Source organism: Takifugu rubripes, chromosome 8, assembly GCF_901000725.2.
Source record: "Takifugu rubripes chromosome 8, fTakRub1.2, whole genome shotgun sequence".
Taxonomy (NCBI): Eukaryota; Metazoa; Chordata; class Actinopteri; order Tetraodontiformes; family Tetraodontidae; genus Takifugu; species Takifugu rubripes.
The window spans coordinates 1,678,811-1,780,166 of record NC_042292.1 but is presented as its reverse complement, the minus strand read 5'-3'; the positions used below and the strand labels follow the sequence as shown (position 1 = coordinate 1,780,166).

Here is a 101,356-nt window from a genome sequence, read left to right as displayed (position 1 = left end):
CCGCCACGCTAACGCACCAACGCCACTGGCAGAATATCCAGGCAGCGTGTTGGTCCTCCTGCTGTTCCACATTACCGAAAAAGATGGTTCACTTCCTCCCCTGCACGACCTTCTGACTGTTTTTAAGGTGAGGCAGACAAAGAACAAGTGGTGTGTGTGTGTGTGGTGGGTGCAGACAGGAATAGACAGCTGACATTTAATGGCATTTCTGGCAGCCAGAGTATTTCAGGAAGTCTTATCAAACTGAATTTTTGTTTCTCCGTGTGTGTAGTTTCATGACACACAAAGCACAAATAACGCGAGGAGAAGGAGGAGGTCCTGATATCTGCTCTTCAGAGGCTGAATCTGTGTCCAGGACCTGCATCTCCTTTTGTTCCCGTTTTCCTTTAACAAGAGTCTTGAGGGGAGCTGGGAGGCATTAATTGGACATTTGCATTTGTCCAATTTTAATGAGGCTAATTAGGCCAGTGGATCTTCCACCAATTTTAGCCTGGAAACCAAACAAGGTGTGGATAATAATCCCCCCTCATCTGACCCCGAATTTTCAGCGTTTTGAAGTGGTTTCCCTCAGGATTGGGTTTTTTTGTGTGTGATTTTCTGTTTTTGTCTGTTCTGTGACTTTAATGATTTGTTTCCTTCCTCACTGCCGGCTTTTGACGAGAGACAATGTTCACCTTCCTCATTGTGTCCCACCTGTGTGTTGCTCTCGTCACCCTCGTCACCCTCGTCCATATAAACTGCATTCCTCCTTGTGTGTCACATGCAGCTCAGCAACCTCTATAGAAAAGTGGCCAGAGTCCGTTCCAGTATGTGGTACAGGTGTATGTGCAGGTGACCAACATCCCTTGACACATCCCAACATGCCAAAGTCGCCAATAAAAAGTAGGAAATCCTGATAATTCATCAGAATCTGCTCTGTTAGTCGTGGGGCCTCATCTATTTTAGGGTTTTGTCCAGCTCTGTCCTCATGTCCTGTCACGTGTCTCACCTCTGTAGTCGTCGCATCTGTCTCTGTCAGCGTAAACGCAATTGAAACAACAAAATTGGAATGACTAATTCGCGTCCAGACGGGAACAAGAAATCTAGTTTGCAGAGGGTTCTGCGCTGGATGCGCAGTTGTATCTTATGTTTGCAAAAGGAGATGAGGAATGAGTCACAGCAGCATTATTCATCTCAGAACGGAGCTTTTAAACCACGTTGTGTCTGCGTTTGGCAACATTTATGCCATTTAGACTGAGGCCTGCTTGGTCGTGCTTGAGGTGTTAACACAGGGACAAGCTGAGGACGACTGAGAGGGGACATAGCGCTTCATAGTTCAGGGTCAATCAACGGTATTGGCTTCCATTTTTAAAGAGCGGAACCAAAAGTGCCCATATTGGTCGCTGCTAAATATGTGGCCTGACACACGTCAGTAGCCTCAGCAGAGTCATTTCTCAGTGAAATAAAGAAGTGAATAAAGTTTGGGGACCAGATTCAAAATGAAGCGCATGCGTGAACACAGCGTGACTCACAAGCAGTATATTAAACACGCTCTCAGGAGAGCAGGGAACCAAAAGGTTGACATATATAAAGAGCAACAGCGGATCTGCCTCCAGATTCTACTCACACCTGATCATCCTACACTTTACAAGGTGGAGCAGACCTCCGCACATCTGCTCAGACACCTCCAGATGTTGCTCACCACGTAACCTGACTCTGACCTCTAACGCCAAACTGCGGATAATCATGAATTGGGGTTAAAATCCCAAAATATTTATAGCCGGTACAAGGTGGCGCCTTCATCTGTGGTAATGTCACCTATGGCAGGCAGCAGGACACGGCAAGCTGCTGTTTCTTTACAGATATTTATTCAGTTTAATGGATTGATGGACACATTAAAGGACGAGCAGAGAATAGTTTATTAGCACACTTGCATTCATGCGCATGCACAAGAGTTTTGCCGTCAGTCAAGAGGCCTGGTGGGAAAAGCTGTCTGCAGGCTGGAAATGCCACCATCTTCTTTATTGACAGAAGAACCGGGAGAGAGAGAGAGCGTGAGAGAGATGGGGAAGTCTTCATTTATCTTTCTCCTTATGTTGGTGTAAAAACACGCTGAGAATTTCTGGTTTGTTTTGTCTCATTCGAATTTGACGCCATTACTGATCATCGTCCGTTCAGCACTGAGGCCGAACGGGAAAGTTCTGGTTCAAAGGCAGCAGCCGACCAGGAGACTCGTTAAAAAAGCATCTTCTAAAGAGTCAAATCATCATTGAGAATGTCCTGTCAGTCATTTTAAAGTCCTGTATCCTACATCATCTCCTTCATAAGCGTACTGCATGAGCTAATGCCGACGCCAGCAAGATCTACAAACTTGATCACGTATTTCAGTATCACAGCTTTCTATCCATTTGGGGTTTTTTTCTTCCATTTTAAATTTGGTAGCTTTGCTGTGATGTGTTGGATTTGATCATCAAAAAAAAAAGCATCATCAAAATAATCATCCAAAAGAAAAAGAAAATACCACCTTTTCCCCCCTTGTCCGATTTCATAAAGATCTAGAAATCTGTTTACAAATGAAGAATGAACCGTGCGGAGTTTCTTTTCTGTCATATTACCAGGAAGCTTCAGTGGTGGGACGAACCGGACTAATGGGACTGAAGTAACGGTGGTACCAAGCGCCGGACGCCCCGCTTATTATCTGGACGACAGCTTTACCCATTTAGATAATCAGAAAATATTTCCAACCCCATCTTAATGAAGTTTCCCTTTTTTGAACCTCCACTTTGGAGCAATTGCTGTAAGAATGGTGGGAACGCACCTGGATAATTACCCACTGTGAAAGGACTGAAAGGGCTGAGCGGCGGCAGCACCCACGGCTGAAATCGCTGCAAAGCAAGAAAAACAGCTGCTGGAAACCAAAAATCCCAGCAGTTTCTGATTCTAAGGGACTATTAAGGCACGTTCCCCCCTCATCTATATGAAAGGGCATATTGAACGCTTTGTCATGCACCTGACATGCAATTAAAAGCCTGCAGCCCAATCAAATGTTCTGCTCCACTGCTGGAGGCTGAACCCGCACACACACACACACACACACACACACACCGGGCTAAAGGTGTTTGCCTAAAAGCAGATCCCTTCTTTTCCCTTTCTCTCTCCCTCCCCCCTTTGTGCATTGCATTGATCTCGCCTTGTTTCTGCCTCGGTCCGTTTCACTTCCCCTGTGCCTCTGAAGACGTGGACAAAGCACGCGAATCTTGGAAATCTCTAAAGGAAGGGCCCTCCGTCCTCGGGAAACCGAGGCGCTGGGACTTCAAAGCTCCTCTGAAATCAGCCTGAATGAAAGCTCTCAACGTGGCTCCTGTCTGCCATGGTGGGCTTGTTTTGTCAGGGAACCAACACGCTGAGCAGCCTATTCGACTCTAAAATGCTTCTTTTGACCCAGGGATGGCTTATTTTTCTCAATTTCCATTCCCACGATCAAAATTTTTTTGTACTCACCATGGCACACACACAGCCATTTCCACATATGCTCCCCAGCCACTTTATTAGGTACACCTGTTTAATTACTGGGAAACACAAATAGCTAAATGATCTCAGGGCTGCACCTCCGTATTTAGGACATGAAGGTCAAGACAAGTTGCTGAAGTTCTAACATCAGACCTCAGCAAAATGGGGAAGAAAGGGGACTTAAATAAAGTCTGTGGAGTCTTGTAACATTCAGATGATTGAGGCAGAATTTGGCATAAAGCTGCCAGCATGGATCCATCCTGCCTTGTATCAACGGTTCAGGCTGCTGCTGGAATAAAGGTGTGGGGGAGACTTTCTCGGCCCACTTTGGGCCCCTCAGTACCAACCGAGCATGGTCTAAGCTCTGCAGCCTACCTGAGTATTGATGCTGACCACTTCCATCCCTTTATGACCCCAGTGGACCAGCTTCTGATGGCTACTTCCAGCAGGATGATGCTATAATAGAATAGAACTAGATCATAATGTGACAGGAAGTAGAGACCTGGACCGTTCCCCTGAGAAACATTCCCCACTGGTTGTTTTTCTGTTTGGGAGACGCTGAGGCGATGTCAACTGTGCTCTTTGACATGTCCTGTGAATGTAAAATTGGGATCAGTTGTCATTATCCGATGCCACCTGGTGCTGAAGTTCGCCCATGGCTGCCATCATTCCACTGCTGTCGCGTTCCGAACGCCTCTCATTATCCTGTTTACTCTGCGATTCTGCTCTTCTAATGCTCTCGGTTGATGGTGAAGATAAAATATTTCAGCCTGGTGATCTTTGAAAACTGCATTTATTAATGAATCATAAGTCCTCTCCTGTCACAACACTATTTAATTCATTTATTCATTCGTCCATTCATTCATTTTAAAATCGTCTTTTCTATTATTATTAGAGGGAAATATGTTTGGAGCCACTTTTCTCTTGAAAACTCTCCACGTGTTGGAAGAAAGGTGAGAAAAACGACACCCCAAATGAGCATCACTGTGTTATCAGTGTGTGTGTGTGTGTGTGTGTGTGTGTGTGTGTGTGTGTGTGTGAGCAGAGGGAGAGCCCGTGGCCTCATATTTAAATTCAGTATTAATGCTCTCTGCTATTGAAGACCTCTGACTAATTTCATCATTAAAGCCCGACTCCATCCTCTCGTGCTCTTCTTTGCCACTCCAAACAAACCTGGATCCGAAGCCAACACACACACACACGCGCGCCCTCCAAAGTTTAAAGGAACAGCGCGTCACCCTTCCCGGCAACACACCCGACCCACTGTCTCCCAGCATATTTTGACGCCACCATTCACAGGAAATGAACGTTTAGGTTTGTTTAAACTCTGTTTTGTGCTGTTGATGCTAAATAATAAAGCATCATTTCTCCTCTTGTCCTCGTAGTTCTCAGGTCACTGCCCCTAATTTCCATGACACTGGTGAAGCCTTTTTCCCCCCAAACAATGAGACAAAGGCCTCCCTGTCTTTAATTTTAGTCCTTTCTTGCAGAGCCTCAGAGATAATATAATAATTAATTGACTGGCATCACCAGAAAAGCAGTATTGCTATTTTCAAGAAACATAATGAGAAATCAGAGGAGGGAGGAAATACATATTTAAAGCTGCCTGAGCTGATCGTTATCTGCACGGGGAGGCAGGAATAGAACAAAATGAGGCAAACGCCTAACTGCTCTTTCACCAGCTAATAAAAGGCTGATTTATTTAAGAGCTGCCTTTGTGGTAATGAATAAGATAGGAAGGAAGGCCACAATAAATATCTAATAATATGTTTGCTTGCATATGTTTGATTTAAGATAATTCATTCACAAATGAAGGCTTTCGTACTGTTTGAGAGTGCGTGGGGAATTTAGTGTTCGGGGAAAAGGGACACACACAGAACAAGAGAAGTGGGCACTTCCTCCCTAGCCGCGCAGCTATGATGCTTTCTTGGTTGCCATGACAGCCAATGATCACTGGTGCTAGGCAGGATAGGGCTTATGATTGGTTAATCAGTATTCAGGCTGTGTGTTCTCTTCTCTAGGAGCTATGCGCTCTCTCTCTCTCTCTGTTCGTGTTTGTGCACGTGTGTTCGTGTGTGTCCATCAAATGTCACTTAGAACCTATGAGGTAAATTACCCTTCTATCTCTTTCTAACCTCTTCCCTTTCCTCAGCATCCTGTTTTGTTTCCAAAGGTTTAGTTCACTGGGAGTAGGAGTCCTGCTCCAGATGTGCTCCTCCAGGCAGGTTAAACACAGAAGCGGTGCTGAAACCAGCTTCCCATCGAAGGTTTTCCTTCCAGGAGCTCACAGTGGTGGGAATGATGTCATCAGTTGCGTTAGAACTTGCGGTCATTTTGTGTGGTGTGTAACATGTATAACTGTTCATGTTTTACTGTTACCTTTGCTATTGCAGGAGATTAGCACAATAGCAGAAAGCTAAGGACCTCTGCTCAACAAGTTATTTACATGTGGCAGTCAGTGCAAATAAAAATAGCAAAGCAGCATTTATTTAGTTTCATATTTGGTCTAATTTGACTGGAATTTGCAGTTATTTTGACTCATAATTGGGCATTGTTGGTGATGCTGCGGTTTTCCAGAATAAAATCTAAACACAGTTTAGTTTCTCTCACCAATGAAGCCTGATTTATCCCGATTTTATAGAGGAACCATAAACTGGGCCATATAAAACTTCACTGCAGATGTCGTATCCTACTGCTCCCATGTTTCTCACGCGCCTTCATTAGCATTGATTGTTTTGTGTTTGGAGCCTCCGGCTGTGCAGTTGTGTAACAGTAATTTATGTACATGTCATTCAGTTACTTCCCAACCTGATAATTAGATCAGACAATTGAAGATGAAGAGCGGAGCAGAGCAAGATGAAATCCAATCAGTGTCAGCGCTACTCACTAGCCGTTGCTGCATTAGCGTTAAAACACAAACCCGCAAACGTGAAGTAAGGTGGCTTTTGAGCACCACTATGTGTCGAATCAAGAAGGAAGGGAAAGAAGCGAACCACCATAACCATACATAGGTTTACTGGCTTATATGCTGCATGACTGCGTGTCGTTTTTCCTCAAACAGGCCCAAACACCCACACGTTAGCGTAATGAAACGCCACAATGCACAATAGCATTGCAGATGTTCAGGAGAAGGTTGTGCAATAAGCATGAAGAGACCCGGCACTACAAAACTGACTTCAAACCCAAATGTGCGAAGAGTAGCGAGAACTTTGGCAAAAGGCCCCGTGAGTGTTACTCAAGTCCTAATATTTGAACCAGTAATATATTTTATGATAAATAACATTTGAGGCTATTAGGAGAAGGCATATAACAATGAGACGTGCTGGTATAGTGTCCCTTGTGTTCTGGAGCGTTCAACACTTTAGCTTCCTCCTCCTTTATTGCGAGGAATGGATGGTGGAGAACGTCCACAGGTGGTGGACGCTCGTCCGGGTCGACTTCTAATCCAAAAACTGGGATATGTCAGTGCTTTCCTGATGTCGTCGAAACAATGAAACGGTCCTGGAGTGTTGACAATAGTGGTATTTGTCTCACACTCATACCGGTCTGCGGTCTTCAGTGTCCAGCGGGGGACACTGCTGGGGACAGGATTAACAATGTTGGGTGTTTGAGTCCCACTGTCAACGTGTTGTAGCTGCCATCGTGTGGCTAAAGCTAGCCACACGATGGCAGCTAAAGCTAGCCACACGATGGCAGCGGTTGCCAGGTGATGCTTCTGGCGTTTGGCAGGGTGACTTGGTTCATGTAGGTCCTCGGATCCACGTCCAGGAGCTCGAAGCTCAGACAGATATCATGCTGATGGGAATCTCCCGACCTTTGAATGAAACCTTTGCAGCTTCTCAAGATCTTGACTTTGATCTTGACTTTAGCTTAACCATCAATTTACTTTTTAGTGTGCATGAGAAATTCTATCAGATGTTTTTAATCTATAGCAGGAATCTAGGTTGAAGCTCCCATCAGCAAAGAGCAGAACATCAATTAGTCCAAATCCCAAACCAGCTTTGGGGGGTCACGATGGCAGCGCCTGCCAGATCATATCTCCGGGGTTGGAGACCTCCATCCCACTATGATAAATGTTGCTGTCAGAACCAGCCGGCTATCGGAGGTAAAGGACAGTAAAAGGATAAAAGGCCGTGGCTTTAGTGGACCCGAGTTAAAGCAAAACAGAAAAATAGCAACTTGGAATTCCTTAAATCCTGCTAACTGCCCTCAATGCAAGATTCAAGAACTTTATTTTTGGAGCGAATATTCAACGTGTCACGGTCGGCCCTGTTAACCTTTTAGCACCTTTATCGACGTGCTTTTGCTAATTTTAAGCATTCGGTATCGTGGCAGAACTGTAATGCGTAAAAAAAAAATCAAACTATCGAGTGTGGAATGATTTTTTTTAAGATGTGTGGTGGGAAAATAAACACGCGCCTGGTCCGTGAGCGCGTACGTTCCAGTGTCACCAGCAGGCGTCTGTTGTTCGAGGCTCTTTCAGCCAGTGGGAGTCGAATTTAAAAGCACTTTATTTTCTCTGTCTCTATTTATTAGCTGTTATTTCGGGGCTGTTTCAACCCACCCCCATCATCATCTATGCACGCCTGGTAATTTTTGATCAAATTTCCCAAAGCCTGTTTGGTTAATCTCCATCTTGCAGGGGTCCACGGGTTGTATTTCCTCACCAGCAGTTTGCAGTCATTTCTCCCAAATTAAACCTCATCCAGCTCAAAGGCGGGGGGGTAACTGATGCAAAACGCTTTTCCGTCGTGCATATTTGCACGTCTCGCTACATTTGTCATTGGGAACGCAAATAGCGATTACATGTTTGCAGATAGCTGCAAATCTGTGTGCGTAAGAAGCTGTTCTGGGGGAGAATCCGGCATTTTGGGCTGTTTTTGCTGAATTCCTGTGAAGTCAATAAGTCCAGCTCCTTTCTATAAACTCTTTATTCAATATTTCTCTTTTTTTTTGTGTGTGTGTGTGTGTGTATACAATGGGTCAGACACAAACTGTACAGTGCAGACAAACTGTTTGCATAATACGTAAGTAAAGGTAACTGTACATTAACTGAAGGACGGAGAAATCGGCTTCGAGTTGGGCACCAGTGACAGGATGCTGCCGGCTCGTAGCCAAAGACAGCACGCTAACGAATAATTACAATATGGCCGCTAACACATGTTGATCACATCCGCCTTGCGTAACGGAAAGAAATCCGAAGAGTGAACACGAACCCATGAGGGAAATGAGCCGGCCGCATCGTGTCACCGGTGCCGTGTTGTAAATGTTTGGATTATACATTTCCTACATGACCACATGCATTATAGCCCCGTCGTCTTCCCTCTTCTAAGAACCATGCAACAGGTGGGAAACAGTCTGAACGGAGTGAGGAGGTGGCGGAAGAGGGAGAGGATGATTGAAAGCAGGACGAGGTGGTTTGGAAACGCTGTTTCCCATTCGTCAGCAATAAGGCAGTCTTCTCTAAAGGAGGGAAGTGCACAAACAGCTAGCTCAAAACACGACAACCTGAGAGAGATGAGCTACAGCATGAGCAGTGCGCTAAAGGGTGACTAGTTGAACACATGAGTGAGGCCAGAGAAGTCAGAGTGGCCTCTGGTGGCGGGCTGCAGTATAGGTCATGAACTGCTCCTTCTTAACTCTGTCACAGGGCAAAATGGAGGAAAAAAAACAAGCAAAACAGTCGCAGCAAACAGGTTTTTTAGGATTGTTCAGTATTTCCCTTTGTTCTGATTCAATACGCTGGTTCCGACCGTCTAACAAGTTATGATATAATAAACACGGCTATTTATTTTACACAATTTACCAAATTTTAGTTCACCTTTTGTGATTTTTTATATTGTTCTTGATTTTTTTCCCAGTTGTTCCTGCTGTTTTGTTGCCAAACCTATAGAAAAACCTAGAAAATAAAAACCTCTTTTGGCTCCAATCCCTGGAAGGACTCTGAACATGGGGATGAAACAACATGTTTGACAGCTGAGCTCTGCTCACGACTTAGTCGACAAGTTACATCGAGGGCGGGAACACGAACCAGTAACAAGTGCACAGACTCACATTTAAATGGTACATTTTATCCAGCACTGATAAAACATTTTTATTTCCTTTTTGTTGCTTTTGACTTTAGAGCTACAGCTATTTCAAAACAAAGTAAAATGGCTACATGTGCCTGTTATGAGACGGCGAGTGGCCCTCGTATGTGGAAATTAAAAGTGACCCAGGTCGTCCTGTTTGCCAGCTTCTAATTAAATCTGCTCCTCTCTTTCTGTGCACAGCCCGCTGTTAGATATCTCGTAATTATAGCCTTGCTACCTGGCTAGCAACCAGTGGGGAGAATCCTCTCAGGAGATGCTGACAGTAATTGTGCCTCGGTTGTTTGAACCAGGGACAGCGATTACCAGCCAGAAAATGCTATTGAAGCGTCTTTTTGGCGAGCTTTTTAGGACCAGGACCGTTTTTATCTGGCCTCAAACGGTATTATTCTTTGCGAACACGTGCCACGGATCCGCGGTGGTTGCTTTCACACAGTGGGAAGCTCACTGCTAACCTAACAAGTGCCATCTTTCTTACTATTATCTCTGTAGGCAGGCGCCGCAATCATCCGGCGAACAGGAGTTCTTATGTTGCTCGCATCTTTAGACCGCAATTAAAGTGGCTTCTTTGACACAGGCAGGTGAGAAAACACGGGATAAATGCAAAACGAACCAGAAGTTTACGTACCTGATTGTCAGGGTTCGTTTTCTGGTTGTTTTTTTTGTCTGAATTTCTTAGAAACCTCTAACAAGACACAATAAGCAGTCAATAAACATTACGCCCACAGCGCTTTAAGGTGAGACAAGAGCAACGCGTCCTCGTCACACCCTTACACGTTACTCCTCAGGCAGCATTAGGACACAGTGAAAGTCAGAGGGAATCTGCCGAAGGCTGAGCAGTTACCTTTAGCATACAGGGGCTCTGGATCTCACACGCTGGGGTTAAGAGGCACTCGCAGAAAGAATCTACAGAAAGACCCAGCAAAATAACGTTCTCTGGCCTCTTTTCTACTGGGTTGTACCTGCTCAGATGTTTCCAGGACAAATTGTACCCTCTCAGTGTAATCTGCTCCTTTTTAGAGTTTTTAAAATATAGCATACGCCTCGATTTCATAGTCAGTGTTTCACAGCAAAGTATAGCTTAATATTTTTGAATGGCCGTTTTGAAATTTGCCCGCGGGATCATTTTCCCCGTGTGACTTCATGCTGCATATATTTACCGCTAAAGCTAACATATATGAAATATATATTTAACTATGCTAGGTCAAGATGAAAACTTTTCTTTTCCAGCTAACATGCTACATCCCAGACGAAACAACCAGTTAATAGGTTAGCTTTGTGGAGTTGCTCTTACTTTGAGAGGAGACTCCTGTCTCCTTTTTAATCACTAGAGACCTCTCTTTATCTTGTTTTTTATATGGGAAAAGAAACGTTTACCTGGAAAGTGCGGAGCTTAGCTCCTGCTATACGCCGAGTCAGAGTTCCGTACGCACGCACAAGTAGCTTCCCAGCTAACTGCATTATCCAAGTCCAATGCTAAAATTTGATTTAGGACTGGGATGTCTGCAAGCACTCTAAGAATACTGTTTTACTCCAACCAACATTGTTAGCCAAATTTGAAAAGGGCCACGTGTACATGTGGTTAATCACGGTGGGGAACTCACCAATGTGTTTATTCCATCACTTGTGTACTTTGAATCAAGCGGTGATCCATTAACCTTGAGAATGACGATCTCGCCATCGAGAGCGTGGGGGACAGTGATGAGTGACTGAATAAACAGCCGTCTGCGGTGGTTTTAACCACATTTTAGCATCGCTTTCGCTCGTTCGCACTCCCTTTAAAAACCTGCCGAAAAGTGCAAAACCTGACGTGATCGAGTCGGTGTTCCGCAGTAGAAAAGAGGCATCAGATGAAGCGACAGCAGCAATACATTTCACTTTTCGGCATCACGACCACAGTTCGTTCCCCCGCCACGGAAAACATCATTTCTCTTTTATCTGCCCCCCCCCCCCCCCACACACACACACACACACTGGTTTGTAGCTTGAACATTTTAGAAAAAAAATGTGCTTTTCAAACATGTTTGAACACAAAGGCAAGTGATGACATCAGAAGGAAAGAGAAGCATGTGGCGCATGTGAGGAACCAATCTGAGAGACGCCAATTAGAGACCCTGTGAGCCTCGGGAACGCTTTCCCCGTGTTTTCCCTTCATTTCGGCGTCACCTGCGGGGTAACGTCAAACACGTTTGAGTGGCTTGGTTTGTGCGCGTGGCAGGCTACGGTTTAACCGCTACAAAGATACACACCTGTGGCCCAGGCTGCCGAGTTCAGACTCTTCTAAAGCTGCTCCGGGAGCAGGGAGGGATTTAAACAAAACCGGATTGAAATGATTTCTTCCTTCCAGTAATGTCTCCGTTTCATTTAAGTGCCGAGGCTCAGACAGTGTGTGTTGGTCACAGTAGTAATACCTCTTGGGGAGTTAATACTCATCTAGTTTAAGAAGGCAAAGAAGGGGTACTCATAATAGGCTGGGGTGTGGGGGGGGGGGTCTTTGTGCTGTATCCAAGCATGATTATCTTGCAAATCCACTTCCATTTGGACTTATGGAAAATGTTCCTGTACCATTTTGAACATTCTATGACAAATCAGGTGACATTTTGTGTTAAAGAAAGGCGGTAGGAGCATCAGGCGTGTACGGGACCTACTCTGAGTACCCCTCTTAAAACAGGAGCCGAGCCCAGAACAGACTGGTGCCGGGTTGACTATCACAGTGACGGGGAATGCCCAAGCATCCATTTGGTGTGATTAAATCCCCAACCTTTTGGTGTCCTTCCCGGTGTAACGCACACCCATCCTTGGGAGGTTGTCATCCAGGCTTTTCCAGGCCAATGTGCTTGTTCATTTCCTCTAAAGCCACTTTTGCTATTTAATTTTGACTGAATTAAAGGTTTTCATCTGCAATCGCCTTCATCACTGCAGGGATTTCCTGATCTTCCACACGGATGGGCATCAGGACAATGGATCCTGTGCATTTACACACAATAGGCCAATGGTGAGACGCCAATTCCCATGGTTACACATAGTGGCTTTAAGCATGGTTTACCCTGTTCCATAACATCTTCACATTTAGCACGTTTTTCAAGTACTTTAGAAGGCAGCCGATATGAGAATGCCAACGGACAATCTCTCTTTTAAACCGTTCGCCTGTAATATCTGTAAACACTGACGGCTGGTCTAACGCCAGGATGCTTCCTGTATACTCCACGTTGCTACAGACAGCTAAATCGCTCTGTTTCAGTGCTGAGCTACGGATTCATCGGGATTTGTCATGTGACCACACAGAGTTCTGGATGATCAGAAGACAGAAATAAAATGGAAACAGTGGCTAAACTCAGGTTTGTGCCTGTACAATAATGTAGTAAAATGTACAATCGTTAGTGCTTTGTGTATGCGGACAAATAAATCACTATAACAACCATAATAAAAATAGGTCGCGCATAAAGGAAGTTTCTAAATGTATGACTCAAATTGGGGACAAAAATAAACGGCGTGGCGCACAAAGCTGTTCTAGACTAGGCTGTCAGTTTTGTACAGGACGTCTGCTCTCAGCTCTGGACTCACTGAATCATCGGAGTTGATGATTCAGAATGTCAAAAGGGGGTTTGAGTTTAATCGTCAATTGATTTTGAGGGGGCGTGTTTACGTGTGAGGGTGAAGCCATCACAAGGGAGGAAAATGATGCTAAAGGGAGGGGGCCTCATTCCTATGGATTGTCACAAAGAAATATGGGTGAAGACACCCCCCACCCCTGTTTTGTGTATTATCTTGTGAAGAGGTCTTAGCGTGTCCCGCTTGAGAGCGTGTCCCCGTCCCAGCGTGCAGACCAGCGGGCTGGCGTGGGCCCGACTCCACTGTCTTCATCCTCCTCTCAACATGCTGCAAGTGCGGTGTCCCTCTGCCCCCCCCCCCCCCCCCCCCCACGGATCCATCCATCCATCCATCCATCAGAGAGGTGAGGCAGGGTGTGTGGCCCCAACTGCTGACCAGTCAGAACTAGTTTTTGTTATCTTTAGTTACACTTTTCTTTTCTTTTTGAGAGCGCAGCAGCGGGGTGATTCCGGGTGATTCCGGGTGATTCCTGACCTCTGGTAGGCAGGACAGGTGTGAGGACGAGGTTATGTCTCCTCCTTGTCAGGCTTGTTGACGGGCTTACCACCATTCATGACCACTGGCTCGCTGGTTGTGCTTTTGGAAGGTGGGCCCCCGACAAGTTTAGGGACCGCCTCGCCAACATCGTGCAGCGAAGGCTCTCTGTACATTGCAACTAGAAAGGTAGAAGAAGAACAACAATAAGAGTGGATTCCATTGATGTATTAACAAAACTAAAATGTCCATGTTGACATAATGGTTGGTTTTACCTTCTATAGGTTTAGGCAAGAAATGCGCAGCTGGTTTGGTCTTTTTGACCCTGTTGCCCTTCATGGCCTGCCCCTCTTTATTCAGGCCCAGAAACCAAGCTCGACCCGACTCTTTCTGTCTGTAGAGCATCGAGCTGTAGATCACATAGTAGTTTTCAAACACCGACTCCTTAAACTTACACTCTGCTGTAAATAGCTCCTGTAGAGACAGACAGGAACAGACAGACATTATGGCAGGAAGCAGAATATACAGGAAAGACAGAGAATCTGACAGGAAAAGATTCTTTTGTAGGATTTTCCGCTGTATTGCTTTGGGAAGGAAAAAAATAGAAGGACTCTTTATCAGCCACCACATATTCGGCCCGGTTTTTCAGTTCAGAGTCAGCCTGACACTTGCTTCTCTCTGGTTTTTGGTGAACACTCCTGGGTCACTGCAAGTGGAAAAGTCAGCCTGACATTCAGATGATCTCTTTTGTTGAAAGTTAAAATCAACGCAGAGCCTCGATTCCTGCTCCTGCTTTGAAAGATGACCTATATTTCAAAACACGAATTTATTATATTCAGTATTATTAATACCGGTAGTTAGCGTTAGCCTCAGCACTATCAGCATTAGCTAACACAATGCTATGGATTATGATGGACTTCAAAGTGGTAACTGAGTTGTTGATCCTTAATAATGACAACATTCATTAATAATGACAACATTCACTAAAATTAAAAATGATTGGACGTGGTGACGGTCATTTCTGATGGCTCTGATCCACTTCTGATCCATGTCAGCATTGAATTCAGCTCCCGCGGACGCTCGTGGTCGCGAGCCGTCATGACGTCATCCGTGAAAGGTCTGTGGGATCAGCATCTGATATTAAATTCCAGCACCAGAGCACCTCTACATTAGTTATCCCAGATCCATCCTCATATGTAGATATGAATAATCAGGGTTCTTTTTCAACTAGAATCTTTCTGTCCTGGGGCAATTTTTATTTAATGGACAATGATTGACACATTTGCTCAGTGAGGCGGCGTCCATATGAAAGAACATTGCTAATAAAGCGCTCCTCACACTGCTAAGGAACCTCCTGCCAGCCCAAACAATCATCCAGCACTCCCCAGTTCCCCAGACTGGGAAGTGTTTGTCTAGACTGTCTCTTATTGGCTGCTGAGGGCCTCTTGCCAGAGCCACAGACACATTGTCATTCAGCTCAGGTCTGTCGGTCTGAGTCTCATAGCAACATGAGAAAGAGAGGCGACACTGTAGCCGTGGCAACCAACCAGCGCCGAGAGGGAGGGGTCGCAGGGCTCGCGAGCGTGTGTATGTGTGTTTAGCGGAGCACAAGATGGGTATAAACACATAAACACTTGCATTGGTAATCTAACATGAAGTGTGCTGTGGTTCCAGCTCCACCACGTCCGTTCACGCTAATGGAAGAAGACGCCGTCTGAAAGCAGATCGGGGGGGGGGGAGCGAGTGCGCAGCTGCCGCAATCACACACACAAACACACTTGTGGCTCCAGGGAAAGAATGGATGCGGGGAAGGGGGCGCAGGAGAGCTTCCCGTGACATGTGTTTCTGGAGAGTGGCGCCACAAACCCACCACCACGTGCAGTGTTTGAGGCTGGTGTGTTTGAACCTAGAGTTACGTTAATGATTCCTTAAACTTGACCCGCGGCCCCCCACTTCATTTTTTATGGAGGCCGGTCTCCTGCAGCGCCAGACGTGGCTGAGGTGGGCCAGCCGGGGGTGACACATCGCTCACTGCCGCTTTGAAAGTAAAAGACGTTTCGTGTTGCTTGATGCTGCCGCACAGGTGAGTCATTTTCACAACGCCGCCCGCCCCGATGCATTTGTGTCGTCATTGCTAAAACGCCGTGGTTAGCTCCCCGCTGGAAGACGGCGGACAGAAAGGATGAATGAACGAAACAGAGGGTGGGGGGGTGGGGGGGGGAATTGGGGCATGAAGGAGAAAAAAGGAGAATAAATCACCCAGCGAGGAGGACGATGCCTCCTGATTGGAAAAACAGCAGGGGTCTCTGTCCCTCCCTCCCTCTCCCTCCCTCTTTCTCTCCCTCCCTCTCTCCCTCTCTCATCTCCAGCCTTTTTCTCATCACTCCTTTTTCTTCAGCACCCTGTTCTTTCACCCAGGTCTGCAGAGATCGGTTCAAACACTCCTGGTTTTGAATTACACACATAAAATGTCAGTGTGGTTTGAATAACAGACAGCTGCAACTGGCCTGGTGAACTACTGCACAGTCATTTTATATACATACATATATATATATACTCTGTTGGAAGAATAAAAGTAAAATGTCCATGTAAATATTGGATTATGGTCAGTTGAATAACAGCAGAACACACCACGTACTTGCGTACAATATTGAGGTACATTAATTGTGTATAATAACTCAATCCAAGCAAAAATGTGTTAGTATTTTTGGATTTTTGGCGTGATGGGAAATGTATTTCTTATCATATAGGTAACAAATCCAAGGCAGCAGCATTGTAAGTTTTCACACGTTCATACAGTGTAATGTCTGACATTCTCAGGTCAACTCTTTATTAAGTCGTCTTATTAGGTAGATCAGAGAATGTAAAGCTTGCAGTAATGAATTCAGCGTATGTAAATTAAAGCCTGACGATGTCCAATACACGTTTGGTCCTGCTTGATCAAAAGCGGAAATTTGATGCTGAACCTGGAAATGAATATTCACGGCAGTGCTACAGCAGGGACTTCTTTAAAAGTGTAAATTCCCCCTCTAAAAAGCTTTCTTTCCTCACCGTTCCTCACTTCTCAGCTTTTAACATGAATTCATCAGACGTTTGTTTCATCTGGCAGACTAGTTCAAAATGTTTGCATGTTTTCTGATAAGAAATTTCATTTCTCTTTGAGGCTTCGTGCGTCTAATTAGCTTGGTGTCCTGTGGACTTAATGTAATTCCTGGAAACGATACTCAATTAATAATTATTTTATCAATTATTAGTCCGCTCACTGTTCTAGCTAAAAAATATATGGATAAATAGCTATAATTGTTGTGGTTCGGTTTTCTGGTTGTCCCTCAGACTTCTCGCCTCCTCCTCTACCTGCAGGAGCAGCATTTAGGGGCGGGCCCATCTCCGAGAGCGCTGAGCCCCTGGTGCACCTGCAGCACGTTCTCCCCTCTTTGTCTGAGGTGCCGGATTGTTGCTCATGCTTCGGTACCTAGCTCCAGCTCCCAGAGATCACCAGCCCTTCGCCTCGCTTATTCTCTCGAGCAGTACGTTTTTTCAGTGCCTAGCCACTGCTTTCAGCTTTTCCTCGACGTTTTTTTTCCCCATTTTGTGGTGATTTTTCATTCGCTTTTCTGTTGCTACTTAGAGTTTTGTTGTTACTTGGTTCGATCGTTTGGATTTTTGTCAAGAACCTTTTGTTTTGCACTCTGCATCTGGGTCCTGGCCTCCTTAACCCTCACGTAACAGAACAATCTGGCCCTCCAGGGCACAGGAAACGGCCCTCCAGAACCGCAGAACACCAGGGAACAGAAGCGGTCCTCCTGGACTGCAGGAAACTCAACCAGAGGCAAAGACCACCACACTCTGGCTATGGAAACCAAACACACGACAAGGGAAAACCTAACCACACCAACACACGACGGGGGAAGCCAAAACTCACCAACACGCGACAAGGGGACCCGAACAAACACCCTGGCCCTGATAGGCAGGCACAACCTGCTTGAATAGGCGGCAAGATGTACAATTGTGCTCCAGGGCACCCCCTGCAGGACAAAGCCAGACACAACCCTGAACCCCAGCAATAATTTGATTACCATAAATCAAAGGCATCACTGCAGCTACACTAGTTTCATATTTGTTACATTGCAGCCTCCCACAAAATGGAAAAAGTCTCTTCTTAATCAACACTCACAGAATATCAAAGCAAAGATTGCATTTGTTTATCAAGCCAATGTATTAAAAATGAAAAAATGAGAACCAAACCCTTTGGTCCCGGTTCAGTACCAGCCTCAGGCTTCAGCAGAGATGCTCCCTCCAGGTGCGACACACCTGTATCTAGGAATGTTCTGCCACTCTTCTCTACAGATCCTCTAAACATCTGTCAAGCTGGACGAGGATTGTTGGTGGGCAGCCATGATATCTCTTCAGAATTGTGATTGGGTCCAAGATGAGCTTCTGCCTGGGTCACAGGACAGTCAGACTAAGCCACTCCTGAGCCATCTTGGATGTGGGTCAAAACGTTGTTTTGTTGGAAGGCTTCAGCTCAGTCTGGCTTCCTGAGCACTCCGGATCAGGATTTCATTTTTAGCTTTCCCTCAGCCTTGACCAGTCTTCCTGTCCCACCTGGCTGTTCTCAGTTCGGCTGGACGAGCAGCTCTGACAAGAGTCCTGGTTGAGGCCACTGTGCTTTTGGGAATCTTTGGGGCAGCAGCATCTGTCACTGGCCTTGACACCATCCTGTCTGAGCTCTGGACGCAGTTCTTTTGTCCTTATTAATGAATCTATTCTGATAGGCATCCTCGGATCCAAGTTTATATAGACAGACATGTCCCTTTGCTAATCCCCCCCTCCCAAATTAAAATAATAATGAAAAAACAAAACAGTATTCACTTTGTCTTTTTGGTGTATTGAGGTTAATCTTTTAATCAATCAATATAGCATAAATACAAAAAATGTGGAAAGAAAAAGGGGGATAATAAGCTGTTACCAAACATCTTTTCAATATGTTCTGTATTAACATAAAAACAGATTTTTAAAAAAATGTGAAATTGGATCGATTATTTTACAGGCAACTTGTAAAATTAATAGAGAATTCCTCTAAAAACGATACATCCTTTGAGTTTTTCCACTTCCTTTCAAAAGCAGGCTGCACTGGTTAAAGAACGCCCTGATGCTGCTAAGCTTAACACGTGTGGTATGATGTTAAGAGTGTATATTTACTGTGTGTGTGTGTGTGTGTGTGTGTGTGTGTGTGTGTGTGTGTGTGTGTGGCTGTAGTGGGTTGTTGTTTCAACACCAGTCATTATCACCACACTAATTTCCCAGGGGATTTGTGGCCAAACAAATCATTCTAAAGAAAAGAAGCGTGGGGAGAAGAAAGAAGAGGAGGAGGAGTTGTGGCATTCTGAGACAGAGGAGTGAAGAGGGCGGTTTGAGAGGAGACTTGAAAGGATATCCTTGAGGCCAGGCGCTTTGAATCAAAGCATAAATCACTCCAATCACAGCCTCGCTCTTGGCATGTCAGGAGCCCGATGGGGTTCCTCAGACGCTCCGTATCCGTACACCTGATCCAATTATGCTGATGAAAATGTGGATCTCCTTATTCCATCGGCTGGTGTAGCACCGCCGCAAGAGCGCCACACAAACCCTCCTCAAGGAATCCAACTTATGGCGCACGTTGGAACTCAGAAGCATGTAAATGTATCCCTGATGTGTATGCTGGGCTACTTAGAGAGCATCTACAGGTAGCTTTTGTTTTAATAATTCTTTTCAAATGTTGCTTTGACAATAAGCTAAAAGGGATCAGTTCACTCAAAAAGATTTGTTTTTGTACCGGATTGAACATTTTAAAAAGGACTTTTTATTCACTTTTTAATGTCTTTTGCATTAGCAACTCTAGAAAATACAGTACAGAGAGTGAATTCCCTGAAGTGGGTACACACAGCCCAAAATAATATGAGTTGAAATCATATATTCATCTTTAGACTGCAGACAGTCCTTTATTTAATAATATGTATTAAGTCACTAAGATTCATACCAATCTCAAGAACAGCACATGAAGAGTGATGGACCCATTTGAGAGGCGCAGGTATTTGAAGCCTCTCTACCAGAAAGACTGAGCCTCACCGTGTTACTCAGAGGAGTGGGCAGGCAGGAATTCATTTCTAATCTTGGCTGAAGGTCACTCAGCACAATCAAAATTTCCCAAACAAGCTTTTTTTCCATGGGGGCACTGCTGTACGTGAACCACAAGCATAGCCTGCATGACCTTTTCGGACCTAACAGAATACATACTGTCTCATTGATCTGCCTTCTGATAATATGGAATAGTAGCAAATGCTAAGTCTGTGGAATGTAAGGTGAATAAATGGCGTGCACTTTGCAGGAAACATGTCCACTTCCTCTTTCATCTGTGAGCTGATGGCAGCACCATTCACACAGTAACACGCACTCATGTCTCTTCATACGTCAACTCTATAAAACTCAACAGGATCCATTTTTTTCAACTTTCCTCAGCATGCTAAATAATTATCACATATCAGCTCATTGCACACTGTGCCATCTGTTGGGTGCATGAGCCCATGCCCAAAATGCACATCGATGCATGCACATATACACACTGCCAGATGTCTGGGATTAATAAATCGGCTCTCCCATCGATAACTGAATTTGCAGCACATTATTAACAATTTGCAAGCACAGGATAAAGATTATGATTTAAAGCAAAGCAGCATACATAATGGGATAGGCTCAAGACTCAACTCTCTTTAAGAGACATGTAATGACATGTAAGAAAGATAAAACTTATTTAAAGATAAACTTATTGTCATTATTATTATTATTATTATTATTATTATTATTATTATTATTATTATTAGTAGTATTATCATCATCATCATCATCATCATCATCATCATCATTATTATTATTAGTAGTAGTAGTGGTAGTAGTATCATTATTATTATTATTATTGGTATTATTATGATTATTATGATTATTATTGGTATTATTATTGGCATTATTATTATCATCATCATCATCATCATTATTATTATCATCATCATCATCATCATCATTATTATTATTATTATTATTATCATCATCATCATCATCATCATTATTATTATTATTATCATCATCATCATCATTATTATTATTAGTAGTAGTAGTAGTGGTAGTAGTATTATTATTATTATTATTATTATTGGTATTATTATTGGCATTATTATTATCATCATCATCATCATTATTATAATTGTTATTATTAGTAGTAGTAGTATCATTCTTATTATTATTATTGGTATTATTATTATTATTATTATTATTGGTATTATTATTGGCATTATTATTATCATCATCATCATCATCATCATCATTATTATAATTGTTATTAGCAGTAGTAGTAGTATCATTCTTATTATTAGTATCTTTATTATTAGTATCATTATCATCATCATTATGATTATTAGAATTGTTATTATTGTTATCACCATTATTATTGTTATTGATGTTTGTTGTTATTGATTTGTACTTTAATGTCCCCCAGTTAATTCTGGTTCCCTTTATATAATTGGACAGACAAGAACAGGCTAATCATGTAATACTGCAGAGGCACTAAAAGGCTGATCCATATGTACAGACAAAAATCTATATACGATATATAGACTAGAAAATGATGTATGGACAAGGCAACGATGCCCTTCAACATACTGCCTCAGGTCAAATGCAGCGAGAACCATCCCAGGCTGACAAGTGCAAGCTGCACTGAACTATTCTGCATAATTGTGGGGATTTCCAGACACTTTTACAGTAATAAAATCTGATCCAAACGGTGTCCCATCATGAACACCCAGCTGGACTTGACGGCCCCCACTGCATAAAGGCATGGACGCACAGGTGAGTCAGTCCTGGCAGAGTTTAATGAGCATCTCCTCGAGTATGCTGGACACTTCTCATACCACAGCCACCAGCAACAGCCTATTAACCATCAGGCAGCGCTGATTCCACCTGCTATTATATATTCCTTATCAGGTAGGTGCCTGCATCACTCGGAGAGCTGGAGCCTGATCAAACAGGCTCACTTTCCATCTGTATAGTATGTGTGTGAGTGGGGGGGGGGGGACTCCAGGAGGCCCATGCAGCTGTGAATTTTAGAAAAAACTAAATTTTTCCTCCATTTTTTATTGGCCAACCACAGTGTTTCTTCCCAGGCGTCTATTATCAGGAACAAAACAAAATGAAAATGTCGTGCTTCAGTTATCCACGCATGATATCACTCAAAATACATTTAAATATCTTGAAATCTTGCAGAAAGAGACTGAATTCCAGTTCAGGAACAAAGATTTGTACTGCTAATGAGGATCTAAAAAATGGAACTTAACGGGGCCGGTTATACCAAACACAGAGAGCTCGAACCTGGATCACGTCCTCTCTGGAAAACCTTTATTTTCATTTATCAATTCAATTAAAAAATACTGTGGATGGCTCATTTTTGGTGGTTCTGGCTGGTGAGAATTTTCTTGTTACCCCACCCAAACACAGCAGTGAACAACACAAATGGATGAACGGTGGATGATGACAAGAAAGAAGCTGAGTTAACAAGTTCTTGAACACGTATACTACTTTAAACATCCAGTATATTTATGTAGAATATAAGATGAGCATAGCTGGGTATTTAAAATTGACAGAGAATCCATTAAGTTTAAGAGGAGTTTAGCCAACTGATGCTAAATGGTGGCACCATTAGGATGAATAATAGTCTTGAATAATAGTTTTTGTATTTAAAATAGGTGGCAAGATGTGGACTCCCCCTTGTGGCTGTCCAGAAATAAATGACTACGCTAAAATCGTTGATAAATGAAGATATGAGTGAAAGCATGATACAGGCAGTTTAGTGAAGGCTCATCCTGAACATGGTCGTTACTTACTGTCCAATTCTGCCTTTATCTCCAAACCTTCTCAACCTTTTCTCCATTCTTCCTGCCCATCTTCCCTTCATTGTCCTTGTCCTATTTCTTTGCCATCTCCTTTCTTCGCCTCTATTCTTCTTCTGTCTTTGTCCTTTTCATGAGTTGTCCTGGCCTCACCTTTATTCCCCCAACCTTTCTCTCTCAGTTCCTGCCTTTCATCTCCTCTTTTCCTTTTCACCTTCCCTCCCAGTTCTCTCTACTCCCACTTACTGTGGCTCTTGTCTTACTCACCAAAGAAGGGGAGGAAAAAGGAGCATGAACTCCCTCTGAAGAATCAACATGCAAATAATTCATACCGCACTAAAGCAGATCTGCCAGCAGCCGACCGCTCTCCGCTCCCTCACATCTCTCTCCAATCACGTCGGCCATATTTTTTCTCTTTTGTCTGTCTCTTGTCAGTGATTTGACAAAGGCTGTTTGATTTAGTGGTTTTCATTTAGAGCTTTGAGAGGATGTGTGTTCCGCTACTGGCAAAAATGAATCCAAAACAACAGTAACTATTAAACCCGTCCATGTCGTGCATGCTCACCGATGAGTAGAGGTGACCCTCTCCGTTCATGGCGATGTAAAGGCCAGTCTTGACTGATTGGATGGCCACGACTCTCAGGCCCACAGGGATTAAGTTAAACAGAGCTGAGGACATAAATAGATAGACAAAGGTAGACACGTGGACATATAGTATGTAAAAAATGTAAAGTGTGAGGGCTAAGAGTTGATTTTAGAGATTATTTTTGACAATTTGGGGTCATGCTTTAGGGTGTGTTGTCATAATACCACGCATTTGTCTGCATTTTCATTCCCTTAACACCTCTGGACCCATTTGGAGGAATGAAATCGCTTTATCATTTTGAGCTGTCCCTCTAGGTGAGCAAAGATGTGGTTATGAGATGACTTCACCAGGTCCCCAGGGTTACCCCCTATTTGGGAGGTCCACAAAGGCTGCTGACAGGTTAAAGGAAGGTATCTTGGGTTTAATAGAGAGGTGCTGCCAGGTCAGTCGGGGTTTAACAGGTACAGCAGGTGCAGGTTTGACGTTGTCATCATGACAGGTCACGCTAGTTTGGAATGCCCCCAACGCTGGTTTTGAAATGGTTGAAGCCATCTCATCATCCTCACCTCCTCGTACAGATGTGCACGAGCAGACTTCACTCTCACACCCAGTCATCGCTCAGCAGAACCGCCAATGCTTTGCTTGCAGCACAGATGAGTCCAGTCTGCTCAGCAGATGCATAATTGAGATCTATACAGCCACAGGTCCAAGAGGAAGGTCCTCTCTGTGAGAGATTATGTTTGCCTTGCTGATGGATCATTTGCTAGCCTACCACCTGCCAGGACGTCATGCAGTATACAAGCTAGCACCACCTGCTGGAAATACCGTCTTTCTCTCTATCTTTCTGTAATTAGATATTGTTATATTGTTTGGCTTGGTGGAGGTTTGGATTGTTTCTGAAGATTAACTGCCACCATCTTGTGAAAACTGTAAAAATACTATTTTTAATGTGTGGCGAGAGGTCAAAGGTCAATGGTTTGTCAGCAAAAATGACAAATTTAAATAATTATTGGAGTCACTCCAAGCTGTTTTGAGATGTTTGTACAGTTTCAAAGCACAGATCAATGCACTTTAAACTAGTGTAAGTTTCATCGGCAAATGATCAATTTCAGAGATTTGATCAAATATTTACATTTGCGTGATACATATTAGTCCTGTTGTCCAAAGTGACTCACCGTGAGAGACACGATCAAACCACCATGCAAGAGAGACTAAGGTGAATAAAGTGCTACAGTCCTACGTGCTAACACTGGCTAACTAACTGTGCAGAGCTGTGGAGAGGGAGTAACGAGGGATATAAACAGGAGAGAAGGAGCGTGGAGGTGAAAAGAGGACTTTTGCTTAGCTTAAATTTGAAAATAGATTTCTCTTAAAAGTTGTCATATTGCTGATTACTGAAAATTGATCATTTTCTCAGGACTTTAACAGTATTTCCTAGTTCATCTCTGCAAAACAATTAGCCGCAGAAGGTGAACGATCACTGGAGTCATGTTTCTGAATGAGCCATAGCCATTTAGGGTTGATTTGGGACTTTTGTCAACACAGTGCAAAATTTGTTGACGTGAACAAGAGTAATCAACCATCATACTCAGGCAAAGACTACATTAACATAAAGATAGGCAGCGAGCTGATTGTAAACAGCGACGACGCTGCTTTAAATGCTGCAGGAAATGTCACTGGCGACCTCCCTCTGCCAAACAGGGCCCGCATTGAAAGATGCAAGCTGGAACTGCGTTTAACTCCATTAATGTGCAAGATTTCACAAGAAAATTTACCAAAATGTCGAGGATTTCAAGGAAGGGATTTGCCAAAGAGGAGAAACCATAGAAACAAGTGAGACGGAACACGCAGTTGGGAGAGAACAAATAAGCTTAGCCAATGTGACCGGAATGGTTTATGCTAGTGAGCTGCGCACTAGTGATTACTGATTAGCATTAGCTCTCTTAGTCTAACGCTGATAAATATTATGCAGTCTGCAATTTTTCCATCCACTTGTTGCTGTGAGCTCTGAAACTCTATTAGTGTGAAATTACGAGTGCTGCGAAGTAACACAAGACAAGATAAACACCCTTCTTCTTTGTTGTTGTCATTATATCATTTGCAAAAAAAACGTGAAATGTGGTATTTCTGTGTGTAGGTGTTCTTTCGTCTGCTCACAGGAGTTGGTGCTGTCGTCTTTGGTCCCGTCCAGACTTCCATCCTGGCCCATTTGGAGATAGAAGCCCTGTCTGCAAAACAACCTGGTCACTATGCCCTTCAGCTGTGGTTCTGCACACAGAAGACACAACACAAGACAAATGAGTAAACACAAGACACACACCACATGTAACCTTTAAATACGTCAGCTTCAATATCCATCAGCTTCAACTAGCTGATTTATAAGTGACTGATCTACAGATTTACACCCCCCTCCCCCTCCAGAAATGGAATTCTTTGCAATGAGATACAGTTGTGGCATTTAAATACACACACACACACACACACACACACACACACACAGTGTGACCATGCGCTTATCCTGAGGGATTTCCTGCAGAAAGTCTAGTCAGGCACATCCAATCTATTACAGCATTCTTAGACTAATCCTTCTTTCACTGTCATTGTTCCGCTTGAATAAGTCTGATAAATTATTAGGAAAGCTTTGATGGTCTTGTGGAGCCATAAATAGGCTTTAAATACATATTCTGCTTATTACAATATAAATCTATTAACCAATAAATTGATTTTCTTGATATGCAGGCATAAATATACACATGGAGTATTAACAGTTTACTGTAGCTGTAAATGTTGCTGTATAATAATCAGATATATTATGTTTATAGGATAAATATATAATAAAGTTATCAGTGCAACAATAATAATTTGTGGCACCTTTCTGCAAAAAAGCTTTTTAATACGCTTCCTTATTAAACATCACACGCAGGCGACCACGCCCGATTCTGCATCGCTGGAACACAACACATAGAGGTGATCTTCATCAGCGCTGATAAAATGGGTTGGGAATCCCCTTTTGGACTCGGGGAGTGTGAGAGAGGGGAGGGCGAGCGAGCGAGCGAGCGGGGCAGTGTTTTCCATCTTTGTGAAGCAACCATCTTGTGCAGCAGGGGAGAGGACGGGCGAGAAGAAGGGGCGAGATGACAGAACTCCCAACACACCTCTCTGAACACGATGCGCCGCATGAATCGAAATTCAAGCAGGGAGCCATCAACGACGTTCCAGGCTAGAAGAGGACATGGATTGTCTCTAATATTAGCTTATTCCGACTATTAAATGACTGCCCAGGCAACTAACCGCTGGTTTTTTTGTCCACTTCCCTTGAACTGGGTGTGTGTCTCCTGTTAACCCAAAGAAAAATTGACCAAATATCCCAAGATAAGAGAGAAAATCACCCCCATGAAATGCTGAATTCAATTCAATGTGGAATTCAGGAATAGCATTTTAAGTGCAACCCTTTTATTGGAGTGACCTCATTAAGAATTACACGACCACAAAACTGTACAGGTTACAAATGAGAACAAAATGGGAAGACTATAAAGGGGAGCTGGAACCGACCGGACCCGTGATGTGGACCCACGACCCAGCGGCCTATTCCGGGGTTTTTTTCTTCCCGCATGTTGATTCATTGTCCATCTAAATGAAATGACGTTCAGCCTCAAATGGGGTTATTGTTGGTTATCGTTGGTGCTTTAAAAGGTGACGGGCCGGCACATCTCCGGAGGGCAGCGTTCCATCAAGCTTTATCCGCTTATATGTCGTTATCCTCCCATCCCAGGTTCCCTTTCCCCCGAAGATGCGCCCGACCGCAGCTGTAGCAACATTCCCACAGTCGCCAAGGTGATGTTCCCACTTCCCATCGTCTCCACATCCTGTCTGTTACTAGGGAGATTCCCGTCCCCGGGTTGCCATGGCAACAGCCTTGTGATTCCAGACTGTTGCAGTTGGAGGGTATTTCCCCATCCACACACACACACACACACACACACACACGCACACACACACACACAAACACACACACAAACACACACACAGCTAGATTCTCCCCATAATGTCACGCGATTCAATCGGTCAGCTCATCAAAGCCGTCACACAATTTAAGTGTCATCATGTGGGTTTGAGTTCACCGCTTCCCGCCAGCGATGCATGGACGACCTCTCGATCTGCTTTTACCACACACACACACACACACACACACACACGAATGATGTGGCTGAACTGAAGCTTTTAACTGTCGTTTCCATCTGTGATTCGTCATTAGAACAACACGGCCAGATTCTTTGGACACAAACCTTTCAGGTGTGGTTGCAGCAGTGACGCAGTTCCTTTGATAGCGCTTCCCCAAAAATCCACCCTCGTTCCGAGTTTTTCCCGCTCCCTTTATCTCATTATCATTTCAACACGACGCGCTTCAGTGGATTTTGCAGCCTTGATGACTGTCGCTCTAAAGGAAACACCAATAACCGTTATTGATTTTCTATACCTGCGTCCCCTTTACGTGTGACCAACACCCTGCACAATAGCCTTAGATGACGTGTCAAACCAGGCTGCAGCACCGCTGCCGCCTGACTAATTTTCTCTCCGGGTTGAGGGGTTTTTAGGCCTGCTTCTCCTCAAGTAAGGAGCATCTTGTTTTCCACCGGTTTTCACCTTTTCAATTATTAACCAACCAGTCCTGAGGTGAAATTCAATTAACTTCTTCTTTTTTTTTTTAATCTTTGACATTGCAAGATGTCATATTCCACCATTTTCTGATATTCTATAATAACCAAACAGCGCGTTGCTGAACATAGAAACAGCGAGTTCAACTGGACTCTTGTTTATAGCTCAGTCCGAATCTCAGCTATATTCTGACTGACAGCTGCAGTATTTGGGTTTGCTTTATGGTGACAGCAATGTCAAAAATATAAATAAATAGAAGAGCTGAAAGCTTTGAGAGCAGAGCTGGAAAAAACAACTCTTGTTCACAATAATCTAACCACGGTACTGAAAGGAACATTTTGGAGAGAGAGGATTCATTTGTTTAATCTAGAAACTTTTAAATATTGAATGATTTAATTGGAAAGAAATGGAACTGAAAACGGAATAAATTCACATAAACTGTAAAAAAAGAAAAAACCCGTTTTTGTACTAAAATTATATCACAAGAAGACATTTTCAGGACAGAAGGTATTTAATTTAAGTTATTTACCTGAACAGGGAGATGCAAACTTCAAACCAGGTGCATTTAACGGTAGCATGTGATATTTCAATAAATCGCCTATTTGGTGCCCTGGGCTGACGGGAAGCTCGCCAATATTTTGCAGCGGGGATTATGTCGCGTGGCACGGAGGATCCTGTCTATCAAATCCTGAACTAATGAAGTCGTTTAAAATGAGTTAGCAGCTCCTCGGCGAGGCTGCTGTCACCAAACATTTGAGAATTGCCTGGAATTGTCCTCTCGGAATTACAGGAAAGATTAAGCCCATTTAGGCTGCGAAAGAAAGGGACAAAAGTGCGTCGGTCTAACAGACATCTTTGATTCGGTAATGACGGCTGAGGGTCGGCTGGAGCCCACCTGTCTTCCCTTCACAAAACCTCTGGAAGACAGTCAAAGCGGCTGGCGTGCACAAACGCTGCAGCCATCACCGCGCTCTCGCCAGCAGCTCTCACAGCTGGGAACACAGGGATGGAAGGAGCGAGAGGAGGAGGAGGAGGAGGAGGAGGAGGAGAAGCACGGCTGGCCGATAAGGCCTTAAAACGCTATCATTTTAGAGGGATGGCTCTGGTTGCATTGGCAAAATATGAGCAAATTTCCATGGGCTGGAATATGGGAAGACGTGGACAAAATTAAGATGGGAGGATAGAGCCGTGCTGATTAGAGGAGCACGCCAGAGTGGGGCTGAAAATGGAGAACGGGGATATCGTGGCCATGAAAAAGTGTAAATCTTTGGATGAAAGAATACGTTGGAAGCATGAAACATCAAAGAAACATGAGACATCAAAGGTGAGAGGGTGACAAAATGAGGATGCGATCGAACCAATGCTCAAAAAAGGGCAGGTCTTTCTCTGAAATTGAGGGATGTTAATTGGGGACGTAGTGATCATTTGGAGGTGTAAACAGGAGGCTAAAAACAATCCTTCCATGAATCAGGCTCCTCCTATTTGCCCCGTCTTTCATTTCCTGTCTCCTTCTCCTGCCTTCATCCAGCATCACCTGCTGCGTTCGCTCCCAATCAATTGATTAGAACAGCACTTATCGCCTCTGCTATTGAACGCTCACGTCGCACACAATCACAACACTTTATTCATCTTGCGTTCCCTTCCCGTTTCCATATCTCTGCATTTATCGCATGTATAGCTCAGTTCATTCGCTTGGATTTACATTCCCAGCGCCTTGGCGGATCAGAAAGGGAGCACAATATTGGTTTGTTTTGTTCCTGTAAAGCATCACATTTTGATCAGGCCGATCTTGTGAGCGCGTTTCAAATGAAATGGCGAGAGAGAGACACACTGCGAGTCCAGACACACTAATCTTTGGCTTCAATAATGGATGCACCTGAAAACTACTGAACCATGGGCTACTACAAGACATGACAGCGTGTGTTTGTGTGGGTGGGAGAAAGAGTGTGTGTGTGTGTGTGTGTGTGTGTGTGTGCGCACCCATTTTATCACCCACTGGAGAGCCTGGGAAAAGGTTAACCTTTAGCGACCATGAGTTCATAGGACTAAAGGTCTTTAGATGATAAAACGTCATTTATGAGGTCGTAGTTTACAAATATAGTGCAAATTCCGGATATTTCCGGGCCACGTTCGGCCTCACAAACTTGTACACCTGTGTGTGTGTGTGTGTGTGTGTGTGTGTGTGTGTGTGTGTGTGTGTGTGTGTGTGTGTGTGTGTGCATGATTTTAGGGGGCATAGCGGGGACTTTATCGGCGCGCGCACGGCACGTGCAGAAAAGGGGTCGTGTGTGTGTAAAAGTGAAAAGGGCGCGTGCGGATGTCTGCGTGCATGCATGCGCGTGAGTGTTCCAGCGGCGGCGGCGGCAGCACCACCACCTGCAGCAGCACACACCTTGCCTCCGTAGCCTCCTCTTCTTCAAACCAAATATCCGGACTTTGGAGAAGATGTCGACCAGGTTGCCGTTGCACAGCCCCTGCTTCTTCCCGGGGCTCTTCCGCCTCCGGTGAGTGGTCGGTCGATGGGCGTGTTGCTCTCGCGCCTGTCGCTTCTGCCGGATCAACCCGCTCGCGATAGCCGCTGCCATGTCTCCGGCGAACCAGCGAAACCAGTCCCGTCTCGGTCCGTGTCTCCTGCCCCTTCAGCTGTGTCCACCGGCGGGGACGGAGCGCAGACAAAACCAGACACAGACCTCCAGTCCAGCCGCTATAACGGCTCCATACTTGAGTTATAACGCGGTAAAGTCCAGACTTAACAGGTTACATCATATTTTCTCTTATAGTTATTCCATTTGATTAGGTGCGTATGGCGGTTTACCTGTCCGTCACGTCCCACCGGTCTGTCTGTCAGATAAGAGCCAGTGTCACTGCACGGCTCACCTAAATGATGTGACCCGAACCGGTGAGTCAGGTCCAGGTTTCATGGTCAAAAGAAAATGGCTATAAAAACATTTGGAGAGAAATAAATTCGCGCAGACCGCGTTAGTGTCCTCTCTCTGTGAAACGTTTGTATTCCGCTGACAGAAGCGCCAGGCGCGCGTGCAGCCGCGAGTCTCACCAGCTGCGCGAAGCGCGCGATAGTCTCGTAAGAGAGCACCGGAAACTTCAATATTTGCTTTTCAGAATTAAAGCTTGTTAAAGTTTGGGATTTTATGATGGGTTAAACTTGTCACCTCTATGGGTTTTTACTTTATTGTGGGAATATTTTTTAAATTAGCTTATTGTCTGAATTACTAAACAAGTATTGTCTTTAAATGTTGTGAAATACTAAAACAAAGAAGATAGAATTCTCCAAAGTATGTTCCTTTATTCACAACCAAAAGATGTTTGCGAGAGGATTAGAAACGAAAAAAAATTGATATCAAAAGTTGAAATAATTAGGTCCTTTATATCTTAAGTAAAAAAAAAGCTCAAAATCAAATTATCTGTGGTCATTTTAGTGTGATATTTATTTGCCAATCCAATGAGAGTTAAATAAAATATTTAAAAGGAAAGTATATGACCGTATATTAGTCATCTACAAACAGGAGTTGAACAGTCGGTAGAAGCCAGGAGCCAGAAAGAATGTGATCAAATTGCAAATTACATAATCTATGGTGGTTTTGCATTTTGATTCAAGCAGACTCATATGGGAATACAGTTTGTAGTGAACTTGTTGAGTAAGTTTGTATAGTAACCTTTTGCTCAATCAATAGCTGATTCATATTTTATAATAAATGCAAATATAATGCTAATGATGCGGCTATTGACATCTCCTGGTGTGTTATTGGTTGTGATATGTATAATCTCTTCATCTTGCTGCATAATGTGTCTTTTTCTTTTGAACAAATCCAATGCAACAACAAACACCAAACGAAACTTGATCTCCCGTTTTTATAGTAATGACTTTGATCTATATTAAAATGTATTCCAAATCTCAGTGTGGACAATAATGCTCCACTACGTTGTATAGTATTATTTTTTTAAAGAACAGGCGGAAGTACGTGTGGAACTGAATCTCGGGGCATTGACTTTGGAAGGCGCGTGCACTGGCTGGAACGTGAGAATCCCACAGCGTCGCTGGAGCCACGCGCTGATTGAGCAGTCGAATACGTGCTCTCACAAGCAAAAACAGTAATTGTTATAAACAGGGGAAAACAAGAGTTTTATTGCACACACGATATTCTAAAGTTGCTGATGAAAGTAGTATAAACTTCTAGGTCAATACAGCTGTTGTGAAGTACCAATTCCAAGGTGAATGACTGCTAAAATAAGGGTGATGATGTCATAAGGGTGATGATCTGCATCGTCGATAACGCAATGGTACCTGGTTAACAAATGACAATTGTTTGTCAGAAATCAAAAATGTAAATGCTTTTGAACAATCCTTAAATAATTTTGATGCTTGATACATAAGTGGTGGTCAGGCTACAATACATGCAGTAGTATTGAGAAGGTAATTGGACAAAGGTGGGATATAGGTGCTAAAGAGACCAGTTGTATCAAAGCAGTCTAAATGGACCTTTACAGCGCAAAATATTAACTTTATAGTGTGGTGAGGGGACCGTGCAGAATGGATTTGTTATAACATGACACTAACTAGACTGGTTATGAAAAATTGACTGATTGGACTTTATTTAATTTTATTATTCACAGACCAACCCTAGTACTGAAAGCTCACTAAATAGATGTTTCGTACATTCATGTATATAACTTTAACAAAAAAATATAAATATTTTATGTATGCTGAATGTTTGCAAAAGGATCCACGTACACACATTAATTTATTCCAATTTTGTGCATTCAGTCAATAAGTGTTGATGCCAGTAGCCTACTTTATCATTTAGTGTCATACACAAGCACGTTTCAATTTAAAAATAGAACACTAATTAGTAGATTGTTTGTTTGCACACAAACATAGCTGTTAACAAAAACCTCTGTACATCCATTAGGGAGAATTCACAGTGAAAAACTGATGCAAAATTTTGAGCCGCAGACCCAAAAAGTCCCTCTAGAACATGACTGATGGGGATGTTTTGATTGTAGGACATGTTCCCATATATGAGTTAATCTCTGGCTTCTTCAAACTTTATTCCCTTAAATATAAATACTTCATTTACACCTTTGTTTGCTTCATTTGTATTGATAAGTATAAATGACTACAAATGACATTCATCTTTATGGGATTGCTGGTCTTCAACAGCGAGCAGAAGGTGCAAAAATGTGTGGTTGGTTATTTCTCCTAGTGAGCAGGCAGCTCCCTGCTATCCTATCCCCCGCCACCATATGATTAGTTTAAAAATGCAACAAGACGTGGAGATAGACTGACAGTTTGACTGACAGCAGGCCAACCTGCTACAGTGGCTTGCTTTGTCCATGGTAAGTGTGCCAAGCCCTCAAACAGGCATCTGGTTGTAAGCTTATACTGCACAGCACGCTCAGATTTCCTCAATGTTGTAACATTGGACCTACAATGTCATTGTATCATGTGCTATCATGATAAACACTTGTATTCAGCACCAAAACTGTAGAATACCTGTATCATTTAGGGTTATTTAAGTTTCTTGTATAGAACTAATGACATCTACTTGAATTTACATAAACAAATGATGCGAATATGATGGCAGTTCTCAGCTCTTCCGGTTTGATATGACGTAATGTTCCACAAAATCAGTGAAAGTACTGTCGTTGCACCTTATTTCTTATATCTACTGGGTCAGAAATATAGATAAAACCATACAAATCTTTGATTAAATGCCTCTTGGTCATAACGACATCGATCAGATCTTTTCATGGAATAAAAAAGCTGGGACTCTTCTGGACACAAAGGAACCCTGAAATGAAATGACCTGGAATAATATGGCGAAGGTAATATCAAAGAAAGCCCTGGTGCATTTTTTAAAATCCTTGCGGTGAATGAAGGACTGCAGAGTGTGGTCATGTGGATTTTTTTCAGGCACAAGGTGGAATTTTTTAGCTCTAAAAAAAGAGCTGTCCACTCTGACAAGTGTGATTGTTCGTTATAAGCCTTTTTCAACACCTTAAAAAATACTGCCTGATCATTCTTTTTGCCTTGAGATCTTAGTTCCATTTTGCAAAAGTCAGGGACTAGTCACATTTTATCACTAATATGGATGAGTTGCTTATATTTAAAAAAATAAAAGAAGTAAAATATCCCCTCACTTTCATAATTTAGGGAGTACCGTCCCCTAAAAGCCATTGTGTTGGTGGCTACATACCCTGATGGACCAGTTCATAAAGACTCACACATGCCTCATCCACCCAATTTTTGTGGTGTACCTCAGGGGTCCTGTTTTGGTAACCCCTATAGTTCATCAGTGCATAGTTCATATTATACGTAAAAGCAACACTCTTTCCCATCACTAAAGGGTCAATGCTAAATTAGACTGCACATAAATCCAGCAATTCCATCATCCCAGTTTATGCCCTCATTTATCTTCTTAACTTCATATAAATGGAAATAAGAGCACCTTTTTTTCCTTTGTTCTTTGTTCTTAGTGGTTGTAATAATGCTTTGTGCCATAGTAGTATATATTGTGTGTGTGTGTGGGGAGGGGGTATTTGTATTAAAAAGATATTTAATTTCATTAGAATTTTCGCTTAATATCAAACAAACAAAAACACAGATAGAGCTGAAATTAATAGGTGATTATACGTTATGTTATACAAGTTATCAACAATTGCTATTATAGGTCTATAATTTTACAGGATGTGGCTCCAGAAAGGGCCCTGAAGAATGCAAATGAATCATATATGGTTTTTAAAAGTAACTACACGTCACTGAGGTTTTGAGAAGTCAGAAACAGGTCAGGACCGCAACACTTCAGCACCTTGGACAGCGAAAAGCATTTCTCTGTCCGTCGTCAGCCGCGCTCTTCTCTCTCTCTCTCTCCCTCACACTCACTCACACACTCACACACACACGCACACACACACGCGCGCGCGCGCACACGCACGCACACACTCACGCACACGCACACACACACGCACACTCACACACGCACACACACACACTCACACACACACACGCACGCACGCACGCACACACACACACATTTCATGCCACCACTAGATGGCATTAGTGTGCGTCTTTTAGACCAACAATAACAGGTAATATGGTTGTCACACATCCAAAGTTTCCAAATACCTAATGGGTGATGATGATAATAATAATAATAATAATAATAATAATAATAATAATAATAATAATAATAATAATAATAATAATGGATTTTGGATCATTTTGAGATCATTTTGAGGGACTTTACTGTATTAAAAATTTAAATTTTATTTCCATTTCTTTTTTTAGTTCCGCTTTCACACTCAAATTTCATGGAAGCATTTTCTCTTCTAAATAAATTAATAATGCATTTAAAAGTGTATTAAATGGTGTCCTTATAGACCGGAAAACCTTTAATTTAAAAAACAAAACATATTGTGATCATTGGAAAATGAATGAATCAAATGATTTCTATAAATCACACAGGGTTTTTAACTTTTACCAAAGTCAAAAACACCTTTCACCGTAATGCTTGTACACAGAGTGGATAATATTGTGATTCATAACAAAAAGGGAAAAATTATCAAGAGAATTTGGTCTGTAAAAAGTAAAAACACACTGGTGCCATCTTAACTTTTTCTATTTGGTCTCTTTTTGCAACATCAGCAGTCTGCCACTCTCAGTCCTCATCTCTTGACCCAGTCCAGCAGTGTCAGACCTCAGATCTCTCCTCCGTTTGTCTCTGACGTTGACACATGACGGTTTAAAATCTGCAACAACCCTCTCTTTTTCAGACAGTGGGATAAAAAAGAACAAAAACGAGCCAGAAAGTGTCTGTGGGTTTTATCCAGGTCAGTCCATGTGAAGTAGTCATGAATAAATCAAAGCTACATTTGCATTAAAATTCATCTGTTCTGCTACTTTTTATAACGAAAAGGCAGAAAATGGATGAAAATGGAACACTCTATAATCCATTTTTCTTTCCTGCACCCCCAAAAGAAATCTCACTTTTCACAGGTTTTTTAAAAGACAAAAATATACGTAAATCCCCGTTTCATAAATTTCCTGTTCCCCTTTATGGAGCTAAAGCTTTCTGCATTTAGTCTAGTTCCTGCACCATCAGCTGTGGTCTGCATAGGGACAACAGCGCCCTCTACATGCACTAAAATATAAAGCACTCCACGAACACATCCTTGTCTCGCACTCATCTTCTCTCCTCAGATGTCACTAAGTATATGTATTACATAAGCTATTCATATTTTATACAAACAGATATATGTTCTGATGATTCTTAATTTAAATATTGTGCGTTTACAAAATGATTAAAGAACTGCTCAGACCATGTTGCATCCCCACTCTTCAAAAACAAGACAGGTTTCAAAAAACAAGCTTTAAAAGATTACATTATTATCTTTCTACAAGATTTTATTTAGCATCGGTGGCCTTGCAAAAAAAAAAAAAAAAATTAACACAAGTTGGGAATTATAACTCTGGATAAAAGGCAACACAATACCTCCTTAAGGCACCCTTTCTTGCAGATAAAACATGAATATCTATGTTGTGTGATTTTAGCCATAACTTCAAAAAAACGGTGGAACCCATTTTAGTATAGTTTATGCAGTACCTAATATTAGTATAATGCTCTATAATTGATACAATACACACCAAATAGGAGTAGAACTATTATTATTTTCAGCCAAATTAGCTAATTGTTCATTTATAAGGTCAGCGTTCATCACATTCATTTCATGATTATAAGAAAATGTTCCACTTTCAACAACTTACACTCAACACACTTCATTTAACAGCACCGGTCGTCTTGCTGTTGCTAATAGCCTCCAGGGTCCACTGACATAAGCTGAAGTTTAATCTAGATAGAAGAATCCCTTCAAAAAGCAGGGCAATATCAAACGAATGAACCAATCAATTACATGAAACTTTGATGTTCAATCCTGCCCTTTTGAAAAGAGTTGCTGCATCCAATCTGCTCAACTAATTTGAAGGAAGTGCTGAACATGTTGTGTGTAGGAGGTGGTGTTGACTCTAGAAACTCTTTTTAACCATGTACTAATATAAACCATGTACTAATATAATCCAATAGAATGTTTACTGTCATCTATGCTATAATTTCACCTGACTATGGTGGATCCATATTCATGGGATAAACCAAACATCACACACTGATTTTTAGGCTTTCATTCAAGTTGTGCTACCTGGAGGGGCTTTATTCTTACTGAGTTTTTGAAGTTTTGCTTTAGATTTGTAGTTTTTATGGTATTTGTCTAACAGTTTGTATCCAATGGTGCTTTTCAGTTCTAGAGTTATAAAAAGTTCCGCTGCCTGTCAAATGTGTACTTAAATGAGAAAAGATCCATGATTTGTGGTGCTAAATATTCGGAGTCACAGTTCAGAGGTGATCAGGCACAAATTTACAGAAGATCTGCAGTAAGATCAGCTCCCTGACCACGACGGAGCAGGCTGACATCTGTAGGATGAGAACAAGAATATTTACCACAGTCAAACCCCTGTGCTGTTATTGGCAGAGGCACCTTTTAAGGAAGTACTGTCATAACATGGAACAATAACAAGTTTATAAAAACACACTGTATGCTTATGTAATATTCAAAGATCCCATTAATAACTGAACAATAGTTATTAAGCGGTTTCAGCTGAAAAATGCTTCAAAGGTTTCACTTAAATCAGCTCAACTGGATCGCCTAAAATGTAATTAATTTGAAGTTCAAAGGATTTTTACCAGGATTGCAAAGCACTACATCAACTTAGGCCTCAATAAAAAGTGCATCAGAAAAATAAGTATTAATGCCAAACACAGTGCTGATGACTTTGAAGCAACCTGCACATGCCTGTAGTCCTGATTTGAGATGAATTCAAACTATTTTAAATTCCCTATGGACCGAAGTGCTCTGAGTGATCCTCTGCAAGACTTTTTTCACTCTGAAATGATTAAATGTGTTATTATTGTCTAGAGGCAAGGCAACTTGTTTAAGCAGAAGATACAAGGGTTGAGGCTGTAGCTGGGTGGTCTTATTTGTTGCTGCTCTTCCTTTTGTCTGTAAATAATCTGCTTACGTTCCGTCAAAGGACAACCTGTTGATCGAACCGCATTTCTGTAGGTGGCGCTGTTCTCTTTCTGGGTTTCTTACTGATGATGCTAATTCATAAGCGAGCGTCGCACAAAGAGGAAGCAGCAGGTAAATGTATGCTATATGATCTCAGGAATCAACTGACACAGATATGAATAGGTGGGTGATGAATGAGGAGAATGAAGGGATGATGGAGGGAGAGAGACAGAGAGAGCTAGAGGTGGGCGGGTGTTTCCCTCACAGGAGTGTGAGGATTTCCACTCTGAAGTCAGAAGGATGAGTCAGAATTTACACCCAGAGACTCGCCCACACACAAGTGCAGTCAGGGAAGTCCACGGTTGCCACGGTAACCAGTGATTAGTGACGCAGGTGCGTCTCCGTGCGGAGGGAGAGAACACCTGCTGCATGTTGAGAGGTGACGCACGCTCAAAGGCTTTCAGATGCAGGCAATCCAGTGGATTACTTTAATGGTGGGGGTGGCCTGACCGCACACCACAGACACACACATGCACGCACACACGTGTACACAGACGCACAGACCTGCAGAAACAGGGGTTACATTGTGTTGAAACCTTATCACACACATTTACATGCGCACTCTGGGATTTTAACACATAAACATCTGCCGCTTTCATGTTGAGTGTGCTAATACTTCATTACGTAAAATAAAACACGCGCGCGCGCGCGCACACACACACACAGTTACAGTTATTGGTAATCACGCTACAATTAAGCAACCTACTGGCATGCCCCCCCTTACATGGATCTCCCTCTACTCCCTTTCTCCCCTTGGCCTCCCCTCTTTCATTTTTCTCCTCCCTTCTTCTCTTCTATCTTTATAACATCTCTAAATCAGCAGGGAGGAGAGGAAATGGAGGAACTAAATTATTCATCTTCACCCCCCCCCCCCCCCCCCCACCACCACCACCACTCATCTTTTCTTGCACATCTTCTGTCTTGTGAATCTCCTTCCTCTTTTCCTCTTCCTCTCTGATACCTTGACATTTTTGCCAACAGTAAGTCATGATCTAGAGCCAGACTGTCTATTTACATGTACATAAATGTTGCATAATGATTTTGTCCCTATGGTACTGTGCCAGGTTCCTAAAGTTAGCTTTATCAGAGCAAATGGAACTTTTCTAATGAGGACCTGGACATGACAGAAGAGGAGAACAGTGTTTTCTAATGCAGCAACTGAAGAAACAGCCTTTTTGTGCATCATCAATTACAAATTTTAGTCTTTAACCGCTGCTCTAAGTTATAAGATGGCTAGTTTTAGAATCAAACTAAGATGAGAATACAGAGAAAATCCAGGTGATGAATATGCAGACTACAATCATTTGGTTTGTAACTAAGAACCATGTAAAATCATTCAAATTTTATTTTATTGCAGTGTCATCCATGTGTAGTATTGCTCAAGCAGCATTACTCTTTGGACATGCAAAATAAACCAAATCATATGCACTGTCTAAAATCAATGAATTTATAGTACAAGTGCAATCCCATTTCCCCCCCGTACTGCACATCAGGACCATTATCACACCTCTTCATTGCCTAATATTATTGAATCCATGACAATATCTTTTTTTGAAAGGAAAGACACTACCTGGGCTTCCAAAACATTCAGGTAATCATAAAACGTACACCCAGACTAGATCAACTTGTGGTGGCTGCGTCAGCAGAGGGGGTCTTGTGATAAATGGGCAAAACACCCTTTGATGCTGAGGCACAACCGGTGATGTGTTTCTGTGGTAACATCATTACCCACTAGCTGGCTCCAAGGAACCCTCTTAAGAAAGAAATAACATGCAGAAAGATTGGAACGTCCAGTCCTACTGAGGGACCCTGAACGTTGTTTTACTGTTTGCTTCCTTAATTCTTTTAAATGGTTCAGGGTTAAAAGCATTATGGATTAAAAAACTGAAACATGGGATGGATGGATGGATGGATGGATGGATGGATGGATGGATGGATGGATGGATGGATGGATGATGGATGGTGATGGATGAATGGATGGATGGATGGATGGATGGATGGATGGATGGATGGATGGATGGATGATGGATGGATGGATGGATGGATGATGGATGGATGGATGGATGGATGGATGATGGATGGTGATGGATGAATGGATGGATGGATGGATGGATGGATGATGGATGGATGGATGGATGGATGGATGGATGGATGGATGGATGGATGGATGGATGGTGATGGATGGTGATGGATGAATGGATGGATGGATGGATGGATGGATGGATGGATGGATGGATGGATGATGGATGAATGGATGGATGATGGATGGATGGATGGATGGATGATGGATGGATGATGGATGGATGGATGGATGGATGGATGGATGGATGGATGGATGGATGGATGGATGGATGGATGGATGGATGGTGATGGATGAATGGATGGATGGATGGATGGATGGATGATGGATGGATGGATGGATGATGGATGGATGGATGGATGGATGGATGGATGATGGATGGATGGATGATGGATGGATGGATGGATGGATGGATGGATGGATGGATGATGGATGGTGATGGATGAATGGATGAATGGATGAATGGATGGATGGTGTCTGCAAACTACTGAAGGTTAATTACTTAAAGTGATCTATATATATATATATACAGTATATATAGATCTTTCTTTAAAAGGCTCTGTTTTCTGTCTTCAGGGACAGTTTAATGCGATGTCCCAGGGACTGTAATACTTCTGGTGTTGTGGGTATATTTGATTGTAACGGCCTGACAGTAAAAGACAATTCATATCACCCATGCCTGTTCCCCTGAGTGACCACCTGTGAAAAAAGACTGTAGGTGGAGGATGTTTCTAAAAAAAGAACAGAGCAGTCTGTAACAAGGTCCATCCTTTCATCCATGTCTCCCAGCTGTTAGAGTTCACACACAATACAGTAGAAAGACATTCTCCTCTGATTTGGGAGATCCAGAAAGCTCCAAGCATTCACGTGGTGGAGTCATAAGCCATCAGCTATGTTACATTTACATTTAATTTATTTAGCAGAAGCATTTGTCCAAAGCGACTTGCAATGACACAATTGAGACTAATGTGATTAAAATACCACTTTACAATCCTAAACTACCTAGTATGAAGGCTACTACCAACTAACAGTTCAGAGTTTTCTATAGAGAGGGAGGTAAGAGGAATATAAAGAGGAGGAGAGAAGAGGTGCAGAGACAGGAGGACGACGATAAGTTGCAGCTTCGCCCTGCGCTCTGATAGCATGTGAAAATACAAAGACTGCAGCATCAGACGGATTACAAAATTGGCCTAGATCGTTGAGTAAAAATTCAGTCACAAAGAAGGTTGAAAGGAAACGGGAAAGACTTACAAGCTGTGTTCTGCACTGTTCTTTTCTGCTAATATTGTTTGACTAAACTCTTGCTTTTTCATATTTAAATAAAAATAGAGGGACATAAACAACACAACTGTCCATCAAAATTCTGCTTGTACATTCTTGCATCTGCACGCGTCGCTAACCTACCTAAAATTTTACCCTTTTCAAGGTCAAGCGTGTCTGAGTTAAATTAAATAAGATAATTAGAAAAACTACGAGTCACCTCACAGTTTCCCATGTCTGAGTTTTTACCAATAAAGATTTAAACACACATTATTTGTTGGACCTGGAGATGTTCAGTTGTAGCGTACGCAAACAGCTAATTAGTCATGTGGATTTCATAATGTGTGCTAAAATATCATATGAATGGGTTAAAGTGAATTTAATGATTTCCAGGGAGGTGACCGACGGGCTGGCTGCTGGACCATGTCAGAGGTTTGTGTCTCTCTGCTTCTTGTATTTATTTGTTCTGCTGATCCACAATCTTTCTAACAGCCCCATTAAACAGAATAACAGCACAGATGCTGGTTACGCGTCACTACTGTAATGTAAAGTTGATTAATGAGTTGCAGCATATTGGAGGAAGATAATGATGTTTATCAGAGATGTCTAATTCAACCCTATTGATTACATTCCCCCCACTAAAACTGAAACAGTTTAATAATAGCACATGCCCGTAAGTATACTGGCCAATAATGACAGGCTGAATCTTCACGCTATGACTCGCTTCATGTCACCACAGCCTGCTGGTCCCTTTGTAACGAGTCAGTCCTGCCTCAGGTGGGTTTCGCTCGACGCCCTGGCGACGCTGTGACAATATGAGGTTGCTGATGTCAGCTGTTACCTTTATCTTTACGATGGGCGTGCCAGTATTTGCAAAATGTGTGTACGGAAGCTGCTGGAACAAACTGTTTCAAATTCCAGAAATACAGTGCGTCGGTAGGTAGTGCGACAGGAGTTTAAATTTTGTTCAGCAGTTCAAGACCAAACCATAAATGCACGATTTTTGATGTCACCCACTACAGGCATGGTAGGGGGGGGAATCTTTCTTGAATGAATAATATTGGGTAATTTCACCAACATTGTTCTTAAATAAAATGAAATGCACACAAAATATATCTGAATTTATTCCTCAGGCTTCCCTGATTATAAACACGGATGAAAATGTGATGAGGTTATAGCAAGTCTTCTTTCCTTTTCATTTGTCTTTTGCTTTAATGAATTTTAGCCTGAAGTGATCATTTTAGTTCACCAACATTCACCAATCCTGAGATCATGCTGTATAAAACAGGTCACATTGATATTTTTGGTTTCTCTATAGATTTATTATGTATTTAATAATGCTAATAAATAAACATTTTGCATGTCAAAAATGGAATGGAATTTTGTCCAATGCTTAATTTGAGGTCAAATATAAGCTAATGAAAGTGATGAAAGCTTATATTTATCAGTCTTAGGAAGACAAAAAATAAATCAGACAATTCAGTCAAGTGCAGGTATTTAAATAAGGAAAATATGTGTGAGCTTTATAAATATTATGATCATAAAAATTATGAAGAAATGGCAAGTCAAAGGCAAGTCAGGCCACAGCTAATGTCTAAAACAGTTAACAGCATGAAGTTGTTATGTAACAGAGTGCATAATTTTTATTCGTAAGTAACAGAAGCAGCCTTTATCTTGATATCTCTGTGCCTTTCTGTACAGACTGTTTCCATTATAACGTTTAAAAAAAAAGACACAACAAAAACACATCTTACCTGCATCACTTTTCCCCAGAGCAGCTTTTATTCTCTTCTCTGCTACCCTCAGTAGAAACTCAAAATCCATGACTCTCACATGCACACCACAGACACGCACACCTGTGACCTCCAACACCTTTATACTGCCTGGCATTCACTAAAATACAACCTCAGATATGGTCACATCCACGCAGGGAGCGGGACAGCCAAGGCGATGATGTCATGCGGGCCTGTCAACAAGTAAAAGTTAACACAGACTAGAAGTCGGTTCAAGTGCGTGTGAGTGCGATAAAAAAGCCGATATGGTGAGAGGGCATGAGGACTTATGGTGATATGACATTTAAATTTGTCCATCAGAGACTGTCATTCTCTTCAAACTGAGCTTCAGGCACATAAAAGACACATACAGTATGTTGTTCATTTATTACTCTTTAGACCTAAAGATTTCTGTCTTTCTATCTGTGCAGATGAACAGCACCTTGCATAATCTATATGGAAACCCAACACATTAGATGTGCAAATGGACTTGCAAACATTCTGGTAGGATTCTGGATTCATCACAGAAACTCAGAAAATCACAGACATTTTTTTTTTTTTGTTGCCAGGTTACAGATGATGTGTGGGAAGATCAAAAGCAAATATTTGACAGTGTTTGACACAGATCGGCCAGTGTTTGGAGCACGAGTGCCGTTTTTCCTCCAACTACACTCACTGGTGGTGATTAAAGGGATGTGTGCCTTTAAGAAAGAGTTAATACAAAAAAAAAAACACATGAAGGTTTTCACAGAGTTTAAGCAGCAGTGAACTGTATACAAAAGAAGAGAAAGTTATCCCGACACCTCTGCCCTGACCTGAATGCCTCACTGAAATCCTCCTCTCATCGTGTGGTATAGTAGCACATTTGCAGCTGATGAAACCGCAGAAAACTAAAGACTGTAGAGGTGAGAACCCCACAGCTCCCAGCCCCAGTTAAGATCTTCATTTTTTGCAGTGTATAATGCATAGGTGTCAAACTCTGGCCCGTGGGCCAAATTTGGCCCGCAATGTAATTATATTTGGCCCGCGAAGCCATACCAATTGACTATTAGAGCTGGCCCACCGGTATTATAGCTTAAAAGAAAGGCAGAAAATAGGACCTTTCTGAAGAGGTAGGAGGCAGAATATCTGTTTAGATGCGTAAAAGATGGACCTGTCTGTCTGGTATGTGGAACCAATGTGCATTACAAGCAGAACAACAACAGATGACACTATAAAGCACAACACCAAGACAAGCACAAGCACCTGGAAATGACTTGAAAGTGCCATAAAAAGAGATAAAAAGGCATTACATTTACATTTACATTAACTTACAATGGCAAAAGATTGCTGTTGAAATTTAATTCAGAAGGCTGAAAATAAAAAGAGAAGAAATGAATGCCAGTGATGTGTTTTTTTCATTTGAATTTCGATTTTGCATGTGTGCAATAATAAATTATATATTGTATAGTGTTAAGCTTTGCTTGTTCCATGTTCAGTTGTTGAGTAAAACTAGTTTGGGTCCATATCAAAAGGTTCCGTGTTGTAGCTGGAGGAAGATTTTTTCAATAAATATCAATGTTGGCCCGTGACTTTGTCCCAGTTTTGAATTTTGGCCCACTGGGTATTTGAGTTTGACACCTCTGGTATAATGATTTAATTTAAGGCAAAACAATGTACTACACACCTAATTATTGTCTTCATGCGTCAACAAGTGTGAAATATCCCTTTAAAAAGCTACAGTGAAATTCAACCATAGTAGGGACATAATCGAGATAGTATACATACATACATAATAGTACATAAAATAGCACATTACTGCACAGTAATCCAGTAGCAGTTTATGTTTAACACCTTTTATGCAGCTGCGTCAATCAGTGTCAGTTGTTGTCATGTGTGTTCTTGTGCTCCTTATCGTTCAGTCTGTGAAGGCTCCTCTAAGTGGAGCCTTTGATGCCCTGCTGTTTTCAAGTGCACTTGGAAAAAATAAGACTGCACTTACTCTGTCTTGACAGAAACCTGGAGCGAGGACTGTCCACACACACACACACACACACACACACACCTCATTCACCTTTACTTCTCAGTGCCTCATTTGGAAAATTACAGTTTTGAATCCAACAATTTTGCACCACTTACCAAACTTCAATACATTTGCCATTGAAACGAAACACATAATTATTTTATTCTCTCCGTACTCCAGTGTATATTTCAGCTTTGTTTGTTTGATTTGCAGAAACTTTAATTGGGAGGCAACAGGGTAAAGGAAGAGGAGAAGAGCTGCAGGTTCCGTCTGGTCTCCTATCCAGTGGTCCTGGTATTGAGAACAGAATCTTTTAAAGTTGTGTCAGTCATGTGGCGTCACTGTTGTTGACAGTTAAAAGTACTCAAAAAGAGCCGCCAGGTACCGCCCCTTCATGAGTTTGAAGCGTGATTGGTGCAGAACCCCATTCCTGCCCTCTGATTGGTTGGAACGCTTTGTTGTAGTTTAGGGGAGCAGAAACGTTCCCAACTGTTAGTGGATGATTCTCGAAGCCTGGATGGACAATAGGAGGCTAGAGTTTTTAACTTTCCTCTCATGAGACAAGCCACTAACACTTACAATACAAAAGATTTCCTTTATTCTAAGGAAACATTTGAGTTTTGGCACAGAAACACTAATAGAACCATGAAAATGAGATCGAACTGGGTGTTATAATGCACAAATGGCCCCAATGGGAAACAACCTTCTTCTTTATTCTGATTAATTTACTTCTCAAAAATGCCCTCACTTTGCATGTAGAAAGAATATTTTGGTGGCAGCAAGTACAAGAACTAACACTGTCACGAGCTCAAAACAGGCAGTGTATGATAGTCCTGCACCAAAACCCTTCATGTGACCTTCGAGAACAGGGTCACTACGATGTCTGTCACTGTCAACTGATCACCTTTGTACCATGTAACAACACACGACCAATACTGTCAGTGACACACACACACACACACACACACACACACACACACACATCTTTGCTTCGCTGCAAACTGGTGGAAATATAGGAACCTAGAAACATTCACATGTTTTTAAGCTTCTGCATTAAACAAACATAAGTGCGTGGCCCACGTGTGTTTTATTTTTTTCATTCAGAGAGACAGATCGGAGTTGGCAGAAACCCTTCTGCTCTACTCCAATGTTTGAATAAAATATGAATTACAAAGCCTTACTGGTAAGTCTCCTGAGAAGCATAGAAGGCATGGGTGGATATGTGCATGTGTGCCTACGTGTATTCCCATGGACGGGGAAAATCTCTATATGGGTCACTCCACATGAGACCCAAGACACTGAGTAACTTTTTGAATTATTCTTTTTAATAACAAATGATTCTCGGGTTGGTTAATCTCACCCATTTTTGCTCTTTGACGGCTAAATTCAAACACACACTTTGCAAAATCGAAGCTTATGTTTCTCCCTCACGCCTTTGCAATCTTGAAGCTTTTACTTTGTCAAGTAAATTATAATCTATGCTCTGCAAAAAACGAGTGTTCCTCCAAAATAGCATAAATAACCTCAAATTGTGTTTTCCTACAATCAATTTTAAATATAAAAACACTAATGCACTGACTCACAAGTCCCATTTTCTCACATCCACCATCTACATCTGCACATTGCTCTGCATTCAAACTAAAATAGCAACCTTATACTTTGCACAACTATGCACTAAACAAAGTTGTGCCTCCAGCTTCTTAACAGATGCTGAGAAAGTAAACGTATGGCCACATCAGTCCACACTACTCCGCTTGCTCGCTACATCCACACAGAGATATCGACCTACTGGCTGACCTATTGGCTAGCCAATCATTTTTCACCTCCTCTACACAGCGCATGTACTGCACACACACTTACAGGCAATTATACAGGTGATTGATGCTCACCTCAGCTCATGTCTGTCAGCATTTTACACTTGTTTTGTACCCGTTAATGTCTTTGCTTATATCACAGGTGAACACATGTTCTCACACAAATCCAGCAAATGTGACTGGAAGCGAAAAAAGCAAACAGAAAACAGTTTTTACAGGAGACTCTTGAGATCCAAATGACATCGAAACACCAGATCGGGACAGTTTTCAAGCCTGTGGGGTTTGGAGACTTGCTTCCACCTTGAGATGAATGATGCATTGAGACGTTCCAATGAAATCCTTCACTGAGACAACATAACAAGGAGTGCAGAGCAGTCCAACATCACACCACAACATCTGTCCAATATTGTTTAGAAGTTCAGAATGTCTGTGCAGGAGCTGTTCCTGCATTCAAATATATTTTCTTTCCTTGGAGGTTCTCTTTGGATGAAAAAATATCCAAGGTACTTTCTCCCAGTTAAAAAGTCTTTATTGTGTTTTAGTCAGGGAGTCGTAAAGTCAGGGATGAAGATGTGAAGCCAAAACACATGTACATGTACAGTATTTGTAAAGGTTTATATGACCATGCTATAGAAATAAAGGATTTTTAACATACACAGGACCCCCCCTCCCCCCATATGAAGGGCACACACTGTTCCGTACCTTTTGTATAGTTTAGGGTTGTTTAAAGTTATTAATGGTGTTAAAAGTCTTTTGTTGAATTTGTTGATTTTTTTTTCAATTCATGATATTAAGTACCTTCTTTATTCATTTCTGATTTATTTTCTTTCAGGTTAAAGTATCAAGTGGTATATTTTCTTTTTAGTCATTTTACTCTGTTATTTAGAATTGTTTACTTTTGAGTGCTTTTAATTGTTGCGGTTGTTGTTGGTGTATTAAGATTTCATCTTTTGTAAAGATGCACTTGTAAATCTTGCTTAGGGCCTTGTTTGGCTAGTGGTGGCCCTGGGTTTAGATGCTGCAGGAACACAGGAACCCTGGGAGTTTAATTAATTAACTCTGCGATGCAGTGTCAATAAGCCAATGGTGTCAACAACCTTCTGTTGCAATGCCAATGTCAATCCCCGTCCTTGCTTAGACCTGGGGCTAAAATCTGTTGGCCAACAGAACAAAGTGATCAGTGGGATTGAAGCTTCAAGCCAAAAGGCAACTTTGAGCTTGACTCGGTGGCTGAGCGTGTGTGGACAACATGACCACGGACATGGAAAAGTTACAACGGACACTGCGTGGCTCCTTTGAACTCGGTGCTGCCCGAGCTTCTCATTTTCACAGTAGATTTTGCAGTCAAACTGCATCCAAAACACACTCACACACAAACACACACAATGTGCTGAGAACTACAGTCTAAATAAGGCCATGTGCTGTTTAATCATGCAGGTTACTGGAGCCTGAACGGGTCTGCGTGCTGCATTAGACTTGATTTTCTGCAACATCTCTGCCGTACACACACCGCGCACGCACTCACCCCTCACACGCACTGCCACGCCAGTCATGTTTTGTGCTCCTAAGTTATCACCCCCCTGCTCCCTCCCTCCCCCATCACCCGCCCCCCTTTCACTCCCTGCCTTCAGTGCGCTCACTTGCTGCACATCTGCGATTGCAGAGAAACAGCCGCCGAACAGCGCAGCCTCGGGACGCGCACATACTCCGGTGCGCACGTACAAACACGCAACAAAGTCTATGCCACTCGCACCGAAACGCACGGAAGGCCCGCACGCGCGCCACAAACTCACCAGTTGGGTTCTTGTTTTTCTTGAGGCTCCTGCCACAAAGACACTGCAGCATATGCGATCCTTTGCTGAAAATGTTGCTCCAAATAAACCGCATGGATTTGGCCGAGACGGGGAAGAAGGAGGAGGCGGTGGAGAAGGAGAAGGAGGAGGAGGTAGAGGAGGTGGGGGACGAGAGGCGCTCCGGATGCGGCAGACTAAAATTCACCCACCGCATGGGGGCTGGTCCGCCCCCCTGTTTGCATGCCAGCAGAGCCGGCCAGCTGTTGGGCTCAGTTCGGCAGTGCTTCGCGCCCCCAATCTGCACCATAGACAAGAGTATGAGCAGGTAGCCCGGCTCCTCGCCCGGATTCTCGCCCAATTCCTCCACAAGCCCCGAGAGCAACACCTGCACGTATTCCGCGTCGTCGTCGTCCCCGCGCGGCAAGAAAAGAGCAACCTCTGCGGCGCTTTTCTTCGTGATCTCCGCCTCCGGCTGCCCCAGCGGCCGGTGGTCCTCAGCGGCGGAGGGTCGGTCACTGCTGCTGGTACTGCCGCCCGGCCGCCGCGGCGTGAAAAGCCCCCTAGCGCTCCGTTTCAAATGGCGTCTTCTGCCGCGCGGCGGGGGGAGAGAAGCGGCAGCGGCGGACAAGCATGCGGCGGCGCTAGCGTGAAGTCGGCGGTACGCGGCAGCTGTCGGCTTCTGCACAAAAAACCATTGCATATTAGTGAGGATGGCAGGAGTCGGTGCGTCCGTCCGTCCGGGGAGGGGAGGGTTGCAGGTACCAGGCTGTCCGTCAGAAAGTCTGTGGCATCCCTGTAACAAGTACTGCAGTGTGTCTTACCAAACACACACACGGTCACACGCGCAGGAGATGCAGATTTCCTGTCCAACAGCAGCAGTACAGCTGCGCTGGTTCTACGATCGGCGAGAGCGCACGTTGGAGCAGGTGAATCAGTGCAGGGAATCTCTATCCCGGAGCCCAGATGAGTGTCTTTTCGCTTTAAAAAAGTCCGTATGAATTTGATTGAAGTCTTAATAATCCGTAAGCTCCAATGCGCAAAGATACTGCTGCTGATGCTGCTGTTGTCTATCTCCTCTTCCTCTCCTCCTCTTCCTCATCCTCTTCTTCACCTTGGGGATATAAAGAAGCTGCAGCCTCTGGCGTCCCCCAAACTATTGGCAGCAGCAACAGGGACCGGAGGAGACCAGGCCCTGCCCGTACTCCTCTCAGCGTCTTCTTCAGCAGCGCGAGAGACGAGCAACGGCCGGTGAGGCTCACTGAGGCGCTCCAACACTATCCCAGCAACAACCAAGTGGCAGTATTGAGGAAACGCACCTGTTCCGGTCATCACCTTCAAAATAATAACAAACGTTCGTAGGCAGAGTTTCAGATTGGGTAGGATGCAAATGACACATTTCAACACAGCTTATTTAACTAAAATGTTAAACTGTTATATGTTCATACGAAGTGTAATACCCTCATATTCACGCAAAATATTACGTTGGTCCAGTGTAAATGTTTATACAAACTTAAAGTAAATCCACAAGAAATTAAATATTTTACCAGTCTACAAATTTGTTTGAGCAAATACACCAAACTCTAACAAAATCCTCACATACATGTATATGCTGCCGAATGACAAAAGTACACACCAGGTTTGACATTTACAAGCCCATTCGTCTTTACATTCACTTCCAATGTCCCCAAATCGGTTCGTACCTGCAACCTTTGTCCTGAAAGAAATGGTCGCTTCCGGTTTGTTGTTGCCTGACAGGACTGCTCTCACGAGCCGCTTACATTTTGGCGGACACGTGGTTTTCCTCACACGGCGACTCGATTAACGTCCCATCACTGCGTAATGTTCTCCTCTTCATCCCCCCGTGTCCAAAGGACATTTTTCCAAACTTATCCAACTATCGGAGATTGATGATACAGCTGCCGGGGTATTCATCACTTTCTAATTTGCTGACTGATGTGTAGAATTAAGTGTTGCTCAAAAGTCCTGCGGGTTTGGCGCTGTCCATAGTGCTGAATAGCGTGCACGTGCGCGCTCCCGCGCTCGAGTACGTGTAGAACATTGGTGTCATAGTACAGTCTCAAGAAGGGAAATTTAAGGTTGTTAAGGTTAAGAAAATAGAAAATGTTGGATTCTAAAATAATAATTTTTAAAAAGTCTGTAAGATGCCCTGCCAAATTAATAGTGCTTATAATAACCCTCAACAGTTGTAATAGGGGCTATTTTGCATCCTCAAGTTCCAGTAATCACGATTTTAAAACCCAGTCCACGTCCTGATTAAAACAAAGTAAATGCGACTTTTAAATAAATCGTGTATAACTATGATTTCGCTGCGAGATCTCCGAATCATGTTGCAGAGACGTTTGGCGAAATTTCTGCCACTGATTTTATTGTTGGTGTTATGTGAGATCTTAGATGACCAGTCTGTTATACGAAGTATAGCCATTATGTCGATTACCCTTATTACTCAATAGATAATTCATGCGTTTAAGAGACTGCAAAATACTACATTACATCTACCATTAATAATAATAAATCACGTGATTCTTTGAGAAATCATTACATCTTTTCTGATAGTAATGGCCTCTAAGCCAAGTGACAGAGGCACAAATGACCACTTCAGGCCCAACTTCCAGCAGCAAACGTCACGAAGCTGCAGTGCAGGTTTGGAGAAAGTGCCACTATGCCTGGGATATACAGTGTGACATTTGGCGCAGACAGGGGACATCGCTCACATATATAAAGCTCAAGGCTTCAGAATGAACTGCTGTCATCAAAAAACGAAATAACTTTGTACACAGCTTCATTTCAACCCCATTTCCAGCGCTCCAATCCGCTGTCAGCAGCGTTTTTGCGGGTTTACAACCTCGAAACCCCGCATAGTATTCCACCAGAGCTCCAGAGTCAGGACAGCCCCGGCGTCTCAGCGGAATAGCAAACAAAGTTTGCAATCTGCCAAGTACACTTTAGGCTCCCTGTAAGTGTACCTATCAGCGCATTTTATCAAGTATACATTAGAAGGGAAATGTATGGACCTGAGACTACTAGGTATGCCACAATGCTTCACCTCGCCAGCGGGAGCAGCGGGAAAATATGTACTCTAAATTTACAAGTCCGTGCCTGCTGAGACGAGAGGAAAAAAAACATCTTTGCGACAGTCACGGGCTGTTTGCGGCAATGTTGACACGTTGGAAATGGGTGGGACGTATTGTCGCGTGGAGCGCCTTTCTTCTTGTCATTGGTTGTCATTTTATGGCGGACTTCTTGATTGTGCAAATCAAATGTCCATCAGATTGTTGGTACCGCCCATAAGAGAGGACAGCGTTTGGCAGCGGCGTCAAGGGACCTACTAGAGATACGTAACTTCTGAAAAGAAATTTCAAAATAAATTGTCTAATTTGTTCTTCCTGAATCTTAAGCGAATCTTTAAGTTTTCTTGTTCTCTTGTTCTCTTTATAGTTCTTGTTACAGTTTTATAGTTTTATAGTTCTTTTCGTTGATACACACTCTTTTCCCCCATAGAAACGAAGACATCTATAAATCACAAAGGTATATAAAAACATAAAATACCCCGATAAACACTACCAACATATGTCAGATATATATTTTTTTATTAATCGTCATCAACAACATTAGTTCCCGTGACATCATTGTTTGACACAATGTAGGTCTCGTTAGTGAAACCGAAGTCTATTATTATGATTCATGTGGTGAATAATTTTGCTTTTATTATTATTAATATTATTAATAATAATTATTATATAATAATAATAATTATTAATATTATTAATAATAATAACACGAATATAATTAATAGTTGTTTCTATATCAGCCGTTTCTTTTCCCTTTTTTGTATTTGTTTGTGTTAGGAACACAAATCTCGATAAAACGCACACAAAAATGCTTTAACTTTTAGACCGGAAGCAGCAGATTTCTAGTCTGCTGCTAGATGAGTCTGTTCACTTGACGCTTGGTTTACTTCTGCCTTCGTGGCTCATTGGACTCGTTTGCTAACATGTATTAGGATAGATCGTTAAAAAGACGCGAGGTGAAAATGTCGCCTGTGTTGGCAGCTTTATTAACTGTAATCCTGTTTAGTCCGGGGGCTCATGGAAAAACTATAACGGGATATTTTAGGAGCGAGTCGGCGAGACGCCAGAACGGCCAGTACATCACCAGATTCATGTACCAAGGTAATGTTAACGATGGCGATAAAGAAGAGGAGAGTGTGGTCGTGATGATGCACAGTGAAGTTGCCATGTGAAAACGTGTTTATTCAAATCATTCAATCACAAGATTCACGATTTGTGATTATACTAGTGATTAATCCAGTATTTCTGTACTCCCAGTGCCTTGCCCTTCCCTTTCCTTCCTACAGACTTTATTCATCATCATAACATTTGTTTTACAAATGCCTTTTTTTTTAAACCGGTTTATTAATATATATACAATATGCACTCATCTCATTGCAGCATTTGTCAAAGAATGAATGAATGTTGCTGTTGTCAAGACAGCAGACCTTTTAAAATTGTAATTAAGATGTGACATTATTAAAACATGTCAGTTAGTAGTTTAAAATGCCGCACTGAAAGTACACATTGTGCATGTTGATCTTTGTCAGGGGGTAGTGGTGGTCTTTTGGTGTGCCAGCTCCAGAACCCATCTTTGGCCACAGAGAAGGAGTCCAGGTTGCTGCTGTACCAGAACCTGGAATCAGACCTGGACAATCTGAGCTGCACGGAAAAGCTTGCCAAAGCCCAGTTCGCCAGTAAGAACCCAGTGTGGATGCAGTATTGCCGTCAAAATATCAGTATTTTACTGTGTGTTTGGCCTCTTCTAACCCACTCATCACCCCTCCCCCTGCAGTCTCTCTAAGTGCTGAAGAACACAACCAAACAATCCCTCATCAGTTTTCACCTACAGCCTGGAAGGTTGTCTATGCTGACAGGTACACGTGCCAGGTAAAGAGCTGTCGAGTTGGCTTTGTCTAAATGTTTGATCCTTGTGGATGTGAAAAAAGTAAATTAGCAAATCAGAAATTTCGTGTGTTCCCCAAAATTAAAGTTGATAAAGAAATGGCATGATATTTATTAGATTACTACATTGCAAATATATATATATGAATAGTTATGAACAGGCCCACCTTTTGTCTTTACCTAATGCATTAAAAGAGGGCCCAACAAATTGGTTCTCTGGATCTCTTATATCCTTTCGCCTGAAACTTGACACTTCCTGGAACTTCACATTTGCATATTTTAAAGTCTTCTGGTTGTAACAAGCCCAGACCCAACAATAAGCGTTGAATACAGATGGGTTCCGTGCTTCTCGTTAGCAGTTTCAGTGCTGACAGCTCTCATTAGTTGACAACTGCTGCATCACTCATTAATGCGTGCGTGCGTAAGATTAAAGTCATTGCTCTTCCGCACCGTTTCACCAAGTCTCACAAAAAATCACACTATTACATTTTAATCTCTCCCAATTCAACAAGCCCAGACAGAAAAACCTGAAATGTCTGGTTATTATTGTATTTTTTATTATATTATTTTCATATGTATACTTTATTTAGTGTCGAATTTCAAACAAATAGCAAATGTTTGAGTGAACCTCTGACGGGTTTGTCTGCGCTTGTATTGCGAAGGGGGAGCTGTGGCCAATTATGCTTAGGGCCCCCTAATGAATAGCAGCAGCCCTGTTCTCCATCTTCTTTATAAAATCACTCTTTACCAAATAAAAAATACGCTTTTAAGCGAATAAAGTTGTTGGGCTACAGAATAGAGTAATACTAATACAGCACTGCTAATACTTCTTCAGTCAAATTCTTTAACCAATCTGACGTTCCATTGTTTTTGATGTGTCGTTTATACCTTAAATGTTAAAAAAAAATGTGATTCTAAAAGTTTTTTTACTCTTTCTGTCTGTCCAGCAGAGTGCAGTGATTCCATCACACGCCGACCTAACTTTTACTGTCTTGCTATTTAATGCCGACTCGGCCGGAAATCCTCTGGAGCACTTCAGCGCCGAGGAAGCGGGTCAGTCCAAAAATAACCCTCGATTTCATCCACTGTCAGATAGGGGGCCACTAACTGATTTTGCAGCGCTGTCTGCATCCACCGCGTTAAATATTTAAGTGATCAAAAATGTCTTCCACTGTTGTTTTCTCAGGTCTCCAAACATTCTACTTCCTGCTGCTGCTGGCCTACTTCATTGCCTGCTGTATCTACGTGCAGCCTCTGTACCAGGCCCTGAGGAAAGGAGGACCCATGCACATGGTCCTCAGAGTACTCACCATGGCACTGGCGCTGCAGGGCTGCTCGGCTCTGTGCAACTACATTCACCTGGCCAGGTAGATTCCTGGGAAAAAAAATCTAGTATTAAGGAAAATAATCTACTGTCTGTGTGAGGAGACTTCAGTTATAGTCAGAAACTGTAACTCGCATAAACTTAAAAAAAAAAAGGTCCACATCATCGTTGTTATCCATTAACATCTGTGAAGGTTCTCAATCATCCTGGTCTATCTCTGGTAGTTGAACTATATGAATTACCATCCATTAATGTTATAGCAAACCAGGAAGTACAGTAACGACAGCTCATCCATACCATCATCTTTCTGGTCAGTGAAGAGTTTTCAAGTTTTATGGCAGGATTTATTTCATCCCAACTAAAATACTGAGTTAGATTACTAATCTTTACACATCATTGTGATGAAATGACCTAAAACCTAAAAACATATGCTGTTGTGCTTGCTGAGACCTCTCTTGTGCTCTGCAGGTATTCCAGAGATGGCGTGGGTATCCCTGTGATGGGCAGCCTCGCAGAATGTATGTTCATCTGTCCTTTAAGCCTGTCTTTATCATTTATCTGAAGCTACATGTAGTCAGAAGAGGTTTGGGTAAGAAATAATTGTTGGTTCCTCCTGTCTCTGGTGCAGTCTGGGATATGGTATCGCAGGTGTCCATGCTGTATATGATCCTGAGCCTGTGCATGGGCTGGACTCTGAGCCGCAATAGGAAGTCCCAAACCAGACCTCTGCAGTGGGAGCAGACTCCAGCCTCCACGGCCGTTGCTGTGAGCGGCGTCATCACTCAGGTATGCTGGATCACTTAAAAAATGACAGAAGAGGTTGGTTTTTTTTAAAAATGTAATCCACAAACAAGGTAACTTTCTAAACTCAATAAATGTTTAGTAACCGAAGATAATCAGACCTTTCATGTTTGACATGTTTAGATAATGAATGTGGCCAGAAATTTGGATTCTGTATTGAAAATTATAGATTGAAAAAAAACATGTTCACATTTCCTCCACTGACATTTGCTTAGAAATGTTCTAATACCCCCAAATTCCTTATTTTACTTTAATTACTTTTATAAAAAAGACAGCCAAACACACAAAAACTAGAAACACTACCGGTCTTTTCTTTTTTTTTAAATGCCCAAACAGCATGTAGATATATATATATGATATCTGCCTGCTGTGGTTTTCAGGGTGTGCTACTGCTATGGGAGCAATATTCCGAGTCGGAGAGTGAGCATCACAGCTACCACTCACAGCAGAGTCTGGCTGGACTCCTCCTCATGGCGCTCAGAGTCCTGCTGGCCCTCCTGCTGGCCTCTGTCCTTTACCAGATCATCTCCACTGAAAGGAGCACTCTGAAGAGGGACTTCTACCTCTGCTTCACCAAAGTAAGCTGCACGCTCTCCACACTACTGCCCCGCCCCCCTGTTGCTGGCGAAGTGCTCATGTGTGCAATCTTCGTTGTGTCTTGTCCAGGGATGCTTCCTGTGGTTTCTCTGTCACCCCATCCTTTTCCTTACATCAGTCATCTTCAACCAGCACCAGAGGGAAAAGGTTCGAACATGCACACCCACCAGTTCCATGTCTGGAATGGTAGAGTTTGTTGAGTTTGGTCCCCCGATGGCTCTAATAATTTCTCTCCCCATAGGTTGTGACTATCGGTGTGATCCTCTGCCAGTCGATCTCCATGGTGATCCTCTACCAGCTCTTCCTCTCTCGTTCTCTCTACTGGGAGGTCTCTGCTCTCTCCTCTGTGTCTTTGCCACTCACCATGTCCAGAAGCAACCACAGGGGGCGCTATTGAAGCTAACACACTTTGGTCAATCATGCCTCAGTGTTACACGTAGCCACATTGGTGGCAGAGAGACCTGGTAAACAGGAAGACGTACTGAAACGCAGCACATGCTGTTTCCTGGAAGAATCAAGAAGATAAAGAAAAAGAAGGTGGTCACATGACTAAAAGATGGACAAGTGTGATACAAGTGTGACAAGGACAGCAGTTGTGTAGTTACAAATGCAGCAGCTGAGGTAAATGTTAAATGGTACATCAAAAGGAGTGAAAACTCAATGACTTTACTGTGATGATGCTACACCACTGATAGGTAGTTCTCCAGGGATGTTATGTAGGCAGAAAGGTCACTTCTGCTAAAATATATCCAGGTTCCACGGAGAAATTCTCAAAGTAGATAAACTGAATCTAAATAAACAAATTAGACAAAAATGAAATCTCTTTGCTCCTGTAGTAAAAATCTGTTCAACTATGTGTGCCGCTGTTGGTCTTCCAGTCACTTGTGCAGATCTGGGCTGTAGGGGTAGCACAGTCACTTCCACTAGGAATCCCAAGACTTTACCAGGTGTTACTTAGAAACAGCCCCGATCTATTTGTCAATTCCCAGATCCTTTCCTTCCTCACTCATTAATTTGATCCTGAGATACTTGAACTCCTCTACCTCGGGCAGTCCTCTCTGACCTGGAGGGATAATCCAACCTTTTCTGAATGAGGTTCATTGCTTCTGATTTACAAACGTTGATCTTATTCACACTCTTTTGCCAGCTGAAGGTCAGTGATACAATATAGGTGTAGGGGATGGCCCTTGGTAAGGAGCCATCTACCCCCATATTCCTGGAGTGACCTCTGCCCCTACATGTAGGCCTTTTCATAAGCCTTTTCCTGATCTACAAAACCGGATAAGCAAACTCCTTTTTGCTTCTAACGAGATAATTAATTAATGATAGTCCGTTATTGATAAACCTGATGCCTTTTCCTGTGTCATACTGCCGCCTTGTGACTCAACACTGTAAAAATGTCTATATTCTTAGTTAAGTTTCACTTTCGTTTTTTTAAACGGCAAACGAGCACCTAGCTCCTGCTATACTTTAATCTTGTGTTATGTATGCTGTGAAATAACTGTTCTGTTCCTAGGCCATCAAGGTGTATTTCCGTTATTTATTTATTTTTAATATATTAACATTTGAAAACGTATCAAATTGACAAAATAATTGTTTTTGCATTGATCGTGGTACGGCCCTAAAACACATTTGGAAAAAGAATGGTATGTCGTCTATGAAAAAGGACAAAAACGTCACGAACAGGATTCGAACCTGTGCGGGGAAACCCCATTGGATTTCGAGTCCAACGCCTTAACCTCTCGGCCACCGTGACTACGTTTTCCCGCCAGTAAGTGGCTCTTAAATAATTCTACCGAGGGGTATGTATTCGTTCTTTTTTGGATCAATGTCTGTTAAACTAAAACATTAAACTAAAACATTTCGATTCGAGTCATAAACAATACAAAAACAGATTCTAACGCAACTCTGCCGAGCGAAAATGCGAAAACACTTCACAGATACGTCACACAGACACAACGTTCCAATTGGCCTATCTCAACAAAACCCACCTTTTCAGGAAACACCAATAATAGCTGTGTGGCTATCTAAGACGCAGTAAAAATGATCAACTGGAAGGTAAAATGTGCAGCTTTATTGAATCGATGTTGTCAGTTCAGTACGTTTTAATGATTGTATTATTATTATTATTATTGTATTGGGTTGTGTATGGTAAACGTATAACGTTGATTTAGCTCAAACTTTGCCAAACAGCTAACTCCACATGAAACTGAAGGTTACACTACAGTTGTAAAACACACACAAATGTGTCTACAGCCAAGCTAGAATAGCACTGTTTCTGTCTTGGTATGAAAATATGAAGAAGTATGTTATTACTCATAATTTTAATGCATGTCTACGTGTTAAATCTGTGTAGCTGGAAATGCATGGGTTGCAGCTGTTTGACTATTTAACATTCCGTCTTGTCGTCTCCACTATAAACAGCTGGTGAAGGCGAAGCAGCCAAGAATAGTCTAGTCAAATTTATTAGAACAGTATTTTGAAATAGTAAGTGCTTCGGGATAGGCAAATAATTATTGTTTCTGTATTTAAATTGGATGTTAATGACTTTTACATGCACTACTAAAGGTCTTCATAAAATGTTTCATTCAATTGCAATAAAAATTCTGTTTTGGTTACCATGGATGTTAAAAATAATGTAATGCCACTTCATTGCGTCTTATTCCTCTTTTTTACAGGCTTTGGACAATGTCCCTGTCCTCCTCTACATCTTGGCCTTAAAGACGCTCCTGCTGTGTTTAGCATTTGCTGGGGTCAAGATCTACCAGAACAAGAAAGAAGAGGAGGCCCTAAAAAAGAAGCAACAAGAAAAGAGAAGACTTGCCCAGCAGACACAAGAGCTCCTTGACAACCTGAAGCAAGATTGAGAGCTGATGCTTTCACATGGAACGGTACTGAAGCATTAATTTCAAAATGAAAATGTATGATGAATTGTAAGATCAGATTGTAAGACCCATGTTTATATTGTTTTTTTCTCCAGAGGAAACAGAGAAAATAAGCGATGAGCCACCATGACAGTCAGACTACAGGCAGTCCTTTTGAGGGACCGGCTAAAAATAATTTTGTATACCGTCAGAAATCATGAGTTTTCCTGAGACTATTTGTCTCAATGGAGATACAATGGCATACAGTTTGTATGTTCCACCTCTGAACTTTCTACTTGGTGTCATTCATTCATTGTTCAGTCACTCATTAGGCTGACGTATGTTTTTTAATCTTATGTATTTATTAGTAAATAAAGGAATTTGTTTCACATGTTCCTTCTTCTGCATTCATTATATAATGGGAGAGAGTTCACATTAAATGTGTCCTATGTCCCTTCAAGGTCCATTCCCTACTTTTGGACTGTTAAAATGAGTTTCTGTATCTGGTTGTTAAAGGGCAGTTGTACTGTTCTAAAACGGAACAGTTAAATTTAAGATAACCATGTTTAATGTTGTGTATATTAAATCATCACCCAACACTTTCTCTTCGTTAAAAATTCAAAATGTGTGTTTTATGCATTTTATTACCTACACCAAAAAGGAAAAGATCAAGTAGAGAGATGTTTTTGATCTGCTGCAGGGCATGGCACAATAATATAAATGAGTTATTATCTAATATTATTTCTATATATTTTATTATTAATCTTTTTTTTTTTAATCATAAGATATTTTGACGTCATTTTAGAAAAAGTGTTTTATTTTCTCGTCGTGAGCAACATAAGGAAGGTTCCACCGAGATTTGAACTCGGATCGCTGGATTCAGAGTCCAGAGTGCTAACCATTACACCATGGAACCTTGTACGTGCGTCCATGTGTCCCATAGTCATAGATTGTTAACTATACTATGTCTATAATCGTTAAACGTTCTTTTTTGTTTCAGGCTCTTTTTGAGTAGGGTGTCTCTGCGGACCGACAGGCAACAGTTTCACGCTCTTTAAAATCCGTGTTTGCTTACTGCCACCTTCCGGTCATCTTTCGCAATTATTCATCCATATTCTTTTTGGTCGTCCAGTGAGTAGAGGTCAAAAATGTCAAGATTTCTTTCCTCCCACCTAAACTCTCTACATACCTCAAAATGTTTCTCTCATCACCATTCCCAGTTTCCTCATCAATTTCCTTCCTTCACTATATTGCCTGCATACTACGCATACCACACATGTTCTGTTGGTTCCGGTTCGTGACGATACTCACATAATCCAGTTGGATGTGCTCTTTTTAAGCTTTTCTGTGTGGAGTTTGCATGTTTATCCTGTGTCAGCGTGGGTTCTCTTCAGGTTGACAGCTAAGCTCCTACCCTCCAAATACTTTAATTTGAGGGAATGTCACCTGGGATTTTGTAATGCTGCACTGAATCTTGTTTATCATTATGTTGCTTAAAGAGATATACAAGAAAAAGACTATATAAATCAACATTATGGGTGTTTTCATAAATGTGCAAGTCGCCCATGATGCTGTCTGCAGGGATGCATACTCATACAATCATGAAAGCTGACAACAAGACTGACTTGCTTTTTTTTTCTTTAATAAAAAAACTTTATTTAATTAGCTGCTGTGCTGTTTACAGTAATGCTTGTCTGTGCTATTTTAACAGGTATATTCATCCAGTAGATACAGTTGTGATGATGGCCAAATGAGGTAAGCTCAAGTTCTTTGATATGTCTAAGCTGAGTGACATTATGTATTGCTGACAGCTCAGACGGGCAGGAAAGTGTTGTCGTTTTTTTCTTTAATCAGTTCTCAATCTCTCCTCCCCTTTTCTTTCACCTCCTCCCCTCTGCTCCCCCGTTGTCCCTCAAAGATCGGCCTCCTCTCACTCTGCAGAATGGAGGAGAAGAGCAAGGAGCCTCAGCGATTCTCTGTCAGGGTCTTCACGCTGCAGGAGGAGCAGTGCAAAAAGGAGGTGACAATGGAATTGTTTTGCCTGAGAACGGTCAGAAGTAAAATGTCAGCTACTTTGAAGTAGCTGAATGTTTGCATGGTGATAGTTCTGATATAAATCTTTAAGCCTAGTTCTTGTTTGTCTGAAAGAGCAGAAGTGGGTTTCAGTGAAACTAAAAACCATAATGGATCCCTGTGTATGTCCACAATTTATGTTGTTGTTGCTGTCGTTATGCTAAAGCGCCATATGTCTGCACAAGGATTGGATGAGTGTGTTCTGTGTAATAAGTTTGTGTCATTTTGTGAAGGAGTTGCACATCCCAGAGGAGGTGAGAAGGGTGACAGCAGAGAAAGAGGTAAATCTGTACCTCACCACACAAAAAGGGGCTCAGCAGCTTAAACTGCAAGACGGTGAGCAGAGACATCTGATCTCATAGCGTCCCCTTTAGGATCAGGTTTAAAATCATTATGAAGCATGTTTCATAATTATTTTTATTTCATTGTGTGCATTGCAGGAACTCTTATTAATTAATTAATCTAATCTTTTAAGTAATTTCTTTTCAGTTATGTGGGGGTAAATTAATGTCATCTAGAAAAATAGAAGCCTTGTTTGCTGTCCAACTTTTGTTTGTCCAATTTATTTTCAGGCAACAGAACAGTTGTCCTCCAGCTCACTATTACCGCAGAGACGGGCCTCTGCCAGGTTGGAGGACAGTCTTTCCTGGTTACCGTTGGACACCTGAATTTTCTGTTGCGGTTCAAAAGTCCAGCAGGTTTGTGTCTTTTAGCAAAGCTAACTGCCTGGTTTGGTTTGTGTGCCTGTGAACTGCTAGGAATCTCAAGTTTGTAATGCTTGGATCACCAGATATGAAACGTTTCCAGCTATTATTGAGGAACAGTCCCGAAAGAAGCCGAAACCAAACTTCAAGGACAACAGTGTTTAAAACTTTGAAAAGTTCTCCTGCAGAGGGATACCAGGTCAGGAACTCAATCGCTGTAGTGAAATGAAGTTTAGAGGCAATGTTGAAGAGCATAAATGGCTCATTGTTGCTAGGAGACTGCCTTTAAACTGCCTTTAAAGTTTCAATTCAAGTGCATTCCTTGCACTAAGAAGACACTCTGAAATGAGAAATCTCATTCCTGAGTATAACTTTACTGGTCTTGATTGACAGCACACACGTTATCAGTCAATATACCTAAAGTACATCTATGAGTAAAAATTCGATACACTTTCATTGTTCTAGAACAGAATTTGGAGTATGAAAAAAAATAAATCTGCCTTCATTTGATGATGAAAACCACTGGAACTGTGTGTATTTGTGTGTAGTTCCACAGCTGTCTGCTGCAGCAGCAAACCCTTCTCCAAGACTCTCAGAGGATTAGCATCTACCAAAGAGCCATTTTAGCAAATGAGGTCGACTTCAGGGGAAAGGTGAGTCCCGGGTCGTCAGGGCGTCACTGGTCACGCACAGAGCAAGCAGAACTTTACAATCCCCAATCATCTTAAAGTGCATGTTTGTGGACTGTGGGAGTTTGACTATATTTAAAAGCAACATCTCATTGCACAAAAGAAAAGTTAATTACTCACATTTCCTGATCAGATAGCATCTGTTAGGAGAAAACCAGAGAGAGAATATCTGGACATTGTAAGAAAATCTGTCTCTGCTCCCCCCCTCTGCCTCGGTAGGTGGTTCTAGATGTGTGTTGTGGTTCTGGCATTCTGTCCTTCTTTGCCGTCCAGGCTGGAGCCACCAGAGTGTATGCTGTGGAGTCCAAACCCATGGCCCAATACACACAGGTCAGATTGGAAGCATTTTAAGTTTTTGTCATTCTGTTGTCACTATTGGAGCAGAAGGACTTGTGTGGATGAATCAGAAGCGCTACTTTAGTTAGTGTTAAGGTTTTAACACACACCCACCTACACAGAGTACATACATCACATGCAGAGCGTGGCATTCTGGAAAGTTAATGGGTTGCAGCAACATCTGGCCTAGAGTTCAGCAGGGCTGCAGAGAGTTGCTCAGGATTTAAATATTATGTTCTTTCAGAGGGATTTCCAACAGTTTCTTTAGTTAAAACATGGCTAAAACTGGTGCAATTCAATGTGAAATGATTGTTTTCAGATAAAATGGTAGTTTTCATTGGCAACGTCTCTCAGAATAAAAACCGGAGACTGTATATCCTGAGGATCGTTTCTGAGAAGTAAGCCATTGCAATAAACACAAACAAACAGTGGAGAATTGTCAGTTGCCTTTCTCTTCAGTGATAGATGCACGCTGGATGAAGGTGCATGATTGAGAATTAAAACAAGTGCCTATTGTGTTTGTTCCACTAAGAAATATGCAGGACAGAAACATGGAATGAGTTAAGTCCAGACACATTTTAGAATTATTATTAAATTCCTCTCATGCCTTTAAATGTGCTTATTTAAACTCTACACACAAGCACCTCTGATTGATTTGAACACAGTTTCCATCTTCCTAAAAAAACCTACGCATCTAGTAGTAATACAAGGTTACATGACACAGTACGATGCTTTATGATGACCACAATGTAATCAGCGCTTTCTTGGCCCAATTTCATTTCCTGAAATTGTTAAAATCCATCTAAATTAATGGAATATTTCTTTGCTACTTTTGCTACCAGATAGACAAACAAATGCCAGCTGTCACAAAACATCCTGTATGTTCAAAAATGATAAATAAAAATGACTTTGTGCAATTGCGGGGACTAGAAAAGGGGTGTTAATCTTCTCCAATACCTGTAGATCCTGGTGGACAGTAACTGTCTCTCTGAACGGATCACTGTCCTGGAGGGGGAGGCGGAGGAGGTGATCTGCCCAGACATGGTAGATGTCATCATCTCAGAGCCAATGGGATACATGTTGCTTGGCGACACACTCATGGGCAGCTTCATGCACGCCAGGAAATGGCTCAAACCCAACGGTAGGAGAAGTTTACAAGCGCAGAACTGTTTTTCTCCATCTCGTCCTTTTCTAATTGTGTTGGAACTGATCGTTTTTTGCAAATTCTCTCTCCAGGTCTGATGTTTCCATCCAGTGCTGATATCCATCTGGCTCCCTTCAGTGACGAGCAGCTCTACACTGAACACTGCGCGCGAGCTAGCTTCTGGTCTCACACACACAAACATACACAAATCATAAATACATGCATGAGGACGCAAACACACTGACGGCCTGTATCAGTGGCAAGGTCTGCTTCCTGCCAGCTGCAAAACCCTCCGCTTGACTTCAGTTCTGACTCATTCAGAGTCTAGACTGATATAGAGTGTGTGTGTGTGTGTGGGGGGGGGGGTTGCTTAATTCCACAATGCTGAATGCATGACAGATGTTTTTCTGTTGTTTCAAAAGTATGTCCTACAAATCTTGTGTGTGTGTGTGTGTGTGTGTGTGTGTGTGTGTGTGTTTGTGTGTGTGTGTGTGTTTGTGTTGAGGAATGAAGATTAAATAGAAAACAATGTGCTTCAGGAACACGAGTCCCAATTAATTCTATGGCTCAGAACCATCCTCCCTCAGAAAACTACAACACCCTCATCATCTCTGCTCATTAGAAATCCTGGGTTTTTCTCTCATCTATTGCTGAAGAAGTGCTTTAACTTGGGGATGAGTAATTCTAAAGCAACAGTCATTATTCTATGAGAATTCCACACTAATGGTTGTAGGAGGAACAGGAACTTTTAGCATCATCATAGTTATGCTGCCATAGGTTTAGACTGCCAGAGACAGCAATATGTCTCCTCTCCTCTCCTCTCCTCTCCTCTCCTCTCCTCTCCTCTCCTCTCCTCTCCTCTCCTCTCCTCTCCTCTCCTCTCCTCTCCTCTCCTGTATAGATATTATATAGAACTGGCTCCTGTATATCTTTGTCTCTTCAGGCAGCAGAGAAGCTTCTATGGTGTTGACCTGGCAGCTCTTCACAGTCCTGTGGTGGATGAGTTTTTAAAGCAACCTATAGTGGTAGGTTGTGGGAAAACACCTTTATATCAACAGAACAAATTATATTTAAGTAAATTAACCAATTATTGAATTTAGTTTGGCAGGACAGGCCCAGCACCTTTATTGTGGAACTTTGATTGTCTTTCAGGATGCCTTCGACGTCCACATCCTGGTGGCCAGGTCTGTGAAGCACCGCATCAACTTTGTGGACGTTAAAGACCTCAACAGGTTGATTCTTTAGAGTAACGTGCACCCATTTAGGGATCTGAGCAGATTAAAAAACACATCAGTCTTTTGTTCACATTTGGATTTAAATTGACCCCACGTTGAAACCCTCAATTAGTAATTGTTAATTAATCCTGGAAATTGAAAGGATAAATAGGGACTGCTTCATTCTGTGAACAGTGTCCAGTGTTGACCTATTGTCCAAACGTTGAATAAAATCAAGCAATGCAGAAATAACAATTAGATGTTTTTGTACTTAAGGTAACTTAAAAAGATTCATGATTAACTCTTTGAAAGGAGAATTTGTTAATTATTAGATGCCCTTGTCACACCTCAGAATGGAGATTCCTTTTGCGTTCACACTGTTGCAGTCGGGTGTCGTCCATGGACTTGCCTTCTGGTTTGATGTGGCCTACGCAGGATCCAAGTATGAAGCATGCAAATTCACATTTACGACATCTAAAAGTGGTTTCAACCTAAACTCTATATTTACAGTGATAAAATGTCTTGAAAGTAGACTTGTCTGTGCCTATGGCCACCCTCTCTCCTCTGAATTTGTTTTACTTTTCTATTTACTGCGGACATTTGATCTGTCTCGTATATGTTGTAGTATGGAGGTAACAGGTCAGGGTGTGTTCAGAGTTGTGGTCACGCTGTTATTTAGCAAAATAATATTACGCTAATGTGCTGGAGAAGCTAAAGAAGAAAATATCAAACAGAACTTGAAATGTTTCATTGAAATTTGCTTTCATTGGCCTCTTTTAAGAGGTGTACAGACATTGTGTGATGCAGCCTGTGTGAACATATTCCTCCAGGGCGGTGGTGTGGCTGTCGACAGCTCCCAGCGAGCCCCTGACTCGCTGGTGTCAGGTCAGGTGTTTGCTTCAGGCGCCTCTGTTCGCCAAAGCAGGAGAAACTTTGTCTGGGAGGGTACTGCTGGCTGCCAACGACAGGTATGTCCAGGTATTTTATCTTACTCTGACAGATCAATTTTACAAATCAGAGGAGACCTCAAACGCATCGGTGATTCCTGCGCGTTAGAGAAGAAATGAAATGATGAGATGAAAGTGCTACTAAACGTCTCCTTAAAGAAGGAATATTTGAGGAATTACACGATGAGATTTTAATTAGACGAGAACAACTATCCGTTTTCAGATTTCCCAAGTTAAAATGAAAGAAAGCTGAAAATACCTGGGAGAGGAAAGCAATATGTTTGTATCGTGAACAGGATGGCCTTCTTCCTGAAAAGAAAGAGGAAATGCAAAATTCAAAACTTTAAACACGAGTTAGCATCTTAAAAGGAAAAGCATTGGGAATATTTGTAACTTTTTGTCTAACCTTATATTTTCCACATTACAGAGAGAGCTATGACATCCACATTAAAGCCACAGTAGACCAGTCAAACTTCACATCTGGAAACATCTTGGACCTCAAGAACCCTTTCTTCAGATTACACCTTATTCCCCCCTAAATTAAAATTACAAACTGAAATTCAGATATCAATGCAATTATTGTTGTTAATGAATTTTATAGACTATACATTTTTTTTAGATGCAAGATTAATCAAATAAAACATAAAATCATTAGTGTGGGATGTTCTTTTGTACTTATAGTATGTTTTGGTATTTGTGAGGATTTGGGGTATTTATTTGTTAGAAATATTATTATTAGTAGTACCGGTAGTAGTAGTAGGATTGTTGTTGTTATTATTATTGGACTTTTTACACCAAGAAAATGAGTTATTTGTGTACTAGCAGTTTTCCTAATCCACGTGTTTTATTTGTGTTCTATTTTTAGAGGTAAAATGACTTTAGTACTCATATTTTAAAATTGGATGATGTTGGTTGTGCTTTTAATTTGAAAGGGAAAGGGAAGTGTTTGGTAGCTATCGGTCATTGGAAGCTAGCGTAGCCCGATGTCTCTGTTTCAGCAAAGTAATTCTACTTCTGCACCATAGAATATTTGTAACCTGTGATATTATAATCAAAAGAATTTGGTGAATTTAACCTCGTCGTTACACAGAATGCTAGCTACAGGAGCAGTAAGTACATGGGATAATTATCCCTCTAAATCTATTTGCTAACCTCGGCTAACCTAGCTATTAGGCTATACTAGGTTAGCATGGTTGTTAAACACTCTTTCCGAAGTCATACTTGAGACAATACGTAAACTGCAAAGTTCACAGAAGCTAGATTCGGAAAGCTCCAGTTACACTACTTTACTGACTAATATACTGACTGAATGAAACATAATTAACTACGAAATAGTAATCTGGTAGTGTTATAAAGATTGCGCGTTTTCAGCCGTCTGCAACATTCCTGTTTACAATAGACCACGCTTTAGAACTACAACTGTGTTTTACACTCAAGAACAATTAAATATTTACTTGTAAAGCACCAAATGCGTTTAGGCACTAACAAAGAGCTTACAAGGACTAAAAGTCATTTGTACTTTGAATACCGGACCCACGTATTCAACTGAACCGTAATTCTAAATATGATTCTTTGAGACAGAATTTCTGCAAATTTAGAAAAAAAGCATAAACTGTTGTTGACTTGTTTTAGTAAAATTGTGTAGTTTGCAAACTTAAAGGCATCGTGTCTTTAAAAAAAATTGCATGTGGTTTCAAAGCGACCTAAATATATGCAGATTGTCATATTTTCCGTTTAAATATGCGGCTTTTTTTATTTTTGGCGCCATCGTTTGGCCTTAGATTTCATAGCAGCCATCGCTTTTACAGAAAAGATTTTACTGCATACATGTTCCACTTGTCTTTTGCTTGTAGGCTGTAACCACAGCGCTGGCCCAGGTGGATAGAGAAAAGATCTACCAGTGGATCAACGAGCTGTCCAGTCCTGAGACCAGGGAAAATGCCCTCCTGGAGCTCAGCAAAAAGAGGGAATCTGTGCCGGACCTGGCTCCCATGCTTTGGCACTCCTGTGGCACTATAGCGGCGCTGCTGCAGGTCACTGAGGGGCACGAACGTTGGCCATCTGCTTTATCTGCCCTTCTGCGCCTCACTGTTGTTGTTTTTGTGCGTGTGTTTGCAGGAAATTGTTAATATCTATCCGTCAATCAATCCCCCAACACTGACAGCACACCAATCCAACCGAGTTTGTAATGCACTTGCTCTCCTCCAGTGTGTAGCATCACACCCAGAGACAAGGTAGCCAGACGTCGATGCTGTTACGGCGCGTTCGTCCACCACCGATACTAAAATGGCAGGTTTGATCTTTTACAGGTCAGCTTTTCTGGCTGCACACATCCCGCTCTTCCTCTACCCGTTCTTACATACAGTCAGCAAAACAAGGCCGTTTGAGTACCTACGGCTCACCAGCTTAGGAGTCATTGGTAAGATCTGTTTCTCTTCTGTAGAATCTGTGGGGCGTTGGAAAGGTCCAGTGTTCCTCCAAGCCTGCCTTATTTACAACATATCATTCATAAAAGGACAGCAATACAATTAGTTGGTTTTTAAGGACCATAAGGAAAAAAGCAAAGGTTTTTTGATTGAATCATTTTCAGAATATAAGTTTGTTCTGGCCGATCTTACTGTGATGGTGTGTTAATGCTCGCAACCTTACAAAGTCCAAATCTGTGCACCCGAAGCTTTATTGATTCTTTATTTCTACATGGCAAAGTTTAATATCTAAAGATGTTACCTTTGATATTTCTCAATTTTCTCCTATTTTATATCTTGTCACCTTCTTAAAATAAACTAAACTGATCCAAGTCATGCTCTCTGTAGGCTAATAAGGCTAAAGGTGGAGAATCACAGCATGTAGGCAATTTTACCAGAGGTGGTCATTGGTTTAAGAAAGAAAGAATTGACTCCAAATTACAGCGGCACTTTTTACAGCTGAAAATATGTTAATCAAGAAGCAACTGAGCCATGGAATGTAAGAAAATCATTTCATCTGAGTTTGTTACTTTTCCTTGATATCCACAGGAGCTCTAGTGAAAACAGACGAGCAGGAAGTAATCAACTTCCTTTTGACAACAGAGATCATCCCTTTGTGCCTTCGCATCATGGAGTCCGGCAGTGAGCTCTCCAAAACGGTATTCTTCCTCTCGCTCACGGACAAAAGCTGGGTGGCACCGTCAGTACTGAAGGACCTCCTGTGCGTTGTGTATTTTGTGTTTCAGGTTGCTACCTTTATCCTCCAGAAGATTCTTCTGGATGACACAGGTCTGGCATACATCTGTCAGACTTATGAACGCTTCTCCCATGTTGCCATGATCCTTGTGAGTTGATCAAAATCTCCGTTTTAAGGAGAGTGTGTTGATGCCCCATTTCCACTGTATCAATGAGTTATTTTTGGCTCGCGGTTCTTTTTTTCAGGGTAAAATGGTCCTGCAGCTCTCCAAAGAGCCGTCAGCTCGTCTGCTGAAGCATGTGGTCCGCTGTTATTTGCGCCTCTCTGACAACTCCAGGTGGATTGAATGCTTTTAAACCAGTGTCAGATGATAATCAAGCAGGAAAAAGCTGCGAGCGGCGAGAGCAGCCACACTCCTGACCGTGTGTTTTGGTCCTTTTGCAGAGCCAGAGAAGCTCTGCGGCAATGCCTCCCCGATCAGCTCAAAGACACCACTTTTGCCCAAGTCTTGAAGGACGACACCACCACCAAGCGTTGGCTGGCCCAGCTGGTGAAGAACCTGCAGGAGGGACAGGTCACGGATCCCAGAGGCATCCCTCTTCCTCCTCAATGACGTCTCAACTCTCCTCAATCTTCTGAACTCGAAGAACACCAGCGCAGAACTGCCCAACAGCCGAGCCGTCAGTCATGGACACTGATGTTTTTATGAGAGACTGTAGACGGGAGAAAAGGCTGCTGCCTGATTATTTTTCTGAACAGATGTGCAAGCTGAGAGCCTGTGCTTCTGTGATTTGGTTCTAACGAATCCACAGTTTCCAAGAGTTTTTCTGCTTCTCCGTGTTCTATGTTACCTATTTTCAGAGCTACAATAAAGTGTTTCACAACAGACAGCAGAAGCACCTTTATCCAGCTGCGCTGACACTGTCAGCTCATTCATTACACGTTTACCCACTAGGTGGCAGTATTTACACTCTTGAAACCAAGTCTTTACCCACTAGGTGGCAGTATTTACACTCGAAACCACCGAGATCTGTATTGCACATTGAACCCTATAAGGGATCATTCTTTTTTTATTTTTAATAAAAGTTTAGCAATCAAATATCAAAATATACAGGCCTTTTATACAAAATCTGCAATGTCCCCATAAGCCACTCATTTTTACAAATGCATGCTTAACAAATGTCCTGGTTATCAGTTTTCCATTCTTTTAAGACATAGTTTGTCAACAAAACATACATTTCATTCTATATCTTAGGAGGAATCACTAAGGTTATTGTACTTAACTTGTCACAAAAGGTAAGCAAGTGTGAGTTTGGTAGAATTATACAATAACTATATGCTCCTTGACAAAGATACACTTGAAGACCTTGTCTATTTCCCTACAGCCTTGCATTTATTATGTATTATGCATTTGTGGGATGAGCAGCAGAACTGACGCTATGGGCTCAAGCCATTTAAAATGTGCCTAATCTCTACAAATGTTTAATATAAACGAATAATTCTGCCATTAACTTGGTGTTGTTGTTGTAACTTGGCTTGAATGAAATCCGAAGGCGGGAAAAGGCATGTTGGCAATTTAATAATCTTTTCATTTAACAAAAAGATCCATTGAAAGCTCTCTGTGCTGATATTGCCTTCCTTTGGGTAGATCCCAACAATGGGAAAGGGAAATAAACAGGAAATTATGATTAGAATTATTTCCAAGGAGCATGTTCAAAGTAAAGAAGTAATCTTTACCTATTTGTACGCTTGTTTCTTGTCCAGCAGCTTTGCGACATCAGCGTTTCCACGTTCATTCATTCATCGTGTAATTGTGTTTGTACTCAAAGGATTCTTTGTTTTACTAATTGGCTATTCAACACCATAATCTCTGATGTCTGGTGTAAATGACTTCAGGCCATCCATTGTAGAGGTCGCTGCTGGGAACTGTAGTCCTTTTTTCTTTGGAGGAGGTCATTGTGAGGGAGCGCCTGAGCGCCTCCATTTCATTCTTGGCTCCGCTGGTGTAACTTGAGCCGGGAAACTGAGCTTGTGCTGTAGATTATTGATGTGTCAGAACCTGAGCAGGGAACACAGGTGAAGGGAGAATATTAATATTCAGAACATACAAACTTATGACCTTTCAGCTTAGTCTGCATAACTGATGCCCGTAAAGACACCGAGGGTAAACTGGCAGCAGGGTATCTGTTTGATGGATGATCTCTTCCTGTTTGTGTGTCATCCTTGTGGCTGGATGAATCAAAGTTTGATGAGCGAAGCTCCGTAATGATAAACAGGTTGCGTTGGACTCAGGTGGACCAAAACTGTGGGGAAAAAACACCTTTTTCTCCATTTGGGATATTGAAAAATGGTGGGGTTTTAATGGAGGTCAGATTCACCAAAACACAGTATTTCATAATATAATGTTGGATGAAAACCAATATTTACATATATCCATAGCAGGACACGATACATGGAAATATGAAAATATATATATAATAAAATACTAGCTTATCTATAATTAAACTATGATTTACAAAACAAAACAAAAATAATATTTTATATGGTGAAAACCTTGTAATTCACAAGATCCACATAATAATGCAACATCCCCTTATAGGTAATAAAATAAGCTTTCTGTATGTGAGAACATATGAAGCATTAGAATTTTTGCTACATTTACCTTTAATTATTTTGTGTCCATACTGAAAATGGCTCTACCTCCAAAGCCTCGTTTTGAATCACCTTCTGAGGTGTTAAAATGTTAAATTGGGCCAAACAGTTTATGCAGACACTAAAAGGTTGCAGAGAGAGAGGGATGGTGCAGGAGGAGGGGCAGGAGAGATGTGTCACAGAGAGAAAACCCTGTTCTCAGTCACTGTCGGTGGCGTCCTTTGTGTGGTGAAATGTTCCTGCTGAGCCAGGACTCAGAGATGATCCTGCAACAGGTCAGCTTCTGTTTTCAGATCTTCATTGAGTCACAGTTATTTAACCAACTGATTAATACTGACTTTTATTGACTGTTTAAGTTGAGGAAACTTATAATTAGAAGAATGTGCATAAGGTAATATATATATATATATATATATATATATATATATATATATATATATATATATACTTGCTTTACCTGTTGGAGATTATATTTTGGGTGTTATTAGCAAGAAAATATCAACTAAATGAGATAATTCAGAATCCTAAACAGTTATGTGACCACACTGTTGAGCCATGGGATCAGTATTATTCTGCCTTAAACATTTCAAAGGTGTTGAACTCAGATCTAAAAGAGATAAATTACATCTGTAGCTTTCATTTTTGTGCTGGAATAAATGAGCGTTTGGTTGAGCGGCACCGATTCTGCAGAGGTCAGTAGTCACAGGAATGCTGAGACTGTGCTGGGGATTGGGGGCAGAGAATAGTGGGCTTAGAGAGGTCAACGTAGCGTCACAACAGAAGCGCAGGATGCCATTAAAACATACAGAGCAGCACCCAGACCAGCTTCCTTCTGCCTGCAACATGGGTTTGATAAGGCTGCCAAGTGTGGACAGGTAAACTAACCACCCACAAAGGATGGTGATGAACTAGGAAAGTAATGACTAATGGTCTGCCTGGTTACATGAAGCTTTATAAAAGAAAACACAACTGACCTATTAACATTTCAAAGGCAACTCTAATCATCCCTCGCTATATTTGTGAGGATTTTGGCATATCTTGCTTTTGAATAGGAGGGAAGAGTATAAATAGCCAATGCTTGTTGTTTTTAATTTAATTTTTCAGAAGATTAGACTACAATTATTAAATGCACATACAAAAATATTAACAAAACTGATATAAAGTCATGTACAAAATGGCTTCTGCACAGGCCTGATGTATAATGAATCCACAATTATTTAATTGTTGCATCACATGCTCTCTCCATTCTTTTAGATGGCCGAAGAGTGAAACGTTACCAAATGGCCTCCATAGGGAGCAGCCTCCGTAAGTCTGTTCTCATAGCAATGTCGTGTTATTATGTTATGATTATTTTCCTTTTTAAAAAAAATATTCTTACATGTTCTTACCTGTGAAATTATGATTTTTAAATATATTGGGGATAGAAGGATGTTGCGAGTCAGTAAAAGCAAAAATTGTATTTTTTTATCATGTTTTCAGCTATTTTGCATCATCTTTTTTAAATTGCCAGGTTAAAAATGTGAAAAGCTAAAAAAAAATCACAAAAAATACTGAAATACTGACCGTCCAAAGTTATACTGCTGTTTCTGTACGATGTAAAATGCTTGAAAACGATGGTCAGATGAGTCCTCAGAAACACGCCATCCAATAGTATGCAAGAGTTTACTGTAATTACTTTAATTAGGCGTCCGGGAGGATGACAACCTCCAGTCCATGCTGGTGGGCTCGGTAATGAGAAAAATTAAGTCTCGCACCTGGAAGAAACAGCGCTACTTCAAACTACAGGAGGACTGCATGACCATCTGGTACAAGTCCAAAAAGGCTGGCAACACCCACTCCACATGTACGAACGCAAGGTTTACCCTTCAGATTAGACATTAAACCCAACACACTTATTATATCCAAATGGTAATTTGCTCAGTTATTTATCTTTTTTCCCAGTTTCCGTGAGTGATGTAGAAGCGATACGAGAGGGCCACCAGTCTGAGGTCCTGCTCAGCATCGCTGAGGAGTTCCCAGCAGATCGTTGTTTCACACTGGTCTTCCGCAGCCGTAGAGTCAACCTGGACCTTGTGGCTGAGTCAGCTGAGGAAGCACAGTCCTGGATCAGAGGCATTAGGAAGCTGATGGAGAATCTGGAGAACATGGGGGAGCGAGAGAAACTGGACCAGTATCCTTTACTTGCCTTCATAAATTAATCTACATCAGGTTGATTGATTGGCAATTTTGGATTTTTATTCAAAACGATTTAAGTCAAGAAGGTTGTTCATGGTCTCCACTACATAACATCCATTATTCATGTTTCAATAAGCTTTGGTGTGGTATTGGAAATTTCTCAATACCGCCACTTACCAAGTGATTAATGTTTGATTGGGTCTAACGATACTTTTCCTCAAGTATCATTATCAGATGGATCAGTGACTGGTTCAAGAAAGCGGACAAAAACAACGACGGCCGGATGAACTTCAAAGAAGTGCAAGATTTACTGAAGATGATGAACGTGGACATGAGTGAGCACCATGCTCATCGTCTCTTTACAGTAAGTCCCTACAATTTAACCTCAAGATAATGAGGAAGCATGTGCTTTGTCTACCTATAGAGCGATGATATATCCTCTTCCTGTCTCACAGATGGCTGATAAATCGCAGTCAGGTACCCTTGAGGATGATGAGTTTGTGCTCTTCTACAAGATGTTAACTCAGAGGGAGGATGTGCTGAAGGTTTTCCAGGAGTACTCGACTCATGGGCAGAAGTTATCCCAGGGTGACCTGGAGGACTTCCTGAGGGAGGAGCAGCTTGAGGAGGGTGATATTCAGCAGCATGCCAAGCAGCTCATTGAGCGCTATGAGCCATCTGACACAGGTGCACAGACAGTGATGAAGGAGCTGTACTTCATTGAGGAAAAGTACATCTGATAAGATCTTTCTGTGTTTCTAGCCAAGCTGCTAAATGCCATGACGTTTGATGGCTTCTTGATGTATCTTGGCTCAATGGAGGGCTCCATTTTTAACCCTCAACGGCGGGGCATCTTCCAGGACATGAGCCAGCCCCTGTGCCATTACTTTATTGCCTCCTCCCACAACACCTACCTAATGGAGGATCAGCTCAGAGGGCATAGCAGTATGGAGGGATATATCAGGTAATGATTGGAGGATAACTCTGCTGACAATATCACCACAGCTATTATTAATAGAATTGTTCTATGAGCTATGAAAAAAAGATACATATACGTAAATGTTAGATCTAAGCTGAATGCTTCAAATCATTCTGCTTTGAGCATTTTGGACCTGTGAGAAGCTTGCAATTGCACCTTTGTCCGCTGATTTTTTTTTGTTTTTTTTGCATTTTTTTAAACACTGCTTTCTAGATTTGGATAAAGGCCAACTAGTTATGGCCCATTTGGGTAACATGAACCATGGAAGGATTATAAATTAAGAGTCATGTTAAGTCTTACTGGTCAAGCTCTGTGGATGACTGGGACCAAATCTGTTCCCCAAACCTTTTAGATATATAAGGGTTTCCCCCTGGTGAAAATTGCTTCCCTAATGTTCTCTAATCTGTCCCATTGACCCTGAGAGTGGTCATGACATTTACTCATTGTTCTGAACTAATCCCTCACCATCAGTTCTACAAAATTCATTAATAAAACAAAGCAGGATTTGTGACGACAAACTGCTTTTAAGTGATTATTTCATTTAATCGGAGATGCCAATGCAGCTTGAGTATAATAATGGTGTTGAATGCAAATTTAACTTGTATATTTACATTTTTCTGTGGCCGTAAATATACTGTAGAAGTGCAGGAATAATAAAAGTAATCGATTTCTCTGTCTGTCAGGGCTTTGAGTCGTGGCTGTCGGTGTGTGGAGGTGGACTGCTGGGACGGTGCCAACGGAGAGCCCATAGTCTACCATGGACACACTTTCACCTCCAAGATACTCTTTAAAGATGTGGTCGGTGCAGTGGCCAACTATGCCTTCAAGGTAACGTCATACAATCAGGCTTTAAATCAGCCCGAATTCTTAGTCTTGTCAAGTGTTTTTGTGATCTGTTGTTGCAACTCCTGTTTTGATGGTTGTGGTATTTGGGGGGTGAGGTGATGAAGTGATGACACGGCATCAGTTTCATCTCATAAATTCATTAGTGACTACAACTCTGCTGTGGTATCTATGACCTATTCTAAAAGCTGGGACTAATAGCCGGAGATCTGACATTTTCTATGCAGTGTCAGCATCTTGCCAAAGTGAACAGCTGCCAGGTGAACATGCATGTTAGAACTCACAGTGTACAAGCATCGACCCACAACTGATTATTGCCGCCTTTTGGCCCCTTGTTCATCTACTTTCTGCCACCCAAGCACAACACAGGTGTATGGCGGCAGGTGTATTAGCTTTCCCCCATAATAATACCGTCCAGTGTTAAATTACAAACTCACTCGCTCCCTCACCCCTCCTCTTACCCATCCAGGTGTCAGAATATCCAGTCATCCTGTCCGTCGAGAACCACTGCGGTATTGAGCAGCAAAGAGTCATGGCCGAACACCTCAACCACATTCTCGGTGACAAGCTGCTAAAAAGCACCCTGAATGGCAAGGCCCCGGTTGGACTGCCATCACCTGAGGTGAACACGGCACTTTTAAACAACAACCCACTGTTTTAGAACATGCATATAATATTTTCTTTTTTCAAAATATATTTCCATTGCTTTTTTCCCCCCCAGATAGTTACAAAATTTTCTACTTGGTTTGGCTCTGAATTTGCTGTCAAACCCCTTCGCCGACCTTGATTCTTCTAATAGTTCTTCGTGTTGATATTTTTTGGGGCATCATCACAGTCATTATTTCTTTTGTTGTTTCCTGATAATTGTAGTGTTTTCTTCTGTACCTGAAGTGTTAGAAACAGTTGGCCGATGATGTAAATGTTATGTGACCTTCTTTTCAGGACCTCAGAGGAAAGATACTGTTGAAGGCGAAGAAAATTGGACCGTTGGAAGACAGTTTCAGAGGTATTACGGAGGACTCTCAGACCGGGGAAGTCAGCGAGGAAGATGAGGTGGCTGAAATCGACGATGACGATGTCCATCGTGACAGCGTGCGGCGCAGGGTTATGGTAGGTCAGACGCGGAACCAGACAGTCTGATCAGTCAGACAGACAATCAGGAGTTCAGATAAATCAGGAAGTGGATTTCAATATGTTAATGGACCTCTTAATACTTTAAGCAGACTAAGCTAAAATGAGTGCACTTCTTTTAATTGACAGAGCTTGTTAATTACAGTTTAGAGTCTTGTGTGGTTTCATTGTATAAATTAATACTGGGGGCGTTCTCTGATGTAGTGCGTTAAAATAGAACTGTGCTTGTCTGGCACCTGCAGAGATGACTGTAGTGCCAGCCGGTCTAGGGGGGTGAGGTGTGTGGGCAGACGAGCCAGATCAGCTATCATGCTGAGGTAGACGGGCATCCATTGGAATGTTTGGCAGGTTTCACTGTTGCTTTTGGACTGGTCATGGATCTCTACGGTCATGGAGGCCACCCAACAGCACTTATGTTTCTGCTTGGCACTGTTTGCTCAGGATCACTTACACTATTTTCACAGGGGTTGTCTCAAGGTTTCAGAGAACGTGAACTGCTCGACCATGAAGGCTTTCCAACGCATCGCAAGGGTTTACCCTATCCTGCGCATTTCATTAAGGGGTTGAAGTTCTCCGAGTCTCGTGTAAAGAGGGTTAATTACCTCTGTTAATGTCAGGGATTGCAATTACTCAATAGAAATTTGACATAAACACATTTGTTCTAATGGCCATTAAAAGATGAATGATACAGCAGGCGTGAACATTTTTAATTTGAAGAGTTATCAGATGGATCTGTTTTTTACAGCTCTCAAAGTTGAGTCCTCTTGAATTTATGTTTCCTGCTTTCATCTTTTGTTTTATGCATTGCTGCTGCATGTTCACAGAGGTCAAAGCAGCGACTGTCCAAGGAGCTTTCAGACTGTGTTGTGTACTGCAAGAGCGTCCATTTCAGGAGCTTCAAGCATTCCCGCATCCACTCCAAGTTCTATGAGGTGGCTTCTTTTACGGAGTCTAAGGCACGAAAACATCTGAGGGAGGCTGGTAAGTCCAAGCTTTTCACCACAAGGAAATTTGCACTCACTTGCACTTTATCTCCATTGTGTTTATTTCTCCAAGGAAATACAGTGGCAGCGCTTCTTGGTACATTCTAATGTTTCTGGCTATAGAGACAGACAAAAAAGATATGGGCAGCTGGACCAATGATGAGATGCACACTGACTATATGATCATGAAATCCAATTTAATAGTTTGAAAATCATTTACAGTAGGATATCAGTGTGGTTGTCCAAGCTAAATTTATATTGTACTACATGGATGTGCAGTTAAATCACTATTTGTATAATGCGCCTTCGAGGTTCGCTGGAAATTCAGGAACATTTTAGTTTCTGCTTTAGTTCCAGGAACGAAAAATGCAGGTTTGGAAGTAAGGCTCTTATTCTCTTGACAGAAAATTCCCTTGTCTTCTTAACCGCTTTATCCATTTTGGGGTCACGGGTAGGGTATGCAACGGTCGAAGGCAGGGTCCACCCCTGGATGAGACACCAGTTCATCCTTAATTCAGGCAAAACTGAGTTCATAGTGTTTGGTCCTGAACCTCTCAGGGATAGATTAGATCACATGATCACTCTAGATGGTATCTCATTAACATCTAGTCTCTCTGTGAGGAATCTAGGAGTAACTTTTGATCAAAATCTCTCCTTCAACTCACACATTAAATTAGTCTCTAGAAGTGCCTTTTTTCACCTGAGGAACATCACAAAGATCAGGAAGCTACTGACGCGGCATGATGCTGAAAAGTTAGTCTATGCATTTGTTACTTCTAGGCTGGACTATAGTAATTCTTTATTATCAGGGTGTCCAAACAACTCTTTAAGAAGCCTCCATCTGATCCAAAATGCTGCAGCCAGAGTTCTGACAGGTACTGACAAAAGAGACCACGTACCTCCTGTACTGGCGTCTCTTCATTGGTCACCCATTAAATCTAAAATAATGTTATAATTAATGTATTTCCCTGATCTGTGCCTAGTCTCTCTTCTACCTGTCCTCCCCCCTCTCCTCTCTCTCTACCCAGCCGGCCATCAGCAGGAGGGCCCCCCTACATGAGCCTGGTCCTTTTCAAGGTTTCTTCCTGTTAAAGGAGAGTTTTTCCTTGCCCCTGCTGCTCATTGGGGGTCAGGCCCTGGGATTCTGGAAAGCACCTAGAAACAATTTTGATGAATTTTGCTCAAGGGTACCTTGGCAGTGCTCTGAGGGTGTTCTAACACCTTCCTAAACTAACAGATCACTTTCCATGTTTCGTCTGAACTGGGGCTTAAACTGCCCAACAACTTTTCTCTGTCTTAAAATGTGAACACAATTGTCTTTGTAAATGATAGGCTTTAATATTTTCTCTGATATTATCTTTCAGGGGCTGAGTTTGTGTACCATAATTCAAGGCAGCTGACCAGAGTTTATCCAAGCGGCTTTCGCACAGACTCTTCGAATTTCAATCCTCAGGAAATGTGGAATGCTGGTTGCCAAATTGGTGAATCAAAAAAATACTAGTTGTGTTTTTATACTGACATTTGACACAAAAATGGTTGCCTTTCCTGTACTAACAAGTGCCACATGTGGTTCGACACTACTGTGCCAACTGGTTTCAGGTCATTTGATGCCCTTTTTATATTTGGTATTTGATATCCAAAATATTTTATTTCTCGGTTTTATTTCTCTTGACAGCCTCAACTTACTGTAACATCTTCTTTTTTGTCATTTGCTTTCAGTTGCATTGAATTTTCAGACTGCTGGAGAAGGGATGGACCTGAACGATGGGCTGTTTCGTCAGAATGGCGACTGTGGATTCATTCTAAAGCCCAGTTTCATGAGATTGGCTGAGAAAAGATTTGACCCGGAGACACCACACGAACGGGACAACTATAAACCCATCGTCCTCACCGTACAGGTACAGTTTGCAGTGGCTACTTCACCCATTTATGAGGGATTTCTCTCATTGCATTTATGTATTTAAGGTGATTAGTGGTCAGCAGCTGCCCAAAGTCAATATCAAAGAGGACTCTATAGTGGATCCTTTGGTCAGAGTGGAGATTCATGGCGTTCCTTTGGACCAGGCCAAGCAGGAGACAAGATACATCGAGAACAATGGTACAAGAGTTGCTCTGGACACGTTTTGCTGTAAAACTAATTAACGGAGGCAATGCCTGAATAGAGAGAATGGATAGTTCTTTAATATTTAAGGAGTCACTTGTCAGGGCGCATTTGCCAACCTAATTTATTCTCTGCAGGGTTCAACCCTGTGTGGTATGATACGCTCCGTTTCACAATCCACACCCCAGAGCTGGCCATGGTGCGCTTTGTCGTGGAAGACTATGACAAGACATCCAAAAACGATTTTGTTGGCCAGTATACGCTTCCTCTCAGCTGCATGCAGCAAGGTACGAATGGAGAAACCTTTTACTCAGTATGCTCTGAGGTACAGTTAGTCATCTTAAAATGAATTTACATCACTTGAATGTATTAATGTTTTCACTCAGCAATGATCTTTACATAGTACTTTATTTATTCTAAGTTGGGTTTTTCCAAAACTGACATAGTTTATGTTTTTAATTGTGAAATGCATATCAATTGTGTTGAATTACTGGTCACATCTCTTTTCATTTCCTCTCGTTTTTGTGCTCCCAGGTTATCGTCACATTCACTTACTGTCCAAAGATGGAACCAGTATTCCCCCTGCCTCCTTATTTGTACACATCAGGATCACAGACCTGGAGTAAACCTGCACTAGTATTTTCTCTTCTCATATTGATAACTAAAAAAAAATTGAACCCTATATAACAGTTGTATTAGTGACAATTTGATGTGAGAAAAAAACACTATGCCAAATGTTTAAAACAGATGTGTATTGCTTTTTTGTTCTGTCAGTGAGTATATATTATTTGCTACTGTTTTACAATATTGTTGCTCATGTTTGGTGTAACTGTGTCTGTGAAACAATTAGTTTCTGCTGAAGACAAAACTGTGCCACCAAAATGTTTATTTTTCAGTATTTCGCTTTAACAAACAGCACTTCATGGGATTTTAACGTTTCAGCAAGCATAACATAAAATTACATGAATAACATGAATTAAACTTTCTCATTTTAAACATAACCTTGTCCCTTTCTGTTCACAACCTTTCACAATGGCTCGACATGGAATTTTTTCCACATAAACATTTATGTAAATTTGTTCGGTGAGGAAATCCAACAAAATCCAATCAGACTGTCTATCCATCCATCCATCCATCCTCTACCGCTTATCCGGGGTCGGGTCGTGGGGGCAGCAGCCTAAGGAGAGAAGCCCAGACTTCCCTCTCCCCAGCTACTTCCTCTAGCTCATCCGGAGGGATCCCCAGGCGTTCCCAGGCCAGTCGAGAGACATAGTGTCTCCAACGTGTCCTGGGTCTTCCCGGGGGTCTCCTACCGGAGGGACATGCCCTGAACACCTCACCAGGGAGGCGTCCAGGGGGCATCCTAACTAGATGCCCAAGCCACCCCATCTGGCTCCTCTGAATGCGGAGGAGCAGCGACTCTACTCCGAGCTCCTCCCGGATGGCAGAGCTTCTCACCCTATCTCTAAGGGAGAGCCCAGCCACCCTACGGAGGAAGCTCATTTCAGCCGCTTGTACCCATGATCTTGTTCTTTCGGTCATTACCCAAAGCTCATGACCATAGGTGAGGGTAGGAACGAAGATCGACTGGTAAATCGAGAGCTTCGCCTTTCGGCTCAGCTCTCTCTTCACCACTACGGACCGGTGCAGAGTCCACATTACTGCGGACGCCGCACCGATCCGCCTGTCGATCTCCCGCTCCATTCTTCCCTCACTCGTGAACAAGACCCCGAGGTACTTGAAGTCCTCCACTTGGGGCAGGATCTCCTCCTGGACCCGGAGAAGGTACTCCACCTTTTTCCGGTTGAGAATCAGACTGATCCGATTAAATATACATACAGCATTTCAAGGGAAAAAACAACTTTGAATAAACCATGTCAGTATCAGGTAGGGAGATCATTACTATAGCAAAAATGACTTTATCAAAGAAAAATTATTTTTATAGTGCAATATGAAAAGGAATTAACATCAAAACGGTCAGAGCTTCTAGCCATATTTCGGTCATGGCTTCCTTTGGCTGCTTTTCCCTTTATTATTTAAAACAACAAGAAAAGATATCTCTTGATTTACTAGAGTAGCTTGATTTCCCCTTTAAATTTTACTAAGAGTATATTAATCTTGTGTTGTTTTTGTTTTGTGTCATGGACACATGTGTGCTTACCCCTTTCTGTAGATGTGATTTGATATGTGCCGCTGTTTTGTATACGTGAACATTGATATATACTATATATTGTGCAGAACACTGCAATGCCTAAAAGGCAGTTTTCTTTTATTTTTGTAAGAATATCTTACATTGTCGCATACAACATATCACATACTGCAAATAAACGTGTTTTAAAAAAAAAAAAAATGTTCATGACTCATTCAATATTGTGCAGCTATCTGAAATTGTTTTTGAGGTATTGCCATTTTCAGACATTATTTAATTCAAATACATCCAAGCAGTCCAGATGTATTTGAATGATGAACAGTTCATGTGATGATCACTTTTATTGCTGTTTTCTGAACACGTCTTCCAAACAGCATGAGGGACGTGTGACAGATATATATTTCAAATAATTAGGTAATACACGACTTTCCTTTGACAAGTATTAAGGTCTAGTGTTAGATTTTTTCGAGTTTTATTTCAGCCAGCATAGATAAAAATAATTTTGAAAACGGAACTTGTAGGCGGAACTATTGTTCTGTACTGTTTTCCAGTGCTCTCTAAATTGAAACACCACTCCGTTCACATCGCGCTATCCTGTGTCAATTTTCCGGTAGGGTCAGACACAAACTTCTGGCATTATCTTCAAAGAAAATGTTACAATCTGTGGTTATTTGTTAATTTAAAAAAAAGATACGACCAAAATATGCCTTAAAGAAATTCGCGCACAAGGTTGTAAAGCTGACAATTCCCGCCCCAATACGACTTGAATTATTAAATTGAATGTATAATTGAATTGTTAAATTGCTTTTATTTTGAAGGATGCACAAAACCTTTTCCGCTGCCTCACCCGGATGTTTGATACTGTCTCACATTGTGCCGTAGCAGTAGCGCGACTGTTTGCGATTAACGATATTTTAACGTTCATTTAAACCTACCCGGGTCAAATTAAGATGGTTGGAAAGATCAGACATGTCCGTCAGAAGATTCACCAGGAGGCGGTGAAACTCGAAAGGCCGAGCGGTCTCTCTCAGTCTCCTTTTTCGCTGTTCCAGACAGAGAAGCCTCTCTCTGCTGAACAACAAAGTTCTATTGAAAATCAGAAGACTGACCCAACAAAAAATGCCAAAAAGGTCAGTAAGAGTTGTGTTTGTGTTAACATCCGGCATCTGCCCTCTTTAATCCCCTTGGAGATCCAACTCGATTAAATTATAACGTTGGAAACACACACATTCTAGACAATGATCTTTTTTCACACGTATCACACTTATTTAAGCCGTAAATAAACCTAGATTTTAAATTACTAAATACTAAATTTGTATTTGTTGTTTCTTTGATGTGCATGTGTCTTAAATGTTCCTCACTTGTCATATTTCTGAAGAATACATGTGATCATATTTTGGAAAAAGATATTGCATAGTCCTAAACATTAAATGTATAGTTTCTTAATCAGCAGGAGGGTCCCCCTACATGAGCCTGGTCCTGCTCAAGGTTTCTTCCTGTTAAAGGGGAGTTTTTCCTTCCCACTGTTGCTTGTTGGGGATTCTGGAAAGCGCCTTGAAACAATGTTGATTGTAACAGATAAATAAATAAAAGACCATGCAGGTATTCAGGCCTTAAATAAGATGTGATGCTTTACTTCTTAGTGTTCCTCGCAGCCTCCAGAAGAAAGCTCCTTCCTCGCAGGGATCTTTGCTGGTACGAAGATTACTCCAGATGTGCTGGTCCAAACCCTGAAACTGGAAGAGCAGCCACATGTGTCTGCATCACCTACACCTGGTCAGAAAGGTAAGATTTGCTATGAGACAGACTGACAGACTCATTCACTTGATTATGTTAACTGTAAGATGTAACTCCACATTTCAAAATGCTGCGCTGAAATAACATTAGAATTTATTTATGTAATGCTATCAAAAGGGGGAAAATTGTAGCCTGTGACTGCCTTACATCTGAGGCTATAGTCAACCTCTGCAAAGGAAAAACAAATAATAACCATAGCCTGTTTTTGGAGTTCAGACTGCTTTCTACAATTTAAGAAATGAAAGTGGCCAATTTATCAAGTAATCCTTCCCCAGATGCTATTAGAACCATCATTACATGGTTCATCATTAAATCTAAGTAATCTAAATTTCAGTGCATAATAAAAATTACTACATTGAAGATGGCTACACAATTTAAAGAGCATAGAAATAATAAAAAAAAAACCAATTACAATAAAGAGACTTGAGCATCAATACCATTTATCGTGAATATAAGTTGTATTTAATAGAAGTTGTATTTAAGAGAAGGAGCCTAGTCTTTTAAATAAACTGAAGGTCAGTGAACACATTTTTTCAATAGCCGTAACTGAGAGAACTACTAATCTATCTAATCTCAAAATCCAGCCTAGTACTTTAATCTGGCACATCACTGGTTGAATAGCACTTGAGTAAGAATTATTTTGTTGCTTATTACTTTTTACACTTGCAAGAAGTTGTGATCACACTGAAAAACCTGTTTCCTGCATCACGTCTGTGCTCATTTCATGCACAGCACTACTTCTGTAATATTATTCCATTATCAAAAGTCTTATTGTTTATATCCCCTCAATCCTCCTACAGTATCATTTCAAGATATTGAGGTGTTTGATTTTTGTTGCATGAAGTTTGCTTTTCATAAGCAGATTGATTTTGGAACATTAATGTCTGAAACGCCGCTCTAGTTTTACACCTTTTGGCCACTAGGTGGCGGGATTAGCTCATGGTGAGCGTCACGACATTAAATGTTATGTCTGGATTCTGATGGACTAATAAAGGCTACCGGAACACCCTGTCCAATTTTTAAGAAGAGAAATTACATCAGAAATCAAAACAGAGTACATCCCTTAAAGATCATCAGAGGGATGCGAGCCTTTGCATCATTCATCCATCATCCTGTGGGAATGATGATGGATGAAGGCCTAGTTGCTAAGCTTGCAGTGCTGCATGGAGTCTCACTAGACAACTGCTTGCTGCTATTTTTAGACAAGACGCTGTGTAAATTTAGCTCATGCATGAAATCAAGGTTTAGCTGCATCAGTGTTTGCGTGCTTTAGCTCAAAGACACCCCAGATGATGGCACAGTCTCAACCAAAGCGCTCTCTTCTTCAAAATTCTTCCATGTTAAAACACAACGGACACCCCTTACAGCATAATCTGTGTTTAATATCCATCCTTCTTCTCGTGACTGGATCATCTCCAGCAAAAATCCAAATAGATTGCATTTAGCTCACTATGCATTTATTCTATTTATTAGCCGTATAAAATTTGGTTTGCATTTCAGCATTTAGTCTTACTTGATATGTATATTGTGAGACTTTTGTTTAGAATGAAATGACCCGAGGCCAGTTTTTGCGCAGTTTGAGCTACGCTCTTGTGTTTGGGGACCACTAGCTTTGTCAAGCTGGCCAACGATGATGTTCTTGTGGGAGGCAGCAGTGTGTCTCTAGATGGATGTGGGTACCAACCAAATTACACCCATGTCATTGATAGTAGTGATATCTATTTTCTTTCCATAGATCATAATCTTCAGTAGGTGTTGTTCTGAGCACTTTGTGTAAAGTCCCGGCTGTGAAATTTGATCAGCCCCGGTGGCCTTTTGACAAAGTGCTCTGTCTGCAGTGTAATTAGGGGTATCGCATCGCCACCAGACCCCTGAGGGAAGTCTCTTTATTCTGAGGTCAGCTCCCTAAAGACATGGCCTTCCATCCCCTTCCTCTTCCTCATCCTGACTTCCTGCTCTTGCTCTATGGCCTCCAGGCCTCTCCTTTGTCTTCTCCAGATAAACCGAGGATGGATTAAATCATTTCAACCCACTTATTAATCTTACCTGCCTTGTATCTCAGCATTTTCAGGCTTTTTATTCTAGAACCCTTTGGATGTTTTCTGCCTCTGCGCAGAATTGAGCTGACCGGCCTGTTTCCCCCCACAGAGCTGTCATGTTTTCTCACATGGTTGCATAAATCAGGGCTATCGGCGCAACGCAGCCTAATGGTTGTGTACATGTGAAACTCTGCAAAGCTGTAAAGCAAACACCTTCTGGGGATCTCTATTTTAGCTGATAATGTAAAAAGTAATAGGCTGCCTTGAGGAGGGTTTCTAGAGGCGCCACACATGTATCGATCTCCATGTATGCACTCTATTTAACAGTCTTATTGTGCTTGCTGGCGTGTTCATTTGACCATGCACTCAGGCAGGGGGGATGCTTGTTATCTTCTCGGACCTCTGCAAAAGACCCATAGCGATCACGCTTCGCTGCAGCCATGTTTCAACGTCAAAGGAAAAGCTCGGTGACATTCGGTGCAAAATGATGAATTATTGAATTATTGCTTCGGTCTGAGCTCAAATCGGTTGTCTTCCAATATTATTGTTTTTCTGGAGTGTAAAATTTCGGCCGCATGAGCTAGAAGGGTTGCATTACTTTGACGATGACACATTTTGAGTAACTTGCAGACTTAAGGTCTGGAGTTTATACCAAGTAAGATCTATCCAAATAAAGTCAAAGAGTCCCCTGCACACCTAACACCTCTGCTGTCAAACCACTTTTAAGGGCTCAGCAGACACCGCCTGTGTCCTTGTCTGCCACTGAAGGTGGAGAAAGGTCACACATCTGGGTGGGTGCAGCCGGTGGAGCTGAGGTGGGGCAGCTGTAATCACAGCTATCAATTCCATCCAACAGCGGGAAGACGATGCACCCAGTGGGATCAACGCGCTCATAAAGCACCCTCCCTGTTTTTTTTCTTTTCTCCAGAATAGGCGCCCCCTCCCTCCCGCTAATGAGAGATTAGGTTTCTCCACCTCTGCCCACATTTGTAGTCAGCAGCAGATGCCTATCTTTGTCTGTCCTCTTAGTGCAAACAGCAGCAAAAACACTTGAGCTGTTTAGCGCTGCGGTGACAGATAAAGGCCTGCTGGGACCTCCAGAGAGTGCAGAGATCTGCCTGTTCTGCAGCATCCACAAACTTGGCAGCTGATGAAATACACACAAGTTGCTCCTCACATGCGTAACACACACCTCTGGGTACAGATGTGAATGAAGCAAAAGCTAATTGAATTGCAGCAGTTTCAAGGTGGTGCAGAAGAGAAGGACAATAGTAAAAGCTCATAATCATCTTTATATGAGCATAACAGTCTGATAACTGGGGGTGATCAGAGAATTGTTCTATTAGATGTGATGCATTAGAAATTAATAAAAAAGAAAAGCCCAACCCTTGTTTACACGTTTGCATCCATTAACTTTTATTAATTCTCAGGATATCATGTCTTCTTGAAGGTTGTTAAGGAACTGTGTGCAAATATGACTAATTCGAATTAAACAGGGCAGCACCTGCGGTTGTAGCGCTAGCTGTCACAATATGCTGCTAACTTGATCACTTTAATGGGCTGGAAACTCCAGAAATTGGATCAAATGTTTACAGTCATGTAAACCAACGTATTGTGCCTCTTCAAACAACAATAGATTTTTATGATTTTGAGTCATTGTAGATTAAGGGATGATGTTCACACCTCAGACAGATGTGGACATATTTGACTGCTACCCAGATGCATTTTAGGCTCCGGCTGCAGAAATACACTCTCCAGCATGTACCAACATGCACCCATGAGCAGGGCTGGACTGGGACCAAAAAAACGGGACCGGTAGTTTTAGCCAAGGCGGCCCACACAAGCACACACACACATGAGTTGTGCACAAAATTCTATAGACTACTATTATTTTGCATGCTTAAAATATGACTGAATAAAATGAATCCTGTAATAAGTTCCCATGTTGAACATTTGCCCTTTTAGCCTAAGGTGTACACACATCCCAACACATTTCCATTGCTAATTCCAAAGGCTATCATCATTTCTATGTCAATCCAGTGCTTTTCTCACCGGTTGTGTGTAGCCTACATGTGTCTATATATGTCAAAGAAATTTCTTTGGTCTACTAGTTTCTTTTTGTACGTCAATTTCGACCAATCGTGACTGACTTCTCATCTCACCTGTGCTTATTTAAATGTTCTCCTCTCGGGGTCGACGGCAGAAAATGCAGGTGTCTTCTTCGCTGCTGATGTTGGCCAATCAAAAGCAGACAAAGTATCTGTTCTAAACTCCTCGATCTGCCCAGTCACATTTCTCCTCTTAAATAGCCGTGTCTCCTTCCTCTGCATTGTTGCTCATTCCAGCTGCGTGCCACTCCAGCCACCTGTGCGCTCCATAGGGCTGCTGCTGCACTTATTGGCAGCACTGGGCCCACTGCTGCTGTCAAACTTGTGGTGGCAAACTCATGGAAGCTTTTGAGCTCTTAGCATCTCTGCGCCCCCTTGCAAGTCTGTGGTTAATTATCCATTTTCACAGATGGACCTCGACTCCTGTCCAACTCTAGATCAACTCAAGTGGCAACATTTGATAGAATTCATTGGACTAGCCCACATGGGCCGCGTTCGTCTCTAACCGTCATCGATAAAAAATATTTATTATACCCTTTTTAAATTAAAGTATGATAGCTTCGGCCCAAAAATGTGCTTTGGCCCACCAGTACGCCAGATGGCCTGGCCGTATCTGCCCGTGAGTTCTGCCTACCCAGATCTGCGAGTGGGAGAACGCAGTCAGTGGCATGTAGTGCCTTATCGATTTCATTCACCCTCAAATATAGGAGCGGCTCAAGGCATCGATGCTGAAATAATTATGTCGCTACTCATAAGACTTGATTATTGATACACGATTTTTCTTACCATGAATAAGTGTAAGTCTATAAGGTGAAAGAGAGGAAGGGTTTGATGAAACCAGCAAAATCCACCCTGCCTGCTGCAGCCTCGTGCCGACAGATAAATGAAATGAAATGAGATCAATCGGGGTGTCAGGCTGCCACTGTGCTGCTGGAGAGCCGGGATACGACTGGACAAACAGCGTTCATCACAGACTGCTGCGCTCATCAAAATGACATGCGGCCCAATCTTTTGCCTTTGACCTCTGAACTCCACAGACCCGCAGCAGCCACAAATCGATGGAGAGAAACTGGGACAGGCATCACAGCTCATGGGTGTGGGGATATTTAGAGAGAGGATCTTTATTTAAGGCAGAGAAATGGCATAAATGCTGGGATATGGGGAGAAATTGGGAAATCAATTCATTTTAAAGTAATATCTATGATGGTTTTTAGGAGGTGGAGTTCAGCTGCTGTTGAATGACTCCACAATTACACTTATTTGATTAAGGTGCTATCAAGGACAGATAAAGAGATTTTATTTGTGTTGTACGTCTTTTTTAAAGCCAGTGCAGCTGCATCTAAGTCAAAGTGCATTTTTGGTCAGTGAGCTGTTACCATAATATGCAGTTTTCAGCAAACGGCTCACATTGACTCTATCAGCCTGCTGATGTATCATCGTGATTCTAAAGTCTGCTCTCACCTTTAGGCCATTCTGTCAGATGCTGGTCGATGTCTCGGCTGCATTGTTAATTACAGTCATTACCTTCAGGCACACTATTTCAAAACAGTCAGGTCGGAGCTCATTGATCCTCCTCTATTTACGCACACGGAGCCCGTGGTTGGGGCTCATTGTTGCCGTTTCATTTCTGGATCCAATACCATCAGATTGATCAGATTAGATTATCTGAAGTGCCATTAATTCACAAGAGCCAGCGCCTGATCCTTTATCTGCATGGGCAGGAGAAGAAATCAAGTTAATTAGATTCATTTTAGCTTGAAAGCTCCCTGAATTCTGCACCACCTCTCGATTTTATTCACTGCAGGAGTCATCGCTGGAGTCATCGTTGTTTCTTAAGTGCACCATAAAGTCACATTTTCAGCTGTTAAACACAGAATCCACAGATCTGATTGACACGACTCTGAAAGGAGAGGACATCTTTCCATTCGTACAGCTCAACATTTACAATTCTACTTGCACGCTCAAGTCTTTTCAAGTTTTGGTCACACAAAAGTAGAATTGTTATGCCAAAAAAAATCTAAATCTGACCTCTTTCGATGAAGCTTCCTGACTCAAGGCTACTAATAAATCTGTCTAAATAAACTTTTTATTAATTTTTTTGCAATTTCCACTCAGAACAATAACATGGGAGCACCTTGCTGATACGTGTGTTGGATTTTAATTTCCACTGTTTTCCCATTTTCACCATTGTTCCTAACTGAGGGGCTGCGATGGAGTACGCAGGAAGTGTCGTCACTAATGTTGCCATTTTACCTATAGTTATTGTCTCTTTTTTGTAACGCACACACACACACACACACACACACACACACACACACACACACACACACAAACATCTATCTGTCCCAGTCTGAGTTCTCACGCCCTGAAGGACATCCTGACTGCAGGGAACGTCAAGGTGGCTTTGATGATAAAAACATTTAACAAAAGGTTCCATTCGTCCTCCAGAGCATCGTCCTACAGCAAATGATGGTTGTTTGTGTGTTTCCCTCATTTTAAATGGAGGATTCCAATGTCTTTTCATTGTTTCTGTCTCATCAACCTTAAAACATAAAATTTGCTTTTGTTTGCATTAATTTGTTAAGTAGTAAAACCTAAAGTTTTCATTGTGTAATGGAAGGGTGCATCTTTTTATTTGAATCTATAGTGCTTCTAGTAGCAGTACATTGTCTGAACAGTAGATACAGTAGGAAAGTAAAATTTATATTAACATTAGAAATAAAGAATCAATGCGGATTTAAATCATATACACAGTTTAGCTCCATTGTTTCTTAAGAGTGACCTCAGTTAATAAACTTTCTGTAATTATTAAATGGATATCCAGTAAGAAAAGATATCTGAGTCCTTTTGAATTGATGCATCCTATCATTTACAAACTGATAACTACTTGTGTCACCTGAACTATTCACATAATTCCTAATTTCTGAAAGTAAAAAAACCCAGATAAATACAGTATGTTGTACTATGACGGTTTGTACAAAGTTATGGATATCATGCATCTTCACAGATTTTATCATTTCATTTAAGGAATAGAACCTGGGAATAGCACGGTCATAAATGACATAAATGCAGTTGTAATCCAAGAGTATTCCCCCGCCACCTTTGATGCTTTCTTTTAATAGGTTGCCACTTCTTGGGATTAACAGCATGTGATGCCACACTAATGACGCACTTCTTTTCACAGATACGGAAAAGAAAATCAAGTCAAAGAAGGAGAAGACAAAGGAGAGGAGGGAGCGATGGCTCAACAGTGAGTTTATACTAACAATCAAATACCAGGAGTTTCTAGTTACGCTGTGTTTTTCCAATTTCTAAATTCACTGTTATATAAATGTTGTTAGGCAGTATTCAGTGACAGGAATACAAGGAAAACTGTAAAATGTGTCAGGACTGCTGGACTGGATCTCAGTGAGATGTGGTATTTCCCTTCTCATGGGTATCAGATGATTGGCAGTAAATGGTGAAAAGCTTGAGACCAGTAATGCGCTCTGTGGTTGCCAGTGAGCGAACAGAAGAAAACAAGCACTGGTGCCTGAATGTGGACTGACTGTTCAGACTGGAGCACAGACAGAGCAAAAATGGAGGAGTGGTCTGAAAACCCATCAGCCAGGTCCCAGCGGTTTCGGATTAAATATTCCTTAAATCCACAATCAACTCAATGCTGAATTCTTGTAAGTCCGAACATCAGCAGAGTAACTAAATATGTTTAAAATGGTGCAAAGATATGCAGGAACTTTTATCATTTACATGGGAGTTTGGAAAACTTCTGCATGTTTCCACTGAAACAGGGAAAAGTTTCCCCTTAACCTAAACTCTTCCTGAAAAAATAACTAGATTCCGTGGAATTCTTGAGGGGTGTTGCTGAAGAACACTGATAAAGCTTCACTTTATCTATTTTTTTTTATTTGGACTAGAAATGTAGAGAGAGACACCATGACAGGTGGAAGGTCAGACTCTTTAAAGTGTATCTTCCATGGATGGAATTCAGAGCTGGATGAGTTGAAGGTGCACTGTGGGATCTTCCATGTTGTCACTTCTGTTGACATTCAAAGTACATACAAACAAACATGTGTGTTTTTGACGCTGCAACCCTGTGTTGTCTCCAGAGAGCAGGCCTGTTCAGGGTTCAGACAGCTATTGGAGGAACCAACGATTTGAGACTAAATGACTTCATACTGAAACCATGCGACATCCCATATCGGTCCTTTAAATGTGGGACGGGCACTGAAACAAATTAGTGAGAATGTGAAGCATTTTAAGTATGATTACATGAAGCTGAAGGACCTCTTTCACCGCAATGGGTCTCACCGCCGTATAAATCCGCCTGATTTAAATACATTTTCCAGAATTTTGAGGTGCCTTGGAAACGCAAGCTGCACAGATGACTGCTTTTTTTTACCTCTAAAATAAATTCCTAGCAATACAAGTTCCTGGATATGTTGCTGCAAGGGGGGGCTGATGAATCGTAATCACCCCAGTGTAAAACATTGGATACTGCAGGGAGAGAATTGCATCTTAAATAATGCACATATACAGGAGTATACAATCTTAAATCTCTGCTCTCACAGGCTTTTGACCCTTCTGCAATTATCCCAGCAACATCATCGCCATTGCCTCTCATAATTGTGATGAGGCCGGTAACCGTACCCCTCTCCTTCAGCCAATCAATGTCCGGGTAACACAACACATCCTGTTCAGGCGTATAATTAGGCGGTAATGGCCATGCAACTCAGTCCTGCTGAAACCCAAGAACAGCTCCGTGTTTTTTAGATTTCTGAATTCAATTTATTTTACCTAAAAGAATGGCAACAATGTAGGTTTTATGGCTGCTTATTATTTATTTTAACAAGTAAATAAGACCCTTTATTACTACATCTGTCATCTTTAAAGTAGGTATGTCATTAAAAAGTCATTAAAATAAAATAGTCTCAGATCCTACTTGTTTTTGGAATTATGTGTACTTATTGTGATGATTTTTGTGTATACCACAGTAGGATCTTTTAACTTCTCAACGTATTTTTTTACTCTTAGAGATCAGCTCAATCAAACAGGCCAAAGAGCAACAGGCGGCCGAGGCCCGGAGGAAGGCCACACCTGTTGTGGGGGACATGAGGCCCCTGATCAGCGCCCTGCCTGAACTTTCTGAGCTTGTTGCCACTGCTACCCCTCCCTCCATGCAGACCTCCCGCCGGAAAAGCAGGAAGAACAAAGTGTAAGTGCAAACACTGACCAATTACCCACCCATTAGCAGTATTTTCATAATGTTTTCAGCCTTGAAACACATAAATAAGGCAGATTTGGCAGCTTTGATGCCATCACCATGAGCAGAATGAATTAATATCCATCTGCAGAAAATAACACATTGTCACACCATTTGGGAGGAAAATTGCATTAAAGACTGATATCAGAATTATAGACTTCCACTGCCTTATCTATTGATTTGGTAGTTAAAGCAAAAGAACCTTGAAGCAGGTAAACTTCGAGCTCCAGGTTCAGAGTCTCATACTTTGTAGGTCTGGAATCAAAACTCTGATATTTAAGCAAGAAAATTGAACACTGCACAGGCTCCACAGATGTGATGTACTAGCCTACGATTTAATTTCAGGATGTGATGTTTACATGCATAAACTCATAAACTAATACTTAAAAACATAGTTTAAAGCATTTCACATGAACTGAGCAATGCTGTAAACTGCCGAAAGCAGAGGGAGAAATGAATGTGAGGTTTCCACAGGAACAGAATAAAGTTCTCATCACTTCTGCTGAAGAGAGCAAAACACTCTGAGACTCTTGAATGGTTTCTCATGACACTGAGTTTGTCTTGTTTTGAAGTATTTTTATTTTTCATCATTAGAAAAGAGCCTCAGTCAGAATTTAGATCAGAATTTATAAAGCCAACGAATGACGGGCAACCATAAAGGTGATGCAGGTGAGTTTTACAGGACAGTGTCTGCATTGTGGCGTAGCGAAGTGGCAACACGCCGCTTGGATGAGAGCAGCAGCTGAAGAAACCATGGAACCTTGATCATTTAATGAATATGTGAGAAAAGCACTCACGGCCGTTCTACAGAAAGCATAAATCCTGTCCTGGTAAGATTTGCCTGATGGGATTTTATTTCTATTATCTCCGCTCTCTCTGCCTCCAGGAAAATCCAGCTGACTTGCGCTCTGTAATTTATGTGATGGAGTTACTCAGACTGTCATAAATGCGGCTATAAAAGTTCTTCAGCTCTGAGCCGAAGGCTTCGTTTCATCAGATCCTGCACTAATCACGGTGTCAAACATAATTCAGAGGAAGTAATCAAACTTTTCATATCCCATCTATCCATTTGTTTGATTTTTGGTGAGCAGGATAGGAACCCCCCCCCAATGCCAGTGTGCTGTCTGCGCTACTGTTCTCAAAGTCATTCTGACGGCAAAGGTCACAGCCCGGTGAAGCTTTTCAACCTCGTGTCCGTTCAAACTATTATTCCTGACAGTTTGAAACTGCCAAAACCTCTCACACGAATGTCCTCAAGACGTCCAGCTACTCTAAATTGAGCTGTTCAGGCCTGAGATGATGAAGAACCCAATTGGAAATTCTTCAGACAGTGCTCTATTGTGAAGACAAGAATATTCAGCCCATGCTATTTAAATGAAAACAGTATTGTGTTAAAAGCTAGAGCCATAGCATTCTAACCATTGACCCAGGTAGGAAAGCTAATTATTTTTCTTGCCACTCTGCAGTGGATGATATTTCTGGGTGTAATAAATAATTTGAAAGGTCAATTTTTCCTGGCAAAACAGTGAAACTTACCAGCAGGATGAAAGGATGTCTCAGTAATAAAGATAGGTGGCTTTGCTCTACAGGCTGACAGCAGGCCTTAAATGTCTAATATATGATTTCTCAGCTGATAATTATGCTTAGAAAAATAAGATGAAAATCTATATTCTTATTCCTACTAAGTGGAAAGGGATTTCTGTCCCAGGTATCTCTAACCTTGTGGTTTTTGTTCAGTGGAGCATATTTAATGCTATTCCTGTTTATCCCTGCAGGCCAGTAAAGAGAGCTGAGCCCACAGACTTCAGTCAGATGAAACCAGCGCAGAAGCGTAAATTCCTGTGAGCAGCTTTCTCTCATTTTGAACTCGCCTTTCCATACCCCTCACTTAGCACCACCCTGGTTTCGCCTTTGTTTCAGTGAAACGGAGACCGGCCGCTTCGGCGACGCAGTCAGGACGCTCGCTGCCAAAACGAACCCGCTGGCTGATATTGGCGAGCTGCTGAGGAAGAGGATGAGGCAAGAAGAAGAGCAAGGCCCCAGCTAATCAGTCCAAGGGATATTGTCTGTGTGACCGAGAGCTTCCACTTCTTTAAGTCTGGTCGGTCCTTGGGTTTGAGAGGAGGAAGGACCTGACGTCCGATCACAGACCAGCCACCGACTGCTCTCAGACACACACTTCTGTATATTGTCTGTTCAAAATGTCTCATGTTGACTAATGAATATCGCATTTATTGTTCCCCTTCAATGATAAATTACAATCCTTCGATCGCTCTCTAAGTGTCTATTTTCAGAAGCACGTTTATGGGCATCGACTTGTGCGTTTGCAAACATGCACACCTTTTTTATTTTTTTTTAATCAGCACCTCCACAAACATTCCCACGCTTTTATTCCCAGCATCTTCTCACGATGACACTTTGAAGAGAAGATCAACACCCAACGCTGAGTGACTCATCTGCAATAACCATAGCGACTCCTGCCATCCACGTGCAAGAACATGTTGCGGAAATGACTGAGAAGCCAAAGTGATGATAAGAAAATATTGTCAGCTTTAGGGAAACATCCCTGTGTGTTTAAAGGAGATGTGAGTTATGAGATGGATTTGCCCCCAACAAAAAGGTCTCAAAATGTGACTACAGCTACAGGTTCAACAGTCTTTTTACCGTAGTCTGTGAGGTCACACCCACATTAAAGAATAAATCAGGATTCTCTTGAAAATTAAGTTTGATTATAGAGACTTATTGAATCACTGAGGAAACAAGAAACCAGAGAAAACCGACTCTCCTCTTGAAATAAAAAAAAAATCACCTTTGTCCTTTCAGCAGCTGCTTGTTCTAAACAAGTCACGGGCTTTCGTGGGTTCTTGCCAAATTGCTATCTTTGCTTCAGATCTTGCGCCGTTATTTTTATATCAAAAACACTTTGCTGCACCGTTCACTTGGAAGCCATCGGAGGTCCTATTTCATGTGGAGTTCACCTGTTCAATCATCACCAGCTTTTAAATCCGCCCCCCAAAATTGCACCTTAAACAAAGTGGACTCCTCCGTTCAAAAAGCACTTTCTAATATAACGTAAGTTCCAGTGAACGGATTGGAGAAAATGCAGCACAGAAATGGACAGAAAGTCTAAATTCACTTGATTACAGCACAACTGAATTGGTTACAGTTCTGCAGAGAGCCTGAAAATCCAAGAAATGATTAATTTTCCAGGCAGTGAGGTCAGACAATCCTTTTTTCAGTCCGTAAAATGATATGGAAATAATCAGAGAAATGTGACTCATTTGCCTGAGCTACAATTAGATTAGAGGTAAGAAAAGCCTAATCAATACAAGTTTCAGTGCTGCAGACCATTAAGACCTATTAATAATGGATGTAACGGGAAGAGCACAGTGTCAGATTAAAAGTCACTGGAGCTCACTGTCCTAAGCATCATAATCATTATAGGTGTTTTTTTATTATTAAGCAGAGTTTAAGGACTTGTCTCTTTTATAGGTGCAGATAGATTGTGTTTTCCAGGAAAGGTCTGGCATTCCAGAACCTCAAGTAAGGCCTGATATTAGAGTCTTGACAGAGACACGGGTCTAATCAGATGCTTGGTAACGCCAGAGGATGTCCTTATGCAAACACCGAAGAGGGATGCAGGAAACGGGATTAAAGGGCCAGGCTTCAACAAGTCAGTGTAGGAGACTTACCGAGTGTTTCTGTACTTTTCTGCTAGGAAAAAAAAAATCCCGAGTACATTTAAAGAACGCACAACAGTGAGGAAAAGTGCTCAGACGATGGTATCACAACAATGATCACACAATAGCAAGAATGCAGCCATCGTGAATATGCACGCCCCAGTTTCCTGCTGGGACACGTCAAAATGTCTGCAGCCGGTTGAGTCTTTACTCTGTCCCGCTGAAAATATTCTGTTTATTTTGGGTGAACGTTCCAGACATTTTGTTGGTCCCTTTACAGGGTTACACCCAGAGGTTTGTGCTCTAAATTTTGGAGGTGGGTTAAGTCTCCATTTAGGCAATAAACACAACAGTGGCGCCTGCTGTCAACTGTCAGCGCGGCTCCAATCAAAACGTTGCTGGAGTTTTAGCCTAAAAGTAGCTTTAAGAAACTTGAACAAATACGCTGCACTGTTTGTGCTGCACTGTTCTCAGATGTAGTCTGAGTATTTTAAACACAAGCGCCTTGCTTTGAAACCACACCATTTTACATTCTTCTGCTGTGTCTCCATCTAAGGGGATCAAATGATGCATTCAAACGATGACACTGAGAGGTTGGCAAAACCAAAAACTCACCAAGTCAACACCAGTGCAAACATGTAGCTTAATTAGAGTTTGAAAGGTTTCCTCCCCCCTCCATCTCCTTGTTGTTCTGTTGATCTCCCCCCTAAAGAAATCATTTCAAAGTTGTGGCCCACTGGGCCGCCATAAAACATGTTTATATTATATCCCTCACCCTTTAAAGTATTCATAAAGGGAATCAGCAAGGAATGGAGCTCCTTTGTGTCTGTACCTCTGGTGCGCTCGTCCCGCGGCGCCTGAGTGTTTCCACGCCGCTCGCCTCGTCATATATTTCTCACACATGACTCATTCATATATTTGCTGTGAAAGGTTGGCACACTGGAGGCTCTTCCAAAGCACTCGGCTCGGTTTGAGAATTCAGAAAGACTGAACGGCGCTTGGAGATTCTCAACTTTCTGAAACCGCTCTGAACTTTGCTGATGTGTGTTTTAACGGCAGCCTTGAAGGCTGGTTTTGCCAATGCAGATGTTGAGTGATCAGTTCAGTTTGCTGCAGGGCGTTTCAAAGACAAATAAAACCGAACAAAGGTAGGTTCATCCTTAGTTAAACTTAGTTAAGTTAAACCATCCCAACATGTCTCCCTCCCCCCTCAGGGGAACATCACGTTATGAGTTCTCAAATGTGTACTGAGACCAAATGTAATATATAAGCCCTCCAGTGAGTTAAAACAATAACAATAACACAGTTTGCTCTTTTTATTCAGTTAAGTTTGTTCAATCAAATTTGTTTCTAGACATAATACAGTAATCCAGAGCCTGACCCCCCAACAACAAACGGCAAGAAGAAAACTCCTGTCCAACATTAGGAAACCTTGTCCCTCCACAGGTGACCCTCTTGTTGATGGCCGGCTGGGTACAGAAGAAGGAGAAGGTAAGATAGTGCACGTGGGGAATGACAGAAAGAGGAGAAACATAAACGTCCGGCATAGATGCAAATACAATAATCACACTGAAGTTGCAGAACCAAACCCGATTCAGAGCGAGGGACGGAGAAAGGCACAAGACTAGCACAAGAAAAGGGAGGTAATGTTGTCAAAGGCTACAAATGAGGAGAGGAGCACAAGCAGTCATGAACCAACAAGGGAAGAGGAAGCTGTCAGTGGGTCTGTACCCAGCAACGGGACTAAAGTGGACGCTAAAGGTTAGCTGAGCCTGTTCTAGCAGCATTGTATGTCTAGAATAATGATTGGCTACAGAAATACTGACTAAAGAACTAAATAAGCCTCTTGGATGAGAGGCAATGTGTTCCAGTTAAACACCTACAGTCCAGTTGACTTTCCAGTAGACATTAATGGAGAATTGGGGCCTGGATAAATGAGAAATGAAGCTAAACAGGAAGGTTTTCAGAGGGAGCAGAGAGGTAGTCAGGCTCCCGCACCTGGACATGAGGGCTGGTTCCACAGCAGGGCCCTGATAGCTAAATGTTAACCCCCATCCCCCATTCTACTTTTAGAGATTCTGGGGTCCACAAGTAAATTCGGTGAGTGCAGTTCATTTGGATGACAGGGTGCCGTATACATCACTTATCACCTTTAACCAGATTGAGCAATAAAGCTTTGCAAAGATAAACACTGCAACAATATATCACATTGCTATAATCATGCCATAAACATATTGTGTTCAAACTTTATGAGTAACAGTGTAATAATAACAAGAACACCAAGAACCAGGACTCTTCTCTGTGTGCCATGATCTGCTTCTCTATCATCCCCAACTTGGTTATATGTGGTTGTATATTCATTTTTGATTTCTTTTGTTTCAAAGCCGCCAACCTGCATTTTGTACAATTTCATGTTTGATTTAATTCTCTTTATTTCATCTCTTCTTGTATATCTTCATTTTGCATTATTGCATGCGTGAATTCTATACCCGAGCGGCTTTTCTGAGGCGATGAGAGTGAACTAATTCTGGAATTAACTCAGAATTAAACTGGTAACTGAACATTTGTAATGAGTCGGCTACTTTTTCATAGCGGCGCGTGTAATCTCCCATTCCCATGCAGAACTCTCTGCATGTAAATAAAGAATAAAGAGAAACGGCTAACCAAAGAAGGATTTAAAATGCAATGCTTCTCCCACTCAAATTCCACCTACATGCACGCATCGCTATTAATGATTCACTGTTCTAAATTCAGAGCTACGCACTCTTACAACATCCAGTTTTTTTCCCGTGGTTTTTACGGAGCAGTATTTCACTTGACGACAATTATTTTGATAATTAGTCTCAGAACATTGAGCAGGGAATTCCAAACATCTCTCCAGCGACACCTTGCTATGGGGGATCCTGATGAAATACACAGACGAATCACAAACCGCTGAAGACAACAGAACCACGTTATGTGAGACGAGATGGAATTCTAATCTCTGGTCTCCAACGCAGACACTCTCCTCACCAGGGATGTGTTTTGAGATGAAGACCAACAATATCAACAGAGGCCAAGAGCAGCTTTGGTATGCTAGCAATAAACCCAAAATGCTAAAGGAAGAACATCAGTAATGTTGCTTTATGGAAAACAGATTTTCCTTCTTTTTGAGTTATCTAAATGGGGATAAGAAAGGATCTTCCTTTCAGATCATTTGTACAGTTTTGACATATTGAGATGGATCACTCCAAGGGTGTATCTCCAAGGCTATAAGAGCCTATTCATGGCTTCCATCAAGGACCCACACTGTCTCTGTTGAGAAGAGAAACATGTATTTATAAGGTGTGTAAATACCCTTCATGTCAACTATAGGTTAGTTTTCCCCATACAACCCTTTATTAATGTGCTGTAATGCTAAATGTTGGCTCAAAAGCAAAGCTTGTCATGAAATGGATTAGCTCTGTTAGTCAATCTCCTGCAGCACGGAAGAACAAAACATAACCGCTCCTAAATGATGTTTATATGGAACATCTGAACTATTAAATTGTAATGAGCTTCCTCGAGGTCTAAATTTATGGTTCCAGAAGAGGGAGGAATGTTAATAAGTTCTAGTAAATCCAGATGTCGAGAGCTGTTTCGCCTCACGGAGAGTGCAACGACGCAAATTACGTCCCGGCAACCATGTTCGTGTTTCATGCTATGTTCTGGTTGGTTCTGGAATAGACACAATCACATGGAGAATTCATGAGATGTGGGTGCTGTTAGGACGAGGACAACAATGTGAAAAGAAGCTGAAAAACAACATCTCACACTTTCGGCTTCAATAGACTTCAGTAAATCTTTTTTTTATTAGCGACACATGTTTTTCCTACTGGGACAAACCATAGTTGAACCAAGCCACTTCAATCCAACCAGCTCCTCTGTTTCCTCTTTGTTTTTGTTTTTGTAATGTCTTTTTTGATTCTCTTAG

The 101,356-nt window shown here is 41.9% G+C and overlaps 6 protein-coding genes and 2 non-coding genes across 12 annotated transcripts; 5 read left to right on the top strand and 3 right to left on the bottom strand.

Annotated features, from left to right (window-relative positions):
* Window positions 1–8,455: 8,455 nt before the first annotated feature.
* Window positions 8,456–49,807, bottom strand: LOC101067516 (fibroblast growth factor 14-like). Of its 3 annotated transcripts, none has more exons than XM_011619158.2 (5): window positions 48,680–49,807; window positions 25,323–25,433; window positions 23,145–23,248; window positions 13,940–14,138; window positions 8,456–13,845 (listed from the first exon to the last, which is right to left on the bottom strand). In XM_011619158.2, exons 1-5 carry the CDS (start codon window positions 49,377–49,379, stop codon window positions 13,697–13,699), a joined length of 1,263 nt encoding a protein of 420 aa, XP_011617460.2. In that variant the 5' UTR covers window positions 49,380–49,807; the 3' UTR covers window positions 8,456–13,696. The 3 variants fall into 3 exon arrangements, 2 of the variants coding, with proteins under 2 accessions (XP_011617460.2, XP_029696498.1); XM_029840638.1 differs by lacking the exon at window positions 48,680–49,807 and adding an exon at window positions 30,214–30,890; XR_003889333.1 differs by having other exon boundaries at window positions 13,705–13,845; window positions 13,940–14,073.
* A 2,787-nt stretch (window positions 49,808–52,594) lies between these two features.
* gpr180 (G protein-coupled receptor 180) lies at window positions 52,595–57,182 on the top strand. Of its 2 annotated transcripts, none has more exons than XM_029840781.1 (10): window positions 52,595–52,869; window positions 53,298–53,444; window positions 53,543–53,637; window positions 54,603–54,705; window positions 54,839–55,019; window positions 55,445–55,494; window positions 55,605–55,762; window positions 56,158–56,355; window positions 56,444–56,521; window positions 56,616–57,182. In XM_029840781.1, exons 1-10 carry the CDS (start codon window positions 52,731–52,733, stop codon window positions 56,769–56,771), a joined length of 1,305 nt encoding a protein of 434 aa, XP_029696641.1. In that variant the 5' UTR covers window positions 52,595–52,730; the 3' UTR covers window positions 56,772–57,182. The 2 variants fall into 2 exon arrangements, with proteins under 2 accessions (XP_029696641.1, XP_029696640.1); XM_029840780.1 differs by having other exon boundaries at window positions 54,600–54,705.
* Window positions 57,183–58,048: 866 nt separating this feature from the next.
* trnas-cga (transfer RNA serine (anticodon CGA)) lies at window positions 58,049–58,130 on the bottom strand. Its single transcript has one exon. It is a non-coding gene; the product is annotated as a tRNA-Ser (tRNA).
* A 1,952-nt stretch (window positions 58,131–60,082) lies between these two features.
* On the bottom strand, window positions 60,083–60,154 carry trnaq-cug (transfer RNA glutamine (anticodon CUG)). The gene has a single exon. It is a non-coding gene; the product is annotated as a tRNA-Gln (tRNA).
* Window positions 60,155–61,071: 917 nt separating this feature from the next.
* Window positions 61,072–66,997, top strand: LOC101077408 (histone-arginine methyltransferase CARM1-like). Its single transcript, XM_011606047.2, has 13 exons — window positions 61,072–61,258; window positions 61,545–61,647; window positions 61,884–62,009; window positions 62,102–62,214; window positions 62,564–62,668; window positions 62,978–63,034; window positions 64,004–64,181; window positions 64,277–64,367; window positions 65,128–65,209; window positions 65,337–65,416; window positions 65,751–65,840; window positions 66,229–66,366; window positions 66,773–66,997. Exons 1-13 carry the CDS (start codon window positions 61,181–61,183, stop codon window positions 66,882–66,884), a joined length of 1,353 nt encoding a protein of 450 aa, XP_011604349.1. The 5' UTR covers window positions 61,072–61,180; the 3' UTR covers window positions 66,885–66,997.
* A 268-nt stretch (window positions 66,998–67,265) lies between these two features.
* Window positions 67,266–70,397, top strand: cnot9 (CCR4-NOT transcription complex subunit 9). The gene is made up of 8 exons (XM_003966399.3): window positions 67,266–67,454; window positions 68,199–68,378; window positions 68,464–68,579; window positions 68,655–68,764; window positions 69,360–69,469; window positions 69,557–69,655; window positions 69,753–69,844; window positions 69,952–70,397. Exons 1-8 carry the CDS (start codon window positions 67,437–67,439, stop codon window positions 70,118–70,120), a joined length of 894 nt encoding a protein of 297 aa, XP_003966448.1. The 5' UTR covers window positions 67,266–67,436; the 3' UTR covers window positions 70,121–70,397.
* Window positions 70,398–72,363: 1,966 nt separating this feature from the next.
* On the top strand, window positions 72,364–81,599 carry plcd4a (phospholipase C, delta 4a). The gene is made up of 16 exons (XM_029840388.1): window positions 72,364–72,434; window positions 73,414–73,464; window positions 73,844–74,002; window positions 74,101–74,329; window positions 74,569–74,698; window positions 74,790–75,021; window positions 75,097–75,298; window positions 75,997–76,141; window positions 76,626–76,778; window positions 77,099–77,266; window positions 78,112–78,268; window positions 79,635–79,751; window positions 79,990–80,168; window positions 80,236–80,368; window positions 80,509–80,658; window positions 80,906–81,599. The coding sequence occupies exons 2-16, from the start codon at window positions 73,440–73,442 to the stop codon at window positions 80,995–80,997; spliced, it is 2,271 nt and encodes a 756-aa protein (XP_029696248.1). The 5' UTR covers window positions 72,364–72,434; window positions 73,414–73,439; the 3' UTR covers window positions 80,998–81,599.
* A 1,725-nt stretch (window positions 81,600–83,324) lies between these two features.
* slx9 (SLX9 ribosome biogenesis factor) lies at window positions 83,325–95,999 on the top strand. 2 transcript variants are annotated; one of them, XM_011606045.2, is made up of 6 exons: window positions 83,325–83,650; window positions 84,176–84,305; window positions 91,649–91,714; window positions 93,496–93,676; window positions 95,500–95,565; window positions 95,645–95,999. In XM_011606045.2, exons 1-6 carry the CDS (start codon window positions 83,471–83,473, stop codon window positions 95,769–95,771), a joined length of 750 nt encoding a protein of 249 aa, XP_011604347.1. In that variant the 5' UTR covers window positions 83,325–83,470; the 3' UTR covers window positions 95,772–95,999. The 2 variants fall into 2 exon arrangements, with proteins under 2 accessions (XP_011604347.1, XP_003966454.1); XM_003966405.3 differs by having other exon boundaries at window positions 83,328–83,650; window positions 84,164–84,305.
* The last annotated feature ends 5,357 nt before the right edge of the window (window positions 96,000–101,356 follow it).

Coding starts and splice junctions, on each gene's coding strand:
- slx9 (XM_003966405.3), top strand. CDS start 83,471: ATGGTTGGAAAGATCAGACATGTCCGTCAGAAGATTCACCAGGAGGCG. Junction 83,651..84,163: donor CAACAAAAAATGCCAAAAAG/GTCAGTAAGAGT, acceptor TTTACTTCTTAG/TGTTCCTCGCAGCCTCCAGA. Junction 91,715..93,495: donor GAGGGAGCGATGGCTCAACA/GTGAGTTTATAC, acceptor TTTTACTCTTAG/AGATCAGCTCAATCAAACAG.
- cnot9 (XM_003966399.3), top strand. Junction 68,765..69,359: donor CACCAGCTTAGGAGTCATTG/GTAAGATCTGTT, acceptor TGATATCCACAG/GAGCTCTAGTGAAAACAGAC. Junction 69,656..69,752: donor CCCATGTTGCCATGATCCTT/GTGAGTTGATCA, acceptor TCTTTTTTTCAG/GGTAAAATGGTCCTGCAGCT.
- plcd4a (XM_029840388.1), top strand. CDS start 73,440: ATGGCCTCCATAGGGAGCAGCCTCC. Junction 75,022..75,096: donor CTATGAGCCATCTGACACAG/GTGCACAGACAG, acceptor CTGTGTTTCTAG/CCAAGCTGCTAAATGCCATG. Junction 76,779..77,098: donor TTGGACTGCCATCACCTGAG/GTGAACACGGCA, acceptor CCTTCTTTTCAG/GACCTCAGAGGAAAGATACT.
- LOC101067516 (XM_011619158.2), bottom strand. CDS start 49,379: ATGCAATGGTTTTTTGTGCAGAAGCCGACAGCTGCCGCGTACCGCCGA. Junction 23,249..25,322: donor AGACGACAGCACCAACTCCT/GTGAGCAGACGA, acceptor TTATGTCCTCAG/CTCTGTTTAACTTAATCCCT. Junction 13,846..13,939: donor CTTGCCTAAACCTATAGAAG/GTAAAACCAACC, acceptor CTACCTTTCTAG/TTGCAATGTACAGAGAGCCT.
- gpr180 (XM_029840780.1), top strand. CDS start 52,731: ATGTCGCCTGTGTTGGCAGCTTTATTAACTGTAATCCTGTTTAGTCCG. Junction 54,706..54,838: donor CTTCAGCGCCGAGGAAGCGG/GTCAGTCCAAAA, acceptor TTGTTTTCTCAG/GTCTCCAAACATTCTACTTC. Junction 56,522..56,615: donor ACCAGCACCAGAGGGAAAAG/GTTCGAACATGC, acceptor CTCTCCCCATAG/GTTGTGACTATCGGTGTGAT.
- LOC101077408 (XM_011606047.2), top strand. CDS start 61,181: ATGGAGGAGAAGAGCAAGGAGCCTCAGCGATTCTCTGTCAGGGTCTTC. Junction 65,210..65,336: donor TTTTAAAGCAACCTATAGTG/GTAGGTTGTGGG, acceptor ATTGTCTTTCAG/GATGCCTTCGACGTCCACAT. Junction 66,367..66,772: donor CTGCTGGCTGCCAACGACAG/GTATGTCCAGGT, acceptor TCCACATTACAG/AGAGAGCTATGACATCCACA.